This window comes from Aulonocara stuartgranti (assembly GCF_965226115.1).
Source record: "Aulonocara stuartgranti genome assembly, chromosome: 13".
Lineage (NCBI taxonomy): Eukaryota > Metazoa > Chordata > Actinopteri > Cichliformes > Cichlidae > Aulonocara > Aulonocara stuartgranti.
This window is the reverse complement of record NC_138949.1, coordinates 8,799,734-8,943,912: the sequence shown is the minus strand read 5'-3', so window position 1 is coordinate 8,943,912 and position 144,179 is coordinate 8,799,734. Positions and strand designations below refer to the sequence as shown.

Here is a 144,179-nt window from a genome sequence, read left to right as displayed (position 1 = left end):
ACTTTTTAGATAGATATCTGTGTGTGTGTGTGTATTACACACACACACACACACACACACACACACACACACACACACACACAAACGACTAGATTGGAATTTAATTGTAGAGTTAATTGTTTTTTCTTTTACCTTTTTATTAAATGTTTAGGACATTGAAGGAGATGATATCCAGAGAGACCTGAAGAAGCACACCATGGGCATTTATGTCATCAACAGGGAGGATGGACAAAATGGACATTATGATGACATTGGAATATTTGTTGAAGGGGAGATAGTCATGGACAACATTGGATCTCTGGCGCAAGCTTGTGCATTGATGCTTGGAGTAATCTATGCACTAAACCTAGCCTTCCCCAAGGAATTGAAGGACTATTATGAATTCATTTAGAAAGTGTTGATGGGATTCGATGGTGAAAAGCTCTCCTCCAAAGTCTTTGGGCTGAAGAACAAAATTGCTACTGGATAGGAAGATTTCTAAAATAACACATCAAGAGAATGCTGTTATGTAAATTACCAATGACTGGTGCTCTTGTGAATAGGAGTGAAACTCTTGTACAACCATCATTTGTTCTGTGTTATGTTTCGATTGAACATTTTAACTTTCAATAATGAATGTTTCACGTGTGGTACATTTGAGTAGCTTGAAGAGCAACTTTGTAATTATTCAGTTATAGCTGCTGCCCTGCGTATAATCAGTGTTAACTCAACCGGATAAAAAAAACAAAAAAAAAACATTCATGATTACCACACTGCAGCACACTGGTAACACTTTAAAGACTATTAATTGTTTTGAAGCGAGTATGTTAGGTCAGAAAATATGTAAAACATTCAGAATCTTCAAGGAAGGACTAGAATGGAAAGACAGTGGTCAATAAGCAGTAAGGAAAACACAAGTTTAATTTTAAGTCTAATTACCTTATTAAAATGCAATTTCTAAATATGGATCGCAGAACAGCAAGTCTGAAACTGGTTAGTTTGTGGATGCATCAGTTTCTAATTGTGATACATTATACTGCTGGTAGTGTTTTATTCTTTTATGTAAGGAGTTTGGTTTTTTTTTTCTTTTTTAGAGGAAGAGAAACATTGGTTAACATTTCTCTTGTCTGTTGTTTCTGTTTTGTTTGAATACAGCTTTTTAAAGCTACTAGTTCATAGGCAAAAGTTTTGTAATTTGTATTATACAAATTGCAGCAATTTCCCTTAGAGATGTGGATTCTTATTCTGTTTGCAACAAATTTTGCATTAATAAATGATGTGAAAGAATGTTGTAGTTTTCATTGACGTTTTTAAAAACTACAAATCAGGGTAAGCAATATTTTTTAAGTAAACTTAACTTAATTGAAATAGAAATTAACAATTTGATTGATTTGAATATAAGTTTGGGACATAAGTGTAAAGGAAACAAATTATTCTGGTACATTTAACACGACCTTAGTTGGACTTACTAATAATATTTGACTAAGACGTATCCACAACAGTTAAGTTAAAGTAGCTTAAAAATATATGTTGGTTTTACTCGCTTAAATTCAGTGTACTTAAAAAATATTTCTGGATTCAAACAAATTTATTTCGTGCAACCACTTGTCATAAAAAAATTGAGTAAATTGAACAAAACATTTTTTTCAGTGTGCATAAAAAAGTTGCGAAAAGAAACAAAACAAAAACTAAATCTTACAACGAATAAAAAGCTATCACACTTGGTACTTTTGCTTTGCCTGAGGACACAAATAACTTCAAAGATCTGTCAGAGAAAAGGCAAAGATGTGATTTTCCCCCCTCTTAAATGTACTACCCTACCTCTTTTTGTGCTTCTTTTATTTCCAGGGATGAGGGCAGAGCTGAATGCAGGACAAACCTATCATGTTTGGTGATTTGGTGATTATAGAAGTGATCAAAGTGAGCGTGGACAGCTCGAAGCTCCAGCACGAGAACAATTTGACCACAAAAGACAAGGAGGAAAAAAGTTAACCCGAGGCAAAGCTTTACTATCGATATGACTTAGCTTTGCATTTCTCTGGCAATCCTGCCCTTCCAGCAGCCAGAATAATTAGGATATTGTATGCATATTATAAGACAAATCCATCAAAAGCCTTTGCATACGCGCATTTGCATTATGGTGTTGTGCATTGTGTTGTCAAATTACGGGCCACAGAGTGAGTTATAGACCCAGTGAAATGAGTGATAAATGTACAACTAGTGCATTTGCAGAGGCCAATACTTTCCCATAATCACAACTTTACTGAATCTGTGAGCCATCAACACAGTTGTTTGCTGAGCCTTAAAAGCAAATAAATATGCAAACACATCACATCCAGAAAGAAGCCTTTACATACCATTAAATATTTAGATCCTCTGCATAAAATAGTTATACACTATGTAAACAAAAGACAAATGTGAGCAAGTGCTTACACATGCAATCTGCTGTACTCTCAGTTCCAACTTCCTGCAGTAAATGTATTCACTGGGTCTTTTTTTATGTGTATTTAGGCCTTTTATCCACTCTCCCGCTTCCTTTCTCTTTATCTGTACCATTTGTCATTTGCGGCAGCTGACATCATGTTTACCGTTATTAATGCAGAAAACTTTTATGGGCGTCAAACTTCAAACGGGCTTCTAATCAAGCGGAAGCGACAGTACTGTCACCGTTAGCAAAATGTCACAATGTACAGCATTAGCTCTCTTTAATGATGCTCTTTCCTTTTAAATAGCACACCTGATCCCTTATTCTTTTCTTATACTGTAAACATATGACATCTTTCAGCTCCGACTCATTTATTATCAATTTGCTTTTCCTAATGTTGAATTTTCTCTGTAAATTTACACTTTTTCACCTGATTGCAAAAATAGCTGTTTAAATGTCATCATGTAATGAAATAACGAAACAAATCTAAGCAATAATGCCTGGTTGGCTTTAAGGCGGATGTACCATGCCCTACTGAGTGCTTGGCAACAACTGTGAAAAACCAAAAAAACCCAAAGTATAGACTCTGTAGGGAATGAGTCTTTTGGAAGGCTCCTACATGAATTAATTAGCAATTAGCATGTAAAAAACCTCAGTGAGTTAAAAGCAAAGAAGACGTTACACTAATGAGAAATTACTAATGTAAAGGTGAAAACGCCCCTGCAGCTCGTCTATCAAACTGTTCCACAAATACAACATTTCTGATCATTTAGAATTTTGTTATCATGATAAAAGTGCTTCTGAAATGCAAATGTTTTTTCTGTTTTTTTTCTTGTTTTGTTTCGCGATTTCATTATTATGTTGCCCGCAAGCATTCCCAGCACTATGTGCTTTTCTTAACATGCCTCTCCCCTCCTCCTTTGATTGACCTACTTTTCAGGATGCTAATAAGTCAGGAGGGAAATGTTTGGTGTAGCCCTGTCGAATTTGCTCTCAGTGGGCCTACATCACACTCCTGTCAGCCTGTTTATTGTTGATGAAGTGTCCTTTTTTTCCCCAAGGAGCCAAGGTGTGAAACGGAAATATGCTGAAGGATGTATGTTTTTAAGATGAGAAACAAAATACCTTTTGGCGCCGCTGCTTTTGTCAAGAAGCTGCGCAGGTGATAAGTTCAGGAACGTGCAGCTCTGTTTAATTCAAGTTGTAGGCCTAATCAGTTTCAATCAGGGAAGACATTTTATGTTTTTTTGTGTGTTTTTTTAAGGCTTGATTGACAGGGAAGCTGTTCACTTTAGTCACTTCCAAATAACATGTCTAAAAATAGCACACAAACTGGGGCTCATGGAGAAGCTGAATATGCTGCTGTAAATTAGTTAAACTTGTGTGGAGATGTGTGGTCATCTGATCTCACTGCCTGCCACTGTGTGGAAAGCTCATGCTCATCTGAAAGTGAGCTAAAACCTTCCCAGAGGTTGACTCTCTAAACGGCACCAAGCCAAGGATAACAAACTCCAGTAGCTAGGCCACATTTCATATTATAGTGAAATGATACACTTCTACACCGTGAAGGCTGTAATTTCAGATTTCAAATATCTTGATAGCTTGAATTTACAGTCTGATATTTAAATATGCTTAGTCCCAAGACATTTAATATGCCACTATTAGCAAAGATCGAGTTCCTAACGTCTAATGAGTCTATTTGGAAAGTATTTCTGAATTGTTATATTAGTAGTACCATATATGTAATGTGTAACTAATTCTAGGTGAAAACTACATGGCAAGTACAGGCAGTGTATTATCAGCGTGCGATTCACACAGTGGCAGGTGGTACATTGTCAGCTGTGAATGTGTGAACAAAAGCACAATTATAACTTTCCCACATCACCTGCTCCAAATTAGCTTGGCTGATCCTCGGATTTATCCTTGCTGCTGGACACAAAGAGAAAATGACAGCTTGGAAATTGTTTCTGTCACACAAAAAGTGAATCATTTAAAGCCAGACATCTCTTCTTTTTCCAAAACAAAGACTTGTTTATAATGTTGTTTATCCTTAAGTAGCAAAACAAATCTGCACAGTCTGAACACTGAGATGTTCCTCAGTAGTAATATATAAAAATGTTAACTTCGACCTTTCAGATACTTATTTACATAGATAGAACAAAAAAACAAGTATTTGCAATTGTTAGGAGTTATTAGACATTTTAGGAAATATGCTCATTTTAACTGCTAGCTTAGATGCACCACTGCTATATCTGTGGAGCAAATATCAAACTACAGTACGAACTGGTTAGCAACAAGAAAGCTAAGCTATCTCTATTCACAAAACAAAACAGCAGCCAAAAACTCCCTATTTAATAATTTTATACTGTTTAATTCAGACAGAAAACAGTTATAAAACAACAACAATCCTACAAAGTATTACTTATGATGGGGTTTGAGTAAGTTACAGTGTTTTGCTAGGCTAAGGCCTCAGTCACACAGATCTAAAGGTCAGTCAGTAGCCCCTGGTCACTTCTATTCCCTGACTGGAAGTTTCCATTTGTTTCTAGTTGTAAAGATGGGGCTGCTCCCAAAGCCTCCTTGTTATGCTTTGCTTGCTAGCAGATTAGTGTGGACACTAGCTAACTAGCCAAACTAAACTTGAAAAAGTGCTACACACACCAGAAACATGGTCTATTCACCTCCAGATTAAAAGTGCTTCATCGCTGAAACCAACATGTGAAAAGGTACTACAAACTACTTTGAAGGCAAAATGTGTCAGTTTGCTCACTTTTCAAAGTTTAAAAATTGCTTAGCCAGTAGTTAGCGAGTATTTGCTCACAAGTCTGCATCTTCAGTACAAACTACTACCACTTACCACGCCCATCTACTGGCAATCAAGGTAAATCACAAGCAGGTGTTCAGTACCGCACGGTATCCCTCAAGGTGATTGATTTAACCTTGCAACAACAAGAAACTTCCTTCAACCCCTTTCCGATCAGCTGGGAATACACATTATTTTCCATTTCAACAGGCTGTTGCCAATTGGTCTCTAGCCCTATGTGACTGGGCCCTAAAGTAACCACCCTCTGTATTTTTAGTCTGGACATATAAGTGGTATTTTTTATTATACAGATGAGTGTTAAAAACTATACTTTGTGCTACTGACATTTTTGAAAGTAGGTTGTACATGCATCCCTTTGCCTGCTTGCCGAGAGTAAAGCGAGATGACTAAATGCCATGTCTGGATGGTAAATATGAAGCTATAGCAAGCAACTTGTTAACTTGCATTGAAATAGGGAGATGGGATCATGCTGAATGTTGGCTTTACTCCATATAAAGCCAACAGAATCTACAGGTAACTCCAAATCTTCATAGTTAATACACAAAAAAGTAAAAACAACACTTCATTTGTTTTGCGTTTTTTGTTGTTTGCCAACTGTCTCCAGGATTTATGCTAAGGCTAAGCAAGGCTAAGCAATTTCTTTATCTTCACTGATGTGAAAGTGGCATCTTCTCTTCAAGCTAAGTGTTTATTTTTAAATAGCTTTTAAGAGCTTCTAACCAGTTCAAACCTATCGCCCAGTTATTTTGAAGTCATAGTCACAGCTCTGTAATCAATTTTGATGCATCTTCAGCTCCTCCGGTGAAACACGTGGCTTCAAATATACCTCGTGCATAGGTCAACACTTCAGTCTCCTACGTGATTTGGCTTTGTTCGCTGGATAATCAGGGCTCTGTGCATTTTGAATCATCAGTCGTGGGTGAATGAAAAGCCAGGTGGGAGGTCAAAGCTCTCCATCCCATTCTTTGCCAGGCAAATAAAACATTTCAGCACCAAGCAAGGGATTGATGGTTTGGCCTCCCCTGTCACCATGGTGATTGAGTCACCTCACGCTAGGAGGTGGCTCCAGCTCACAGAGTTGTTCCCTTCATACTCAGTGTGTAGCAGTGAGCAATCACAATGACTGACCTGGAGAGTTGACTTTTTTCTCTCGTAGAAATTCATAGTAAGACCCAAGACTGGAGTTGGACTCATAATGGAGGTGTGAGTTATTTCAAAATATCCAAGCTCTTTGGGTTCAAGATAAGCATTAACCAAGGTTTAGCGCGAGTTCATTTCCATAAAAAAGCAATAAATGCTGACAGATGCAAAGTAATCCCAGGAGTCATAGATTAAAGCTATACTAATCAAAGTTTGGTTTTCTTTCTTGCTACTTCACTTTTAGTATCAGAAAAATAGGAGACAGAATGAAATTCTTTATTTGTGTTGGAGTTCTGCCAAACAAGTTAGCGACATGACCTTAATGCATAATGTGATCCTATGACTGATGCCCCAAAGTTAAGATGCATTCTCACAAGTTATTTTCCCCTCATAAATGAACTATGGAAAATAAACTTACACAAATTTACCAAAATTGGACGGTAGAGGGCTGGAAAAATGTTGCCTGGTCTGATGAGTCTTGATTTCTGCTGTGACATCAGGCCAGAATTAGGTATAAAGAACATAAAACTATGGATGCATCCTTTGTTATAGAAATGGTTCAGGGTGGTGGTGTTATAGTGGTGTGGGGGAACCTTAGTATTGTTGCTGACCATGTCTGTGTATCTATCTTCTGACGGTTGCTTCCAGAAAGATAACGTGCCATGTCAAGAAGTAGCTGATTACATGCTTTTTTGTTGTTGTTGTTTTTTTTTAATGAACATAGATGACCTAGGTGTTTCAGTTTCTCACTGAGCCTTCACAGTCTTTTGTGCTTGTCAGCAGTGCCAGTGGACATACATGGTTAAAAGTCAACCGTATGACACTGCAGTACATTCTCCAAATGAGATAACACTAAATAAAATTTTCATAACCAGTGTAGTACCAAAAAAAAGAAGACATTTTCTGAAAACAGCTCTGTTTTTGCCCTTTTGTTGATATCTCAGCATACTGTCAATATGCTGAGACATCTTTGCCAGTGACAGCTATCTTGTGTGCAGTTGGGCCATGGGTTATTCGGAGCAAATAAATATAGTAAAGTGTAATTCCGTGATTTTGACTGTAGAATTAAACTGAGATACATCATTTTAATTACATTTTTATTAGTGTTGTTTTTATTTTTAAAGTTTTTATACATACTGTATAAAAAATGTAGAGGAATAAAAAGGAAAATCTGTGGACTACTGATCGGGTCCTTGTTGCCACTAAGGTAAAAAAAAATAATCTGAAGCCTTTTTGTCCAAATACTGAGGAAGAATGACGCTCCAGCTTTCATAAACATGAAATGCAGAGAAAAATAAGACTGGCTCAGTGTCGACCAAGCGTTTCCATTGACATCCAGAGTTTTAAATCAACATTGGTAACAGTTTGGAAAGGCACATGATGCCGAAAGCACTAAAAACACAGCATTGTTTTTACTCCACTGTTTAATTTACTGAACATGTTCAAAGTGTTGTAAAAAGATACTTTAATTTTCAAAATAGTTTAAAAAAAATAGGAAATAGGGCAAAACGAGTCATTGGTATCTCTATCGCGTCCGTAAACAAACTAACATCTTGATGTGTGCCCGAGCCAACTATAAATCTCAAGCATCTCTGCAGGTTTGAATCAGCATTAAATTTTAAACACACTGCTCGAGGATTTCACAAGTAAATACTATACATAAAGGAGCAGCGGGGGATTAAAAACCCTGAAGTAGCAGAAGATGGATCCCACCATTATGCTCTTTTTAAAGAAACAATTGCTATTAAAATATGCACCTGCTATTGACAGATACCAGCCTGTTGCGTCTTCAAAGTTGGTCATGAGTTAGTCACATCAACCAGAAAGCGTCGTTGTGTTGGTGGTTGAGGCACAATGAAATGATCTGAATGAGAAACTGTCACTTCTAACAAAAATAACATCTCAATCATGTGTCCAAATCCCCAGCAATGTGAAGGATCCCCCCCTCTCAAACAGAATAAGTTCCCCTAGCTATCAAGACATCAGATCTGGTTTTAGTGGGTCTTGATAGAACGATATCAGTACGAGCTGATGCAACTCACTGGGGAATTATGAAACTACGCTCACGCTTCATCTGCTCAATGAAAATTTCATCAGCGGGAGCCTTTTCCAGGCCATGATGGGACAAGTCTGAACAGCACCAATGCAGCTCTCTGGCTGTGAAATGGAGAAGAAAAAAAAGAGATTACACAACAGACAACAATGACAAACGCTGCGCATTCAAATGACATAAAAACACAGGAGCAGCAGAGGAGCTACATATACAGAGGTGTCACATATAATCCATCCAGCGTGGGAAAGTGGTTAAAATACCAGTGAAACTACTACAACCATTACAAAATCCCCTTTCAATAAATAATAGCTTGCTCTACAAATTTAATGTGCGAGTCTCCTCTAAAGATTTAAAGTTAAATATGACGTTGAAATATTGCCTTTATCTACCAAAATATTATTGAGTCAGCGTGAAAAGTTCATTTTGAACTTGAGACCTCGTGACTTAAGGTGTCTGGCTGGCTGTGGACTGTAGGTAATCACTGCAGCTCTGCTCAGGCACCTGATAAATTATCAAATACATCGGCACTCCAGAAAGTGCAGCCTGCAACTATTCCCATCTTTTACACTCCAGTACTCCTCAAAGTAGGGTCAGAACCCCTTGGGGGGTCCTAGATTTCCCATTTCCCAACATTTTTTTTTATCTAGCACAGCACTATATTTTATTAAGAAGGACAGAATTTTCGTTTCTACTCCTCCAAACTGTTACCCCATCACTTGAAAGTTCTCTCTCTTGTGCTCAATTAGAGCTAAAAGTGACTTTTTTTCCGAGTCAGACTCCCACGTCAGCTTCATTGGTGCTGACTAGGCTGCGACTTGTTCAGCGTCCCCATTTCTCTGTATTAAAATCTACATACAGTTGCCATCCTTTGTCCTACAAACACCATACATTTTTAAGCACTCAAATATGATCTCTGTCTTCCCCTCGCTCCCCCTCTCTCTAAAGGTTGACTGAGCTATTGAAATATAAATGCGCCCTTCACTTGCCAGGGCATTGGCTCTCATTTTAGGAATCCAGCTACAACAGCCAGGATTCTGAGACAGCCTCCTGTAGGAAGTGTAGTAAATGGGGATGTTAGACACACACATACACTTCAATTATGGATGGGGATTTTGGATTCTCATGATGCTCCCGGGCATATCTGACCCTTTCTTTGTAAAAAGAGCTTTGTCTTTTGCAGACATTATGTCCCAGCTGTGAAATGGCGAGCCTGTTTTTAGACTTGTTCGTGCAGATGTTAAAAAGAGGGTTTGATTTTGATTTGGCTATGTTCTCATGTAAATGAGGTTAGAAAAGGTTTTAGGTTAAAATCAGATGCTTTAAAACAAGGGATGGGGAGGGCGGGCTAAATGTTTCCTGTAAAGGGAAATATCAGTAATATGAGACATCCGTAACATGTGGAAATATTTCATGAAGAGCAAGAGAATAGCAGTAACCACAACAGCACAGACATTCTAATGCTGTTATGTATGACGTCTTATAGGGAAAAGCCTGAATGAATTACTGGTGGGAAAAAAAAGATGGTATATTTTGAGTCGCCTATGGTGTCTGATAATAACAATAATGTAGAAAAGCAAAGGATGAACACATTTGCTTCCTTTTCACATTTCTTCCGCACACTCAGGTGTCTATAATGAAGCATTCAACATTTACTGAAGTGAGTGGTTTCTGCATGTATGCCTATCCATAGGGATGGGCATACATGAGTCATTTTCGCACTCCATAGAGTGCGACAATGACTCGAGTCGCGACCCATTTGAGCACTCATGAGTTTTTGGAGTGACGTGTTAGGCGGGGCTTTCTCAAATCAGAAAAAAACAAGCAAACACTAAACTAACACTCTGGTGACCCGTTGTCTTATTATTAGGCACCGATTGTTTATTTTTTCCTCTTATTCATAGGCTGGGATTATACGTTTGCATGTTTTTACTGACGACATGAGGACTGCTGGTCATTGAAAAGAATATGTGCAGTAGCTTGAAAGCCAAGGTGCAGCAAAAGCTTAATCAACCAATCATTTTTCTTAATGTGCAGGTCTGCAGAATTTTCTATGTTCATCTCTGCAGAAGTATACAGCATTGTGCAAAAGTCTTGAGTCTTCATTACTGTAATTAGCTTCCAGTGAGCCAGACTTTCTTGTAATTTTTTATGTTGTCTTGAGCAATAGTTCTCCTCTGTTTCTTAAAGTCTTTAAAAGTTTTTCTTTCTTTTTTTGGACATTGTTTGTTGAACCGCTTAACACTGATCTATGAATCATTCATGCATGAAAGAGGCACCTAACTCACAAAAGAAATGGTAGTGGACAAAAGAAGAAGTGGCAAACTATCTGGAGCAGATGGATAGTATCTGGAAGTCATGTCTTTAAGAAGTAGGAACAATAGGAAGGAAGAAACAATAGAAAATAGAAACAAAGTCCACTAAAGACCTGACACAGGACCTGAGAGATGCACCCGAGCCTTCAGTTGATCCATCAACTGTTTGCAGAAAGCCTTGTTAGAAATGGATTCAGAGGAAGGGTGGTCATCAGGAAGACGTTCCTAAAGAAGGGAAACAGGAAGAAAAGGCTGAGCTATGCCAAATTACACAAGAACTGGACTGTCAAAGTGGTGATAGGTCTTATGGAGTGATGAAACCAAATGCGAAATTTGGGTTCAAATTGTTGTCAACATGCATTCAGGAGGTCAGAAGAAATGTACATATCTACAACCATCTGTAAAAACACAGTGGAAACTATGTCATGATTTGCCAGTGGATTTGGGGATCTTGTCAAAATTGATGGAATTATAAATGTAGAAATACACTGTCGGATTCTTATCCACCATTCAGAACCATCTGGAAAGAGTCTGATTGGCAAGAGCTTCATTTTTCAGCATGACAATGATCCCAAGCACAGTGCCAATGCAGTAAATCCATACTTGGATAGAAACACACAATGGAACATGTCCAGTCAGTCACCTCGACATAATTGAAGCAGTCAATGGTCATGTGGTTAGAGAACAGCCAACATCCAAAGCCACAATCCAAAGAAGAGATTTAAATGTACTTCAGGAAGCCTGGAGAGCTATTCCTGAAGACGTTTTTAAAGAAATTGCCTAAGAGAGTTCAGGCTGTGTTGAGGAATGATTGTAACCATGTCAAATATTGACTTTCAAACTTGTTAGAATCTCTTTTTGTAATTTATGTTTGTACATTTTTTACATTTTTCAGTAAATTGCTGCACCTATATTCTATTTTCCTAGCAAAAAAAAAAAAAAAATTAGTGGTGCTTTTTGCACAGTACTGTACATCCACCATGAGACATCTAAATGTTATACTTAATAATAAATATGAACACTTAGGTTCAAGTAAGGGGCAAGCTTATTTTCTCCTTCTTTTAAACTCTAGATAAGAAGATCTGTTTCTTTAAATTTCCAAAGGCAACAACATTACCCCTCCCCCCTTTTTACAATTTCACTCATATTTAGGGTAGTTTAAATTTGAACAATGAAATCCAGCACTTTGACTGTCTTCCAAGAGACACTGTCTGAAAATGTGCGCCTTCATCTCCATATTTAAATGATCACCCATGAAATCTGGCTTCTCCCTGTGCCAGGATGGCCATTTGGAGCGGCTATAAACACGTCTGATTTCCAGTGTGACTAGACAACTCATCACCCTTCTTTTCTAACAGAACCAAGACTTTAATCAAGAAAAGAAAGAAAAGGCCTCATGTATAGATTGTAAATCAGTCTACTGTTAAGTCTGGTGCCAAGGCTTTCACGAAACGCTCCTTTAGTGCTTTGTCTTGGGCACATTTCTCATAATAATGTGATAGGGCGAATAGTGTGATGGCATTGGTCGAATTTTTCTGTCGGAAGTATAATATGTCTGTTTGAAACTGAAGTTACGCATTTTCCAGCACATCTGCTGTTTTTTCAAGGTACTAATATAGAGTCATATAACTGTTTAATATCACTGCTCTGTCTTCTTTAGGCATGTATAATGGTAAAGCCTATTGTTTATTAGGCAAACCCAATCTTCTATAGTCACAGAAAGGCACAAGTCTGACAAAACAGAAAGAATAAAACGAATAATAGATAATAAATACGATTAGGGTGGGAGGCTATTGTGTTCGGGTCTGAGCTGGAGCTCTCCCTTAAAGCTCAGGATTGCAGAGCATCAGTGAGGAGAGCACCTTTCCCTGATCATCTGACGGCAGACGGCTCCTCCCCGCTCCCTCCTGTCTGCTACGCAAAGCAGTGGCTCGGGCACACCTCTGCCCGCGTTTCTATCCACGGGGTTCGTCTACGTGAGCAGGAGACCGGAGTCGAGTTCTCCACTTTGAATAAACAAGGACTGCGTTCCTGCACTGGTGTCGGCTTTCCAGTGAATCAGTGATGAGAGTGGCCGAGAGCACAGGCGGACGCTTTTCTCCCGTGCGGACCTGCAGAGCGCAAAAGTGCGCGCCCCGGTTCGGCTTCGTCTCCATCCTCCGCTCCTGAGATCAACCCAAATCCAAAGAGGCGCGCTGAGATCCCCCACGAACCCCCCTCGTGCGAGGTAACCGGATTTTCTCTCAAGCTTTCCCCTTACTTTGAGGACACACTGCTTCTCAGCAGCTCACACACATGCGTTACGCTTTCATGCAAAACTTGAATCTCCTAGCGTCTGAGAAAAGGATGCTGTTTTTTAAATTGAATTTTTATTCTTTTCAATTCACGGGTGATTCATTTCTCAGTTGTCAAGCTCGAACAAATCCAGTTATCGCCTCGCAGCGAGCCGATCCTCTGACATTTTGAAATATGATTAGTCACTCATGTGAAATAGGTGCCTCGTCGTTTTTCTGGACCTCACATTTAAATTCTTTTTAATAGAGTATTGATCAAACTAATTAAAAAATAAACGCTGCATCCAATAAATTAACTTTAGGCTCTCACGGGAGCACCGTCTTTTCTAAACCCTGTGGGCTTTGACATTTAAAGTAAGCTTTCCAATAACACCTCTAACACATTAAAAGTTTGGGGCAAAATTTGCGAAGTTAGTGTTTTTTTTTTCTTTTTAAGGGATTAAAATGCGAACTTAAACAGAGACGTTTGCAGAACTCCCCCCCCCCAGCTCCAGATTGAAACTGAAAGCTCTTATATTCCATTTTAAAGAGTCGCCGTGTAAACTCAATCAGACAAGAGCAGCTAATGATAATTACCCCTCTCCTGTACTAGGGGAAACGTAGCCTTGATGTGGCATTGTTTCTTTCCTCGGCATCATTTCATCTCCTGTATCTGCTGTCACAACCAAAGCAAGTGAAATTCCAGCAGCCACATACTATAACGTCACAGGATGCAAATTGCCATGGGCTGTGCAATTCACCTTTGATTATGAGCATGTGGGTGTTGGCTTATGTGAGCTGGTTCTTCCAGCAGCAGGATTTCCTCCAAGGCATAAACCGTTGTTTGAGTGGAATAAGTTCTGTGATGAAATTCAAATGAAACATAATGGCTTTTTTTCCCCAGCTGAAACCCTGTCCTATCTCTTTTGCTTCAAGTGGGCTTTAATTGCTCTGTATTTAAAATAGGTTCAATCTTTAGGCTGCATAACCATGCTCTGGAAAGTAATGTGGTGGTGTTAATGTTCTGACAATTACTTTTTGGGTGTAGACTGCTCATTATATTGAGATGTGCTGTAGTCTTTTTGTTATTTTTTTCCCACTGAAAATCCCCCTTTTAAAGATTTTATTTGAAATACATAGTGAGCGCGTGCAAAAAAACTTTCTAGATGGACACTTATTAATCAAGAGGCAAATGGTGAAAAGGCTACACAATGAGTTCTCTGCAAGCTGGTTAGAAAATTGGAATTAAAGGCCAAAAGGTCGACATGAAAAAGGGGTCACCCTCATTATTTTCATACCCGACTAATCAACATGAATGTGGTGACTGTGCATCTGTTGCTAAGCCAGAACGGATATTTTGTTTGCTTCATCCTATGCTCGAACCAAACGTGTAAGTATTGCAGAAAGCAGTGAAGCCGGGCGGTCTATGAGATCATCTTGACAGTAAGCGTGTACGAGTTAGGTTGTAAAGACAATGGTGAGATAGGGAGGCGGTTATGATTTCTAAATCCACAGAGAAAACAAAAGGTGTCTCTGTGGTGTAGGAGTGGACAAACATGCAGGGTCAGTTGTTTTTTACACCACACCATGAGGGGTTCGTGTGGTAAGCATAGAAGAAGGAGGAGGAGGTGGGAGAGAAACAGTTTCAATTGCCTGTTATTACATTTTTTTTCTTTTTTGTGTTTGATGGAGTTTATCCAGTTGGCTCCACTTGAGCAAAGCGGGGGACGAGGGGTGGGGTGGGGTGGAGGAAGAGAAGAACAATAAAACAGAAGTGAATTTTCTCCTCCTCAAGTTTTGCTAATCAAGAGCAATAAAAAATAACACGAGCGTAGAGTTAATATTTGATGAGGTTATGTTTGCTGAATTAAAGGATGAAAACTATTAGCTGAGGCATATGAGACTTTTGTTAAAAATGCAAATGAAATCGAGTGTTTGGCTTTTATGTGTGTGTGTGGTTGTGGGAGGATGTAGGTTTTCCCTCAAGAGATCCAACTTTTATGAAACACATTTTTTTAAAATGCTTTTAAATTGGCACAATTCAGCCTGAAGGCTCTAAACTCTGTATCAAAGTCAAATGTCAATGAAACCATTAAACTATTTATCCATATTGTTTATTTTTATTTGTGAACAATTGTGACCAAAACAATATTTTTAATCGACATTTCTTGTACTGTACAGCCTCTATTTTTAAGTCATGGAATTTATGCTTGTGTAATGGTCAGACTGGCCAGGACAATATCATGAAATGTATGAAATGCATGTTTGTTAAATGGCCTGTATTTGTATTGCGCTTTACTTAGTCTCTAAGGACCGCAAAGCGCTTTACACTACATTCAGTCATTCACACACACTGGCGACGGCAAGCTACATTGTAACCATAGCTCCCCTGGGGCGCACTGACAGAGGCGAGGCTGCCAGACACTGGCGCCACCGGGCCCTCTGGGCCTCTGATCACCACCAGTAGGCAACAGGTGGAGTGTCTTGCCCAAGGACACAACGACCGAGACTGTCGGAGCCGGGGCTCGAACTGGCAACCTTCCGATTACAAGACGAACTGCCAACTCTTGAGCCACGATCGCACCGTTAACCTTGACCGTGACCCAAAGTCTTAACTGTTTCAATTGTCATAAAATGGCTTGAAAAGGGCTTCAAAATGCCGCTCTGTCAGAAATATGCCTGAATTGGTGTGCTAATTATACAGCAATGACTGTTAGTGGAGAGTGTAATTCAGATTATTTTCTGTAACTATGTCGCTTCAACACTAAGTGTAACAGCAACCGTTTTTAGCCACAATAGATACTGCCCATCTAAATAACTTCAGATTTAAAGCTGCACTTCCTTCAGTCCCCAGCAGTGTACCCGTTCCGTGTGGAGCAGAACGGATACATAGCTGTCGAGACACACACTGACATATGTGGCTCTGTATCCACTATGAAAGGTGATAGCCCTATCATATTGCACAGGCAGGTAACCAGATTGGAGGTATTGTTGGCCATTGCTTTGTAGCACCTGTGATTTGAGCACTCTCAGCACTGCTGAATACATTTGCATATTAGCTACTTCCTGTGATTTGCATCCTGGAATTACAGGCTGAGTTAAGAGGTTGCAGAACTCCCCACTGCACAGTTATGACAGGTGCTAACTAACAATGTGAGAAAAACATCACAGAGTGATAAGGAGTCACCAGAAACTCTGAAGGTGTGAACATAACATGCATGAAAAGACATTTCTAGAGAGAATTGCTGCGATTGTTAGCATGCTGAGCTAGCTATAGCAAGCTAGCCAGCCGAGCTCGGTGGTTGCTACTTTCAAAGTGAAATACAGACTCCAAGGCACAATGAATCTTCTAAAGTTCCCAATGTGGAAAGAGTAAGAAACAATCTTTTATCTATGTAGTGCAGCTAAGAGTTCATAAGGCCATCTCCTGTCAGTGGTTGCTCTTAGTCATCAGTTAGCCTGCTTTCTTCCTACCCAGGGGCCTGAAGCTCTCTGTCTCCAATTAGGCCCAAAAAGTTGTGTTGTTGTGAAAAAGAATATAATATAAAATACATAAATTAAACTGAGGTATAACTTTATTTTTTAATAAATATTGAAGGCTGTTTTCCTGACTGATATGGGGCAGTGAAGGAGTGGTTTATTCTTGTTAGCATTGTGAATGGAGTGACTTGCTAGTGATAAGATTTACAAGACCCAGGCATCATTATTTCCCTGCACCCAGTTAAATAGAAGTTGTCAGCTGTCATGTGCTTTGTGATTGACTTTGATCCTGCCTAATGATCACTGTGTTCATCTTGGAGCCGTAGGACATCGCTCGTCATGCTCTCAGCCTGATATAATATGCACATGATTTCAAAACTGAGCCTCTTGACCTAGTGAATTCTCAGTTCTGCTGGCTTTTTGATTTTGGATATTTACACCCCTGTGATTAGGTCACCCAAGTACAATCACTCATCCAGCATTGTGATGGTAATGTCATACAGAGGCTGATTTATGTGTGTGTGTGTCTGTAGAATTGGCTGGATCCCCTGTCTGCCTCCCCCGTGGACTGATTACTGATCAGACTAGCATTTCATATCAGCCTTGTGGGGGGAAATTAGAGGATTAGCAACAACTTCATGCTTATTCCCTACATATCTTCCAGGCCTCCAAATCCTCTGGAAGCCATTGTTATTTTAAGTAGCTTGGCAATTGAGCATGGAAGCAAGTTCTAATTCTCCCAAGTCTTTGGAGATGCTGAGCTGCAGAAAGTTAACATTTTGGAGCTACTTCCCCTGCTATTCATGTTCTTTCATGATGTGAAAATGAGTAACTGAGAGAGGGCCATGAAGCTGGCTGCCAGGACCTCTTCACTCCAATCCTTGGTTCATACATAATAGATAAGTCACTGTAACTTACAGTACAGGGCCATAACTAGGCTAATGCTTAGATTTGCATATTTGTGCCGGATTCCATAATTCATGAGCGTGCAGCAGGCAGAGATCCATGCTGCAAACCTTGGTCCACATGATGAGCACCATATATATCTATCCAACATATCCAACATGCGTACCAACAACATTAAAAGGGTGTACAGAAGCTGTCTTTTCCAGGCACATGAGAGCTTTGTCTTCATCATCAAAAGCTTCAGAGTCTGAACTCTGCCTTTGGGGAAGCCTTATTAAAGGCATGCAGATGAGAGAATCAGACAACAGGCTTTCTCCCGCTTAATTTACTGCAATTCTGAAATAATAGGACAGGGTGAGAGCGGATGAAAGAAGAGACAGCAGAGGGCAGCGACACCTTGTAGTGAACAGATTTCACGAGCCACTTTTTCATCAAGGGGTTCAAGAAAGCCAGACACCCTCATCAATGGCGAGTGTTATGAAGCAGATTTATCATTCCACTTGATGATGGGACAAGTCATTTATTCATTAAGTTTTTGCTCTTTTTCTTGCATACACACACACACACACACACACACACACACACACACACACACACATATATATATATATATGTGTGTGTGTGTGTGTGTGTGTGTGTGTGTGCGCGCACTCATAGATTGAATATCTTGTCATATTTGTCAGTCTTGCGTTGCTTTGGAGGGAGCACAACCCTGTGATGTAGAGTGAGTCTTGCTTTGATTCAGATGCCTTTTCCATACGTATCAATTTATTTTGTGTGGACGCGTCGACGTGTGGGTGTGTGCACCTGTGGCTGTGTAGTAGGGAGATTTTCTGTTTGTGACACGGTTCCAGTGTGCGTCTGGTGACCTGAGTGCAGATTATTTCACATTTCAATGAAACGATTTCCTGCATCACAACGTTTTACCATTAATTTAGAGATTTTAAAGTAATCTGGGGAGCTAACGAAGGAATTCACACAAAGACGACCTTATGGTTCACATTTTCAAAGAAGTCTGCTGAGCTGTTAGTCATCTGTCAGTGTGGACAACATCATTACTTCTAAGGAATACATTTTCTGCATTTGTCCACGTTTCCTTTTCTTTTCACATCACTGGTTGTAATTTTAAAGGAACAAATGAATACTCATGAGAACAAAATGTCAAGCATTGGTCGGTCCTACTGACTTGCGCTCTTGTCACCACCAGAAGCAACACTTGACATTTGTTCCAAAGGCGAAGATCTGGGTTAGTCTAAATATGAAATTTGATCTTTAGAGACACCGATTTAGATTTATTGTTGGAAGGTCAAACACCTAACGAAGGCAGCTCAGAGGATGTTTTCAAAGTTAAGCGGAGAGGAGATGAAAATAATGACACACTGTTGAGTATTTAACAGTGGCTCGGCACAGCATGGCCCAGTAGAAAGCTATCTGACCAGTATTAATAATGTCTCACTTGTGCTTATTGGCGAAGAGTTTAGCAGCAATCTCTCGAGGTAATGTGGGGAGCTGTCCATGGTGCTGAATGAGACTGTTCATCTTGTGTTCTGGAAAAGAGAAAGCCCAGATGAGTACCTCTCGTTTTTTTCCACCTCCAGAGGGAACACTGCTCATCTCAAACTTGAAATTGAACCTTGAAAGATTCTGTTTCTCTTTTTCTGACTTAAAGGCAAAGGGGTGACACGAGGTGTAGTTACTGAGCTATATGAAGCTGAATCTCAAAATAGTCACAATTATGACACAATTCAAAAGCGAGGATTCAGTGCTTGTACATTTAAAAACAATTATTTATTGTGATTTGTAGTCTTATATCACCAGGGTGAAACACATTGCAGTGTAATGCAACTTGCATTTGTACTTGTACTGAAAGCCTGCTTTTTAATTTTCAATATCATTTATGTGTGGTTTTGGAGTACCTTTTTTAGCCAAATAAATATTGCTCCCATATCTGGTTCATTCTCTGTCCTTTATTGGATGGTTAATTGAATATAATGGGGCTGGGGACTGTGAACCTTTCAAAACGAGCAACTCACAGTCTATTGTGCAACACAAATCTGAAAGGCTAATAATAAAAGCCATGTCACAAAGGAAAGATAATAAAGTGTTTCGGGTTTTTATTATTATTATTATTTTACAGGCAAAAGGTAAAAGGTAACATGGTCTTTTTATTTTTCCACCCTAGAAAAAATATTTGTGCTTTTTCACTATTATGTTTAATTAACAATTAACAGATTTTTAATACTAATCAATAATGAATCAATTGCTCTAACATTGCTTAAAATATAAAAACTCTTGAGGTGAATATTTTTGTAAATGGAATGTATAAATACTGTAATTATAAATAAATAGGCAATACATTGACCTTTTAAAAGTGGTTATTAGTTGCAGCACAATTATTCTACTACAGTGCAACTTAATCATTGATAACTAGCTCCAGTTTTATAAGAAAACATAGTTAATCAAACACCCTAACACTTAACCAACAGAAAAACAAACAAAAACTTACCAGGCTTATTACGTATTTCAGAATGAAATATATTTAAAATGTGTTAATAAATTGGAAATTCCTAGTTAATTACACCTTAGTAAACACGTAACTTTAAGGTTTAGATTTATGTGTCTGTATGTGAATAATACGTCTACAAAAATATTAAAAAAAATATTTGTTGAACTCTGTATAGTACAATTTATAGTGCTGTAAGTAGCTGATAGCAGTTGACAAGGATTACACTTTGATGACACTGGCACAAAAGTACTGTAGCTGACTTGAAGCAGCTGAATTTTCAGATATATGCACAAAGTTTTTCAGTGTTGGTTCTGTGATGCACTATTTGTGGCTATGGTGAGAATAAGGATGTCACTACATATAAGCTATTTGCTACCAAAACTCGAAAAGCACAGCGTATTAGCGTATTAGCTGCTACAATAGTGTCGCTCCAAATAATTGATAAGAAAGGCAGTATGGAGGTACTTTGTACTGTTAATCTGAAATAAACATTACCATTTTGTTTGAAAAAGCTAGCAATGCTGCTGTGAAATGAATGTTCCACAGGCTGAAATGTTTGCAGTGGAAAATGCTACATAGATGCATAAGCTAATGTAACAGCTGTAGACAACTCAGCACCAAATCTAACATTTCAGTGACAACATAATGCTAACATTTTTAAATGACTTTTTTCAGAGAGATTTTAAGTACTGCAAGTCCAAATACATGCAGTTAGTGGAGATAGGCTCCGGCCCCCCCGTGACCCTGACAGAAGCCGAAGAGAATGGATAGATGAATTAATTAGAAACATATAATGAAGGTTTTTACATTGCTTACGCCAAATGTTCATTCCTGATCACAACTCTAAAATAGGAGAACAACCTGCCAGTACAAATTCCCAAATGTGACTCAACCAATATAAAACACAACAATGCTACATCCATCCAGCCTGGAGGTCACTGCAAACTCTCGGTACCTCAGCAGAGCTGGCAATATCATCAAGGACCACTCTCACCCCAGCAACCAACTGTTTGAACTATTACCGTCAGGCCGACGGTACAGGTCACATAAAACCAGGACAAACAGATTCAGGGATAGCTTCTTTCCCAGAGCTATCACCGTAGTAAATAAGCACAAAAACAATTGAACCTATTCCATACCGTCACTGTCATTATATTAATGCTGCTATCCTGTATATATTGTACATACTATTGTTTGAGTACTTACGATTGTTTTTTTTGTACCTTTTATATTTTACATTTATATTTATTATTGAAACTTGCACCAAGGGAGTGGCACTCCAGTTTCGTTGTACTCTGTACAATGACAATAAAGGCTATTCTATTCTATTCTATTTATTTTTTATCATAGCATTGCTATGCAGCCCTTTTATTGATGGTGCCATACAACCTTAAAAAATGGCAGCTAGTGCATTTTAAATAAAGATGTGACCTGGTTTCACTACAGGAAACTCAAGAGTGGAACAGGTTAAGTATCCAGAACAATGCATATAAAACAGGACTATTGAACAGACTTACATTTCTATCTTTGGGGTCAGTCACTGTAGAAGCTGAAAGAATTTCATTGTTTTCTAAGAGCAGAAATTCCATTAAAAACTGCTAATGTTTGACTATTGATTGTCCTAAATGTACTCATGTATTCTTACTTATGCACTGTGTATGTTGTGTGTTTGGTAATTGGCTCGGCATTAGTTTCTGAACCCTAAGGCCATAGCCCCTTTTCTGTAACACTGCCACGGTAACATTTCAGTGTCAGAGTGCTCTCCAACCCTGAAATGAAAATCCACAGTGACTAGTGAATGTGCCGTATCATTATCTGGGGATATAAAGATGTAATCTGTATGGATAATTCTAATTTCACTCAACTACTGGAGAGATTCACATGAGCTTCTTCTTAATTTATCCATATTCTTTTTCAGATTTTCCATTTCACTTCACAGCACATTTGTACACTCCTTCTAATCTTGTAATTACAGCATTTGCTTATTTCCCACAAATCTACAGTATGTGTGTAACAGATATTCATTATGTTTTGATTGTTTGATCAGTCAGCGATAACTTAGGGCGTAAGAGGATAATGGTGATTATTTTTACGTTTGCTTTCAGTTTTTTCCCATCTAGATAGACAAGCCAAAATATTATATAAAATGGGATTAAAAATAATTACATGCAGCCTGAAATGCTTGAAAAAGCTTTATTTTTGTTTTTGTTACCAGTGTGTTTATGTAAAGAGGACGATTTGCAATGCATGTCACTGAAATTGTATATTGTAATCAATATTCATGCATCACTGTAAATTAACCCACTAAAATAGGCTTCGCTTTAGTGTCAGGTAAATATTTAATGGCATGTATGCTAAACATATGTTCATTTTGTATGCATACTTTGGCTCCTGGCATTTTTCTACACAGTCACTCACATTTTAGTAGCTGCCAAACAGATTTGTACAAACATTATTGCTAAGGATTGTCTTATTGCATTGGAGTCACACTGGGTTAAATATGTACACTTGGGTTTTAAGGGGTATTTATTATTTTCTTCTTTTTTTTGGGTTGTATGGAAGCCCCAAACGCAATTTCATTGTTCTTGACAATGACAATAAATAAATAAATACTAAATACTAAAAAAAATACAAATTTGTAGAGTGGAGCATTTATTATACAGTGCACATGGAGGGTATTTTTAATTTTTTTTTTCATTTCAAAGCAGATCTATTCTTTGGTTTAAAGAGTGAGCGTGTGATAAAGACTGTGCCATTTAACAGGATTTAACTCGAGGCTATCTCGACTCGATAAAAACTGGACAGAGTTTGTCTCTCACCTTGAGAACGACTTTTCAGCGCATGGCTTCTTCTTTACATCATATCCTCTTCAGTTAACTGCAGCAGGGTCCACAGTTGTGGAATACTGCGAGGATTAGTGAGGGCATTTGATGTTGGCATTCAGGGTTTCAAAGAACTTACCAATTCTCATTCTGCATGTGTCAGAATGGTGGTTTCAGTCATTGTCTGAAATGGCACTCAATCTGAGGATGAATTCTTTTGGTTCAGCTTTGTGGGAGAGTTGAAAATCTGAAATTAAATTAATTAGCAATAGTCGAATAAATTGACAGACGTCACTGGGATCCATCTTTTGAGTTTTGAACAATCTGCTTGTTTTTTGGTGTTATACTAAATAGTGCAATATAAAACATTTTAGCCACAAAAAATGCATCATACTGTTAAATAAACACTCTTTATTAATGTTATAGTAAGGAAAGACTGAAAACCTTTGCTTAGATTAGCTCCAATGTTATCATTTGGCTGTTAGCCTTAATGTTAACAGTAGGCTGATGTGGTCATCAGGTAATTGTTAATAGTTAAATGGCTAATGTTAATGTGTGAGCTGGCCAGGCTAACATGTTAAATACTTAAGTGTATTTAAAGTGGGGGCTCTGCTGACCTCTTGAAATTCCTCACAGAGGTTTGCTCCATATTGTGAATATACTATGTTCAGCTCCTAGTGGTCGGTGGGGTTGAAATAATGTGTAAACTGGAGGAGGTGCAGATGATGCTGTAGCAAATGAGCTTCTAACATGATATTAATTTTTAGTCTGGATTAGTATCTGAGTATTTTTTTTACAACCCTAGTGCATATATGCTGTAAGGGAACATTTATACCAAGCTAAGAAAACTCCCTCTTGCGCAATATAGACTAATACGATTGTGACAAATCATGTCAGTGTGTCATGAAATTACCAACCTCTGTAAGGATGCTACAAAGCTGCATAGCTTGGCTTATTTGGAAGCTAGCTAGCAAGCGTAGAAAGATTATTTGAGTAAGTTCACATCAACAAGAGACGTTAAGCCCAATCTCATTAAATTGACATTAGGATTATGTAAGGTTTATGTGCCCTGTGAGGGCTCCTTGCCCCCAAGAAGGTTTGAGAGCTCCTGCAGAAAACCACTAGCTTGGGTTTGATTTTTATATCTTTGGATGGCTGGAGTCACTCGAGATTAAATTTGTTTTGTGGGTTAGAGAAGTCTGTAGGGGTGTATCTGTGCATTGATAATTTCCAGAGCAACAGATGCAGTTGTATTGCAGTGTAATTTAATGCAAGAAGTACTCCACATAGGAAAACTCATTGCCCAGCAAATTAAACCATTACCTCCCCGGTTGGAGTTAAATATGGAGAAATTACTCATTTAATGTCTGATTACTCCCTAATAGAGCCATCTAAACAATGGTATCCACACATTCCCACAAGTAAATCCTGCTTCTCTGCAGCATACGGGTGGCAATTGCTTGTCAGGGTCAGAGTGAAGTTTTATTAAAAGATGCATGCTAAGAAGTCAAAAGAATTCATCTGTTTGGATTCATTATAAGATGGCTCTCTAGTCTGAAGATTTGTCTTCATTATCCAGCCAAACACCAGGCAGATAACACTCTGCCTCATTTGCTTTCCCAGCCTCAATTTTCCCTGAATGATAATGCAGCATCTCTTTTGTGTGGCTGTGGTAAAGACAAGCAAGCCATTTCCAATATGCACACAGGATTACAAAGGTTAATCATCAATTTAAAGCTAATCTTTGTTAAATACCAATAGAAGCTTGGTCTGTGCTCGAGACAGATATAATCAGGCAAACCCCCAAACAATCCTCCATCTAAATGAAGTGAAAGATGGTTAATCTAGGCTGTACGGCACAAGTTGATGAGCGAATACGGCGGAGGATTGCACCACAACTCTGAACTAATGTTCCACTGTTTGCTAAATTTAGTTGTCAATTCTATGGGGCGAACCACAGAAATGCTCCCAATTCTCGTATTTACTTAGAATAGAGTCCAATAGAAAGAGACCCCCAATAAAACTAATGCCACTTTCCAACTGAGGCATTTCATTTCACCCCCATCCTGCTCAGAGATCGTAATTCTTGTGTATTTATCCTTGCTTCATTGTTGCTGTGGAGTTGAGATAATTATGGAGTTTTAAAATTATGCAATCCCTTTTCCCTATTCTGGGAAAATGATTAATTAAATTTTTCCTTTTTTCCTCAGTTAATACACAGACGACTGGGATCACAGGGTCCTAGTCATTATCTGGTCTGGTCTGCTCTGGTGAAACGTGTCTGCCAAGTTGGCTAATTAAAATTTGAGTTTCCTTCCATTGCAGGCTGTTCACATTAGTCAAAAGTGGCATTTCATGATATTAGAATAAAATGACTAAAGATTTTTAAAAGCTCATCCTCACATGCAGATGTGCGGAAGTTAAACAGAGGGAAAAGAAAAAGCGGCACATTCACACACAGATTAAAGGCAGCCTTGCAGCTAGCCGGTCCTCATTAAGTTAAAGGCCAAGGGATATGTGGAGACCTTATTGATTACATCATGCTGGTGGTATTACATGTACTATTCATAACGATGTAGTCGATGTATAATCACCGCGTGAAAGAATCACTAGGAACACCCAAAAAATATCTGTTTAATAAAACCTTGTATTTTTAAAATATCTATATGTCCCATATAACATCTAACTGAACCGATCGTTTTATGGGCCTAATCTACGGAATTCAAGGGGACAACATTTAACAGGAATTATGGTAAAGTAAAATAAAACTAAAATATTCATGATAACCCCGGGTGGCATCGACTTTTAAATGCACAGGAAGTAAAGTTCTATATGTTATTTCTTTCAAACTTCTTGACTAGCGAGATAAGCTTAGGACAAAACATTGTGTTTCCCATTAACCTAAGCCATTTCAAGTCTGGGCAGGAATTTACAATAATGGGAAATAGAATCAGCTCACCTTAATGGCAGAGGCATAATTCCATTGACAAGGCAGGCTCCTTTAATAAAGATAAGCCCTGAAGAAAATCAATAACCTGAACTAATTTCGAATGGACTCAGACGAACATAACATTCGCACCCAAGCAAACATTTTTAAAAGGCCTTTTTCATTGCTATTGCTTAGAGAACAAACCGAGGCTGTTTTCCAATCTTCGCTACATGACACAGTAACAAAGCAAGCCAACAAGTAATCTTGCAGATGCCCTTTCTCTGATTCTTTTTATTCCCCCATTAGGCCTCTGATGCTGGGTCCACAAACTTCTCTAATTAAGAATTCGTCTTCAGCACATTCGCCCATAAAACGGGCCTTGCTGCAGAACGTGGGGTGATAAAAGGAGTTATTGGGCCTGCGACCTCCTTTGCCTCTTATCTCCCATAAACACTTCAGTTGGTTTTTACAGGACTGTGGAGGCGGTGGTACGAGCAATAAGCCAAAGGGGAATGGCCAAAAGGCTGGGGTGGTGGGGGGTGGTGATGATGTCTTATTCATGAAGAACGGCTCAACAAGGGGGCGCAGATGAAATTGACAGCGAGAAGTCATCGTCATCATACTACAGGCGGTAATGTGGCTCTGATAAGACCCGTCTTGTAGTTGAAGTTGATTAATCTTTGCGCCGGGCTTCATTTCACCGTGTGCCGTGGTGATTTTTAAAGCGGTAAAATACAGAGTGCTTAAGCTCTTTTGGGAGGGAAATAAAAAATAATATTGCACACTCATTAGCTTTACCGGGGGTTCTTACAGTAGCTTGTGGGTTTAGCGACACACCAGCAGAAGACAAAGCTCTGCTCTCCTATGAAAGTCACCCTGCTGAAGTGACACGTTTTATTCCCTCTATCTTCTTAACCTGATTCTGTCACCCACCCAGGACTACACATGCACAGATATTTTCATTAAGTTGCAGACAGGTTTCTTACAGCCATTAAAATGAGCCTGAAGTCTTGTACGTCACCTACTCTGGTTTTCTTTCCACACACATTAAATTCAGTTAAAGCAAAGAGTGTTTTTTTTTCAATAGCATATTTTTTTTTGTTTTCTTTTCTTTTTAACCCACACCTCATTTCAGTGTGCGCATGCTCTGGTGATTTGAACCGATGGTGGATCCCTTCCTGCTATGCAGGCTGAACACAAGAAAGTGTACGGTGAGATTGCATTCAAACCGCTGCCAGTGTTGTGTTCTCAAAAAAGAACAAGAGCAGAAAGAGTATAAAGTAACAGAGGCTGCCAATACTTGTGGTTAGCCTTCCTTGAAAATGTCTGTAAACGGTGCCTCACTGGTGGAGGAATCTCAGCTTAAAAGCGCGTGTGGAGCCCAACTGGCGCTGGAGTTTTCGTCTGCTCTCATGCACGGGGAAGATTTTGCAGAGGTTACGCTAAAAAAGCAGCTCGGTGCTTCACGGGCAACGGTGTGGAGCGGTGCGAAGGCAAACGCAGTAAACAATGTAATGATAGAACGAACGACAGCCGCGCGGAGCTATGGTGGTTTATGTCCTCCCTCACCTCTGCCCAGTCGGGCCTCTGAAGCACACCCCTGCCAGAGAAGCAGGCGGCAGTGCACGGGGAAATGGAGCTGGAGATTGTTATTATAGATAAACACTTCTCTTACGATCTAGTTTGCCCTGCAACCAGGAAATTACAAGGATGTTGCTCAAAGTTGAGCGCAGAGGCAACTGGTTTTATTTGCCTCTGAGGTGCCAGTATGCACAGTCACAAACTGCGCTCAATAAATGATGCTGAGTCACATGTGGGAAATTGATGGTCTTTTTATAGTACTTTTATAAATTTGTATATATGGATGATGTTTATTGATAGAAAAGTAACTGGGGGTTGTTTGTTTAACTGATGCCTTTCAGTTGCTTAATTAATGAACAACTGCAGTATAATTTGCTATATACCATGTGTTTAAATATGAAGATTTGCATTCTGTTCTATTAAATAAAGCATTCAGGGGTTCGCATAAACATAAGGTATTGACATGATGATGTCTACTGAGATAACACATTTAACCAAATGACTCATTATAAAACCAACGGTTAGTCGAAACCTTGTGCCTTAATCCAAGAGCATACGTTATTTTGCAGTTAATAAACAAAATCTTGCCTGAATCTTAATATAAATATTTAAATGCAATATGAACTAGGCATGCCACATTTTAAATGATACTGAAGATTACAACAGAGTTGCTCTAACCAGTCGTCCTGTTTATTCTGGAAGTTAAGAGATGCCTCTCCACTGCACTTCAAATGAACTCAAAGTGATGAACGATGCACCTTTGAAAAATATTTGTTTTGTATTCTTGGGGGAGGAGGGGAGAGTATTTTTTTATGCCTATCATTAATTAAAAAAGCAAAAACTAGAATATGCCTGTACACAGAAAATAGACTGAAGAAACACTTAGTGTGCAGTATGAACAGAAGGAATGACTACATCAAGTCAACATTAAAATGAGTTGATTTTGCCTCTCTTAAAGGTTTTGTGTCTGATAGAGTCGGTAAAAAGGATGACTTAGCAGGTTTTAAACTTAGCACTGTCTCAGCCCACACCGTCTGATCCATCCGATTGTGTTATGATCCGTGAGCCGCATTTGAGGCGACAACTTGAATTACTTATGCAGATGAGGTAGCTCGATACCGTGAAAGTTCAAGTTCAAGGTCCTTCGCTGCGGCTAAAGCGACATCCCAGAAATGGGCGTCTGTCACCGCCAATCTGATGCTCCTTGTATTTCCCACCTCCGTATCTCTCAGTCACGCTTGACTGATTCGTCATTCACACGTACTGCACAAACAAATCAAGACAATCCTGGCTTTGCGCTAATATGATAGCCGAGCCAGTCGAGCTGACCGCTGCTCCCTGACTTTGCTGAACACCATCACAGTTTGCTAATTGTCAGGTGTCTATTTTTATTGCCTCTTATGGGATACATTGAATTCCTACCTGAGCATGCTTTATTTGTGCTCACTGTGTTTCCAGAGTGCGCTTCTGCTTGTTTATTTACTGCACATACGCCAGTGATATCCCAGTGTAACCACTACTGACACATCTAACTGCATAATGCTTGGATGCAAGTGAATGCAGGACACCTCTGTGCTAAATGGTTTTAAGATGAATGTGTTATTATTAGCTTGCTAACTGCCGCCTGGTGTTGAATCACTCCAGCGCTTGGCAGCCAACAGCAAATCACAGAAGGTCCAAATACTAAACCTCGAGTTCTGCAGTACTGAATACATATTTGTGATGGCGGGAAAACACTGGCAGATCCGTGGCGTGTGCCTTCCAATAGAACGCTGCTGTGCCAGATCGTGAAAGGTTTTCCAACTGCACACACCAGCTGTAGTGTGGGAAAATAAACACAAGATATAAGTTGACCTCTTGGAGGAAAACAGCATGCCCCTAGTGTGTGTGTGTGTGTGCGTGTACAGCTTAGTTAATATGTATTACGCGCTTTGCCCTCGAGTACAGTTTACTCTCTGCATAACTCAACACTTGGCAAGGTAGGATTACGTTCAGTGTATTCTGTAATGCTGTGTATGAGCTGTAAGATTGATGCCATTTAATAAACAACGGTACGGAAAAATAATCATAAAATTCTCTAAACGTTGCACATTTTTCTCACTTTACTCATCAGAGCTTTGATATCATCGTCAGTACCCGGCAGGCCTTCCATAGTTTTCTTTCATTAAACTATTCATCACATCGGCCTCATCAAAGATTAAGAGTATCCTCGCTGTTCATTACAAGATGGCCTGCTTTTTATTTGATGAAGTAATTCATCCATAATGTATGTGTATATTGGTGTTTGCAGGATGCCTGCGTGACTGGGGGCGAAAGTGCTGGCGTTCCGCAGACTTAGACCCACGAAGGGAGCACGAAGCCGGTGCGGAACACGGCATTTCGCAGTGTTCCCTCCGCGATGAACCGCAGATCAATTACTTTACACAGAGAAGATCAGACTCATTGTGAGAAGCAGGAAAAGGTGTGATGGGAAAAGAATTACAGCAGCATTAAATTGGGGCACAGCAAAATTAGCTTTATCTTCGTGAGATGAGGAGGCTATTGCGGAGCGGGGAGCTTGATTTTGTGGAAAGCATAGGTGCTTTATCAGAAGTGGCAGGCTGAATGAGGATCATCAGGCCACACTCTGATTGAATTCCTTCTCATAGTCTGTTGTTGTTTCTGACGGGCCGCGGAACACTTTCCTGAGTGAGTCAGTGTCCCTGGGATTGGTTGCCTCCACTCATCCAAGGGTGATGAACAAGTCAGCCTATTTTATCTGTGAAAATGCCTTCTGGGAATCCAGACAATGTCAGTTGGTGCTTGAAATAAATCTCAGCGCATTGACAAATGTCAGGGCTAAACTGGAGGAGGCCTGGGCCGAAGACTGCGGGACTGCGAGAGCAATCCCGTGGCAGTTGAACAATGGCGCATTTAGGCTGGGTAACTGGAGGGGTGTTGCCATGGCGAAATGACAGTGCTCCACGGCATTGTTTGACCCGGGCAATCGGGGAAAAGCAACAGCATTTTATATAAAATGCTACGATGCGTTGTTTGTCGATAAAGATCCTTATTCAAACGTTGCCAATCTAGCAGAAACATACATTTGTTTATGTGGCGCAGGCCTTCGTCGAGTTGGGTGGCTCATGTTCGTGTGCACAGATGGCAGTGGGCAGAAGGATTGGTAATTGGAAGAGCTTACGTTGCACACTGAACAACTCAATGGGTGGGAAAAAAAAGCTGAAACGACTGCTATACAGAGAAAGTTTAACTCAACTTATAGAAAATCACAGATAAAAGACTGTAATTAGGGCCCGAGGCCACATGCGTTTGAGTGTAAAAGCAAATGACAGATTACATCCTCTGTTAATGAATGCCTTTGCTGACATGTGGGTGTGGATTAGGTCATTGTCTTACTCATGCGCTCCAAAAATAGCTCGATACTGCTTCCCATCAGAGCTGCAGTCCTCTCAAAACAGGGAAATATTGTTTCTCCAGCATCAGTGTTTGTAAAATGCTGCTGAGTTGTCTGCATCAATAGTTTGTCATAGTTATGGCATTTTATCACACTTCCAGGGCCTGATTTAAAGATTGAAAGTTAAGCAAGGATTAAATTAACATGGCATTCCAAGGCTGCCATTAATATCCGGTTGTTCAGTCTGACGTCACTAGCCGTGTCTGGGTCTAAACTCCGCTGCAGGTCCATATATCAAACGATCACTATGGCATTACTGAGAGTTGAAAAACTGTCTAAAGTCTTTCATCTTTAATAAAATGATCAGTGTTCTGCTCTACCAGGTGTAACAATTGAGTTTAACATCCAGGCATCCATGAAAACGGAATTTATGACATTTAACGGAGTTAGAAGTTAGCAGGGAGTTAGCTCGCTAGCTTCTATCTAAATACAATATAGCATGTCCTGACTGCGGGGTTTTGGAAACAAATTAAAACGTACAGCTCTGTTATCACTTCCAACATAAATGAAGACAGAAAACTAAACAGCAGTGACGTTTGTAGGGTTACTGAAGTTTGGCTAGCTGGTATATAATGATGTGCTACGTGACCGCTAGCGACACAGCTATGTTAGCATAATATAAACAAGCTAACTTTTTTTCCCACTTGATAAAAGTTACCGTGAGTGTTCTCGGTGGTCAGGAACAAATGTAATCGCATGGCAGGATGCTGTAAACGGACCAAACTTCAGCCAGGAGAACAACTGAGATAATCCATCCACAATACGAGGTTAGTCATTCATATACTGCTGCATGGGCTGGGCTGTAGTTACATCCTAAGGTTTTAAAAACTGAGCTTAAATAAATGATTAGCGGTAATAAAAGCCGAGGGAGGGCAACAGTGATCGCTGACTGTTTTAGGAGCTTTTTGAGATCAAATAGAAGAAAATACATAACATTAAACATGTTAACAACACAAATGCCATATTAAACGCAGACTACTTTAGACCCGGAAGTAGGATTCGTCGCGTCATCACTGAACAACCGGATAGCTTTAAAACGTGCATTTTTTATGAACTGAATACATTACACTTAAGTTTGAAACACTGTTGAATCAGGCAGTTGCCCTGCATCAACACTAAACCAGGCAGAAACCCTGTGAGTTCACTCAGAAAACAAGTCAAGGCTGGCACAGAAATCAGAGAGAAAAAGGGTTTAAAACACACCTACATAGGCTGGCATGGGAAAAATAATGAGAGCACCGTGTGCTCTTTGTTCCTGAATGTGAAGAGAGACTGAAGAAAAGGTAAAAAAAAAAAAGAACCAAAGAGTACTTTTGTAATCTGATTTACAGAGCTTAATTTTCCCTCTGAGAATACAGAGCTGATATGTTTTACCAGAAGGAAAAAGAAACAAAAAAGCTTTAATTTGGTTTCATGTGTCCAAAGTACATCCTTTCACAAGCATTGGGGCTTGTAAACATGCATTTCTACCAAACACCAGTCAGGCTTTTTTATGTTTGTCTTTCAAAAAGTGTACTCTTCCAGGGTCTTATTTCATCGAAACCACTTTCATTATGAAAGGGATGCATGCAACGAGCAGACACAATCACGAAGGTTAGCTTAGTGTTTCAAACTCTCCTACTGTTCAGTGTAGGGTTAGTTTTCGAGGGAAGGTTGGTCACAGCCCAAATGGACATTAGATTTTCTCATTATATCAGCAGCTGTGGCTACAGGAGTAAAGGCTTGGAGAGGGTGTTGAAGTCTTTCCTTGACCATGATCAGTGAAAGTTTCTTTCTTCTTTTTTCTTGTGTTGATCCTTTGGAACACAGGAAGTGCTCAGTTCTTATGATATAACTTAGAGATACTTTACCAGCAGGTGGCCCCAAAGGAGAGGATTACTCCGATGCTTTTGCCACTGCCAAATGTCACTTTGATAGGTACATCTAGCCCAAATTAATGCATATATGTTATATGTAAAGCAGTGCTGCAACAAATCCTCCTTTTTGAAAGCTTCTGTTGAAACTGTCATAATCACCACAAACTGTCTTCTCAGAAAGACCTGATGAAAACAGATTCATCATCCTCTTCTTCTTCTATTCGAGTTATTGAATGAGCTGTGGAAAAGAGCACATATGACAACAATCGCCCAATACTAACAGCTCCGTGTGAACACGCCTCCACATTAACCTTGGATAATGCCAACATCACAATAGGCTCAAACTCTCTCTCCTAGTCAGGGGTTAAATGCCTTGCGTAGGGCACATCTGTTGGCTTTCTAATGAGAAGAAAGCATTGCTCTTCCCCGATTATATTTTCTTTACCAGCCTGGAGATTAAAAGTGGCAACACTGTGTTCTCAAGCTACCCCACAGCCTTCTTCTCTTATACTCACCAGTTAACAGCTGTAATATACTGTAAACAGAGGGGGAATACTCACTCATTATTTGTTCACATCATGATGAAGCTAGCTTTGAACAGGGATTGGAATGCTTCACAGGACTCAAGGTGTCCCTTCAAAACCCTTTTGCATGCTGATGCAGCACAGGGTTGGAAGTTAAGGATTTTACATCTGAGAAACTAAACGTGTGAGTTTCTTAAAGCTCTGCTGGCTTTCATGCCATCTGTTTATACTGCATCTATGTAGTTTAGGTTAAGAAAGAAAGAAAAGCTCTGTCTTTGTCCTCGGTACGTAGCTGAAGCCTGAAGTTGTTGCAATAGAAATTAATCAAGTGAGCCAGGAATCCCACTGCGAACCAAAATGCATCCATAATTTAAAATCAGTCCTGCATGTGGGAGTGAAGTTTCAGAGTTCCAGTTTTGATGTGGGTGGGTGGGAAAAAATATATTGTAGTGGTTTCTGAAGGCCTACTGGAGAGGATGGGCGAGGAAAGGAAGTGGGAAAGTGCAAAACAAAAACAGAGTGAAAGTGCATGTGTTTCTGTGTCCAAAGTGACTGGACGGACGGGTCAGAGCCTCTCACACGGGATCGTCTAACAACGCTGGACGACAGCGAAGTGGAGATGCAAGAGTGTGGGATGGAATGAAGTCAAATAAACAAGCGGTAGATAAGAGCAACGGCAGATTCTTATGCTTAGATCAAACAAGTAAAACAATCTGTGTGTGTTTATGTTTACTTGTGGTGCTAAATGATTTAAAATGTGTGACCACACAAGAAAAATGGATAGTAATATTGATTAATTTTGACTTCCTCACTTGAATCCGTTTAATAGCAAAAGCCACCCTTTGTAATCAAGCTTTATTGCAGTAATAATTATTTTGTACTAACGTCTCTAATGAGCAGCCGTTAAAAAAACAAAGCACCCTGTGCAATACCTGCTGCCTGCCACAGTTAATGGCAGGGGGGCCTGTTGAATATGAATGAGGCTTTTTTTTTTCGCTGTAGATGTATAGAGGCGGCTGTTTGGGATAATTAGTGGGAACCTGGCTTCCCGTGGTGCCTGGAACCTGTGGAGCCCTCCTCTTAGCCTGGTGGGATATAATGAATAGTGCAGAACTGTTGGCGAAGCTGTCTGCTCAGGTGGTACGCTGCACTTTTGCTCCGGTGCCAGAATAGTTTTAAAGTCTGGATAATGGTCAGCGAAGGGCAGCTCTCGTACGTGTGTGTGTGTACGCGTGTGTGCGGAGGCTCAGAATTATGGGTTCGAGTGGCGAGTGTGGTGCAGAGTTTTAGATTTTTGTTATCTCAGCAACTGTGCCTCCGACTTTACCGAGTTCAATTTCCATACCCACTTATACATAATCAGGGTCAAAAAGAGGATGGAGAATATCCCAGTGTGCGGGGCAGGGAGACATCTTCAGCACGAGTGGACACTCACAGAGCTAATGCATGTAAAACTAATTCAGTAAAAGTGTGGTCGTTGCTTCCCGTCCAAAGCTGCCCCCCACCCCCACCCCAATCTAATTAAAAAAGTCTCACCATTTTGAAAGAGAGGGAGGGATTGACTCTAATTCATGAGGTATTAATGGTTCATATTAGTAATGCACTGATACTGCGATACCTTAATTCTGGCTATCTGGGAATATTAAGTATTAAATGTTACTTTTTTCTTTTCTGGAAATTTATTATGCCTCATTGCCACTGGGATCGTTCTTATGTATGGTATCATCAGGTTAAGGAGTAGCGCTGCAGTGCTAAAGGATTAAAGATGGTCACGTCATGGCTTAGGTCAGAATGGTGCCAGTGTCTATTTAGCACAGCAAATCAGGATATGTCTGGTTCAAGATGAAAAATGCAAACAACAGAACAGGTTTAAAAGCATTTCCACCGCCTTGGCATTCATGGCCTTGCGGCACTGTTATGCCTTTAGAGTGCCTGAAGAAAGGTAGCCAGAGGAAAACATTAAAACCCTACACTGAAAAAAATTGGATTTTTCACCCTCAATAAAAATGAAGCAGTGAGTTTGAGTAAAATGTAACTAAAATGTAAAAGATGAAACATTTATTTTTGTTGTGGCAGATGGTTGCCCATCCCTGATCCTCTCATGGAGGTTTTTTCCTGTTGAAAGGGAGTTTTTCCTTCCCACTGTCATCAAGTACTTGCTCATAGGGGGTCATGTGGTTGCTGGGGTGTATTTTTATTCCAGTTATTGTAGGGTCTTTACCTTACAAAATAAAGCACCTTGGGGTGACTGTGCATTTGAGCATATTCTGTTCAGTTTAACATTTTACATTATAGAACAAAGTTACAAAAAATCTATATGCAATTAAATTATTTAAAGTCAGCAATTTAGGCAGAATTTGTTTTTTGAGTGTTCAAGCAAAAATGTGTCCAGTTCTACAATCTGAATCTCGGTTCTGATGCTGTGAAGCAGCAATGAGACACCAAACAGATGCTATATCCTGCACACAAAACTCAGTGTGGCCATAGTTATCCCCTGCCAGCCTGTGCGGTATAACCTTCCACTGGTTCCTGCAGTCTTCAGCGGATATATTCTTGGTTAAGTGGTCTGCCAGATATTGTGGTTGCCATGTGCCGATTGAAAAGCTGGAAAGATACACATCAAGTGCAGAATAAAGCAATAAGGCCCGGTGGAATGCGAAACAATGGCTCCTTCCAGGTGGTGCTGTACTGTGAGAGGTGTGGGGGGAATTGGATGAGACAGAAAGCTCGTCTGGCTGCCTGGCTGTTAGCATTGGACTTGGCAGCTCTCTGCCAGGGAAACGCTGACAGGCAGGCGAGGCTGTCACAGCACATAAGTGCCTCCTCGCACCATCCCCGCTCCTGTAGGGCAGGTCAGCTCTCCCGCGTTCAGAACACAGGCCCAGTCCCACACTCAGACCACAGATCATAATGTGTAACTGGGGAGGGGGAGGCATGTGTCACAGGCTTTATATGGTTGAAAGACTCTGTAAGGTGAGAGAAAGCCACTGGTGACACCGCAGAAATGTGCTCTGCGCGTTGGTAGTTACACTCTTCACTTAATTAAGAGACGGCTTCTGTGATTAAATTGTGCTGAAGGCTGAGCATTTCTGCAAGCAGAGGATTAATGATAACAGTTGGCCCGCTAAAAACAACTCAAGTGCGCAGATTTAGATCGTCTATGCGCGCCTCACAAATCTATGATCCCCTCACAATGTGTTGACAGTTTCTATGCAAAGATTACACTTTCATACTTTCATCAGTCCGGAATGAGCGTGTCCCACAAACTTATCTTAAATAATTGTAATGGCTGATCATTCTGGAGTCAAGCTGATTGTTGTTTCACACTGCTGGCTTGGTGCATAAATTAGGTAGGGAAGGGACTTTTTTCAGCCTTTCGTTAAACATAAAATAAATTACTGAGTGTGTGATTTTCTCTAAAAAAAATAAATAAATATATATATATATATATATGTATATGTATATACATATATATATATACATACATATACATATACATACATATATATATATATATATATATATATATATATATATACATACATATACATATACATACATATATATATATATATATATATATATATACATTGGTGGTGGGGGTGGGGGGCTTGGAAGGAAAAGATTGCTGAGAAAAATAACTGCCGAAACAGGCAGCCTCCCTGCTGTTATCAAAGAAATGAAAGATCAAATTTATTTTAAAAAATATCCTTTCCTCCTTGAAAACCCCAATAGATGTAATTACAGTAAATGGCATCTACAGACTGTGAGCCAGGAATTCAGCGTCTTAGTTGGGAGGGAAATTATCCCCAGTGTGCTGAAACGTGCAAAAGGTGACGAAGTTACTTCCACAGAAACACCCAGTTTTTAAATTGCATTTGAAAGAAACCCATTTGTGGTCTACATTATGAGGGATGAGGTAGGGAAAAAATTGTCTACAGTAGGCATTTGAAATAATGTGTGTGTGTGTGTGCGCACACGTGTGTGTGTGCAGCCATGTGTTCCCAGGATGGGAATATGTGTGCTTGTTTGGATTGCCTTACCGTGACCTTTGCTGTTGAATCTGGATGTTTGCATAGCCCATCCCTGTTGTTTTGACTAGCACAGAGTAAGCAGCAGCTCTCTCGGCTGCCTTTCCTCGTGAAAAATATCTGAAGACTTTTGCCATTTCAATTAATTCCATGGCGTTAAATATATACATATATGTATACATTTATTGCTACAGAGATATTTTTTTCCCTTTTTTCGTGCTGAAGTTGAGGCGCACCATTTGACTAGTGCTTGTTGAAGGCAAGAAAAACAAAGCGAATATTAAAATATTTAAAAGGCCTTATAGAAAGGATCAAAAGTTAAAAAAGACGAGGCAGCGACATTCAATTTTCCCATGCTTTTGAAGGGCTCCTCGGCAAGATTATAAGTCAAACCTAACACCCTAAATCCTTCTCCTTGTTGTTTGCTGGATTTCACTGCTCTGGTATCGATCTTTCTCGGCTCGTATAGAAAATCAAAGCCACCTAGAGTGGGAACTCATCTGATTTCCGGCAATAAATTTGTCTTTACAGTCTCTTGGTTTCAGCGCTGTGGGTAGGTGCGTATTGATACAGGTGTGGATTTTGACCTGCTGAAGGAAGACAAAGAACTCTGGTCTCATCTTTTGGCCTTCAGACTCAATTGCATATTTCAGACACATTTTCTGATGAGCTGTCTGGCTAAATGTTTTTCGCACCGAGAAATTACAGTATCAATTGAAAGTGACTTTATAGAGTGAGAAGAGAAAGCAGATGGGAAGAGGGAGAATTAAAAGAGACTCAAAGAAAGATGAATTGAGATTATCCTTTTGAGATCATACACTTATAACAGACGCGGATTGTATTTATGGCTGGATTGCTTTTTCATGGGAATGAGAAAGGTGCCATTTCAGTATAATACAGACATTCATTCTTCATTATATGCCTGAAACCTAAAAGCCCTTTCTCCTCTCTCTTTTTTTTCTTTGTTCTTCCCTGCAGATGTGCCGCAGACTGATTCGTCCTCCGTCTCCAGTTCATATTCAATGGCAGACAAAGACTGCATTTCTTAGCACCACTGAGTTCGGAAAGTCAGCTTTGGTCCACAGCTAAGCCACAGCCTTCTTTCTTACTGACTCTTTGCAAGTCTCCACTTCAGTCCATCACCATGGCCTGTTTTCTGACATCGGCCTTTCTCCTGGTTCTTCAGACATACGCTGCCCCACCTGAGGCAGGATTTGGGATTACACTGGACACCGTGGACCTTGACACCGGCCTACTAGCGAATGTCTCTGGAGATGTAACCACATCTCCACCCCCGGGAACAAGCAAACGAGCCCCACATAGTATTATTATTGGGGTACGCAAAGGTGGCACAAGAGCGCTGTTGGAGATGCTGGACATACACCCTGAAGTGGCTGCCGCCGCCACCGAGGTGCACTTCTTTGACTGGGATGAGAACTACGCCAAGGGCTTTGAGTGGTACCGTGAGTTAATGCCCTACTCTTACCCACACCAGATCACAATAGAGAAAACTCCAGGCTATTTCACTTCAGCCCTTGCACCCGAACGTATCTGTGCCATGAACTCTTCCATTAAGCTGCTGCTGATCTTGCGAGACCCAGCTGAGCGGGTCATCTCCGACTACACCCAGGTGTACTTTAACCGGCTGGAGAACCACAAGCCGGTTCAGGCCATTGAAAACCTGCTAGTGCGCAACGGAGCGCTGAATATGAGGTACAAGGCCATTCAGAGGAGCCTGTACGACGTCCACATGCGCAACTGGCTGCGCCACTTTCCCTTAGAACAGATACACATAGTAGACGGTGACGCTCTGATCCGTGATCCCCTCCCAGAGCTTCAGAGGGTGGAGCGCTTCCTTAACTTGCCACCCAGGATAGTATCCACCAACTTCTACTTCAATCAGACCAAAGGGTTTTACTGCATCCGCAGTGATGGCCGAGAGCGCTGTCTGCACGAGTCTAAGGGACGACCTCATCCTGCTGTTAACAGCACTGTGCTCCAGCAGCTCCGCTCCTACCTTCAAGAACACAACCGCACCTTCTTCAGGCTGGTGAAGCGCACCTTCGACTGGCAATAAAAACCCCAGTTTGCATTCTTAACAGAGCCACTATCTTGTCTGTGACGAGGATAAAACATTTTAAAAAATGCGGGAGGCTATGAAGCACTTTAAGGACGTTTAAAAACTTTTGAATAGCCTCTTAATAACTACTGTTGTAATCTCTGGTTTCAGCAGAGGAGTTCTATATTTACACGATAACGGCAAAAAATGTGAAAAACTGTAACTACAGGCGTAAGATTAAAAAGAAGAACCTTCAAGCTTAATAAGTCATTCTCTCTGTGCTGGAAGTGTTAAGTGGTGAAATTTCAGTGAAAACAAGTTTATGAAACTGATGAAGTTTTTTTCCCCCTCTCCTTTGATATTCTTGTTCTTGATAATAAATTGTTCTGCTTTGAAATGTACAAAAAATGGCATGTTCTCCGTTTCATTCTGACCATCGTATAGTATAGCCCCTCAGCCTTCTAACCTGTGATATTTAGAGAGTATGCTAAGATAGGCAAAGGCATTAGATAAGCCTTTGATTTGCTGTGGTGGAAGGTAGACATTAATGGAAGGAAATGGGTACCCCGGAGCAGCGCTTTAGTAGTACAAGAATCACTAATAGCTCTGGACATTGAATGCAGCCTGTGCCTGCAGCTAAATAAGTCGGATCTTCATAGTCAGCAAGCTAAAATCCACAGAGCTTCTGTTGCGTTTTGCCGCTGTTCAACAATTTGCTCAGGTGTAAAGTGTAGTCATTAAATTATATGCCTAACAGTGCTGTAAATCTTTTACGAAGGATACTGTATCCATTGCGGATCCTTTTCCTATTTTCTCCCTTTCCTGAATCATGCACATCATGCGGTCTTCCAAGAAACAGCTTGTCGTCCTATGCACAACAGACAGACACGGGTCATGTTTCTTTCATTGATTGGGCTTTAAACAGCAGCCAAAGCTACAGCTCCGCCGGGATCTGATATTCATGTGATCTCCTTGCTCTGTCTGCTGGAATAAGCACTACAACTCTCCCGAGGCAAACAAGTCATTGATGCTATGCTGGATCTATATCCAGAACGGAGCAGGGGTGGGGGTGTGAAGCTGTGGGCTATATAGAAATATGCTGAATATTTATATTAGTAGTGTAGTTCGTGGGCCATCTGGGGTTTTAAATTATAATTAGGCAGGAAAATTCTGTGTATAGCCAAGTTTGGTTTGATGACAAAGTGCTAAATAAAAATCAGCCCTAGCTCATCTTGCTCAGGGACTTTTCTCGCTTCTGCTCGCCAGGGGGCACTTGGACCCCAGAGTAACTGACGGAGGACCCGGTGGAAGGAAATGTGTCTGGACATGATCTCTTTAGGATCTAGTCTCTCGGCACACACGCAGGTGACAGTCACCCCGTGACCCTGGCCGACGCCTGTCTGCTTGGGTATGTATCACCCAGCCGCTCATCTGAGAGATAACGAACTGTCCTACAGCACAAGCAGCCTGGCACACACAAACACAAGCGCGCGCATAAGCAATCATTCCCAAGGTGTTACACTGGCGCAGCGCAGTGTTTCCATTAGACAGGTGGGCAAGAAGGACAAAAGGGCATGCTTTGCTCGCAATGTGAGTGCATACTGAACAAAGTCCTTTTATACCCTTTATTTGTTTGAGGCAAAGTTTACTTAGTGTGCTTGCTGGGAGCTGCATAGTGCATCTGTAGCTGTCAAATTCTCAGACCCCGAAGCAGAGGAGGTTGTTTAAGGAAAAGATTTTCTTTTTTTTCATGTTTTTTCAACAAATGTAAAAATGTGACTCTTACATCGAGTCCTGTAAGAATGAGCTTACAATATTTTTAAGCTGTGAGTGCACATTTTTTGTGTAGGAGAATCCAGTTTTCATCTTGTCTTGGTTATATCATGGGGCGTGTAGATGTTAGGAAAATTAGAAAATAGTACTGACGTGTCAAATTTATCATTTTTGATCATTCTTACTGTAGAAATGGTAGAAACCACCACTGACCTGCTAGCATTCATTATGTTAACCTTGAACAGAATATATTATCCTTGAGCCCTTTACCACTGGCTTGAGTATGATGATTACCTGGTACTCATCTTTGTGCAGCATATTAACCACATAAAATATGATCACAGGCAAAATTATACCCCAAAAAGGTGTATGGAGCACTCGGCTTCAGCCATGTTGGTTTTTTGAAAGCAAATATGGTAAGTGAGATGAAAATTTTAGATAAGTAAATATACATATGTATATAAATGAACAACATAAACACGAATAAGCTCTACTATATGTGTTATAAGAAACCGGCAACTCATTAAATGCTTACATGCTGAAAGTTAAACTAAAGCTAAGCTAAAAACTCAAACAAGCTGTGGAAACACATTTTACTTAACTAAAATAAAAATAAAAATTTGACTAACGGTTAAAAGAACATATACTCTCAAAGACAAATACTCTCTATATAATAATAACATGAACATAGAAAACTATAATAACTGTTACTGAGGTATTAAATCATGTTAAGAGCATGATACTTGTGTCACAGCCAATCGGATGCTAGTATTTTAGCATGAAAATATTTCCTAATTAGCACTAAACACAAACTACAGCTGAGAATTTGAAAAGCTCAAAGTTTGAAACGAGCGTTGCAGTAGATAAAAGGTTAGCCAATCATGAAAGCTGCAGCAGCTCACTCTGAGGGAAATTAAACATCTGTGCCAAATGTCAGGGTGAGCTATGCTAAGAAATTTACCTTTAACAAGCTGCGATGCAACTCTTGGTTTTTATCAGCTAAACCGAAGTCGGCATTATCTTTGTGGCTCTAACCCACGCTGACAGGGGCGTCAGCGCGGCAACCATCTGGATGCAAAGTCCACCACTTAAATCTGAAGCCCGAAACAATTGAGCTGGAGCTCTGTTATTAAAAACGGCACTGTGCTGTGGAGCAAGTAATCGCCTCGATGAGCCACTTCGAGCATTACCTTTTCTGTTATACAGAAACACACAGGTTTTTTGGCGGACACCGACATAGTGCAAGTCATTTAAAACTCTGACACTAACAAGTTTCTTTAAGTAATGGCTACTATTGAGTGAGTCACTTATCACTGCATGTCTTTGATATCTGCCAACCTCGGGCGTAATTAAAGGTTTGAGGGTTGGTCTGGGGCAATCTGCTGTAGATGTTTTGGCTGGTCTTGTCATCCTAGAAGCCTCTAATGATCTGTCTGGGATTGTGATTGATGAAGCACTTAGCATCAAATCAAAGCACAAGGAACGCTTGTAGCTTGCTAAGCTGTTTGCAAACTAGCAGCCGCTGTATTTGCTTGATAAAAGTCTATTACAGAGGTGTCCTTGATGTGAATTAATGACCTCCATGTTTACATTAGAAGCAGAACCTAATGCACATTAGGAGTTGATTGACATGGCTCAGCAGATATGCACAAGCTACAAACAGCATGGGTCAGTAAATCTGGCTGCAGCTCAGTAACAAGCAGAGTTGGTTTCTTCTTTTTTTTAACTTTTGAACACTGTGCCATTTGAAGTATCTCTAGAAATAATTAAATGCACACTGAATGGTTTACAGTCTTAATGATATTACAGCGTTCTTATAGGACTTCAAAAATAACCCCGCTGCCAGTTGAATGAGCTCCATTGCTCTTATTTCCCTATTAAATTTACAGCTCTTTCCCACAGCTGTGCGCATAGGTGTGACCATCTGGATGATCCCTCTGAAATCTTATCACAGCGAAGCTATTTCGAAAACATCAAGGTACGGAGCTCTTTCGCAGGATGAAAGAAACCCTCTACTATATTCAACTGTTCATGCAAAGACATAACCCAACATCAAAAAAAGGTGTTTTCACTCCTATATTGCTGGCTCAAATGCAAAAAGCCTGTGGGGAATGACGAACACTGTGCATCCAACATTGCCGTACATAAAATCAACCCACTAAAGCCTTTTTACATCTTCTTAGATCAGGAAAAGAACAATGAACATAAATCTAATGAGATCAGGGACCCAGCATGTTTCCCAAAATACCGCAAACACAAAAGGCTCAGAAACAGAAGAACTGTGCAGAAAAATGCATTTTTTCACACATATTTTAAAGGTTTCTTGTGTTTTTTATCCCCATAAATCCCCCCCACACACACACACACACACCTTGTGATTACTTATTCATTTGTTTGTTGATTTGTTTTTCATTGCCTCGGGTGCAGAGGGCATGTGTTTGATGTGCTCCCATGGCAGTCTTTACTAAAGGGGAAGGAAGGTTTCTGCTGCATACAGGTCAAAGGGAGGAGAAGGAGACATGTCTGCTTATTTGCAGCTGGATTTTAAAAGCCTCTGATTAATCCTTTGAGGCGATAGAATGAAAAGGATACTAAAAAAAAAAACAACTTAAGTGTGTTCAGGTCTAAGAGTGCACATCGCATTGTAAATACTGCCAGTGCAAGCGCGTGAGGTGGCGAGAGAAGCACACATGCCAAGTCCGCACACACCGATGTTCCTTCCAGTGTTGTGAAAGTTGACCTCTTCCTGGTTTGGAGGAGACAGATGAGTCACTGGTGCAATGTTTCACTGTTACTCTTGACTGGCATCCTTTTGCACCAGATTTTTTCCAGCTTTGCCATTAAAACAGTCTCTGTTCATGTGAATCAGGTCCCATACACCCTCAACATAGTTAAACATACTCAGGTAGCTTACTAGTTAGTTACACCAATAGCTTTAGGTTATGGAGTCAGATATAAACAGATATTTCTGTCGCATTGATGTACGACAGAAAGTGATCGGTACAACTAACCCACTGTGGCATCAAATTAAAATTCTGTTCAATGTGTAGGCTGACATATAACGACAACAGATCTGCATCATTATATTCCTGCGAGAAAAGAAGACTTCTGCCAGCACTGCTAACCTGCCAGAACAGTGTCTCCTTACTCTTTGAGCCCTGGTAGCGTTCCTGCTACATTTATGTAACATTACATTTCTAAGAGTATCCCTACCTTCTTCCATATATTATTGCTGGAGGTACCGTTCGTACTTGTTGCTGCAGCTAATAGCAACACATCTGCAAGCATAAAGAAGAAGCAGTGTGAAGTGTTATGAGTTTGTGTCCTTTTTGCATAGGCATTTGTCTACACAAAGAGGTATGCAACAATGCAAACACGCTGGGTACTTGGAGGACTACAGCTTGATGGCTATGCGTAGGTTGAATGTTGATTGTTCGAAAAGTGAGCTGGTGTCGTGACACAAAGTAACACTCATAAAAAGTGATTTCCAATGTTTATGTGTTTTCTTTGGCAATATCTTTGCTAATATCGATAAATAAGCAGTACTCAACAGGATTTTAGATAAAGGGGTTTTATCTCAAATCAAGAGATGCCCTGTTTCTCAAGTATTTTGGTCTTTTTGGCCACTTATCTTGATAAAACTGTAGTTAACACGTTTTACCTGGATAAACAAAGGAGATATAAGTCATGACTTGATATCACTCATTAGAGATATGTTCAAATTCAGGCAATCTTGTAACTACTACTAGAAATCTCTTTTTGGCACAACACCGTAACATAGAAGAGAGCAACAGCAAAGCTTACCATTAACGGGAGAAGCACAAAGAAATATCAGTGATTTAAAAGAAGAAAGTAACAAAAATACTGCATGGCAACAACAGTCTTTTCCGATGGCTGGAGCACAAGCGAGAGTTGCCCATAAACCAGCTATTTGTGAGACTGCCCCCTGGTGACCGCTAACAGCTACAACATCTAGACGATGGTCTGCAAAGCCGTCCGTGGGACCTTCACAGAGCCATGAGTTAGAATTTATTATTAGAATATTGTATGAGCTATATTAGTTTTGTCTCTGTATACATAATAAACCAGTTTAATCTAGAAAAAGCCCAAGTATGTTTCACTAATGTTTTATTTTCTCAGTATTTAAATTTGCTAATGCCAGTAATGACAAATGAGATTAAAAAAACAAAAACAGGAAATGGAGCAACAGAGTGATAAACAGGTAGGAATCTTTCCCAACTGCATGTAACATATCAACTGTGACCGAGTCGTGTCACATGTCTAGTTTTTAGCATTTTTAGCATCCAAAGTATTTTATGCTAAATTCATTCAATTTGATACCTAACTGGCCTCTTTAGTCTAGCGATGGGTGTTGCAGTATGCATTATAGCCTATAGCCATGCAGGATGGACACAAAAATAAAGCTGTAATATAAACATAAAGTTATTTTATCATTCAGGAGAAGTAAGTATTATATAGAGAGATAGAGTAGAAAAAACTCCATAAAGCTGTAAACAAACTCCCTTAACATTGTATTTTCAGTTTTCTAGCTAACTTAATAAGACAGAGTCTCTTTTAGTGTCACTTCACACTCAGCGCTCCGTTTCTCCATACGTCTGACTGCTGATGCAGCGTATAGACTGTGCGTCTGTTCTTGAGGCTCCAGTCACTTTCCTCCCTCAGCCTCTTTTATCCCTCAATCCTCCCCAGAAGCTCTTGTCTATTCAAATCAAGGGCTGGCGGAACAGTGCCAGAAGGCATTTCACTCTGGAATATGACATCTATTCTCCTTTGGGTGTGCAGTAGAACCCCGAGTCCCCGCTCTGATTCCGCCGCAGCCAAACAACAACAACAGTTGGAGTGCAAAGGCACGGCAGCGAGCATCACATTTCACTGCTGGCTCACAGCACCCGGGGCCCGCAGGAGCCAAGTGTCACACAATTGCTATTTCTAGCCATCCTGCTTTAGTGGGCAAGAGGGACCCACTAAAACAGCAAGGTCTCCCGAGTTCCCTTGAAGTCTGTCAGTCTTTTTTTTTTTGACTCCCTTTTTTTGGTCAGCTGGGATTCCAGCTAACGTTAGATGCTCAGCGGCTCTCTCGTTCATTCATCTTCTTCCTCTGTTCTTTTGGTTGCCTGGCTGTGGCACTTCAGGGGGGAAGGTGACATTTTGACATTTTTCAATGTCGCACCTCATCACTGTCTGAGTCTTATTGTTTCAAGCTCTCCTTGAGCCCCCTTAAAGGGTGTGCGAGAGTATTATTTTTAGAACATTAATTTGTGTTGTACAAATTAAGTATGCTTCGCAAGTGACTCGGGCACCTTCCTATTGCTAATTCATATCAAAGAAGCCCCTGTGTGGTGCTCCATTTGCAGGCGAGTGCAGAGATGTGAAGATAAAGAGTGTTCAAAGGCATAGCACAGACTTGAGAGGAAACCATATAAAGTGAACAGCCTACCCCTTGGGGCGGTTGCTAATCCAGCAGCCTTGTGGCAGCTCAAACAGGTAAATAAGCCAAATGGAAGGAGAGGGAAGCTAAAAGGATATAATCAACCTTATTTTCACTACTTGAGAATGATTCCCAAAATTATTTTTATTTATAAAGCTGGCATCAAACCTAGCAGCACTTGCTAAACATCTGAGGGACACAGAGGTGCAACGCTTTCAGCTAATTTATCATTAGTGTGTTTCCATTATGATACTTTTGTTCTACCGGTTAATCTGGCTGCATTTAAAAAAGAAAAAAAACATATAAACAATTCAAAATGACATGTAACTCCAGCATAATTAAAGCAATAAACGGTCATTCAAATGTAGTTTGAAGTTTCTACTTAATGGAACCTCCAGCAGGCACAATACTTAGCCTTCTCTTATCAGACAACACCACAAAGTGGAGCTACAGCAGGGACGAAACTTCCGTCGCTCCTCTGCGGCTGGGGCACATTTATGATATTCAAAATTGCTGTTCATTTTGGCGACTGGTGTGAAATCTTCTCTTCCTGCTGTGCAATATAAAACTGTCTCCTCGAAAGCAGCGAGCGAGTGATCTACAGACGGTTGGATTGGCAAACGTTTGAGCTTTCGCCTCTCGGGTGCCTTTGGCGTCACTCGGTATCAGAGCAGCCACATACTGCGTCCAGTTAGCTGGTGCTGGTCGGATTTCTGGCTTGTTAGAATTTTGAACATTTGTTTTTCTTTGTTTGTTTTTTTATCTGCTGATTCTTTTTGGTGACACCAAACTAACAGAAAAGCTGCTATTGTTTTGTTTCTTATGCATCTTTTAAAAACTGGCTGAAATCAAATTAAATACATCAGAAAATACGCTTTAGTGTAGCATTGTTTGGTATGAGCAAGAAGTTACACTGGCAAATGGTTCATTTTAGATTAAGAGAAAAACTTCAAGTTAAGAAGCTAAACTTTTTAGCCTTGTTTCTAATATGTAGCCGCTTTATTAGAAAAAAAAAATACATTTGTGGTCAGTCAAAGATACTTTTTGAGGAAAAATAAATCTTTTATGTAGTCACAACATTACTTGATAACAGATGTTTGTAGCATTGTTTTTTTTTTTATGTATCTTTCATATTAATTTAGAAGATAAACATATAGTGGATACATATTAAGATATATTTAAAACCGTATTTCAAACCAGTAGTCTCTGCCATACACAGTCATGTGAAAACAAAAGTTTTCATAAGATTTATACAGATCACGTGAAAAACTAAATACACCCTTACAATTTCCATACATATTAAGAGGGTAAGTAGCAGCCAATCACTGCTAATCAAATGCACTTGGTTGATTAATCATCAACAAGTGTAAACACTTTTAAAAAAGCGTTTGCAGTTTGCTGGTCTGGAGCATTCCTGTGTTACATAATCTCCTGGTTTTCCCAGGAGTCATCCCGGCAAATTCACCCCTGAAATCAGACTGCAATGCTCAGAGAACCTGCAGAAAACCTGGATCTCACTCTGCAGGCCTCAGCTAGCACGTTAAAGTTTATGACAGCATGATTAGAAAACAAGTATGGCTTTTTTTTGGACAACAGAAAGCCTCTTAAAAGAAAATGTCAGCAAAGCTCAGGTTTCCACAGTTGAATATGAACACGCTACAAGACTTCTGGAGGAATGTCATGTGGACAGACGACACCAAAGCAAAGATGTCTGGCCCTGGTGCACAGTGCCATTTTCGGTGAAAACCAAACACAGCATATCAGCATAAACACCTCATACTATTTGTCAAGCGCAGACATGGAGGGGAGATGATTTAGGCTGGGTGCAGCCACAGGACCCCGGCACCCTGCATGTGCATATATTTGTATACCAAAATATTCTAGAGATAAATGTTGGGTCATTCGGTCATGGTAACAGCAAAACAATCCAAAGCACGGCAGTAAATCTGCAAAGGAATGGCTGAAAAAGAGAAGAATCAAGAATGCTTAAGAGAGCTGTACAAAAATGAATGCCCACAAACACCAATCCACTGAGGTCACACTGTAAAGCAATGGGCCAAATTCCTCCACAACCACGTGAGACACTGATAAAGTCATTTAGAAAACGATTACATGAAGTTATTGCAAGGATGGCATAGAGTCCCATGGAAACACGTGACTTTATGTTGTTGTTGTCCTTGTGGTATAATAAAGTAGTGATCCGGCCTGGACCCGGTAAGTGAAAACCTTAGTGTGGACGTTCAAACAAATCAGTGATTGGTTGATTACCGTTCCAAATGATGGTCCTCGTACAGGTTCTCACTAGGACTTAATAACAATAGCTTGAAATAATTTACTCCACATACACCCTAGAGGGTGTTTTCATTTCAGTCAGATGCATTATTCAGTTTGACCTCCCCTGACAGAAAGCGAGGGGTTGCCATTATCATGCATATAACCATGTTGTTCATTTATGCTCCTCTGCACATAGCTCATTGATTCAGAAATTGGGAGCATTTTGCACACGCATACACAAAGGGTTTTAATGAGTTTCCAACCACAGCCAATAAGAGAAGTGTATATATGTGTGTGTGAGTGGTAGTTTGGAACGGAGGCGTGTAGCTGGTCAACTTGAACACAGCCTTGTTAAAAAGTCAATTAAAGAGAAACAAAAAGGAAACGAGGAGAAAGAATTGTTTCTCCTCGCAGCTGTTTTTCGATCACAAGGCGTCGAGCAGTCTTAGCGAATGGGAAGCGAGGATTATTTATAGGCAAAGCCCGGCTCTCTGTGAAGGGAAAGAAGTCTGAGTCCAAGATTATGACCTTCTTTTCTGTGGAATTCGACATAAAACCCAATTGTTGCAACGTGCAATTTCACACTTACTCTCCAGTCTTCTCCAGTCATCATAAGAAGGAAAAAAAGTTTGTCTTGAGATTCCTAAACTGTGACAGGTTTTTACAATGAATGGCTGTGGAGATAATCGAAAACAAACACACACTTTAGATGATAAAGCTGTGTATACTACACTTTAAATTCAATCGACCAGAAGCATCCACAGACAGCTTGAACAGAGCGCTCATAAATCTGTCAAGTGTTCACCTCAGTTGGTAGATGCAAGTGATCTGTGAGGGGAAAAGGACTTTTTATTTTTTATTTTTTTGTCCATTGTGTATTCTTCTAAATTATAATTCTAACTGTAAAGCTATCATTTATAAAGTATTTGGCAATATATTGGATGGGCTGGCCATATTTGTCTCTGTGAACATCCTGTGCAGTAAGTGGTAAATAGTGCAAAATATCCACGTCCCTTGTGACTGCACAAAAGTGAATTCATCCCAACTCTGCTACTATTTCCTGCTGCTGTCTCCACTGCCTCTTCTTTCATCCTCAGTCCTCCCAGAGTTGGGCGCTGACATGTCGATAGAGCAGAAAAAGAGAAGCAGCTAACAGTCAGCTGTAATTGCTGGTCTGTGGATGTCCACAGGGAGACAGCTTCTCGTTAAGGGCACAGAGGGCACCGGCGAGCCCCTTTTATTTATCACACCACTGCTCAGCGCCCAGTCCTCAGTGACCACTGCTAAATTATTCTGCTTTGAAGTTGTGATTAGATGAGTCAGTCTCTGGCTTCAAATCCACTGTTAACCCGATTGTAATTAAATAGGCCATAAACAACTGTCATTAAAAAGCACGCTCTAACCTTAAAAGCCACATATATGTCTGGATTTGAACTTTTATGAAGACAACCAAGGTCATCTCAGGACGCGTTTTACAAGAATGCATCACTTACAATCCGTTCAACAGAAAGTAGCCAAAGGTTACTCAAAATTCACAAAATCTTGCGAGATGATATCGTACTCAGCACATTCATACAGTTTATTTGTTATTGTAGTAGGAGCAGAAGTAATGAAAGAAATGTTGCCCGTAACAATAAATGTTTGACAGCACTCACTTATGAGCCATTTTAAAGCTATTACTCTGGATTCACGATGCTTCATTTGTCTCATGCACATGTTTTATTAAACATGCAGGTGAATTAATGAGATTCTTATTTTTTGAATTCAGATAAAAATAAGATGGAATAGAATACTAATGCTAATAAAGAATTATAAACTGTGATTTCTTTTTTCTTTTTTGGAAGCTCTTTTATTGCTATGTCAGCTGCCAAACGTTCAACTAAATATGCGGCTCACATCCTGGGAATTAGACGGAGAAAGATGTTTGCAGTGGCAAAGCACAACCAAAAATAAAGGTGATTTTCATTGATCGAAATTATGAATGACTATCCTCTGGAAAACAAGCTGTAAAAACTGTTATGCCTTTTTCCTATCAAAGTTAATCAGGTGACTCGGCTTGTCTGATTGTAGAAACAGAGCACAGCCTGTGCGGACATCTGTCCACATTTAGGTGTTTGCAAGCACTTCACATTAAAAAGGTTTGTTACTTGGTGGTTTATTTTGCCTGTTTGTTCCTACCGTGCATTATGCCCAAACTGCTTTTCACATGTGTGTGTTTTTAATAAATCGATCACGTAAAAGCACTCTAATGGAGAAAACAAAAATTAGTTATTTGCCTATCTGGATGCTCTCTCCAAAGATCACCTTGGCTCACAGTAATTCAGATATGTTGCCTTTTCTAAATAGAGGAGAGGATTTTCACCAGAATTTTTATAATTAGAAAGGCTTTTTGGCATTGGGGAGCTGTGCAATTAATAAATATGAGATAATCGATGAACTATAATTACAATCTCAGATTTTGGCCCACAATTTGAAATAATTAAACAGGATAAGCATTAACCTGAACCTTGGTGGAAAATAACTTGAAAAAGGTTAATGGGAAAAGGTTGAGAATGAGTCTTGAAGAAGAGATATGCAAATTTGAGGTGAAATACTGAAAAAAGATAATAGAGAGCGACTTTAATGAAATTAGTGGATTGTAGAGCTTCTAAATCTAAGCTGCCAACTTTTCCTCTGGAGTTTTTTACTCATTCCATGGACAGGTTTGATTAAATACTTGGACAGCACAGAAACCTATATTTTCAAGTATTATACCATGAATTAACTGAATTATGTTCTAACAGCACTTTTCCTGATTGGTTTTGCTTCAGTTAAAAGTCCTCTAATTATTTTATGTAATCAAAACATGATTTTAGTTATTATATTTAAGGATTTCAGTCAAGCCGATAGGACAACACCTGTGAGTTTCATGGTTAGCATGGTTGAGTAAAAACTAGCCGACAAACTATACACAAAGATCTGATTGGTCCATGTCAAAGAGGTAGAACAGCAAAAACCTACAACAGCTCAGTGCAGTCACTTCTCTTTTAAGATCAACCTCAAAAAATATATAAAAATTGTGAAAAAACACATACACTACTACTTATGACACCAGCAGTAGTAATGATAGTACTAGTATTTAATCTAAATAATAACAGCCAGAGAAAAGAGTGAACAGGAATTAAAGGCAACAACTGTTCTTAGACTGCAAAACTTCCTCAGTTTGTGTTAGTGCAGTGCGATGCTTTTGGTATCGATCTTATACCAAGTAAATACAGGCCCGATATCAATGCTGATAGCAGTGTGTCATGACATGTGACATGAGTCATGATCAATTTGCAAATTCTGAACACGTTTTAAAGACCACTAAATCAACAATAATCAGTTAGCACAATGAAAAACACATCTTTTAGTTGGGTTTTTTTTGGGGGGGGGTGGGGGTTGTGGGCTGGAATCTAAATGTGCCTGTCTTTAAAGGACTTTACATCAACTTCTGTTTAAATGTTCTAAAGGTGATCACTAAAATAGATGCGACAGTCAACACAAAAAGGTTCATGTTTGAGGTAGATTTTTTTTCATTTCCAGTAAATAAGTAAATAACAATTCAGTAGGCTATGTACTGAACATAGAGGACAGAAACAAACTATTGATCCTTTCACACTAGTATCGATCCACCACCAATACCAGTGTTGGTATCGATACTGTCGACATTTGGATCAATCTGCCCACCTCTAGGCAACGTCCACACTAGCCCGGATAGATTTGAAAACGGCGTTTTCGTCTGAAAACGCTCTGCGTCCACACTAGCGCTTTCAGTTGTTTTCACAGAGTTGTGCGTCCGCATTGAAACGGCCCAAAACGCTTACTTCCAGTCCTGCACATGCGCAAAAGTGAGTGAGAATTAAAGAATTTGAAGAAAAGCTATCTGGAGCATGTACAAACTGATATTAATCTTTTTTAGGTCTGCCAAAATTGAGAGCAATCAAAACAACTGCTGTATAATGCCCTCTGCTATCTTATTTAATTCGTCACATGACTGCATCACATGACTAAAATGCTCATCGTTTTAGAAAGTCTGCGTTTTCGAGTGTCCACACTGAGACGGGACAGCTCCGTTTTGAAATGTATTCGTTTTCAAGAGCGTTTTCAAAGCGCTGCATTTTTCCTTGAGGAAAACGCCGTCTCAGTGTGGACGGGAGGCCAACACGGAGAGAAAACGATGTGTTTTCAAACGAAAACGCATTAGTGTGGTCGTAGCCTAAGTGAAAAAGTATTGGGGCTTGACTATAACATAAGGGTAGAGCACTTACACCTACAATATTATCAGCAGTAAATTTGTGCTTTTTTGTGGACCGATACCAGAACTACTGAAAACTATAAATGCTCAGAAAAGGAGCTTAAAGTATAGTATACAGCCAGTGTAAGCTCCAGTTTTTTCTGAGCAACATACTTTGAATATTCTAATAAAATGTCTTTGTCATTTTTATTATTTTCTGCTTCGCAAGTTGGTAATGATGAATTCAGAAGAGTCAGACTCATGCTTCCACAGGGTAGAATAACAGAATATCAAATATTTGTGATCACAGATATGGTATCCACTTAACAGCAGCAACAGGGCCCTGAATATGTTATGCAGCTAGAAGATCTCATTTATAATGATGTTGCAGGCAGGTGACAGGTCATTACTTCTGCTATTAATCATTTTTGTTTCTGTTTATCTGCATAATTGTTTTGACATTACTTGCTGTAATTGGTTATCTTTATTAACTACACAAGTTGAATTAAAATGCAAGATGAAAGCTAAGATTGTTTTAATGTAATTGAATTTGTGCCTTTACTTCAATTTTTTTTTTACTCAAGTGGAAAGGAGCACTTTTTTTTCTGGTGAAAGGCAGGAGCATTAGATGACACTGCAGAGGGACTTTCTCTATGTGCAGCACTCTTTATTGTGCTGGTCTAGGAAAAGCGAACAGCCACTTTACACCTGTCGTCAACATCTTGATATTTCACACAGACCGGACAGCTATTAGCTGAAAAGTGGATCCTGAAGTTTTGAGTTCCTGTTCTCCAATCTAACACCTCCTCCGTGTAGCAGTGAGGAGCTGATAAATATATTACATCTGTCCGCCTCTAAAACTACCTGCGTGTGTGTGTGGCTGTGCGCTGTGAGAACATGAGCACGAGGCACCTTGACAGGAGGTTTGTGCGTGACAGCATCACCAACACCTGGCCTCCCCCAGCAGGAAGCGGTGTATCTAATAATGAGAGAAAGTGTCAGGGACACATAAGGCACATCCAGCTGAGAGCAGGGTATGAAGATGACCACAGACTTTGCGTGAGCCGCCGCCCAACCGTGCACGCACATCTCGTCTCTCTTTCCCTACGGTAAACCACAGGAGAGGAAGCGATAATCACATTTTCTGCCAAACTGAATAGGTGATGGCAGCTCACGCACACACACACACACACACACACACACACACACACACACACACACACACACTCAAAACAATACAGTGATGCAAATGTGGCTGTTTGTTTCTTTCATCAGCTGTCAGTGCATTTCAGGTTTCACTGGAGAAATAACTCTGTCCTCCATGGAAGGAACCCATGAATCAAACCCTGGTCATTTGATTGACAGCTCATTACCCTCCCTTTAATACAGACAACAACCTTGGAAAATAGAGGTAAAGCCGGCAGAATCACGTTAAATTTGGTATTCCAGCTGGGCTGAGACGCACTCGGGGACGCGAGCACAGAGGTTGACGATATGTGTTCTCTCACTTCTCTGTTCTTCTCAGCTTTTGTATTCTGCGACTTTAATTTTCTCAAGATAAGAGATCAGATTAATGAGTAGCCTCCCATGACACGGTCTATATTTTTGTTAATAAGACTATAAAAAGAATCACTGACAACTTAAAAAAAATTAATTCTTAGCCCCCAAAGCCACACAGTTATTCAAGGGCAAATCTTTGAGGCAGAATATGTCTGAAAGTGATTTATCACTCACTCTGACTTGAGTAATTACTCTGACTGTTTGTATGACTTGAGAAAAATATACGTGAGCTAAGCACTCGTTTTCCTTCACAGTGCATTTCAGCGCTCTTCCCGGAACCACTGAGGGCTACAGCAAGTCAAGGTCGAGGCATGAAGGGCCATCGTGAACTCTGTTTTGGTTAACCTTCATCAGATACACAGTGTTGTGCTGCCACTGTAAGATACTCAAGGATGCAGCAGGCAGTCTGAGGTTAAAGTATTTTGGGAGCTAACATTTGTTTGAATGAAACTTGAGGGAAGTTTTTTTTTTGTCTGACAAGCTGTGACATTGCTGCATGAGAAAAATGCCACATTTATTCAGGGTTTCAAACTAACGCACGCACACAAATGCTCAGTGAACACACGCAAACGCATGCCCTGCAACCTTCATTCCCTCTGCACAACAGTATCAGAGGAGTCTGAGAACTCCCTGTTCCCTGGAGAAGGCCCAGCAGCTGCCACATCGCCCACCTTATCATCAGAGTTCCCACCACCCGAGGAAAGGAAGGTCTTTCATGTGACTCTTATCAGTCAACCAGAGGGTAGAGAAGGAGGTGGGAGGAAAAGGAAGGGAGAGCTAGGAGGTGAGAGCCCCCACGGCGCAAGGCCACAAACCTGCTTTCCCATGCCCGCGTCTGATCGTCAGTCCTGCCAGGGAGCACCGTACAAAAACCGAGCGAGAAAGAGAGGGAGAGAGATCACACCTCACTTGGAGTGAGACATTCACATATAGAGGAGGTGAGGGAGGGAGGGAGGGAGGGAGAGAGAGGAAGCAGGAGACATGTCTAAAACTAGAAACAACCCGACGACCCTCACATCTCCCCTTTGCAACCCCTGCACAGCACGGGCACTGCATAAAGCTGGATATAGAAAGGCAAAGCCCTGCAGAGCTTCACATTTCCATTTCTATCACAGCTCTAGGTTGGTTCCTAGTTTTATTCCTAGTTTACCTAAAGTCAGCACATTTAGTTGTCGTTGATTTTACAGCACTAGCTGGAATACTGTGGGGACACAAGTTGAGGTCCTTGTGAGTCTAGACCGCTTTTTGGGAATTAGGTCAGGGGCTAAGGTTCGGTTAATGATTAAGCTGTGAGGGCACTGGCACTGAATGCATTAGGTCAATAAGTGGGGACTCAGTGGGGATATATAAACAAGTTTGTGTGAACATACAGTTTTCTTGCAACAGGAGTTACACACACGGTGGACCAGAGGAACGTTCGACAAAAGAAGCAATGTTGATATTTTTAGCATTCAGTGATGCAAAGGTGGAAAAAATTAGAATGCTATGAATCAAAATTATCAGTAATGTGGTACAACTTTGCCTTTCTGTCCCATGATCATCAGTGAAAAGAGAACAAAATGTTTGTCCTTCCTGATTTACACTCATGTGATTTATACCAAACACATGCTGATCAGCACCGACGCAGGGACTGTGTGTGCTTTGTTTGAGGCATTTTAATCGTTTAAATTATCATCTTTGTGATGTTGAAATGACAACTAGCATATGAGAAGATAATTCATCAGCTGTACAGCTACACAATTCATTAGTCATGTTTTGATCTTAGAGTGCATCAACAGAAAATGCCCCATATGGGACGAAAGCTGTCAACATGTAAAATATATGACAAATAAGAGAGTTACTGCTATTTTGGGGGGATAAAGCAAATTTCCTGGAAGCATGGCTGGGCTACACAACTGCCCACGGTGGGCCACGCACTCATGAAAACAGCAAATGCCCCACCTTCCAGAAATGACTTGTCAGACTTGTATTATTGTTGCAAAGGCAACATTGTTCCTGAATATGGTCACACAGCATAGTTTTACCTGCAGGCCTTCTGTAGCAGGATGTAAATGAGCTTTCACCATTTTGGCTGAAATCCCATTTTAATCCAATTTATGTTGAAGCATGTTTTTCTTTTTTATACACACAAGTCAAATAACAACTAATCTCCGTTTTCAGGCTTTCTTAACAGTGTTATGCTGCATTTCATTTCACACGCCTACACCTGGAGGAAAAGAACCTCGGGACTCAGTTCACTCACTGATTTAGAAGACCTGCAGCGGCCAAGTCAAAAGCCCAGAGAGGGCACGGTTGAAGGACGTGTCAACACTAAATATTTCATTCAGCAGAGGTTGATCTTTCATTGCCATATTAACGTGCCATTAACCCCGTTCAACAGCAGTGCGCAACATTAAAGTGGTGGTGCTGCATGGCAGCGCCGAGTGCCAGTCAGCTCAGACAATAGTGCCGTTTCACTCACTGTCAGCTCCCTGCCAAGCTCTGTCTGATTTAGTCACTGCGAAGCTTTATTACCCTCTCTGCAACATTACAAGAGAAGCTGCACGTGCTCATCTAAAGAGCAAAACAAAAACGTACAGAGTGGAACAACAGAAGTATCACTCAAATCAGTCTTCTCACTGCGTTGAGGGAGCTACTTCTTCACTTCATGTCTTTGTGCTACAGGTAATACCTCCAGTCATTTATATCTTATATTACACTTTAGGGTCTTGGCTGATGTCTTCATTTTCAGTACGGGGACTGTTATGGCCTGCAGGCTCACCTTTGAGAAAAACAACTCAAGTGAGGACTCATGCACGCAAATGTGCCAGTGTGACTTTCGCTGATCCAGATTAACACCGACAGTATGTTGACAAAGGCAAAAAGGGGAATATGGCAAAATAGATTCTGATATCCTGTCTCCAAAACAACAAGACCATTACATAAGTGAGACCCTTAGCAGTGCTTAGTGTGTCCGTGCCACTAAATGGGCTTGACTAAATAAACAACTCATCAAAAAAGAATCTCACTTTGACGTGTAAATGGAGAGCTGCGTACGATAACTTAAAAAACATGAGCTTGATCCATTATGGATGCTATTAGACAGAATGCCAGTTAATGGCTGTTGTCAGCGGTTAAACAGATTCTGAATGTGCGTTCATTAAGAAACACGAGGCAAAGAGAAAAATCACTGTATGGTTTAAAGAAAATGCAAAATGATAACAACAGATGATACAACCTGCACTGACAAAGAGACAAAGATCTGTGTCTCAAATTTTAATTAAAAACAAGGTGACAGATGGTTAGAGAACATCAACGGTGCAAAAATAGCCCTGCAATTAATCTGCAAGACTATTCAGATGACTGTAGCTGCTTTTGTCAACAACCCCCAAAACCTCAGTCTTCCAGTATCCTGGTTATATTAAAGCATTCACATTTAAAAGCAATAGTAAGGTATTCATATAACTTACAGGGAATGTTTGCACACCTCTTGTAGCCTGCCTTATCCATCTAACCGGGCCTGTATTGGATCGGTGACCATCCCCTACCAGCCCTTGTGGAAATGAATTTAATTGCGAAATCAATTTAATTTAGTTCAGTTTATATAACACCAAATCACAACAACAGTCGCTTTAAGGCACTTTATATTGTAAGGTAAAAAGCCTACAAAAATGCAGACCACCCCCTATCAGCCAGCACTTGGCAACAGTGGGAAGGAAAAAACTCCCTTTTAACAGCAGAACTGATGGGCGGCTGTCTGCTGTGACCGGTTGAGGGTGATGGGAGGAAGACAGAAGAGAAGACACACTGTGAAACAGAGGAAGAGATGAATAATAACTAATGATTAAATCAAGAGAAGTGTGTAAACTCCTACAGAAATTTTCAATCTTTAAATATATATTTTTAAAAAAAGTAAAAATCTACTCCATTCCTTTTAAGGTACATGAACAGGATGTGGAAATGTATAACGTTTGTCATTTCTATATGACACTAATAGAAAAAACAGTAATATGTTAACTTTGCACTTCTTACCTCTGTGTTTAGAGAAACAAGCAGCCATACAATATGATGGGTACATATTTTATCAGGGTGTGGAGCCCAAAGCTTAATGTAGTTTTTAGGTGATTTTAATTTGAACTTTTGTTTTTGACTCTGAGAAAAGCTGTCAATTTTTGCCAGCTGTCTTAGGGATCTCCTTCCAGCACTGGTTGTCAGTGACTGTGGGTCTTTAATCATCTCTGAATATACAGACAAGGTGCCGCAGCTGAAGCAGAACAACAAAACCATCCTGAAGGGCAGGTGGAGTTCGTGTGATCACTGGTCTGTGGACCTGGGGAGCTGGTTTTGTGAAAGTCTCCTGAATGAGAGCCTGATTTTAGTTAGCAAAAATCATTTTGCTTCCACTGCTCACCAGATTCACCCTTTTTTATCTTTTGAGTTTTTCTTCGCCTCCCTCCTTTAAGGTTCAGTGAGTTTAAAAAAACATATATGAAAATGCTACATGAGTTACAACTCAAGTCAACATATAATAAATTTGTTTGTTAGCCTAAAAGTTAATGTGTCTTTGGCTGAACTGTTAAGCACCCGCCTAACCTGAATAAAGACATCGTTCTATTCTGAGGAATAACAAAGCATCCTCCCGCTCCTCCTTCACAGAATCTTGTTTAGATTGGAGAGACAAGCGTGCTCAGCGGGGCCTGGGCCCTCATCAGCATTGCTGAACAGCAGGTTGGAGTGGGGTGGGGGTGGTGGTGGTTGGGGCGTGTACTAGGCCAGCCTCACTGGGAGCGACCTGGGGACTCGCAGCCTTTTGAAGTGGTAATGTGCCCGGACTCGTGGGAGGGCCGCCAAATTGAAATGTCTTTTGACAATGGCAGACAGCCACTGTTGTCATCTGATTGAGCCACCTTCAGGGAGAGAGAAAGAGAGGAAGACAGGCAGGAAGAGACTGGGAGAGAAAAGTGCAAGTCACAAGGACGCAAAGAGGACGTCATTTCAAATTGATAGTTGAATTTAATTTCATAGGAATCACTGTTATTGGTGGCAGTGAGCCCAAAGGTATCACAGTGGTGACATGAAGCACTATCAGTGTCCCTTTTTACTGCTTGTCTAACTTTTTAATTGCATCATGTCCACTGATGTAAAATGTCTAGCTTTTTACACCAATATTTCCAGGAGAAATGGGGGAATGAACGGCTCATGAATGGAGAGAACAAAAGGAAGAAAAAGCCTCCACCAAACAGAGCTCATGTTTAGAGTTCTGCTCTCTCTGTCAGCAACCCTGTCAGAGCCAGTAAACAGCCAGAGAGAGAGAGAGGGGGGGGGGGGGGGGGGGGGGGGGGGTGATGGTGTGGTAGGCAGCGTTATCTCCAGCCAACGGCATTAACTTATGAATTAGGAATCGTAGAGGGGAAAAAAGGCTAGCGGTCAAACAACATCTGGTTTCCATTACCTACTACAAACAGACACCTGCAGAGGCAATTTACAAAACATAGAAGCAGTAAAATTAAGCAGGAGACACTTATTTAAATGTCAGATTAGGGTCTGCAGTGAAAATGTTCACAGCCAGGGCTCAGAAGTGCATTTTGCCTCCTGCTCATTCTTATCCTTGACCATTCCTTCCCTCCCCTCTTCATCCTTCATCAATTTCCTCCTCCTCCGCAGGCACAAACACACCTATGCAGAACAGAAGAGAAGAGCTGGCGTGGAGAACTTTTGGCCATGGATGCTTGAACTCACAAGCCCCCTATTGGGAACCAGGTGGCTTCGTGGTGGCCTAACTCCCGGGAGGATCTGGTTGCAGTGCTTGTCTCTCCACCCTGTGGCCTTATTCTGTCAGTCCCTGCTCCTGATGCAGATTGGGCCCCATTTGGGGGGGGGCACTAAGTCCCCCCCACCCTCCCTGTCCCCATCTGTTTCACTGTGTCTCCAGCATCATGCACCAAAGCACAGCACGGGGAAATGATGGGAGGAGAAGTTAAAATTTGCTAACTGTTGAGAGATGCAAAGGGAAGAGGGAGTATCAGTCTCACGAAAATCACGCATTTTCAGACCGAAGCAGATTTTTAGGCTTCACTACTGAAAGCACTCCGACCTTGAACAAGTGCGCTTCAACACAGACATCACTGTGAATTAATTCAGCATGGTGCTACTTAATTACAACAAAGCTTCTGGGCTTTAACCAAAAACAAGGCAAGCAAGTGTTTGTCCAGGAGAGTGTATGAGGTTATTACACTTGTTTTGAAGTTGACAGGCAACAGGAGAGGTCCAGCAAGTATCTGTGTCCTGGCTGAAAAAAAGTCTCAGATATTTAATTTTTAAATCATTTTTTTTAATGTTTTGCTGCTAGTAAAGCAAATCCTGTTGTGTAAAAGTTAGATAATCACCTTTTGTAATAGGGTTGAATTTTTGCATAAAATAGGGTTGAATTGACTTCAGTTTAACAGTTGCCATGGTGATTTTATTTGTTTCACTTCATTTTTTCTTCAAAAGAATTCCTCTTAGTTAGTTAGTTAGTTTTAGTTTTTTGTTTTGCCGTTATTAATCGAAAAAAATTTTGCCCACTTCCTCATCCATGTACTAGGGGGAAAGGTGACCAAATTGTCGGTAACTGGGACTACAGACATTTCCTTTGCTTTTGATTTAATTAAATTTTGTTTTGTTCGAACAAAATATCCTTTTCCCCTAAAGATTGGATTTTCTTTTAATCAGCATTTGCAGTAAAACTCACACACTCGCAGTTAGAGAGGAAAATGTTTTCTTAATGGTTGTTTTTATGATTATATTTAGCAGAAATGTGTATGTTTAGTAAAAAGGGGATTTTAAGTGGGGTTTGTTATTTGTAGATATTCATTCAGTAACCATAAATGTTTGGTGGTTTGCTGGTGACTCTGTGGTGTAGGCCTGCGAGGAGACACATACCCAGTCAAAGGGCATTGCAAGCCCAAGTGATTGTGAAGGTTGCCTCGTGAAGAGAATCTGGTGTCAAAATCTGCACCCAATCAAAAAGATGCAGATCCACAGTTGGTGTGGTGACCTCTGAACTAAGGGAGCAGCTGAAAGATGGCCTTCATTCTGTTTAAAAACAACTTTTTTTGTTTTAAATTTCATCAGAATCAGAATTAGAATACCGGAGAAGAAAAAAACAAGAGCAATGCTTTCCAATGTAAAAATATCTAAACACCTTTAAATACTTCACAGCCTTTTTAGTTTTATTCCTTTCAATTTTTATATATCTTTTTCTCCTTCCATTGGCATGTTTTTGTCACATTATACAGTATTTTTCATCTGTTTTGTGTTAATATCCTTGACTACAGGGCCAAATTACAGAGAACATTTTCCCCAAGTTAAAAATGATGTATTAAAAATAAAAGAAAGAGAGAGAAAAGAAAAAAGTAGCATAGCCCAAGGCTAACTCTGAACTAATTCTGACAAATGACATAACAACGCACACACACAAAAGAGTAACGAACCTCTCTAAAATTGCAGTTTTAGAACAATATTGTCAAGTGAGTCATGAGATGGTAATGAGTTTTCAGAGAGTGCAGTAACCTGAAAATAAACTGAAATGAGCACTCTGTCAATTTTATTTGTCCAAAGAAAATCCTGAGTCGGACTGACAAGCTATCAGAATTACTGGGCGGCTCAGAGAAGCGTCTCAACTCCGATGCTGATGTGTACCGCACTGATTTTTACACTAATGGACCTTTTCTTATATATATTGCTACACTCTGTTGCATTCTCCCAGTAAAATGTTCCTGTAACTTTTGAATTCTTCCAGCAGGCAAACATCTGCTGGAGTTTCCAGTCAACCATGCTTTTTTTGATTGAAAAAGGAGCCTTAATGTGCCCAGAGTTGATGTGATATCATATCTACTTAAGATAGTTGAAATGTACACTTTTTGTTTTGTTTCAGTGAAGCTATTGTCTCACTTTATTAGATGAATCTCTTACCATGCTGACTTAGTGGTTGTGCAAATTTAAAAGTCAGGGGTTCTCCAAAATCAGCTGGACTCTGGATTCTTCGTCTGACCTGAACTGTGCATCTTTGCTGATTTGATGAAAGCCCAAAAGAGCTTTCTTTACGTGTGTGTGTGTGTATTTCATTTCTTTCCCGCTCTGGCTTAGAAGGAGTGTTTTCTGCCCAGTGTTGCAGGGTCCTGATACCCCAAGTTTGTGTTCCACAGGGTGGTGGGAATCAAAGAGTGGGTACTGGTCCATGTGTGTGGGCTTCCGGTAAACTTCAGTGTTAAGGTTTCCATTTCCCTCAGTGTGCACAGCTCAGTCCGGAAACAGCAAACTATTATCCTTTGTGTCTTCCCTGGTGAATTTATGTTTCTATCCACTGAGTTGATGTGAGCAGTGAAGGCTTCTCCTTCTTGGGTTTGGATTTTGATGTGAAATCCTTGTAGCCACGTATCTGTACCAGTGGCTAGGTGCTGCCCCTTTAAAAGAGCCAAGTCCTTAACTTTCCACTTCTTCCATCTAAAGGTTGGCCACAATAGGTGACACCTGGGAGCCAATGGCTCATCCATGGTTTTTGTCTGTAGAAATCCTCTTTGCATTTAAAATATGTGGTGGTAAGGCAGCCTCAGCTGTAGGTATGCACTCTGGACACTATGGATCCAGTGTAAGTCTCTGGACCATGTTGGTGAAGTCGGTGGGGTTTTTGATATGATGTGGTGCATTCCCCACAAGGGGCAGTAGCATTGTAGGTGGCTGACTTTATACTGCTTACAATGGGTATGAATGGGGGTCCTTCTTTGCAGTTCTTTGGAACACCATACATACAGGGTATAGCATCCCCTGGGCAGATGGTGGTATACAGAGCGGTCAGTGATTTTATCCTTTACAAGCTGTTGTAGGTAACTGATGACTTTGTTTTTGTAGATGCTTGTGGGGTCTCGTTTTAAGGCTTCATAGGTATAGTTGTCCCTGAGGAGTGTAGTCATTTTTGTGTGATAATCTGTTGTGTTTAGAACAACAGTGCACCTCTCCTTGACAGCTAGTAATATGGTGATGTTTTGGTCTTTGCTCAGGGAAGCGACGGCCTTCTTTTCTTGTATTGTGAGGTTAGACGGAGGAATGTTTGCACTGGAGAGGGTAGCTAAAACATTTTTATACTCATTATGTTCATTATGATGGCTGTTCTACTCATCCCTTTATTTTAGCAACGTAAAAGCAGGCTGTTGTCCCTCACCAAATAAAAGAAAAAAACAAAATACAGTCAAAGGCTGCAGGCTTATGTGAGCTTATAATGACGGAGTGAAATCTAACGTATTTTCTTTCTTTCACAATCACTGTTCAAACATAACTTTGAAAACGAAATAGAAGAAAGGAGTTTCTCCTTCCCTATTAAAAAGCTGGAAGTTAGACAAGGCTAAGTCACTCCATAATACTGCCCTTGCCTCAGAAAGTACAGTCTACCTAGGATGTAACAAGGGGAAGTACAGTGGGGCAAAAAAGTATTTAGTCAGCCACCGATTGTGCAAGTTCCCCCACTTAAAATGATGACAGAGGTCAGTAATTTGCACCAGAGGTACACTTCAACTGTGAGAGACAGAATGTGAAAAAAAATCCATGAATCCACATGGTAGGATTTGTAAAGAATTTATTCGTAAATCAGGGTGGAAAATAAGTATTTGGTCACCTCAAACAAGGAAAATCTCTGGCTCTCACAGACCTGTAACGTCCTCTGTAAGAAGCTTTTCTGTCCCCCACTCGTTCCCTGTATGAATGGCACCTGTTTGAACTCATCATCTGTATAAAAGACACCTGTCCACAGCCTCAAACAGTCAGACTCCAAACTCCGCCATGGCCAAGACCAAAGAGCTTTCGAAGGACACCAGGAAAAGTATTGTAGACCTGCACCAGACTGGGAAGAGTGAATCTACAATAGGCAAGCAGCTTGGTGTGAAAAAATCAACTGTGGGAGCAATCATCAGAAAATGGAAGACATACAAGACCACTGATAATCTCCCTCGATCTGGGGCTCCACGCAAGATCTCATCCCGTGGGGTCAAAATGATCATGAGAACGGTGAGCAAAGATCCCAGAACCACACGGGGGGACCTGGTGAATGACCTGCAGAGAGCTGGGACCAAAGTAACAAAGGTCACCATCAGTAACACACTACAACGGCAGGGAATCAAATCCCGCAGTGCCAGACGTGTTCCGCTGCTGAAGCCAGTGCATGTCCAGGCCCGTCTGAAGTTTGCCAGAGAGCACATGGATGATACAGCAGAGGATTGGGAGAATGTCATGTGGTCAGATGAAACCAAAGTAGAACTTTTTGGTATAAACTCAACTCGTCGTGTTTGGAGGAAGAAGAATACTGAGTTGCATCCCAAGAACACCATACCTACTGTGAAGCATGGGGGTGGAAACATCATGCTATGGGGCTGTTTTTCTGCCAAGGGGACAGGACGACTGATCCGTGTTAAGGACAGAATGAATGGGGCCATGTATCGTGAGATTTTGAGCCAAAACCTCCTTCCATCAGTGAGAACTTTGAAGATGAAACGAGGCTGGGTCTTCCAACATGACAATGATCCAAAACACACCGCCCGGGCAACAAAGGAGTGGCTCCGTAAGAAGCATTTGAAAGTCCTGGAGTGGCCTAGCCAGTCTCCAGACCTCAACCCCATAGAAAATCTGTGGCGGGAGTTGAAAGTCCGTGTTGCTCGGCGACAGCCCCAAAACATCACTGCTCTCGAGAAGATCTGCATGGAGGAATGGGCCAAAATACCAGCTACTGTGTGTGCAAACCTGGTAAAGACCTATAGTAAACGTTTGACCTCTGTTATTGCCAACAAAGGTTATGTTACAAAGTATTGAGTTGTATTTTTGTTATTGACCAAATACTTATTTTCCACCCTGATTTACGAATAAATTCTTTACAAATTCTACCATGTGGATTCATGGATTTTTTTTCACATTCTGTCTCTCACAGTTGAAGTGTACCTCTGGTGCAAATTACTGACCTCTGTCATCATTTTAGGTGGGGGAACTTGCACAATCGGTGGCTGACTAAATACTTTTTTTGCCCCACAAAATTAGCATGAAATTAAGTGGGAATTACAATTACATATGCAGTACTGAAAATTACTTACAGAATGTAAAATTACATTGTAATTTCACATAAAATACAATGAAATTCAATATAATGGCAGGGGAATTGGGCCCTTAGTCACAGATCCTGTTATAAAGTAATCACTTGAATCTTGCTTAAAGACAACTTTCCCATCTGACTAGAGACACCTGACTAAAGCATGATGATAGTTTATTTTATGATGCACATGCTTACAGTAGTGTACATCTAGAGGTAATTTGCATTTTTTCCTACAAAGACATAAAAACTGCACAGTAGGTAGTATTTTTGAGACAAGCACTGTGTTTACAGAGTGCACCTAACCTCTGTTTTCTCCTAATGAACATGATGGATTTCCCAAATTGCCAATTTAAGCTTAAAGACAACTACAGGTGTTTGTTGTGTTGTGATTCTGGAAACATCATACTCTCACCCTGTCGAAGTGTCAAAATGTAAAACCTCGTTTCGCCTTCTGAGAGAACCCGCTCCTGCTCCGCAGCAGATGTGTTTAGATGAACAAGCAGCTTTTGTTGCCTTTTTTCTGCAGAGTGAGACATTTCTGCTTAACTCTGCAAATTCGCTCTTCTCAAACAGAACACTCTGCAAGAAAGGGGAAAAAAGAAGACGAAGAAAACAAGAGTGGATTTTTAAAGCCGCATGTTAAAGTACACCCAATTAAAAGCATGCAGGCCCTCGTGAGACATGGTGGGAATGAGTTTGACATGTTGATGTAGAGGGAACTGCTGGAGTATAGAGTACACTTGTTTGCCTTGTTTGAAAAGCCTTTTAAGTAGAGGATCCTGTACCTTAAATCACTGCAAGTAAGGCACATATTGATAAGAGAAACTGATAACTGCATATTTGACAATCAGAGCACTAATACTCCACAGCCTGTCCGACCTTGACTGAATGCTGGTGTGGTTATCTCACCCCCCCAAAAAAAACAGACAAAAATGCTGAGCTACCAGAACCTCTCAGTTCACCTCAGTGCAGTATGACTCCTTGCACTGTATATACTGTAACCCTTACCTATAAGTTATTTGCTTTAAAACAAATAGACACTATTACATTATATACTTACAGTGACCTCAGGCTGCTGCCAGTCAACGTTTGAGACTGCTGCCACCAAGTGGTGGTGTGGAGGATTAATGTGTCTGACCAGTTAGAAACAGTTTCAGAACTTGGATGTGGCTAAAACATCCATCCATCCTTTCATTCTCTTCCACTTATCCTGAAAAATAATGAGAAGCAACTTTATTAAGTGACAAAAAAAGTGAAAAAGGTCACTTAACAAAGTTTTTTCTCATTACTTTTAAGTGTTGCTGGAGTCTTTGTGTAGTTAGATCCTTATCTTCTCCATGCACCTTGGAAGTCGGTGAAGTTGTGCCAGAAATGTGTGTTACTTCCACTTATCCTTATCAGGGTCATGGGTGGGGTTCAGCCTGTCCCATCCACTATAGGGTTAGCGGTGGGGTACACCCTGGACGGGTCATCAGTCTGTTTTCTTGTGGCAAAAACACATTAGAACATAATAGCTGCACAGTTCAAGTAAAGATGATCAAAATGTATTTGTTGTTTTTGTTTTTTGTGAACACTAGTTGATAAAACACCAAATATCATTAATCTGTTTTTCTTAACTGCTTATCCTACTAGGGCCTATCTGTGCTGGGGCAGGGTACAGCCTGAAAAGGGTCATCAGCCAATCACAGAGTCAACACAGAGATACAGATAATCATTCAAACTCACACCCAAACTTATGGTGAGTTTAGAATCTAACTGCTATATCTCTAGACTGAAGAGCCAACCCATTGAAAGCTTCGCTTCACTCCAGGAGCTGTGACGCAACGGTGCTAACCAAATGCCCCGCCATGCAAACCCTTTCATCAGAAAAAGCCACTGATTTATTGTTGTACTAATGTATTTCTTAATGATTTATCTATATCCATTTTGATGAATATAGATTCCTCAGCTGCTACCAAGAAAACAAGAAGCAAAGTAATTGGTTAGTCTCAATCAAATGTCCAGACCTTTGATGTGCATGGCACTGTGGACTCATTAACTTCTCATGACATCAAATTTATACAACTTAAATACATAAAATATAAAGAGAGAGAGAGAGAAAGAGAAAAAAGAATCCTCTCCACATCAGAACATAGCTGATGATTTGAAGACGTGATTCAGAGCCATGAAAGAAAAAGAGTGGATTTAATGCTGCAAGATAAATGACTCCTGTCGCTATGCGGCATATCAGCTTCCTCAAACACTGAGTTGGGTCAACACAAATTTATGCTCTATTAAAAACGTCATACACACACAACAAGGCTGAGACTCAACACTGAGATGCTTCTAAGTAACTTTCAGTGCTCATTAGCGGCATTTTTGCCAGACTTTTTTTTTTCAGCTACGTTGGGATGTGAGGTGACCTCAGCTGGTCCAGGGTGCTCATTTAAAGATAGATCTTTCTTTACCAAAACGTGTGATATACGACTGCTGCCCACAAGCGCTGCAAACACAGTGGTTCAGAGAAAAGAGAGCAGTTTCATCTTCAGCCCGGTGCACCGGCCTTGACATGCCATAACACTCCCTCAGCTACACACCACACAACCTGTGCACGTGTGTGTGTGTGCGTCAGTGTCTCACTTCAGCACACCCTGAGAGTCCTTGTCTAGAGACCTTGAGTTCTAAAAAGCACGGGGGCCTCTCTTCTGGGAGAGGGAAAGAGAACGAAAAAAAACCCCCTGAACAGATAAGAAACTTTTCCACCATCAGGAACAGGGCGTCCTGAATATTTCCCTTCTTCCAGCTTGTGTCAGATAGGAGATAATAACTGTAACAAGTTCACTCGTAGCTGAAAGATTTGGAGCAAAACAAGACAAAGTATTTTTGCAGAAGAAACCAACCTTTGTATGCCACTGTACTGTAGAATTTGTTTGTTTGTTTTTCAGTGTCTACAGGCATCTTCCCAGATGTGTCGCCATGGCTTGAAACCAAAGAGGGAGGAGAAGTGCTGAGTGAGCATGCACAACAGCTACTCTGTCTTTGTTAAACATCTTCAAGGTCCCTGTGGAGGGATAAATGGCCAACAGGAGGTGCTTTCCTGGGAGACATGCATGGAGATCTATACGGGGTAAGTCCTCTTCACGCCTTCCACGCATTTTATAAACTTAATCCTTTAATTAAAACTACATCTTGGCAACTATAAAGCGTATGACTGCTGTATGTGCATTTTATTTTGATATTACAGTATTTTTAATACCTGGACGTAATGCAATTTTAGCCAGTCAGACAGGAGAAGAATATAAGAGTCATTTCTTGTGTTGTGCATCCAGTCATGCATCTTTATGCCTTTTGTCATCCCTGCCCTCCAGGTTCCAGTGTCCAGAATCGGGGCAGTGGGGCTAGTTGCACTCGCTGTTCCTTTTTCCTATGCACATACTTCTTTGAGATTTAACTTTAAAGAGGCATAAGGCATGGGAAAATGGGGCTGCAGAGGTATTCCACCAGGCAGACAGCCATTTCATCATCTTCTCCGCATGACAGCTGACCTCAAAGTGTGCATTCGCACACTCACTCTCACACACACACATACATTGGAATTCCAGCCTGTCTTGGGCTTACAAAGAAAATCTGCAAAGCACAGACTGTGATACACTGGATTCAGGTATTTTTATGCCCCTCTGATTATTATTGATTTATTTATTAAAGCGCAAATTTGATCTTAATCATATGTGTTTTATTGCATTTCTGTGACATTATTGTTCATGTGTGTTTGCCCTGAATATTTGCTGAATAAAGAAAGTTGGGCCATTAATCATTGGATTTGAAGTATTTGCATGCACTGTACGTTTTTGTGGTATTGGACACTTAAATCATACAGTACAGAATTTTACATAATAATAACTAGTCATGTTTTTTGTGGCACAAATGACATGAGCTCATAAAATCTCAGTATTGCTGATTTCATGCGATAAAAGAGGACCTTTTTGTGCTTTTTATAAATCTTTCCATCATTTTTGCTTTTTTAAAGTTACATTTTCACTCTTCAAAACATTAAAAGGTAGCAAAAAAAAGCAAAATAGCATTTCTCTGGTTGAGGTGGAACTTGTTTTGACTATAAATACAATTAGGTGGTGTTGTGCAGTGGTTCACAGGCCCACTAAAAGGGTCATAAAAATCAAAGGGGCCGTAAAATAATTAACAGTCCGGTCTTTAACAATATACCTGCCAAGTCTGAGATAGATCAAATGAGCAGGGAGAAAAAGAAGACACTCATACGGGGATTTCCTCAGAGACACGAGAAAGTGGATATTTTAATAAAATAACCTGAAAGATTTTGATGGAGGAGGGTTGCTCTTTACTATATCTATAACTATAGTGCTTTTTATTACTTTTTTGTAAGAGGTCACAAGCCAAAAAGGGCTGAAAGTGTCATTTGACCAAGTGGTAACAGCATAGTTTTAGTGCTCCAAGGCATTGATTATTCCAAAATATTTTCTGTCATTGCATGTATTGATGCTGGCAGTGGAGAGAACTGTCTAATGTGTCAATCAAAAATCTCCTATAGGCGCTCGCCGCAGTGGAGATTTGTAGAATGTGAAGGCCACAACCAATTCATGCTAATCAAACTGCTGAACGGCCCTTCTTACTCAGTGGATGGAAGCAAGCTCGTCCATCAGAGAGGAATGTTTGCTCATAGCATAGTGGCACTGAATCGATTCGCTGTAGTGCTGCCCTGTAAAGTGCTGGGGCTGATAGAGCCAGACCATGCCGTCTAAATGCCACCCACAGCATCACATGGACACTTCACTGTAAATGTAGTGAACTTTAAAAGGCAAAAAATATGATTTCTAGGGGCTGGTGCCATTCATGAGAGTCAAAATCTGGGTCATGACATAATTAAGCATATAAGAGGGGTTTTTTTTAAGTATGTGCATCAAACGTTTTTGCTTTTATTTTGGAATGTGTTAAGCTGTGAAGCACTGTAATAATGATAGGCTTCACCTCCTTGGCCTCAAACTTAAAGAAAATTAAATGAAACATTTTGACCTTTTTTTAAAGCTTTACTTAAAAACTAATAATTATGAACCCTTGGTATTTTTCAAAGGGGTTACAAACCAGAAAGGTTGATAACTACTGATCTCCCATTTTTAAATCGTGTGTCAAGCACATTTCATTAGTAAAAAGTTGTTCTTTTAGTGTAAAAGTAGCTGTTTCTTGTGTAGGTTTAGGGAAGCGGGTAAAATTAGCTGGAGTTCTTGGATAAATGCATTAATAGGACTCCTATCAGTCTATCTGCAGCCACTGTTGACACCTCTTCACCTATTTACTCACCTTTTTCAAAAGGTATCAGGGAAACACTCATTGTCATTTAATTCACCACATCTTTGCCCTCTCACAAAGATTGATGTCGATGTCTCAACTAGGAACTATCCCTGCTAATGCTGCAGACCGAGGCGTTCCTCTGTCTGGAGGACTGAACAGAGGCACAGCATAAATAGCGGTCCAGTAAGCCTTTAAATGAATGTGTCCTTCTCATTATTCTAGTTACTGATGCTTGCAGGTCTAATCATCTCTTTTTTCATAATTGTGCCTCCTGGTGCGGAATGACAGCATTTATTTTCTTTGGTAATAATACATTTTTTATTTAAATAGCGCCTTTCAAAGCACCCAAGGACACTGTACAACAGATAAAAACTGGAAATATACACAATGGTAAAAATAGAAGATAAAAGTTAAAACATACAGAAATTTAAGAATAGGCAATTTTAAACAGATGAGTTTTGAGGGTGGACTTAAAAAGAGAGAATGAACTAATATTTCTGAGGTCCGGGGGTAGGGAATTCCAAAGTCGAGGGGCAGAGCAGCTAAAGGTGATTGGTGATTGTTTGTGTGCGCTGGCTTTAGGCCCTGCCAAATAACTAAGAAAATCCTGTGTGCTGCTGAATGTAGAGCCAACCAATAATCCACATACATCACGAGTCTGATCACCAGGAGTTTCTTTTAAATATGAGGAGTAGACTCTAGAGTTCAGATGATAGATTATAGATTAGTTTACCAGAAAACATCTCAAAGAGTTCAGATCAGGAGAGATTAACTTCCCATTATTAGCAAAGTATAGAGAAGAAAACGTGGCTCATGATTGGAAGCACACCATCTGTTCAACATGGTGGACACATTGTTATGACATAGGGCTGCCACTGGTGTTTATTCTGAATGGCTATAGTCTCTGCTCAGATACAAGCAAATACTGCTAAACGAATCAGACAGCAGTAAATGGATAAAAACCCAAAGATTACTGCAAAAGCAACTCACGAGTTTCTTAATGCAAATAAATATTTGATATTCTCCAACAATTAAGTCAGCCACCTGATCTCAGTCTAACAGATCATGCTTTTTAGTTACTGAAGACAAAACTGAAGCCACAGAAACAACTGCAGCAAAGGCCTATTGCCGAGCATATGAAGGAAGAAAAAACAGCATTCAGTGAGTTCCATGGACAGACTTCAGGCAGTTACAGACTCCAAAGCATCTTCATCCATGTATGAAACACATTGTCACATATTTAAAATAATGCTAGTTGGTCCCATGAGTTCTGAACCTCTAGAAATGGGGTCCTGTGGACAAAAAAACTACGTCTTTCTTGAACAGTTCTGCCTTAAAGCTCAAAGTCTGCCCTTCAATCACATTTTGGTTGCCTGATTTCAAATCCGCTGTGGTGACGTACAGAGGCCAAACTGCAAAAAACTGCCCCTGTCCAAATACTTATGGACCTAACTGTATTTAGCTGGAGCCAACTAATGACTTTAAGGTGAGCCAATATACACCTTTGGCAGACTCAGTGGCGCCTTCCCTCTGTCTTTCAAGTAAGTGCGAACAGCTGAATGGTCATACAATAGATCTCAATGAAGCTCAATGATCTCGCGGTTAGATCCGCTCTGATATCCCTTTGAACAAGTAAAATCTACAACCAGCGGAGGACAGGCTCAGCGTGGAGCAATGCCAGCGGCAAAAGCAGGGGACAACAACTTCACGTCGTTGCATTTACAAGACGGAGAAGACAGACGGGCCTGTCATTGTCGCTACATGTTCTGTATCAACAGGATGTTAGAAAACTGCCCAGCTGCTTGTCAAGGCTGGGAAACCAGGAGAGAAGGGGAGTGAGAGAGGGGCACTGATAGAAACACTGCAGTATGATGAGGAGAAGCGCACTGAACTGCACACTTTGTTCCTGTTGAAATAAATGGCAACACACAGGATGGTTGAATTGTGTGACATTCAACCATTTTGTTATTGTGTGCTTTTCATCCAAACTGAAAACAACAGCTTCTACACGACACACTGTCTCACCCCTCCCCCGGATATCTATCAGGGTTTAGCCAAACCTTTAACCTCTCTTCTCATTTACAAACTTTTATTCATGATTTTACATTCTTCTAAAATGTTACATAAATGTGCCCAAAATCTATGTGAATTTTTAAGGTCGTGGTTTGTGTTTTACTTGTTTAAGTGTGCGCATGTAAAATGACGATCTATGAACCTGAAGTCGAAAACAGAAAAAAACCCATCACAAGCAGTTTAAAGACTTTAATTCTGTTTTATTTTTGCCATAAACCATAAAAACTTGCAGCAAGTTTATTTCCATTATTTGAATGATACTTACAACATCAAAACATTCCCAGTGCAGTGCTTCAGACATAATAAAAGCAATTATATTCACAACTTTTAAAATCTCTCTTTTAGAGAGAGCAATGAGGGGAGGAATATCTAGATTCTAGACAGGAATTTGGGGGATAAAAGTTCTGGGAGCTCAGAAGTAGTTTGGCGGCGGCAGAAGAACTGGGTGGGAGGGGTGATGGTGCAGAGGTGCGGGGAGCGGGTGCAGTTGCGGGTAGAAGCCGCAGCTGGCGGGGAGCTGTCCGGTGAGGAATGGGTGCTGAAACAGCATCGGAGGCAGAAGAGAGGTCTGCACTGTCAGGAACTCCGTCCTTCTGTCCTGGACCTCCCTTTTTAGTTTCATCCTCCTGTTCTGGAACCACGTTTTCACCTGTGAGATGCAAAAAAGGCCATAAGGTACTATCCTTTACGCACAAACACAAAGCAAAGGGACTTTTTATGATGTTTATATAGTCTTTGAAACAGATTTACATTTACTGAATTACATCGGGTAACTAGATGGCAACATAGTAATAAAAGTCTTTGTCAGCTTGTGCTTGTGGAAAGCTTTGCAGTGCCACCGAGGAGGCCTTGAGGAAAGCATGCATGTAACATACTTGGGTTTCAGAAAGATTCAGCTCCTCGGCGATTTTCCTCCGCTGCGTAGCACCCAGGTATTTCTGCTTGCTGAAAGTATGCTCCAGTTTGCTAACTTGTTCGGATGTGAACTTGGTCCTGAGTCTCCTCTGCTGGGTGGCCTCCCCCTCGCTGTCATCTCCCACTTCACTCTCGGACCCAGAAGAGTTGTCGCATCTGTCTGGGGGGAGAAAGATGAGAAGTTGAATTCATTTAGTCAAAAATCAATACGCACACAAAGGCCCTATCAACAGCAGCTCTTAAAACAAAAGGTTTATCTGTGAACTTACTGTTTGGCGATGTTGCAGAGTATCGACTTCTTGATTCCTTTGTAAATTCCACGATTTCACTGAGATCTCGCGAATGAAGCGCGGCATCCTTTGTCCGTGGAGTCATCTCCTCATAATAACTCCTGGCAAGGCACTCAACAGAAAAGTTAGCCATAGTGGATAGAAGCAGCGGTTGAAGCAGTATGTGTTTGTATGGATGACTCTTGGCCGCTATATAGGAGGGGCACACTTCTTTGTTTGCATATGCAAAGCGATCTCACAGGAACAATGGGGACTTGATGGCGGTTGTAATTGAGGTTAATAGAGGCAGGATTCTACTTTTTCTCAGGTCGTGCTGGGATGCCCTGGCGCCACTGAGTCTGACTCTCATTTACCTGGCATTTCAAACTGAATGATGTCTGCATAAAGAGTATCATGTCTGTATCCGCCACTAAATGCGATGAGAATAACTATAAATGTGGGAGGTGTGACTTGTTTAACCGCCTTCGGTCAAGAAGAAAAATACATACAGTTACGCAATGTTTCCATCAACTACCCACCACCACCACCATCAACTTATCAACCATCAAAACACACACACACACACACACACACACACACACACACACACATATATATATTGTTATATTTTTTCAGGTGATCAAGGGTGTAGGTAGCTCTTTAGCGCATGTTGTATGCGCATTGAGCAACCTGGTGATGATGCCTTTGTCAGGGTGGGACCGGGTGAGTGTGTGTGTGACTGTAGTCAGAGAACATCGACAGAAAGTGAGAAAGTTTCTTTGATCTTTGCTGACTGAGATGTTTGCCTCGGGCCAGCTTGAAACCTCACACAGCAGGGAACCTGCAGGTTGTTGTTTTGCATTTTTGCCGAGCTTAATTCAAAACATTTGAGCATTTATAGCACGTTTATATCAACCAGTGAATTCCTTCGTTCTTACACAACATGGGTTATGAATTGAAATGTCAAAAAGAGAAAAAAAAACTGTCGTAAATTTACGAGTTTAAAGAGGAGCCCTCGACCCCCTCATTGAATTATCTCAGACTAGTTTCGAATCGAGCTCACTATCTCCAGATGTCATCACACAATCAGGTTTTAACCTCTAGATTCCTTGGCCACACAAAGCTCCAGACTCTCTGGAGCCAGGTCGGAGCCCCAGTGGTAAGTGTAAACTCTTCAATGAGAGGCCTAATTAGGACTAATTGTTAACCATGATCTCCCCGTTACCTTGCATTTGAAGTGCAGTAGTGGGGACAAACATGTTCAGTCTTTAATTGAAGAAAGTGACGTCATTTAGGGTTTCCAGGACACGTTGTGGAATCCTGATTTAATCTATTGTTATTTGTGTATATGGTCAAATCAGAGGAGATACAGTGATGCGATGTGACCTTTAGCCCCCTTTTGTCATTGAGTCCTTCCAGACCCGCCCTCCTTTATGATGAAAGACAGGATGAGCTATTTATGTGGAACTAATACTGCAATAAAGATGTATCATCAGCTTAATCCTTATAATCTGGACAGAGATAGAAAAAACAAAGAAGTCAACTGCTGAAGCTTAAAGGATAAATTTATTAAAAATAAATAGATGTTTCTTTAATTACATACAAAAACTTTTCATTGTACACAGATATTTAAAATCACACAAATAAAAAAAAACAACTTTGATTGCGCATCTTCGGCTCATTTGTGTAAAGAGAAGTCTCTAAAGTGACAGTTCCTCAGTAGAAATGTGGGTGGTGTATCATTGTTCGATGAGGGTAGTGAGGAGGCATGTGCTGATGGTGGAGCAACTGCGGGACAGGTAATGAGTAAAAGGGATGGCCCGTAGGAGAGTAATGGGGTAGATGTCCAGCCATGCTGTGGTACTGAACCGGAGACAGAGGCTGAAAAATGACCGGCGGGACTGGGGGAGTGAAATAGTCTTGGAATTCCCGTTTCAGCTTCATCCTTCGGTTCTGAAACCAGGTCCTCACCTGACACAACAAAAAACAAAAACAGTTCAGTCAGCATCCGCAGCACTGAGCAAATTGGAGATGTCTGCGTCTTCATAAATCCAAAATGTCAAAGAGTTTACTGGCGCGTCTCACCTGAGTTTCTGTGAGGTTCAGCTTTTGTGCCGTCTTCTCTCTCTCCCCGGAATCCAAATATTTCTGTTTGATGAATATCCGTTCCAGTTTTTTGATCTGCTCGGACGAAAACTTTGTGCGAACTCGGCGTTGGGGTCCCGCGTCTTTTCTCCCCTCGTTCCCCTCGTCCACGGAGAGTCTATCCGGGGAAACCCGGTCGCAGAGGTACTCGCTGACGTCACAAACTAAAAGAAGGAAAACCGTTACAAACTCATCTTCTGCGTAAAGCTCGACTATGCTGTTTAAAGCCTGGAGATGTTGGGTACTTACTCGGTGGGGTGCAGCTTGATGAATCCAGTGGCGAGCACAGTGTTGAGTCCTCGGCCCCGCAGCTCTCCGCTGGCCCCGAGTGTTCGAAGCGTTTAACTGCTTTGGACTTTATCTGCAGGTAACCTTTGCCAGTGGGCGGTGGGCTTGGCTGCACCATGCAGGGAATGTGAGGTTTGCAGGTAAGGGTCGTGTCCATGTCAGCACAGTGCCCCTGAATGTTATTGTGATGGTTCTGGGCCAGCCAGTCCACAGAAAAGTATTTCACCATGTTCACAGTGGAGCTGTGACATGTAAATCCGCCAAGTTTGAGAGGCCCTGTGCTGGCCACGGTCGGCTTTTATTGGGGGTCAGCCCCTAATCGTATTTGCATATGTAGGGACCCTTGTTAATGCCTGATCGATTCCGATGATTGTGGGATAATGACTTTACATATCCTGTGAGTGTGTCAAGACCTGGCGCCGTCTAGTCTGTTTTGAGTCCTTGCATTTCTCTGAACTCAAAGTGAAATTAGGAGCCTCACTCAAAATGATATTTCAGCATTTGCTACTTGTATAAATATAGTTGCTTACATGGATGATATTTTGTTAATATTTCAGCTGAAAAAAACAAACATTAAAGGACCCATGTTGTTTCTAACAGGCATTTTGGCGCTAAATCAGGTTGCTGCGCGTGAAGACAGTAGACTAAGCTACAGCTCAGTTTTCCTTTTAGATAATACCATTAGATTCATTAAGTCAGGATTCACAGTGTATGAGCTTTAGCAACTTTCACTTTAGGTGATTAAACATTGTTACATTTTGGAACCCTTTTTATTACTTTTACAGCACATGGAATCTGAAGTTGCCCAATTCTCTTTAAATTATGACAGTTAACCCAAACCGCTTCCCACACTTTAGTGATAATTATATTACGCACATTATAATTATTCTGCACTAAAGTATATTTCGATACTGATATTTGTGTAAGTGGGTCTTTATTACTTTCAGTTAAGTAGTTTCTGAAGAAAATGAAAACATGAATTTAAACGATATAAAGTAATAAAAATGGAAAGACTGTTAAAACAAATTGTGTACATTTTCAGTTATACTTAGTAGCTGTTTCTGACAATTTTATGCGCAAAACATAAACAGTTATGGTGCTTTGTTAAGGAGGAAAGGTGTATTTGCTCAATTTCTCATGACAGTTCCATTTGAAATCACAGGCTGGGCCTCTGAGCTCCCTGCTTATCCAGTTTGCTAACACGATGGAAGCGTAAACAATAATTCCCTAAGAGACGTCTGATAGTAACCAGGCAGAAAGCAACATTTAACAAACAAGATGGTGTGGGCAGCACCTAAATTTGGGGAGCCATTTCTAACGCTCTCGTCACATTTGTGCCTGTAACCCTCAAGCTCCCACTGCAATCAGATGGAGAACACAATGGTCTCCAGTGGTTTCATATTGACATGTGTTTGATACCCCGGCCAGCGCTGGCGCCAGTTACCCAAGAACCAGCGCTTGGCACAGGCACTTCAAACATTACAGATCAAAGGCATTACAGTAGCAACACAATTAAGGCCGATTGTCGCCTCGTTCACATGCAAATATGCCAAAACAAGCTGCGAGGAAGCTGTGGAGAGGGCGAACAGGCCCAGAGAAAAGAATTCAACTGATCCCCACACATAGATATTAAATATAAAAATAAGTACTTCTAAAGGGTGTTTACTATCCAAACGCTTTCCAGTAGGATACGCTTTTACTCGCTGGTGTAGTCTACTATCTAGTAGTTGAAGAATGACAGTCCTGCGTCATGTCAGCTAGGTGCCAAATAACCAGACAGACAGCTTTCCGAGAGAAAGCGCCAAACCTGTGGGACTGGCTCTCTGCTGAGATATCTCCACAGGCAGCAGCTCGGTGACAATGCCGCTAAACTGATCGTTTAGTTATATAACAAAGCAGATAAGAGGCTGGTCCTAGTTGTCTCCTTTATCGGCAATCTGTCGTTGTGAAGGCAGGAGTCCATTCAGTCTTTGCGGTCTCTTTATCTCCTCAGCTTTGAAGATGCGCCCCGATCGCGTCAGATAACAATGAAAAAGGCCCGGGACCTCGCCTGCACGCTGAGCCTGTTTCCTCAGCTCTGCCTCTGTGTGTCCCAGAGCAACAGCCGCACTGACTGTATTCATTTTTTTTTCTTAGTGGGTCACTAGCTTGGATAAAGTCACTCAGCTGGTTTAGTTTATTCTTGAGCAGCTGGAGCATCAATCTTTGTTTAAAAAAACTCACACAGGAAATAAAGGCATTTAGGACCTTCTGGTTTAAATGAAGCCTTTAGTCATCAGACCCTGGATCACTGGTGGGATAACTGTTTAACTACCCATGACACACTCTATTGCCCAATTACCCAGTGGGTAATAGGTGGGCTGCAGTGTGTTACTGAACCATATATCCTATTACTGGGATTTTTTTTTTACTGGAAAATCCTAAATAGAGTAAAAAGTGAGAATTTTTTTTCAGTTAAATGTAAAGCAGATGTATGAAGTCTGAGCACCCCTAAATTATGCCTCAGTCTTACACTCCACCACAGTCTCTTGCATGCTTAAAATCCCACTGAGCTTATTTTAGATTTGCTTTGAATGGATGACATGTTTCCGATATCCCCAGACGTCCATACGAGATGTCAGAGACAACAGCTGTAGGACACAGTTCATCACAAAGGATGCTCATAAATATCTGAATATTTGTGCCTAAAAAAAGGATTAAAATGGAATTTCAGTGCCCTCCGGTTTGCAGGATAGCATACTAAAAACTGATTTGCCAGTGAATGACTTTCTGCCAAAATTAATGGAGCACAAAACATGAAACATTTCGTTTTTTAGGAGTTATTTCAGTGCTGTGTACAGTCATTTCATATTTATATGAAACACCTAGTTGGAGGGAAAACTGAGCTTTACTTCTACAGTCGTCTGATTTCTGCACATTCATCTCACATATTAGCTTTTACTAAGATCAAAAAATGGCTGAAATGACGGCTGTTATCAGTATGATTTACAGTATGTGCAGTGCAGATAGGCACGCTTGCTTGGTGAGTAATATAAAAATGTAAAAGCAGATTGTGGTCAGAAGGTTTACTCCAGCTTAAAACTTAGTGTAGCCATCATAATATAACTCCCCACACTATAAATGACATTTTAATCCTGTAAACTGCAGGAAGAGGGAAACCCAAGCAACAGCTCTCTGCCTGATACAACAGCACTCTAACCTGCCATACGGCCAATCTATCACGGATGTTGTCTGACAATAATGAGCTCTGGCAAGAGAAGGTTTATAAAATCTCATTTATTTGGCCATATTAAGCAAATCGTCATAGCACGTCACATTCCATCTCCACGCTGGGTTTCACCGCGTGCGAGAACAGACAGCAGACACAGGCTGAACATCATTCCTCGAGTAACATTTTGCATGCCGACATCTCATTATGTTCCATCATTTGCTCGGTAATGGCAAGTTTTTGTCACGACTGTGAGCGTGTCTTTCTGCATTTCACCACACGCTATTCTTAATGAATGCAATTACTACACATGGCGCTGTTTAAATGGGATTATTATATTTTAATTTATCAATCTAGTCATGTAATTCTTATTTCAAATCCTAATTGGTAAACAAATAGAAGCTATAGGCTTGTGACCAGCGAGAGGAAAAACAACATCAAGTGTTTTAGAAAGGTGTTCACCCACCATGTGTCACAGGAATATCTTCAGTGCTCCTTGGCATTGATTTTTCAGGTGTCTGGAAAGCTACTGGAGGGATGGAAAACCATTCCCCCAAAGACCATCCCCTCTTTTGGTGTTTTGGAGAATGCATCAGACTGCAATGTCCCCTCAATTAGGTTGAGATCTGCTGACTGTGAAGGAGCAGTGGATGGGCCCGCTGCAATACTGGATAAGAGAAATCTCATAATAGCTAGAAAGGATTTTTCATACAAAAAAATAAGGTGATCAATCAGAAACACATTTTTGGATCTGAAGCGAGCCTTCCCTCTGCGGGGACAACTGGAGCCAAACTGTGCCACTTAATCTCGTACCACCTCTGTGTTGAACTTTAAAAAGAAAAGAAATAATCGTGCTTTATTTCACTTGAATGACTGACATGGCTGGATTCAAAGTTTGCAACCTATTTACCTCCACTACTTTCCTCTGATGCAATTACTCATGCTCTGCAGGTTTTGCTGTGTGGTGATATAATGAAACGCGGGCCTTTAATCATTTTGGAATATGCACCGTGTACGCACAATATCAGCTGAAATAATGGAGTCCTCAATAATCTCGCATTCACTTTACATTGTGACTGCTATTTGTGCAGAATCACAGTTCTCTCTTTCATTATGTTTTCACAGTCATTTCAGTCACGTTTGTGTAGAAAACCATATGAATTCCCTTCAGAACAGAACTTGGATCTCCCACAAGTTCCAAGGAACCGAGAACATTTTGAGGAACTGCATTTCCAATGATATTAACAGCGTCTAAATTAAATGCCGTGTCAATCGAAACAGGAAAAAGTTCCCGCTCAGTGCTCACTGCTTTCCAGAGATTCTGAAACTTTTTGATGTCGTTGGCATCACTGAGTGCTCAACTACAGCAGCATTTTCTTACTGTACCTATTAAAAGATTGAAACTGCGGAGACCGTCTTTGTGGTTTAATCATCGAGCTGAGATCAATAAAAATCATAATGAAGAGAATTTATGACCAAGTCCAAGCAGTTTGATTAACACTGTAGCCAGAGCAGTTCTGGTTAAAATAAAAATCCCAAAGAAGTGACACGACGACATCATTTACCTGAAAATAGTGTCTTTTTGTCTTATGGGCTGACAGGCATGTTAATTGCTGCTGAGGAGGAACTGTCTTTGAATCCAGCGTCCAGTTCTTATAACAATCACAACACATCGATGCTTTGTGGTAAATGCTAACGTCAGCAGTCCAACATGCTCACAATGACACTGCTGCTAGTGTTAAAGTTTGCAAGCCACATTTTACGCTCAAAGTTTAATGTGTTGTTAAATTTGAGTTAGATGTAAACACAAAGTTTTCTTAGTCTGCTCTAAACTCAAAGCAGAAATGTCAAGCATGCAACCAGAACTTGCTGTCAGAGGCTCCACTGCAGTCCAAAGTATAGAAATAGCTGTGAATTCATTAATGACTTCTTCTTTCTGCTTTTATTAAAATGCACTAGTATCCCTGGTGTGTTCATGCAGTGCTAGCATAACTCCACTGTAGTAAAAATGTATCAGAAAATGAAAAAGCAGTTTTATATCTAGAAAAATTATTTGAATCATAAAAGAACCACAAGTTACAAAAGTTTTTTTCGACTTCATAGATCTGCTCTTATCTGTAAATTGTAATTAAAGGATGATGACAGCTTTACTTAGTGTGGAAAAGCTTTTTTTTTTAATAAAGGTTATGACGTGAAAATTGTACTCATTGAAGATCAAATTATACCGTATGTGCCCCGGGACTTAATAAGTGTGACATCCAGAGCTGAAGTATTAATGAAACAAACCTGACCTCACGACGGCGCTAAATTAAGAGTTAAGAATCGGTGAAGCTGTAACAGTCAGTTAGTTAGTTGTCGGGAGATTTAAGTGAAAACCAAACTACTGGTATGAGGAAACTAGTGAGAGGATTTCTAATGTTTCTGTATAAAACAAAAATATTTGCAGAAATAAAATCTTTACAAATGCTTCCAAAAGGTGCCAAAAAAGGTCATTTTGGAAGTTCCCCTTAAGGCTCCTCACATATCAGCTGATATTTTGCTTAATGGTGCATATTCTAAATATCTTATAATTGATCATATTACTACACTGCTATATAAAGAACCTTTGGCTTTTTGTGTTTTAGGCCCTCGCACAGTAACTCACTTTTTTAATCCGATCTTGGTGTTGGACAAGCATTGTACAGCTGCCATGTTTAGTCCAGATATGCTTACATACAGGTTTTAACAGCTAAATTACAGAAGAAGAATGTCAGTATTAGCTGAGGAAGAAAAAATTACCCACTACTCCTGTTGGTTTATAGGAAAAAAATGCTAACATGAAAATCAAGCATGTGGGAACAACAGCAGAACCTGTTCATACACAGAGCTTTTAGCTAAGTTCACCTCAGATTCTATATTACTGACTAAAGTTAAGGTGTTTTTGACAAACAGTCAATTGATATCAGAAAATATTTTCCAGTCTGGGACCAGGGAGTGTCTGCGCACTGTGGTCTGGACATGGCGCCTCACTTTTTGGCTCGTACATATCCAGGTGTTGACCTCTAACGCCGGGCTGTGAAAGCATGTCTCACTGGAAGGTGGCCTTAACCCTCCTCAGTGTGTCCTGGATCCTCCGTGTCTGGCGCTCGCTCGACTGCTGGAAGTTGGCATCGCTGTTGGCGGCCAAGAGGTGGATGTCCGAGGTGGTGAACCGGGCGATGCGGCGGCGAAGGTAGCCCTGCAGGTCCCGGTCTGGGCTGTAAGGGTACACGGCCTCTTGGAAGGCATGGACCTGACTCACAACCTTTGCTATGCTCCTACAACCAGTGACGGAACGATGAGGATGAGCACAACATGAAATGGGGAGACACAACAAAGTAACAGTGACACCATTATAAGAATACCTAGGTGGTGTTTTTTTTCTTGTAAGCAGCATTCTTAGCTTTGCCTGCGACCTGGTTTAGAGAGCAGGGATAGCCCAGGGTCCACAGTAACCAGCTGTCTCTGCTAGACATGCTCGTGACCCCAGCATCTGGCTACACTGCGTCACCTCTCAGCATCTGGCCCGAAACCTTTTCTTCCAATCAAACGCCATCCCACAGGCGCCATCTGGTGCTAGCGCTACCCTAACCGACACCTCGAATTCAACAGCTGTGCCATTACCATCCAGCCGCCACGTGTTGTGACCTCAGCATCTGGTCAGCCATATTGGAACGAAGGAGAAGGACACAGGAAAATGCTTCCTGCTGGCTGACTTTGTTGTAGATGGATTCACAGAATATGAGGCCTGAGCTCATTTTAAGTTAATGGCACTAACTATTCATACTTTAGGTTACTCCAGGGACAGGTAGCAAGCTAACTTTACTGGCTGTATGCATGTTTGAACAGCATCACTCCTTTAACTCTGACATTAGTGCAAATTCCAGCATGCAGTATAATAACACTTTATGATTCCTAGTGATATTTTTGTGGGGATCTTGATAAGGAGAATTATGCACATGTAGGACTTTGGCTGCTTGTCATCACTTTGATTCCACGTTTCAACAAATATTCGACCGGCACAACTTGCCGTTCGTTACTGGCAGTCATTAGTTAGCAGTCCTCATGATGACTGCTCAGAATGTGTTGGCATGTGTGTTTTTCTAATGTGTGTACACATAATTAGCCATGCTTGCTGTTATATTACTCCATATTAGCATCTATGAAATGAGACGGAAGGAACGTTTTATCATCAGTAGTAACAAAAGCATACTTTCACTTAATGTGTTTGCCAAGTGTTACCTCACCACTATTTTAATTTTTACCTTCGCCAAGGTGCTCATGTTATTTGGCAGCTTCTGTGAGCGCGTGTTTCATTCTGTCTCTAAACACAACAGCTCAACAAGTTTTGAATGACTTCTGATAAAACCTTGTAGTGGTGTAAAGTGAGGCCACCAAGATCTTCAAGGTCAGCTTAGTGATTTACCCTAACCCTATTGGTCGAAGATGGACAGAAAGTCATATAACTTAGAACTACTATGACATTTACCACTGTGGTGTGTATTGTCATCATATAGAAAGTATTGCATGAAGACTTAAGATATTGTGTTTGACCTCTGACCTCTCCTTCAAGGTCAGTAGGCTGAGAAAGTCAAAGTGATAGAAATGCTATGCAGAGCTTTTTAAAACTATCTGTTTTACTGCCATTGTTTGTAACACAACATGTAGACAAGTAGGGAATTATGTATGTTGGGATTCTACATATCACATGACTTCAGACCTCAGAGGTTTTCTTCAAGGTTAAATAAGGTCAAACTTTAATAACGTGTCTTTTATCTTTAAATTGCACTTAAAAATTTTCTGCCTTCGTTTGCATTGCAAAATTTAGGAGATTACACTGACATATGGGGATATTAATATCGCAAATATGTCACATCTGACACTTTACATTTGACTTCTTTCTTGACCCCAAAACATGTTCTATCTTTAAAGAAAGTACCTGTCAAGAGAGCCTGAATATGCTGCCTTGTTAGTTAGAAATATACTGTTGCGTAATATTATATAAGAAGCTCAGGCTACCTACAGAAGTAGAGTGCGTGTGGGGGGGAGGGGGGCATTCAGTGGTCATGCCTCACATCCGACACTGTTTTTATTATTTACGATAAAAATCCAAAGGTGAGCAGGCTAGCAAGATAGTACCATAAATACTATACCATACATCAGACACAGCGTACCTCAGTTTGGTCCATTTGTAAGCCCCGGTGGTGAGAGTGAAAGCTCCGATCTCTAGCTGCTGCACGTGCATAGCCAGGATGTGGGCTGAGGGCAGCGTGGGCTTCTTTGTTGTATGTTCACCTCCCATAAGACACAGATCATCACTCTTCAGAAAAACCTGATTAGGAAGCAATACATCCACACAGTGAATAAATACGCTCTTACTGGCAGAGAAAATCAGGTCAAAGATACTTGATGGAGTCCAGTGCAGAGGTGATAGCGAGAGCCTCGGAAGATTAAAAAGAAAAAAAAAGTCAACCCTTTGGACATTTCATAGTCAATAGGCCACGCAATTTATCCTACAAACTATTACAGCTAAAATAGAGAAGTCGGCAAGTGTTTCATTTTGTGTAATGTGTCAGGTTTTTTGGTTTTTTTTGAGCAACTTGGAGCAGGAGAACCAGCTGTAAACACACGACACCCGGGAAAGTAGCTCGAAGCTGTTTTTCTATTGATTTGTTTGCCCTGCAGCCCAGTTTCACAATATGTGGCCATCCTAGCCTTCAGTTACAAACACCATCCGTGTGTGCTCATGCTCAAACACACACACACGCACACACCTGCACAGCTCGTAGCTCCTCCAGAATCTCACACACCTTGGACGACAGATGTTTCCACGCCTGTTGGCAAAGGCAACAGTAGTTTTATTAATCATTACCAAAACAGCAGCTTCCATATAGCAACACTCAGTGAACGGCACCTCCCTGCAGATGGATATATGGAAATTTCTCCTATTTTCCCCAACTCTGTTTTTTTTGTTGTTTTTTTTAATCACTGCTTTTCAGAGTGGGGGGGTGGGGGGCACATTCTTCCTCGCTGTGTTTGTTCTTCCTACATCTTATTTGAATAGATTAATTTGAATTTTTTTATTTGTGAAACGAATTAAACACCATCCAAACCTTCTCGCAGTAGAGGGAAACATTTAGCTTGAGGGGCAGCAAGTTATTGCACAAATTTGTGTGAGGAGGAAAGCATTGCCACGGAGCCTTACCGGTAATTGCCTGACAATCACGTTCTCCAGACCTCCGAGGACCTGCATGGCCGTGGAAAAGTTCCTCGATTCGTAGCAGTGCTTTCCTATCCACAGATACTTGGTCAGCAGAGCAACTTGTTTCTGCAGGGGAGGAGAGATTGCAAGAGAAACAAAAATAAACAAAACAAAAAAAGGCAGACAAAGCAAAATGCTAAAATCACGCAGCTCTCTCAGGCTGCATTAATACACACGTACACTGGCAATATATGAAAAATGTTACATGTCAAAGTGCTTTGTGGACACTATGTTTTATCTATTACTCATCTGCTTTCTTGAAAAAGATATCAATGTGAAAATTATTTAACGTGTGTGGAAAGTGTTCATCTGAGAGCTGCACTTGAAGCTCCTTTATGAGGACAGCTTAAATCAGTAGGAGTGAATCCACATTTGTCCAGGAGCTGCTTTTTTGGGAAGCAATGAAAGCTGTTGTCCTTGTCATAGAAATCATAAGCAACACAAATAACTGAAAGAATGAGGTAAAGCTGAGGTGAGGAAGTGCAAAGATAGTTTAAGTGCTCTTTAAATAGTCAGAGTATTTGTCATAACGGTGTGAAAAATGCTCCAAAGTGCACGGATAAGTCCTAAAACAGCTGAACATCTAGTGTGTTCTCAAGATGTATTCTCATTGGTTTGCTCGGCTTTTTGTGAGACTTATTAAACAGTTAAATAAAGAAGCTACTTTCAGCCTGTGACTGACACCAGAGTTCACGTGACAGCGATGACTCCCTTTTATTCTCACCGGGGAATAAACTCCCACCGAGTTATGAGTCCTCTCACCTTGACAGAGTCGCAGATGACTATTTCAGCAGAGATCCAGTTAGTGACACTATCAGCGTACGTGAGCAGCCGCTGAAGGTAGCTCTCTGAAGCTGGCCCCTCACGTGCAAGCCCACTGCTCCCCTCTGCTGGTGGAATATGCTGCGACACATTTCTGTTAGGAGAGCGTGAGATGTCGGAAAATCTTCACTGGATTTTATGGCTCTAAGTAAGCGCCCACCAAAAATCCCATGTATTAAAGAACATCTTTAGATTTTCAAATTTTGTATTTTTCCAGGGAAGCTGTGATGGGTACTTCCACTTGTGGAAAATATTATACTTTGTTTATCTGGCATTCACCTGGACCTTTCATGTTTTTCTAGAGGTCACCTGAAGAGTCGTCCCACCCACACACTACAAGACATAACTGCACAATTTACATTTGATACACAGTGAAGCCCACAGTTATTCATAGCTCCTCTTTGTTTGTGTCTTTTGTAAAGCAGTAACAGCGTTTTTCTGCCAAATTTAAACTCACTAAAATCTAAAATCTTGACTTTCTTTAAATTCTGTTCGACTATAAAAGCAGAACTAGCCACATGCATACCATTCAGTCAAAGTTTAACTGTGATGAACGCTCAGGTCAAGCGTTGTGAGAGCCCACAGAAATGATTGCTACAGGTGGGTTTAGAGTTGTGATTTAAACTGTTTCACAGAGTCTAGTTCAGGGATGTCAAACTCATTTTTCATGGTGGGCCACATACTGCCCACTGTGATATTAAGTGGGCCACACCAGTGAAACTCCTCTTTCTGTCAGTGTAAAAACATTTAACTAAACAGGTTTTTTCCATCGTAAATGTGTAATTGCAGAAAATGTCCCGGGAGCTCATTGCTCAAAGTGTGTTGTATTTATAAAAATGAAGAATTTGTTAATTCGCAGAAAATAATTCTTGCCATGGATGGACTGTAAAAAAAATTCCATAGCAGATATGAAAAACAGGAAATTTTCTGTCATTTAATCTTTTATTTACCCTTCTTCCTAAAGCAAAAGGAAAAGCTGTAGAAGTGTGGGTGGAAGCAGATTGAAAGTGAAACACTACTGTGTGCAGTAAAGTATTGTCCAAGGTGGATCCAAAGACCTTTGACACTGGAGGATATGTTGACCTAAAGGTAGGGCTGCTCAATGAATCGAATTTTAATCACGATTACGATCTGGACTTTCAACGATCATTAAAAATGACTGAGCCGATTAAGATAAGATAAGATAGAACTTTATTTTTGTGTCTTTATGTCATCCATAAGGGATGCATTTGACATATGTTTAACATATTATAGCCCAACAAGTTACTTATAGCACTTTAAATATGAGCAATCGCTTTTTGGCAAATACCGGAAATCAGTTTTTGGCAGACAATCACTTTTTGGCACAACACCGGTCCGTGAAAATATTGTGGGACATAAACGGTCCGTGGCGCAAAAAAGGTTGGAGACCGCTGATTAAGAGGACCCGAGGGAAGCTCGGAAAGCTAAGCAGAAGTTATTTGGAGAGGAGAGTGACTGCCGTTGGTTGAAAAGAGAGGTAAAAAAAAACTTCAGTGGTGTTGCACACTATTTTATATTATTTTTTAAAGTCATTGTTAACCCTTTAAAGCCGGTCAGAGCAGCACGCTCCGTTTTGCGTAACTATTTTTAAATCCCTGTACCTGAACCACGTAAGCTAGCGCAATAATTTGTTTTGCATATGAAACCGGAGGAGTTCTACTTACATCTGATGCCATCAGCTTGTCCTCGGTCATGGTTTCCTTCCACATAAAGCTTTGCAAAAACTGCATAAAAAGCGCTTGCAGGAACAAAAACATAATATTCCAGAAACACGCTTTGCCGATCCGACCAGCTGTTCTTAACACTTCCCACAGTGAAACAGATGTCAGCACGAACTATCGCATGTCCGCAATTTCCTGGCCGAAACAGGAAGTGACGTCATTTTCGCGGAAGTTGTAGTTTTTTACTTGTAGGCCTTAAAAGCCTATACTGGTCATGTTTGACTTTTCTGAATAGTTGCTGGGATGCTTAGAACTCGAATTGCACTGCTGGAAATAGTTTGTTTTGATGCACCTGCTGTTTTCTTTGCAAATTTGCATCATAGGATTGTTTTTTCGTTTTTCCTGCAGTATATAAAAATTGGTGTATCTCCAAAATAAAACTATGAAGACACTCAAAATAAATTTCCTGTTGGTGTAAACTATTTTTGCAACTTTTTTGTATTTAAAGTTTTGAGGGATAAACCTCTTAAATTTCTCCAAGTAGAAATATATGTAAAAAAACAAAACAAAAATGATTTTCAATTTTTTTGTAGTTTATTGCACTTTTTTGCAATTAATGTAGTTACTATGGACTTAATGCATACATATTATTAAAATATGGGCTATAACAGTTGTATAGCAACTTGAGATGCTCCCACAAATGGCACTACAACATGTAAAAAATAATATAAGCTCTAGCGGACTTGGTTCTATAGTAGGTCGTAAGGGTTAAATAAATATCGTCAAATATTCGAGATCTCAATTTCAGTGAAAATAATCGTGATTATCATTTTTGCCATAATTGAGCAGCCCTACCTAAAGGTGTATTCTGGAAAATGAGCCAGTGAAGATTAGGCAGTTTAGTTTGAGCTCAGTATCACAACTAAATTGTCTTTAACCTGCCAACTCCCTCGTCCAACGTCTGTGTGCTTCCCACACATTCACACTCTGATGAACTCATCAGGAGCAAGCTGCGGTTCAGTTTCTTGCCAAAGATTGTAGTAGCCAGTTAGCGAACTACCAACCTTCCAATAAGTAGAATGTAGAGCAGACCTAGGTGTTGATGGAAACTTTATAAGTAAAATCTTCAGTATGCATATGGTTAAATAGATATATGATAATTTTAGTATTTCATGTACTGTGCAGAGAAGAAGTACAAACAGGTGTTTGTATATGGAACACACACTCTGCATAAAGACTGGAAGAAACAGCAGAGAAAGAAATGAAGTGAATCTGTGAGTGGGGACGCTGAACAGTTTTTCTATACAGGTCACTGAATGTTTGATGGGGTATGAAAATGATGTTAATCATACACTGCGACCTTCACAGGCAACACTTCTCAGCACAATTGAGCAGCTGTGGGTGATTGTGCATAAACATTCAAATGCTCTGCACCTAAAAATCCTTTCATAATAGAGGGCCAGAGACCTCTGATCGTTTGCCAAGGTGCTGTGAAAGCTATTTCAGAGGCTTTCAGAGGCTCTCTAATGCAGGCTTTATAGCTTTTGTACTCACTTGTTCGGGGTTGAGACTTTGTCCCTGACTCCTTGTATTCTGGAGTTGAGTAAATGAACTGGATGGCATCCTTGGAACATTTCCTGCATTACAAGAGTTACAAATACAAGATGCAACATGACAAGCTGGTGAATTCTTAGAGACACGGCTCCCTCTAGTGGCTTGAAATGATAACAACATTAGGTGGTGTACCAGTCACATAAATGGTGTGCTACCTGCTGCAGGAGCGTGAGCTGTTGGGCTATGTGCTGTGCACTGTACTCATTTTGGCTGAAGGGCAGTCGTTCTTCATTGTGCAAGCAAGTGCTGGAGAGCTCATCCATCAGGGAGCGGTGACAAGGCATGGGCAGAGCCACAGCAATGGAGAAGGCCTTCTCTTTAGACATGGATGCAGAGGGCTCCACCACTCGCGAGATCCTCCACTGCAAAGTTCACACAGAGGCTTAGAAATCTGGGAAGCCATGTTTAGGGCAATAAAGACTTCTTGTTAAGGGATCTGATCTTATTGGAAAATAGATCAAGATGAAATTTGGCTCAACAACAAGAATGTAAATATTGACCTTTTTCCCAAGATCCTCAGTAGATGAATGCAAACACCCAGAGTCATCGACTTCGTCAAAGCTGATTAGGCTCCCTGTCAGATGGCTTGCTGCACTCATACTCAGCGGGCTGTGAAGACCAATAAGCAAGGCTTCCCCTTGGCTGTCTACAGGAATCACCTGTGGAAGCATTAAATGGAGAATATTTGAGAATATTTTTCATTCAAAGGAATGGCGCTGTACACAGTGTGTACATATCTGGCTACCTCAGTATTAAGGAACTTTTCTAACACGTCCACGAGGCTGGAGTTAGGCACAAAGTCCACTGTTCTGCAGTCTGTTATCCAGAAGTGAAGCAAGTGCAAACTCCGATGGAAAACCTTTTCACTGTCTCCTGACAAATCAGGTCCCTCCCTGAAATGGGAAAAGAAATAAAACCCACATGTAACGTGTTTCATACCGTGTGCCACATTTTGATTAGTCATTTATTGGAAGAATTGGAACTGCACACTGCTCAGAGCTGTTCCTCTGTCGTCCTGAGCTGCTGGTTGTACTTTACCTTACAGCACAGATGAATTTATTCATTATGAACTGCAGTAACTGCTCAGGAGTGCAGAAGAAACGATACGTATACAGGAACTGCTGGATGTAGCCCTCCACAGCTGCATTTCTGTGATGAAAACAATCACAGAGACACTAATTAGAAATCAACACAAGGCATTATTAGAAACATGATATATAGAAAAAAAAGAAACACGATATGTAGAACAGATACATAATATACAGAAAGGAATATAAAAACATTCGCAAACCGTCCAGACCCGGCAAATATAACATACAAGAGGTGAAGTTGAAGGAACTCTGAAGCAACTTCCTGCTATATGTGAGTTACCCTACATGTCCTACATCTGGATCTTTTCCCACACAGATGTGTAAATTTCACAAAGCATTTTAGGGAGAGATCCTTCCAAGGTGCCCTAAGCTACTTTAACGACTCCTTTCAACGTGAGGGAGCAGTGACGTCACTAAAATCACAACATTGTCAGTGGTGGTGGGTCTCATGTGAGCGGCCAGATAAATGGGAATTTATAAAGACCCTCTGTGTTTAGCTGAACCTGCACTTTGACTTTAAGGCAAATTAAAAGCTAAAATCTGTGAGCCAATTGTTGAGGACAAAAAAATGCCAAAATTGTCTGTAAGTTGTACTACTGGCAATAAAGCCCCCAAAATCTTGGAGGGATCTAAGGGGAAACAGTTTGATGTGTGGAGGATGATGTTTGAGAGCCTTAAAAGTTTCTTAAGCACAGGAGAAGACAGCAGAAAGACAAAAAGGTGGAAGAAACACTGCAAATGCTATCTGACCGAGCTAAGAAGCTATTGTAGATCTTACAGCTGATGCTGTTTGAGGTTAATTCCACTGACGATACGGTTACATGTCCCACCCAGTGCAATAACGCCGCTCATTTAAATGATCGTCACAACAATCAGACAACTGGTAACTCGAAAAATGCAGGAAGGAGGGAAACCGCTTCAAAGCGCGCATGCCCTGACAGAAGAAGCCCCATCGCTCTCGGACCTCAGCTGAGACTGCAGGACGACCAGAAGAGCTTCGGCTGAGGACCTCAGGTTACGCGCAAACGGTGTCAGGAGAGCTGAAACACAGCTTGGTGTGAGCCCAGAAAGGGCCTTAAATTTCACAGAAAAAAATCCCCAAATCAATTAACCAATAACCAATGAAGCGAAGCTAAAATAGAGGAAAGTCTGGCTTCTGAGTTTTTGGACAAGCTGTAGTTTGTGTAGTCTTTATTGGCTCAAACAAAAATATAATAAATTACAATAATATCACCTAGAGGTAATAAAAGGGGATCACCTGAGCCGTCAGCTGAGGGCTGGACGTGAGCTCAGCTGATTACTGTGGAGCGTGACTTCACAGCCAACCAGAATGCAAATCAGAGAAAAACTGCACTTCCAGTTTCAACTAATTGCACCTTTTGATCAAATGTTTCGTACCTAGTTCAAATTTTTAAGCCCTCAAGTTTAGCAGGTATGCTGCCTATCAGCCAATATAGTATATAAGTGTAGTATGCTGACATCCTTACAATTAGTCAGCATTACTGAGAAAAAATACCCTGCAAATAAAAAATTCCAGCTGTAATAAAGGCCTTATTTTAGAAAAAACACATCAATAAAACATCAAATATATTCTTAAGTTTCCCGTTGTAAGTGAATACACTCTTTTGACTCTGTAAAATCCCTTTGTTGGACACATAAAAAGCAGACGGAAGGTTAAATAACTCAGCCTATGACCTGGATCACAGCACTGTAAAACTTGACTAGAAAAAAAGAAAAGAAAAGAAAATCGACCCTCAATCAAATGTACCTGGCGTAGAGGTATGCCATGAGGCCCAGAGAAGATCCAGCCTGCAGAGTGCTCTTCCCTTTGCTGGTACCAAAACTCAAGACTGAAATGTCCTCTGAGGACTCGAGGTCCAACGACTCGAGTTCACAGACAGCCAAAGCGGGGAGCAACGAAAGCTCCAAACCCCACTGATCCACACTGAGAATCTGTGGAAATGAAAGAAATTCTATCAAGCTTACAAGAACTGGGTTGTTAAGTATGATGCATAAGATTTTTGGGTAAGCTTCTGTACCTCGAGGTATTTCTTCACACTATCCAAGAAGGCTACTTTGGACCTGAGTTCCTCGAGCTGTGACTTGAGTTTAAAGAGCATTGGCTTGCTCTCAGGACCTTTGGAATACAATAAAGGTACAATACACACACACAGTCTTTACATGCTGTATCAGAAACACAGCATTTTGCCATTTTCATACTCCTGCGGCGTGTTAAAACGAGCACCCAACCTTTGTTTTTCCTCTCTTGTTGAATCAACTTCTGGTAGAAATTTCTTGTTTTCTTTAGATTCCTTGTTTCAATTACAAGCTGCTGCTGCAGTTCCTGTTCAAAGGAAATCACACAGAATCATACAAAGGCCCTAAAACTGCACCACATGCCTTCTGCTGAAAGAAGCCGTCGGGCGTTTTAAGTGTGTATGGGCCAGTGTTTTGTTTTTTTTTTTGTCCTCTCTTCACCGTGGCAACAGAAAGCAACAGCTCTTTTGAAGTGAACTGAGTAAGAAGTCGCAGCATCGCAGCTCTTAAGGTACGTTTATTAGCTTTCACGCAAACCTTCAGAAGGAGCAGTGGTGCCATCAAAGCGCTCAAACACAAGGATGATTCATTAATATTCTTTTGCAAATGATAATAACTTTCTCTGCTGAGGGGCTAAGTTCAACATATTAATATTCAGATCCAGTTTGGAGAGAATAATATGCCAATTACCCTAAAGTCCCCCACATGTTCTCGTCCTATTTACCCCAAAGCCTGACCGTGCCCCACTTCATTACAGATAGGAAAATAAGTCCCACGCTTAATCAAAAAACTCGACCAGGTGAGGAGCTGAATGAAACAGAGAAGCACTCGATTTCAACCTCAAGCAGCACAACCAAAACGATTTAAACTTTAACTTCGAGGATATTTTGATGGAAATAACTTATCTCGGCTCAGGGCACAGAAGACTGTATTTATTAGTTTTTTTCAAATGCCTTAAAAAAGCGATAAAACATTTGCATTTACATGAATTTATAGAATAATCCATTGAAATTGCATAACATTTAATACATACACATTTAATGTAAGCGGCATGAAAAGGTGATAAATAAATCATGGCATCTCCCGTTCGTTCAAACGCTCAGGGTTAAGGTCAGGGATGATTCAGAGGCGGTGGCCATCGTAGCTTTACCCACCTGTGCTTTTACGTCCAGACATGGCGATCCTGTGTGCTGTCCCAGATTCCCTGCATACTGGATCACATCGGGACTAAAGCACTCTTCGCCGAAGAAGGCCAAGGCCCAGTCCGGGCTCGAAATGAGGCCAAGACCCTCTGCTCTGAAACCGGAGGAGAGAAGCCGCTCAGACGCCACGGAGTCGCTGTCCTCCATGTCCTCGGAGCAGTCTGGGCTCATCTGCTCATCGTGGGCTCCTGTAAGCCTTTCCTCTCTCTCTGATAGAACCTCAGCTTCAGAGGGGCTTTCATCGCTGCCCCCCACTGAATGACCTCTTCCTTCCATGACCCCCAAGTCTGAACTGTCAGCGTTCACGCCTGGAACTGTAAATAAAGACAGAAGAGAGAGAGAGAGAGAGAGAGAGGGATTGGATCACATGGAGAGTATAAAAAAGGCAAACTGGATTTGTGAAGTAAACAGAGAGACAGAGAGAGAGAGGGAGAGATCCAAGGGTGGCGCTGAGGGTGTTTGTTGCTAACCCTCTCGTGGCTGCACAATGCACTTACTGTTTAACAGATGCCCTTAAACCAATTCACAGTTCAGTCACTATCCTTTTTTTTTAATTTCAAGTATCTGTTCAGAGCCTGTCTGTAATCAAGACAGCCCATGTCTAACATACTTCAGTAATGACAAAAACAGACCCAAGTGTGTGTTTGTGTGAAAGTCACTGACCGGGAATGAGTTTCAGAGAAAAGGGAGAAGAAGAAAAAAGCCTTTGCAAGTTTGCTAGCACGCCTTGGACCCTTCTGAATGAGGCGCAAACTTAAGAACAGCATCCAACAGCCGGCAATGGCCCTCATGACTGCAGTCAGCAGCCAAGGCGATAGAAATATACCAAAACATCACAGAGAGGGTGGAGTTTGATATCTAAAAACAGGACAGAATCTGCACGAATATCAAATCCCTTCATCTACTTAGTTAAGAAGAAAAAAAAAGTACTGCGCTTGTTGTACTGTGTTACAATGCAGCACTTGCACATAGTACTTAGTTACAAGTTTATTTTACTTGTACTTGAGCAAGTGAAAAAGCAACATTTCCTGTAAGCAGCAGTAATGTCTCCTAATCCCTAATCTATTTATGGGAGCAGGTTTGTAACTTAAACAATCCCATCTTCCTCACATGCCATTTTTAAAATCAGATTATATGCTGAATTTAAATGTATCTCAAAGGAAATCATGGCTGGCTCAATCACTCACAGCTGAAGATGAAAACCTCAGTCTGCGGGCTCAAACAGGTGATGCTCAGAGCCTGAGAGGGAGCACTTTTATTTGACTTGTTCATCCAGTTCAGCCTATGCATTTCAGAAACGGATCCAAAATATAACCGACTGTGAGAACTCTCCAATAAAAAAGAGATAGAGGTCAACAACCAAATCTTTCTCCTACCTTCACTGATGCAGTGCTGATTTTGCTCTGAACTCAATCTGACATCCTCGAGTACAGTCCTATTTTCTGCATGACAGGACTGGGCCTTGGTTTCTTCCCAAAAATCCCCAGCAACAGGACTGGACGGGCGGAAGTTTCCATTCAGATCGAGACAGCTGTTCAGGCAAACTTCTCTCTTCCCTCTCCTGACAGCGGCTATCGAGGATGGGGTAACGGTTGCCCTTTTCACAGCCTTTGATGGAGGCTGATCATTAGAGCTGCTGCACGGGGCACAGAAAACACACAGCATGTTCAAAGCAAATAATAATTAGCACTAACTGGGGGAATATTGCCAATGACATGCATTCAAGTAAGCAGGTAATAGGCAATTCAGAGAAAACACACATGGTGATGATAATAACTGAAACAGTCAACAATGCAAAGCACATACAGCACTCAACTTCACAACGGATTTGCTACTTTAATCAATAATGTACTAGAATACTGGCTCCAATGGAAAACTCGCAAAGAATGAAACAAGGCAGCCACTGAACATCCTGGAGCTTATCAGTAACATTATGCACTTGCAAATTACACCAACTGAGCCGCACAATTAATACTGTGCCAAAACAGACCACTGCAGTCCTTGTCAGGGTTAGAATGAAGCGTGTCTTCATCAAGTCCCTCAATCCCTTCAGAGAAACTGAAGCAGTGGAGGAACAGTGGAGAAACCCTTCACAGCTGAGCCCTGTGAACGAGCCCACAGCCAGAGGAAAAACATGTCTATCTCTCTACAAAGCTGTGTCGTCTCTACCAGAGCAGATTAAAGGGTCTGTCATATTGCCCTGAGCACAAGAGCATGAGCAACGCCTGGATGAAAAGACGTCTGAAAGAAGTGACAGGCTCGCCTCCGTGCTCGTCTCTTTCTTATGTTTAAATACATGCATGCATTCATCCATACACTTAAGTCTACCCAATGCCCAAGGCTAATTGTCAGTATATCAGTAACAATGCAGAAAGAGCTTTAAATGTGTTGACATAGCACTTGTACCGAAAAACTTACCGCATAGCTATTACCATAGGAGCTGCTAATGTGGTTGGCGAGGTTTGCAAAAGAAGGTTTGTTTCTTTTTAATGTTGGCTTTGAATGTGAAAGCGTGCAGAGGAGAAGATGTCATCGTTAATCAGCACTCCATCCCATAACTTATTCCAACATCTTTGTACTCTGCACCGTTGCACATGTAAATAAGCTACCTCCATTCTCCTGCCACATGGCTTTATCTTAAATTAGAAATCTAACTGTCTATTATAAATCAATTAATAGGGTCTGTATTTTGCCAGTTATTTCCATAATGGTCCTAATTTAAAACTTCGGAAAACATGCCTATAAGAGTTTACCAGAGGCCAAGGTGATGTCTTCAAATTAAACTACATCAAAATAAAATCATGATATGCAATATTATCTGTATTATCTGTATCTGTATGAATAATCTGCAAGATAACATTCAGAAACCATGTTTATTCATATTACACTAGTCAAATGATCTCAAGGTGACTGTTTTATTTCTAAGCAACATCAATTAATAATACTGTGTTGTTATTAGAGCATTTAAAAGCCTTTATATAAGGAGTTAATATTAGTTTATTTATGCCTCACTTCATTAGCTTAAACAACAGGCACTGTCTTTACAAGAAAAAACAAGCAAACAAAAAAAAAAACCCCGAACCAAAACCACTGTTTAAAAAGATAAACGATATGAGGAAAAAAATGCTTACAGTGTGGAAGTGCTGCAGTTTACCAAGCAATGCAATACACCCAGTAAGTCATCTTCCCAGTAGAGATCAGTGAATCTCTCCTTCACGATGCTGGCAAACGCCTGGTATTGGAGGTCCCTCAAAGAGAAGATGAACTCCCCTCGGAAAATGAAAAGCAGATTTTCAAATGAATATGTCTGAAAAAGAAAATCAGTGCAATAAAAATGCAAACTGGCATTAATAGAACATTACAATCTTAGACTTCGGGGCATCTATTCCTTATAACACTGAAGTCTACCCTATATGGGCAAAAGTAGTGGGCCACCTCCACATTACAACTACAGGAACTGCAGCCATAGAAATCTATGTCATGAAGTTCCTGGCACACAGCTTTTGTGTTGATGGTAATGCCAGAGGAGGTCTAGAACTCTACAGTTATTGAGTTAGCGTAGCGTTTTTATGCACTATTCCCCTCAGCAATTGGCGACCCCCCCACTCTGTAACTTTATGTGGTGCTTTCTGGTTGACTTGCCATTCCACTTTGCAATAATAATTGTAATAGTGGCATCCTATAACAGCAGAATTCAGTGTACTCCTCAGAATGACTAATTCTTTCATAGATGTACGTATAGGCCGACTGCATGGCTACATGCTTGATTTTTACATAACTGTGGCAAAAAGCCCCTGAATTCAAAGATGTGGCCCAATACTTCTGTCCAAATAGTGTATCTAGTATTCCCAGAATATAGGCAAGTAAAGGAAGCAACAGTGTTACATGTTTGCCAAGTAAATGTAGGAACATTGTACACTGTGTGATCACAAAATGCAAAAGCAAAACAGAACATGCATGCTTCCGGTCGCATTCCTGACTCGATGAAGCACCCTTTGGGACTGGAGTGCTGTGTTGGCATGGAACAAACTTGCATTTGGTCTCTGGGTTATAGTTTGACTTACTCAAAGTGATCAGAAGGGGACTTCCATAGAGTGAAGAAGTAATAGCAATGCTGGGAAAAGTCCCAGTGTGCACAAAGAGAAAACTCTGAAGAAGAGATCTACCAAATTTAAATCAGTTGAGGTTTTTATGTTATTATGAGTGGACTACCAAAGAATGGATTTTACCCTGTCAAATTAAGCTGGGTGTTGTTTGACTGTTAATTAGCTGTTAATAAAGCACTGTATATATTCTTCTATTATTTATTGATATAATTCAACTGCTAATGTTATGATTATGATTGCATTAATCTTACAAAGTTTGCACATACGGTGGAGAAGCCAGACCGTGTACTATTATATTTTTCCATTTATTAGTCTAAAAAGATTGATAAAAGGAAATTAGCTACTTCAATGTTTCTCCCTGCTGTATAATCCTTACTTTTGCAATCTGTTTTGGATTGACTATACTATCCACGGATAAGGATGAGTCTCCAGACCTGGGTTCTGTAGAGAAATTGATCACAGTAGTCCAATTCATTGGAATTGTTTGTCTGCTTGCGTATCAATCCCGCTTATCATTTCCACTTGCACTTGAGCTACAAACAGTCTGCAGCGTGGATCTAGACATTACTTTTATTTTTATTGCTTAGCATTAGCATGCTGTCTATACAGGGGCTTGCAAAGAGCTGAACTGAAGTTGCATTAGCAGCATAATGCACGTATAAATAAAGAGGATGTATGTTATATCACAAGACGGCTGATAGATTTGTTTCACTAACTCATCTACACAAGGCATTTTCTAAAGGGTATAGCAAAGGTGGCAGTTTGTCGTGAAACAACAATGGCAATCTCCACATTTTGACTTTTTTTTTTCTCTTTTTCTCTTTTTGACTTTAATTGCGAAATTTCGACATGGTGTTCTTATATTGTCTGTTCTTCTTCTTTCTTGTATATTGTTTTCTTTACTTTCACACCTTTGTGGTATTGCTTCCAAATTTCAGTGTGCAAGAAAATGTACATTGACAATAAAAAAGTTCTAAGTTCTAAGTTCTATTCTCAAAACGATTAACAATATTTTTTTTCTTAATGTGGCCCTAATACTCAGTCATAACCAGACCCTGAACTTCAACAGGCAACAAACCGAAGAAAGAAACGTAAAAGTAATGTAACGAGTAGTATAACGACTTTCCCTTGGGAGTAATTAAGTAACGTAGTGTGTTACTTTTAAGAAAAGTGTTCTGTGTAATATGTTCAAAACGTTAGGCTACTTTTTTGGAATAATGACCCCAACACTGATCGCAGCAAATAGGAGAAATACCTCTAAGATGCAAAAATACTAATACTACTTAGATATGGTCGTGACTCTCAAAGCGGAGCCAATGAGAACTCAACATGAATCGATAAGGAATCAAACCAAAAAGTAATATCAATTATGGAATCGGAATCCTTTAAATTCTTATGAAATCCAATGCCTACCCACAGATATAAATATAACTATCTGTAGATACATACCCATGGCAATGTCCTCATGCCCATTGTCCAAATATCCATCAAGGGAAAACTCCCCCTTCAACAGATCGATCACCTCCTTTAAGGCAGGGTGGACATCTGGGGAGCTGGATGTTCGAGCAGACTGGTTCTCACCTTGTGTTCTTGGATTTGTTTGGACCTTGTATGCTCCAAGCACACTGTGCTCCATGCAGGAGTCGGAAATGACTGAGCTTCCACTAAAATGTGATGATGGTGGTTCATACTCCTGTGGTCCAGGCCTAACAGGCACATTAAGACAGTCAATAAACGAACCATCAGTGCTCTCTGTGATTAGCCCCTGCAAAGGCTGAGGGACCAAGGAGAGATTTATATCCAACCCGAGGACAGACTCGGGAGCCTTGACCTGCACAGGCACTAGAGAAAGATGCCCTGTTGTGGGGTTCTGCCGAAAGAGGTAATTATTGAAAATACCACAACCATTGAGGTTAGTGGATAATGGCAGAGAAACAGAGACTTCGAGATAAGATATATCAGGGAGAGCAGAAGGGGAGTCGACCAGCATCTTGCTGCTAGAAGTTGTAAAAGATGTAGTTTTCTCCTGAGTACGGAGATTGGGTTCAGTTTGTGGAGGAAGTTGGTACTCAGAGGGTGGAGTGAAATCGAGGCTGCTTTTCACAATTTGATCCCTGCCTTTGGTGAATCCATCCATAGTCCTGTAAAATAGACAGTCAATCAAATCATTTCTCATAGGTATTAGGTGCATAACATTTATTGTAAATGTTTTTTTTGTTTACTTTTTGATGGATCATAGCTATATACTTTACCAAACTGTCTCAGCATTCATGGAAAATATTTTCATTCACTGGCTTACCAAGATTTAGAGAAGTGAAATGTTACCATTTGTTGATATATTTTTATATATGTGCCTGTAAGACACTAATACCAACAGAAAATGTATATGTTTGTTTAATACATAGAGCAATGTGTTGACTGACTGCATGCTATTGCTGTCTTGTCACCATCTTATATTGCAACAATATTGCTTTACAGATGGCAACGGCCTGCAAGTGGTCACAGACCAGGTCCCCATCTAAAAAAAACCCCAAAAAAACAAAACAATTGAAAGACGACAAAACTGTAAATTCAACCATTTACATAGCTGCAATATTTTTATATTTCTAATCAACAGAGTGCCTCAGAAATTTTTCTGCTTTTATGTGATCCAAGCTCCCAAAACCAGAGCTGGTGTGTCAAGTGATCAACAAGTGACTTTTATTTTCATTGCCAGATCATTTACAAACATTCTTATGACCATGACAATGACAACAAGTAACTATACGTAATAAGAAGGTCAACGTGAAATTACAGCTTGTGGTTTTGACATTTTGGTTTATACTATCAAAATGATTTGATTGCTTTAAAAAGTGTTTGCTAGTACGGCCCAATTTTAGGCCTTTATCTTTAAAGAGAACCACCCTAGCTGTTTTTCTTCTGATTTTAGCCTTTGTGCTAAGCTAGGCTAACCAGCCTCCCATCTAACGCTCAGAAAAAAAAGCACATTAGTGTATTTACAAAAATGGTTCTGAAACCTTTGTTTTACAAATAGATTGATCATTGTTGTTTAATATAATGTAAACCCGTAATATCACTTTTGTATTCCTACCCTTCAGTGTCATTTGAAAAATGCTGGTCCCCCCCCTCTAAACCTCCTTCACTGGTCAGGATGATGGGGGTGAAGTGTGTGGCGGTGGAAGTGAAGGCCTCTGGGAGCTGGAGTTCCTGATTGACTGGATAGCTGTGGGGAACAGGGCCAGGCACAGGAGCCAGTCGGCTCTCAGTGGCCATGGGGACAAAGCCTACACACAGTTACCACAGTGCCATTTACAATATCAGTGATATTGTCTCGTGCAATGTACAAAATACCATCAGCTTTAATTCTGATTCAAATTAATGAGACCAAATACATTTTTATTAGTTTGTTTCAGAGGGGGCTTCCTAATATTTCATACATTTAGGATATGTAAAATATTGTACATGTTAAAGTAAAATGTATTGCACGAGGGTCATCCCTACTTAAGTAAAGCTGCCCTACCACTGTTGTTTTCAGCAGACTCTTCACATGAATTTTGGCATGTTTCAGTGGTCGTCAAATCTTCTGCATCTGAGAATTTTAAGGTTGGCTGAAAAGAAAATACAATATGTTCATGACAACTAGAACTGACTATTCAGTGACACAAAACACAACCGACACTGAGCACAAGAAGCTGACACTGACACTTTACTAATACACAGGTACAACAGCATTAATATATCTGTGGTGAAAAAAGCTCCTCCTTGAATCGCTACCTTATCGTGGTGGAGGGGTTTGTGTGTCCCAGGGATCCCAGGGGCTATGTTGTCTGGGGGCTTTTGCCCCCTGGTAGGGTCTCCCATGGCAAATTGGCCCTGGGTGAGGGACCAGACAAAGAGCGATTCAGAAGACCCTTATGAAAAGGACACCGAGGGAACAGTTTACCCTGCCCGGGATAGGGTTACCGGGGCCCTGGAGCCAGGCCCGGGGAGGGTGCCCGAGGGCGAGCGTCTGGTGGCCGGGCCTTAGTCCATGGGGGGGGGGGGGGGGGGGGGGTGCTGGAGGGTGCTCTGTTGTCCTGCTGGGAGACTTCAATGCTCACGTGGGTAACGACAGCGAGACCTGGAGGGGTGTGATTGGGAGGAACGGCCTCCCTGATCTGAACCCGAGCGGTGCTTTGTTATTGGACTTCTGTGCTAATCACAGTTTGGCCATAACGAACACCCTGTTCGAACATAAGAGTGTCCATAAGTGCACGTGGCACCAGGACGCTCTAGGCCGTAGGTCGATGATCGATTTTGTAATCGTATCAGCAGACCTGCGACCTTATGTTCTGGACACTCGGGTAAAGAGAGGGGCTGAGCTGTCAACTGATCACCACCTGGTGGTGAGTTGGATCAGGTGGCGGGGGAGGACGCTGGACAAACCTGGTGCACCTAAACGCGTAGTGAGGGTGTGCTGGGAACGTCTAGCAGAGGCCCCAGTCCGCGAGATCTTCAACGCACACCTCCGGCAGAGCTTCAACAGCATTCCGAGGGAGACTGGGGACATTGAGTCCGAATGGACCATGTTCAGCGTCTCCATTGCCGAAGCTGCTGCATTGAGCTGCGGCCGCAAGGTGGTTGGTGCCTGCCGCGGTGGTAATCCCCGAACCAAATGGTGGACACCAGAGGTGAAGGGAGCCACCAGGCTGAAGAAGGAGTCCTATCGGGCTTGGTTAGCCTGTGGGACTCCGGAGGCAGCCGACAGGTATCGACAGGCCAAGCGGAATGCGGCTCGGGCAGTGGCTGAAGCAAAAACTCGGGTGTGGGAGGAGTTCGGAGAGGCCATGGAAAAAGACTTTCGGACTGCCTCGAAGAGATTCTGGCAAACCGTCAGGCGTCTCAGGAGGGGAAAGCGGTGCTCTACCTGCACTGTGTATAGTGCTGGCGGAGCGCTGCTGACGTCGACTGAGAAAATTGTCAGGCGGTGGAAGGAATACTTCGAGGACCTCCTTAATCCCACTGACACGTCTTCCGAGGAGGAAGCAGAGTCTGGGGATGAGGGGAATGACCCGCCAATTTCCGGGGGCGAGGTCACTGAGGCAGTTAAACAACTCCTTGGTGGCAGAGCCCCTGGTGTTGATGAGGTCCGCCCCGAGTTCCTGAAGGCTCTGGACGTTGTAGGGCTGTCCTGGTTGACACGCCTCAGCAATGTTGCGTGGAGATCAGGGGCAGTACCTGTGGACTGGCAGACCGGGGTGGTGGTCCCCATCTTTAAGAAGGGGAACCGGAGGGTGTGTTCCAACTACAGGGGGATCACACTCCTCAGCCTCCCTGGGAAAGTCTATGCCAGGGTTCTGGAAAGGAGAGTTCGTCCGCTAGTCGAACCTCGGATACAGGAGGAACAATGCGGTTTTCGTCCTGGTCGCGGAACACTGGACCAGCTCTTTATCCTCTCCAGGATACTTGAGGGTGCATGGGAGTTTGCCCAACCAGTCTACATGTGTTTTGTGGACTTGGAGAAGGCATTCGACCGTGTCCCTCGGGGTGTCCTGTGGGAGGTGTTGCGGGAATATGGGGTGTCTGGCCCATTGCTACGGGCCATTCGATCCCTATACAACCGTTGCAAGAGCTTGGTTCGCATTGCCGGCAATAAGTTGGACTCGTTCCCAGTGGGTGATGGGCTCCGCCAGGGCTGCCCTTTGTCTCCGGTTCTGTTCATAATTTTTATGGACAGGATTTCTAGGCGCAGCCAAGTGGCGGAGGGCTTTCGCTTTGGTGGCCTCAGAATCTCATCTCTGATTTTTGCGGATGATGTGGTTCTGTTGGCTTCATCGGGTGAGGGCCTCCAGCTCGCACTGGAACGGTTCGCAGCCGAGTGTGAAGCAGCGGGAATGAGGATCAGCACCTCCAAATCTGAGGCCATGGTTCTCAGCCGGAAAAGGGTGGTGTGCCCACTCCGGGTCGGGGATGAGTTCCTGCCCCAAGTGGAGGAGTTCAAGTATCTCGGGGTCTTGTTCGCGAGTGATGGGAGAAGGGAGCCGGAGATCGACAGACGGATTGGGGCTGCAGCTGCAGTAATGCAGACGCTGCACCGGTCCGTCGTGGTGAAGAGGGAGCTGAGTGTAAAAGCGAAGCTCTCAATTTACCGGTCGATCTACGTCCCTACCCTCACCTATGGCCACGAGCTGTGGGTAGTGACCGAAAGAACCAGATCGCGGATACAAGCGGCAGAAATGAGCTTCCTCCGAAGGGTGGCTGGCCTCTCCCTTAGAGATAGGGTGAGCCCCTCCCGGCCATCCGGGCCAGCCGAGAGATTATATCTCTCGGCTGGGAACGCCTTGGTATTCCCCCGGATAAGCTGGAGGAGGTGGCTGGGGAGAGGGAGGTCTGGGCCTCTTTGCTTAGGCTGCTGCCCCCGCGACCCGGCCCCGGATAAAGCGGATGAGGATGGATGGATGGATGAAAAAAGGTTTACCGGGTGAACTCTGCTGATGAGGTTGTTCCAGACAGTCTCAGCATTTGTCCCCTGGCGTGATAAGTAGTCACAACAGCTCTGGAACAGATCCACATGAGAGTAAGTGTGATAGCAATACAAGGCACTTCATACACAGATATGGATAATGTCAGAACTAATTCTCTCCTGAAATAGCTCAAGGGTTAAAAACAAAACAAAAAAAAAACACGCAGCAACCCTTTAAAAAGGATTGACAGGGTAACAGTAACAGTAAATTATGGCATTTGTCACAGAGTTCTTTGTTGACATAATGACAAGGGAAAAAAGAGATTACTCTAAGCAATGATGCTTCTCTTTGAAGTTGTGATATCTGCACAGTGATAAACAAAATCAAAATGGGCTTTATTTATAGAAAACTTCATAGTTTAGTATTCTAACATAAGTTAGAAATAAATGTATGATAAATTGTAAATACATTTTTGCTTGTATTTGCTTTGTATTTGGTGCTTGACTAATTCTTTTAGCATTTTACATTAACATGTCATTAGTACTAAAAAGAGAGCTGAGTGTAAAAGCAAAGCTCTCAATTTACTGGTCGATCCACATCCCTACCCTCACCTATGATCATGAGCTGTGGGTAGTGACCGAAAGAACGAGATCGCGGATACAAGCAGTGGAAATGAGCTTCCTCTGAAGGGTGGCTGACTTCTCCCATCTGGGAGAGGCTCAGAGTAGAGCTGCCGCTCCTCCACATCGAAAGGAGCCAGTTGAGGTGGCTTGGGCATCTGACAAGGATGCTTCCTGGGCGGCTCCTGGGTGAGGTCTTCACGGGATGTCCCACCGGGTGGAGGACCCGGGGCAAACCCAGGACACGTTGGACAGATTATATCTCCCTGGGAACGCCTTGGTGTTTCCCCGGACAAGCTGTAGGAGGTGGCTGAGGCGAGGGAGGTCTGGGCTTCTCTGCTTAGGCTGCTGCCCTTGCTACCCGGCCACGGATAAGCAGAAGAAGATGAAAGGATGGATGGATAGTACTGAATGCATGGGGGCATACAGTATCAAATGGGTGTTGCAAATCAACTGCATTTATTAAACTGATTATAAATAAGTATGACCACTTCTGTAAAAGCAGAGGTTCTGTCAGTTTGCTGGTCTGAATCATTGTAATGTGTGATAGCAAAATGCCCTGGAGGAAAGCAGGGCTGAACTGCTTGACCCTTTTTTGTTTTTTTATTTTCATTACTGACACTTGATTGTCCAATCAAATATCAGATCTCTTAATGCAACCAGCCTTTCACTATAGATAGAACATGGCAGCACGGCTGAAAGTTTTTGCTGAAATTAGGTCAAGCAACAGGACAATGATGCCAGGAAAATCTAGAACAGAATAGCCGTAAAGGAAAATAACAAGGTGTTGCAATGGTGCAGTCAAAGTTGAGACCTCAACCTGATTGAAATGCTGTGGTGAATGAATGGCTTCAAACCTCAATAAAATCAACCCCTCTATAAAATAAAGCAGAAAGACAAGTGGGCCAAAATTCCTCCACAATGACATGAGAGTGTCATGGAGAATTGGATTAAAGGACTCAGGTGCGAGACTCCTTGCAGAATGACAGTGGATTTATTTACAGTGAAAAGGTGAGTTAACAGTTCGAGTCTATAATCCAAAAAGGGCAGTGCAGTGATACGGCGACCTCTCCTCACGGTGACAGTGCAGTAATAATCCACAACAACTCCTGGTGCCGGCTCCTCCTCCAATCCCTGAACCCCGGTTTAGTTCAACGTTCCAGCGTTGGTTGTGACTCAACCGCCCCGTTAAATAGGTCTGCGCTGGCAAGGTAATTCTGCACAGGTGCGATGATTCTAGCTCAGGACACTCCCCTCCGGTCAACTGCCGTTCCGTGCCACGGCTTCCGGAAGTACATGTTCCAGCAGAAAAACACATGCACAGGATGGAGAGGAGAACACGACACAGTACACACAAACACCACAACAAATTGGCAAGACGATCAGTGAGGACCGTCTAGCCATGACACATAAAGTCTTTTATGAAACAAAGACTCCAGGTTCTGATAAAGTTAGTTCTACAAGCTATTAAATCATTTGGTTTGGTAGTTTTTTACATACTGCTTCTGCAATTTATCTGTTGTATTTTACTAACTTTAAGTCCTGGTAAGGATCAGATCTTTTTTTTTATTATGTCCTGATAAATAAAACATTAGAATTTAAAGATGGGATACATTGGTTTTTTTTTTTTACCATGACTTTATATCTGACCATAAAACTCAAAACCCGACAAACCTGTTTAGCATGTTAACATATGCTAATTAGTACTGAAGCCACAGTTGCATAGTCTGACATTTTTTATTTGCTCATAAGTGGAAATATTCGATGTCCTAAGCTTTACAAAAACCTCCAAGTCTTCTAGAGACCACAGAGGCCAGAAATACGGAAAAAAATAATTTGTGCAACAGCAAAGGTCACGAGGAAACCATGATATCAATGGAATCAAGCTGCTGCTGTGGCTCTTTGCTATCAAAAATCAAAAAGTCTGTAGTATTGTTCTGAAATCTTCAGTAGTGCTCTTAAACTAACAACAGTAAAGACTCCCCGTGGCCTCTAAAATGGCACTGGGAATTCTGTACTGCATTTTAAATGCTTAAAAAAAGTCATTAATTCTATTCTATAAATATAAGCACCTACCTTTGTAAGATAACTCCGGGCTTCTGTTTAACATGCCAGCGTGTTTGTTCTAAATGTAAGTTTTACAACCCAATTTTCATTTGTAACAAAAACAAAAAAAAGCACAAATACTGAAATCAAATTGTCATGTTGTATTTTTACAATAACTTTCTGATGACAAAAATATCACTAGCTGGAGACATTCTTGTCAGAAATTTCAGGAATTCAAAAAGCACTGTGATAGTTCATTTGAAGCTAATGTGGTAAAAGACTTTGTATGTGTTCAAAGAAGAAAACAGAGTAACAGCCAGCTAGTGATAAAGGGTTTTCTTGTCTGGCAGTGTCAGGCATAGAGCCCCACAGATAATTTGCTTTGACAACCACATAAAGACTTTCATTAGAGAAAAACTAGCAACTCATAGTGTTAGATTAAGGTGACAATTCATGTTTTTTAAATAATAATAATAATAATAATAATAATAATAATAATAATGGGTTATGATACTTTTTTAGCCATGTCGATGGTAGGTCGCTCGATAGGCGTCCTCTTAGCCATCTCCAGGAGCAGTCTCTTTAATTTCCGAGGCATCGCCAGTTTTTGATTAGGTGATAAACTGAACTTGGCTGTGGCCCAGAGAATGGCAGCAACCCCATACACGCAAACCTGAGCAAAGACAGACGAGAACAAAAAGAAGCGGGTGGGGGTTAATTTGAAATAAATTATTTAAAATTTCGCTTTAAAAATTAATGAAAGCAGTTCTGACAGACCGACCTTCTCTGTTACAATTCCATGCTCTTGATATTCAGGAGCAAGATAAAATTCATCTCTAGATCCTGCAAAGGACACTTACAGTTAGTTCCTAAAGTCAACATATACTCATACACGTTGGATAAGAGTGCATTTTCAGTGAGTATTTTGAGAGTATACAACTAGAGATTGCAAATCCCTCCCCAAAAAACATGAAAAACACAACAGCAGATGACTAAGAAGTACCTACCTATGTTTTTAGGTTTCAAAAAAAGCACTTCTCCCTTGCAGCCCACATGCGCCGTGTCCAGGCATAAATAGGCTAACAGAAAAGAGAGAAATCAGCTGCACAGAAGAATTGTGAGCTAGAACCATGCAACGTAATTTGCATAATATTTCTAGTCAGTTTTTTTCTCTCCGCTTTGGAACTTTCTACCAGTCTATTGTAAGCGCTAGCTCTAAAATGAAGAGAAAACTGCTGTTGCAGGGATAGTTTCTTCCTGGTTTTGTGAACACAGTGGGTAAAATCACCTGGAAAGTCAATGTAGCTCTGCAGTGAGGTTAGGCAGGTGTAACACAGAGCCCACAGCTCATTAACTGTCAGCCTCCGTCCACAACGAGCAAGCAACTCTCTTAGAGAGATCCACTGGAAAGAAAACAAGAACAAACCAATCTTAAAAAGGGAATGTGTTACAGATTAAAGAGTTTCAGATGCTCCCTCAGAAGGCCTAATTAACTCTAACTGGAGCAATTCCAATCTATTTTTTAATGCTTCTATTGCTGCTGAGTACCTATGTGATTACTCTGTCACTTGACTCTAATTTTATGGTTTTGCGGGTGTGAAAAATGTGTGGGTGAGCTTTTCATCTGACTAAGCTGTTTCAAAGAGGATTAATTATTTGCAAAAATCTGAAATCAGGTAACAGTTTTACAATACTGTATCTCTCTCCACCTTTTTTTTTTTTTAGAAGGTGCGAAGTACTCTGGACTTTTTTTATTCCCTAATAATCTTAGCAATCTCCTCCTTGGCTAGCTGCATGGTGAAAGCTCAACAATCTTAAATTATCATCATCGTCCACTCAAGCATTTTTCACCAAAGCTTTTCAGCCATCTTAACATGAGCAAAGATCCTGTACTGACATAGGTCATACAATGCAGTTAAAGACTATGAAATGAACCCAGCTCTTCCCTTCTTATTCCTCTAAAACTGCCAACTCAAAGCTTTTTTGAGAGGATACAAAAAAGTTGAGCCCACTTCAGCCTTCACCTGAGACCTCTGTTGTTTTTCTGCAAGCAAATATGTGATGTGAGCATAGAGCCATAAATTTAAAGGCTGTCTGGCAATGGCTAACCTCATCCTGAGATTCTTCATTCAGGAACAGCATGCTTTTGGTCATGTAGTTATTAGGAATGTATAGACTGTGGTTTAGTGAAGTCTGGTCTTCAGAAGAGTCCTGTTCCATGTTCAGGGAAGTACAGGACGAGGAATCCTGTACTTCCTGCACAAAGTCCTGTATGAAGTCCTGGGCGCACTCCTCACACTGACTTTCGTGGCACTCTTGAATATTGGTGTGTTCAGTCTCGGCAGCATCCTCAGTTTCTCTGGACATTTCCCAGCAGTCCTCACTGTTACAGTGTGGGTACGTCTCACAGGACTTTCCCCGGCTGAATCTCTGAAGTCTGTTACTCCACACAGACTTGCAGCTCAAGTGCTCGTCTGCTCCTATCTCAGTGAGGTCTGAAACCGGTATACTGATGTCTCCGTGACTTGGAGGGGAGAAGCAGGGGGGGTTGTTGGAGTCCGGGACAGAACAGGAGCGGTTAAGGGCCCCCCTCACTCTGTTCAGCCTCTGCTGCGCTCTCCTCCTCACTGGGGAGCTGTTGTGAGAACGGCAATCCATCTCATCTGTCAAGATCAAGCTGTCTCTTTCACTGCCCTCCATGTCCTCAGCCCAGAGAGTGGAATCCCAGCCCCCACACAGCTGCAGATCGAGAACATTATGATTGGTTTCAGCTGTTTTGAAGGCAAAAAATAAACTTAATTATCTAGATGGTAAAACAGAAACCATAGTTTAGATAGCTGAGCAAACTGAAATGGAAAGAACATAAATCTCAATTCTGCCCTTTTTCAACTCCATAGTTTTTTTTCTTGATATTGTTATGCTTTACAATTTTATATTGTATTCTGGAGTTTTGTGCCTAAGGTGACCATATGAAGATATTCTCTCTGACATCACACAGATCTATGGATACAAATATGGCCAAAGAGTTTGGAGCATCTGAAGCCCGAGCTTTTAGGGATTACTGATAGAAATTAGGTCCCTATGATTTGAAACTTTTGCAAAGCTTAATATGAGCATCAGTGCAAATATACAGCACTGCCCAAAGATCTTAAGCCACTCTACATTTCTTTATGTTTTTCTTTCAAGCAGTCAGACTTTCTTGTATTTTTAAGTTTTCTTGAGCAATAGTTATTCAGGCTTTCTGAAGGTCTGTCCTGCAGTCTGTCCTTAAAGAAATTTCAGGTAATTGGACAAGAGGAGGAAAAAAAAGAAAAGACAGAGCTAAAAAATGATCTATGGCAGCAGATGAACACTATCTAAAAGTCATGTCCTTCAGAAACTGGAGCAAATCCAGCTAAGATCTGAGAGATACCCTTCAGATGATCAAGAAACTGTCAAGAAATCATTCTAAGCAAGGGAAACGAGGAGAAAATGCTGAGGTGTGCCAAATAATACAAGAACTGCACTGAGAATCTGTGGAAACAGGTTTTATGGAGAGATGAATTATTTTGGTTCAAATCATTGTCAATATGCACAGAGGAGGTCTGGAGAGAGGTACAACAGTGAATGTCATTTGTAAAACACGGTGGCGGCTTTGTCATGGACCACACCACCCTTTTCGAAGTGGTGTGGGATCATCGTGACAGAGAACAGAATAAAAGTCAGCCAACATCCAAAGAAGAGCTCTGACTGTCCTTCATGAAGCCTGGAGAAATATTCCTGAAGATTACTTAAAGAAATTCCAAGAAAGCTGCCTAAGAGAGTTCAAGCTGTGTTGAAGAATAAAGGTGATCATACCAAATATTGACTTTCAAGCTCTTTATGATTGTACAAACTCTGGTAATCTAATAGGGGTATATATAGTAGAAGTTGCTTTTGAAATTCTAACAACAATGTAAATAAAATCTTGTAAAGCAAGTTGTATAGTAATATTCTACTCTTTGCAAACACAGTTAAATACTGTATATGATTCCTTTAAGGAATGTGTTAACATGTTGCTTAAATCTGCCAATAACTTTTCTGACATGATGTTGCATCACTAGCTCATTTAGCACACAGTCAGAAAATGAAATAAAACATATATTTCAATTATGAAACGGCTCTGAATAGGTACCAATAACATTCTGGAAAAGCTGTTTGCTGGCAGTACAGGTTTTTAAAATATTTCTTCCTCCAGCTGCTTGCTACATTTTTAAAAACTTGCTCCATACCTGCTGCCTGGACAGACCATTTGTTTTAACAGAACTGTCATGCTGATCTTTGGTGTTGTCATCTGAGCTCAGTCTTTTAAGAAGACATTTAGGTTTGGAATGCTGCCATCTCGCCTCCCAGGAGCTCTCCTGCCCATCTGTGGATGCCAAAAGAAAGAAAATAACAGCAGGAGAAATCACGGAAGAGACTAAGCGGCGATCTGTTTGAATACACGTGATGAACATGATAACCTTGAAAGTTTGAAACCGATTCAATGGAGAGCACGCGTCGTCCAACTGAGGAGAGTTTGCGGCATACAGCTGCAGAGGAGGTGCGGGACAGCCGTCCTTCAGCCAGAGACAGGATGTCCTGTGGGAGTGTTACACTTGCAGGTTTGCAACACATGAACAGACAACACATACATAGTACCGTGTGTATGTGCTACTTTTTCAAGTAGTTGTGAATAAATGTATTTCTCCTACATATTTTTTTCATACATCACATACATACACAGTGTTTCACTGCGTGGATATTCACTGGATTATTGGCATCTATGTTAGAGCTGTAGAGCATTTTTGGACTTTTTATCTGTTTATGCAGTTTTGTCTATATTTTCAGTGTTTAATCTCCCTTTTTTCTTTTTGAAATCTGTTGTTTATCTCTAGATTTGGACTTTTGCCTGGGTGTTTTGGCAACCCCTTCCAATTAGCTGTTTCTGGAGGGATGACTGCTCATAATCATTGACTAGTTGCTGGGTTTTTTTGCGATTTTGTTACCATGAGCTCTTCATGAGCCTTATTCTGTATGCTTATACGCAGACTTCTGAGAGGGTTCTCATAAAGTTGTAGTACATATTACAATCATATAACACCTTTTTCCACTTAGAATGAGCAATTTTACTTCTGTTTTTCTTTTTCATTGAGGTTTATCTTGTAAGAGGCTGACAGTGAAATGCAAAACTTGCAGTGACACATTATTTCCACTTGATGCTGCTCAAGAGCACGGACTGACTGGAGTAATATGGACTGTCAGTTTGTCTAATAGTTGAAAAGCAGACATGATTTAATACTACAATAATCACACAAAGTATCCATATATTTGTTCTGACTGTAAAGCAATAGTGATTCCGTGTTCTGCTGGGATGTACTGTTTGGCTTGATATATGTGAGGAAAGCATCGGTACAGGCTACACATTGCTATTGGCCAATCATTATCCATCGTATTAGATCATGACGAGATACTGCTTTTCAGTTCTTTTCCTATTTGTTCAACACGACACATTTCATATTTAACCATATTTTCCTGTCTCACTATATGTCAAAAAGGCAAATCACCCAATTTTCCCATTTGTGTGAAAGTTATAATGATTTTAGTGTGATCCCAGGACAAAACGCCTTCTGAAGCGAGACCTCTAATTATTTCACAGCTGTCTCATGCAGTTTAAACCACGCAGCTTTCTATAAATCATTCTAACAGTAATAAAGAGTCAGCAGGTTTTTTTGTACCTGCAGGAGCGGCCGGTCCTCAGGCTTCTCCTCCTGCATCTGCTCCAGCAGCCTCTGGATTTCTTCTCCCAGATCTGCCTCCAGCTCTGGCTCGATGACAAAGTTCAGTGCGGCAGAAAGCGTAGAGCCCAGAGAATAAACATGGCCCTGTAGCCGGGGGCAGACAGGGAGACAACGCTGTCATTATCACGAAGCAGCTGCAGCTGTGAATTTACAGTACACACAGAGATCTGAATCCATGAATGAGTTTAGAAAAGCTCAAAATAACACTCTATCCCGTAACGACTTTATAGGCCATAATTGCTATGCATCGCTGCCATGTAGGCATATTTATGACGGAGCCTTTGTGTTGCTTTGCTTCGCTGACAGTGGATATTATGGTCAGCCCTGAGACAGCAGTGGATATGTACCAGGTGCTCCGGAGTTCATGACCCACACATAACTATCGCTCCCAACAGTTGAAGTGGGCTCGATCCATACTTATGTGGTAAACAAATGTGCAAGAAGAAGAAGTTCTTTAGAAAAACTGCAAAAAATTAGAACGCACAGTTTACTTTGAAATCCAGTTACATAAGTCTGCTGCAAATGTATTCATGCGGTGGTGAGAAAAGTCGCACCGCTCAGTGGCACAGTGCGACTTTCACATTTGAATTCTGCATTTCTACGGAGGAAGCAGAAAGCTTTAGAATTCAGTCGCATGAAAGGCATTTGTCTGTTTCCTAACAATAAAGTTTTTTCAGTGCTGTATCCATAATACAGCAGACATAGATGTACAGAGAAGTCTAAAAAGATGAATAGAGTGGTTACACAGCTGCACTCAGCCACAGCGAAAAAGGATACATAATGGAGATGAACATTTATTAAGCCCAGTGAGAGAAATGCAGACTTACTTTTAAAAGAATTGCAGCAGGAACAAAGATAAATGTGCAGAGGAGAGTACTCAGACATGTTTACACCTGGAGCTGCAAGCACCTTACAATGAAAAGTAGATAAAGAGGCTCGTGCTTAAACGCATTAGTCAGAAGAACAACTCGATCCAGTCTGTTTTAAGATTTAGACTGCTGAATGTTAAAGGGAAATTTGGGTTGAATTAAACTGTAAGCTTATTTTCATAGCTGTGGACACAGTTTGTGTTTGTCATGATGATACTGTGTACCAGCCAAGTGAATCACTGAGGTCTGGGATTATAGTCAGTTAAAAGAGGTCAGACCGTGTATCAGGCATGAGCTGTGAGGCTGATTCCTGCACTTCAGACTGACTCAAAGCAAAGAAGCATTTGCTAATCCACCCATCCAAAATGAATATAATGTAATCCGATACAACTCTTCTGTTATGGTGTACATAATATACTGCCATGTTCTTGCTGACACAGATGTAGGTGTTAATGTTTTAGCAGTGAGGTCACACTTAGTGGTGGTGTAGACTGAACTGCTTTATATTCAGGTGTCTCTGACATTTCGCACCGCCCGTGAATGTAAATGGGGAGGAAAACAAATTAGAAACACCTCTCAGAATAATGTAGTCAAGTGTAATTCAGGGCAGGATTCGCAGCAGATCTCTTCAACTGCAGTGAAATTGACCGTGCGTATATGAGTAATCAAAAGTGGCAAAATGGTGTGTAACCTGCTATTTGGTTAAAAATCGCAGATAGCACACACGCATTTAAAATATTTAAAAAGGCTTTTCTCAAAGTGTGCCTGCCTGAAACGTAACTGTGATGAAATATCAACATACACAGTGATTAATAATAAATGATATTCATCTGGACAGTTTGCTCAATGGCACATTGTTAATCTGCACAGCGGCTACAAGGTGCAAAAACAAAAAAACCTCGACTATGGCTGGGAAGTCGGACTTTTTTCATAAAAGTGGTTTTGTTTACACCTGCCTAGATCACTGATAATTTACTCTGAACAATAACAATAATGTGCCAGTGTAGATTCTCAGCTGAAAGTATGTCAGGTATGCAAACCTGTGCATTGCATAATGAATCCACACTTTATATTCTGGTGTTAAATTTACAGCTGCACAAACTGTATGCATGACATTGCCATAGACGTGAACATGTAATCAGTTGTTTTGTTTTAGTTCCTGCCAAACCATTTTTACACTCTTGAAATTTGTGCAAATAATCATTATTTAGGAACATCGCACACGTATTCAAGTTATTATGTATGTACTGTAACACAGTCATAATAAAATAACGCGCTATTTAGGATCACCATACATCATTCCCTATGTGCCTTTATGTTCTTAATGGAAATAATTACATTAAGAAACATAGTTATCACTTTGACATTCAGTTCAATCTACTGACCTAGAAAGAGCAGTCAAAGGTCAAATATAACATGACATCTAAAATTTTTATACAGTGCTTTTTACAGTGTTTCTTAACAGATTTGGTATGGTCTTTCCTCATGTTGTGCATTTTCCATTGTTATACCTCTCTGACCTGTCTTCCCCATGTGATGTTTGTGTAATTCATGTATGGTCGGAAGGGTAAGATGGCGCTGGTACGGCTGGCAGCCTTAACCCAATTTCCCTCGGGATGAATAAAGTATTATCAATCAATCAATTTTGGTCCATTTCACTTCAGTCTGTAAGAATCCTAGTTTAGTTGATTCCTAGTTTCCCCACAAAGTTTTATCAGAATTCATTCACAACCGTTCGAGCGATCGTGTGTACACACAGAATGCCATGCACGTAAATGCTACCAAAAACACAACCTTCTTGCCGTAAGTAACTACACATTAGTCTGTATGACTATTTGCAGAATATTTCTAAATAGCATATAATCAATAAAATGAATGTCACTGACTTGGCCAGAATCTATAGTGATTTCCACATCTCAGTCTCTATGTGATGTATCAAACCATGGATATAAATGGATTCAGTTTAAAGCTTCAGAGATGTAACGCACAGCTTTCACTTTGGAAATAAATGGTTTCATTTATTGAATTGTGTGCTCAAATGAATAACAGCTGTTTTAGAGCCGCCATAAACTGTGCATACTTGGAGGGGGGAATAAAGAGAAAAAAAGGGCTAATTATTACAGACATACAGATAGAATTTATTGTGAAAATTATAAAAATATAAACTATTTTGGAATTAGGAAGTTCACAAATATAACTGTTTCACAGCTCGAGGTCACAGAGGTGGGCATATAACTGAATGGCTGCTGTCTTGCATGGAGTTTAAGGTGAGAGCAGAGAACAAACAACACTCTCCTCTCTTTCAGCAACATCACCACTGTGTGCTGTATTGAGAAACTCCCAGGGGTGAATGACTGCACTGTCCCTTTGACCACATCGAGTAAGAAGATTCAGCATTTCTCACCTCAAACGTGCTGCCCGTGTTGTCAAACTCAGGCGGCACGAAGGAGCCTTCTGGATCGTCTGCAGGTTGAAAGCATACCAATTAACTGCACCATTAAGCATGCAAACATCATCATTTCATCAAAGTGGGGAACAAACGGGCCATTTGATGTAAACACTCAGACGTACAGTCATGTCAGTTCTGTACTGTAACCTACTTGCTAAGCATATCCCATAATGAGATGCAAATCAGAGAAATATGCACCCAGCACGCTAAACCACAACGGTCCAGTGGGCTAGTGCAGACGCTTCCCTTCATTTGCCTAATGCGTGTGTCAGAGATAATCCCAGGCAAACAAGACATGAGCAATCTGCTGATCAGAGCAGGGAAGCAGGCACAGAGGAGCAGCTCTGCATTCTTCACTTTGTCCTCCTGAAATAGGTTGACGCTTAGACTGGACATCCAGATGCACGAAAACATCACTACGAATGTAACATCCACTCCCTCGAGTGAGCTCAGGAAAAGACGGAAAAGGCAGAAGGGGAATAAAGTGGGTCAGGACAATTTGGGGGCTTGTCTGCTAGAGCTAGGCTATCTCTTCCTGGTGTTCAGAGGTCAGTGTGAATTTCTGTGCTTTTCTCCCCTTTCACCTCCTTTTCTATCACCTCTTTCAACTCATCCTTTTTTTTAAAGTTATGTTTAACTTCACCTGATTTTTTGTTCTCAAGCCTTGACTCACCTGTATGCTTTCTTCTTCTCCCCTCATCTTGCCTTTCCTTCTCTCTCCTCTCCCGTGTCTTCCTTACTCTATTTCCAATCTCCTCTCCAGACCTCTTAAACTTTTTGACTCCTCTCCTCTTTTGTTCTTTCACTCACTCATCTTTTCCCGCCATCTTCCTTCCTTTTGCTTTCATCATTCCCCTCCTTGTCTTTCCTTCTCTCTACTCTCTGCTTGTTTTTCTTTCCCCATCTTTTTTCATTTTACTCCTTCCGTTTCTTTTAAATTGCTCTTTCCTCACCTCTCTTTTTGTCACTCCTTTTCTCATACTTTGCTTTTTCATCTCCCCTTGTCTTTCATCTCCTGCACCTACCCATTTTCATCTCCTCTTTCTCTCTTCCTTTGTTCCATATCATCCTCCCTCTTCTCTCCCCTCCTCATGTCTTTTCTTTAATTTATTCATCCTTTATCCCCTTTTCTAATAATTATTTTGGAATTTCAACAATATCACCAACATCAGTCCCTCCCTTACCTTGTTAGCATTCTCTCTTCCTTTGACATTTTGATCCAATCTCTCACGACCGTTCATTTCCACAAACCCTGCCTACCCCACTCTCCTTTTAGTTCCTTCTACTCTTCCTTCTAGTTTTCTTTCTTTCTCTCTCACTGTATTTTGTTTATATATATATATATATATATATATAAAAACACCCAGCACGCCCCTGCGGGCGGTTTATCCTTCAAGCTTGGGTCCTCTACCAGAGGCCTGGGAGCTTGAGGGTCCTGCGCAGTATCTTAGCTGTTCCCAGGACTGCGCTCTTCTGGACAGAGATCTCCGATGTTGTTCCCGGGATCTGCTGGAGCCACTCGCCTAGCTTGGGAGTCACCGCACCTAGTGCTCCGATTACCACGGGGACCACTGTTACCTTCACCCTCCACATCCTCTCGAGCTCTTCTCTGAGCCCTTGGTATTTCTCCAGCTTCTCGTGTTCCTTCTTCCTGATATTGCTGTCATTCGGAACCGCTACATCGATCACTACGGCCATCTTCTTCTGTTTGTCTACCACCACTATGTCCGGTTGGTTAGCCACCACCATTTTGTCCGTCTGTATCTGGAAGTCCCACAGGATCTTAGCTCGGTCATTCTCCACCACCCTTGGGGGCATCTCCCATTTTGACCTCGGGACTTCTAGGTTATACTCGGCACAGATGTTCCTGTACACTATGCCGGCCACTTGGTTATGGCGTTCCATGTATGCCTTGCCTGCTAGCATCTTGCACCCTGCTGTTATGTGCTGGATTGTCTCTGGGGCATCTTTACACAGCCTGCACCTGGGGTCTTGCCTGGTGTGATAGACCCCAGCCTCTATGGATCTTGTACTCAGAGCTTGTTCTTGTGCTGCCATGATTAGTGCCTCTGTGCTGTCTTTCAGTCCAGCTTTGTCCAGCCACTGGTAGGATTTCTGGATATCAGCCACCTCCTCTATCTGCCGGTGGTACATACCGTGCAGGGGCCTGTCCTTCCATGATGGTTCCTCGTCTCCCTCCTCTTTCTTGGGTTTCTGCTGCCTGAGGTATTCACTGAGCACTCGGTCAGTTGGGGCCATCTTCCCAATGTATTCTTGGATGTTCCTTGTCTCATCCTGGACTGTGGTGCTGACACTCACCAGTCCCCGGCCCCCTTCCTTCCGCTTAGCGTACAGCCTCAGGGTGCTGGACTTGGGGTGAAACCCTCCATGCATGGTAAGGAGCTTTCTTGTCTTTATGTCAGTGGCTTCTATCTCCTCCTTTGGCCAGCCTATTACCCCAGCAGGGTACCTGATCACGGGCAGGGCGTACGTGTTGATGGCCCGGATCTTGTTCTTACCATTCAGCTGACTCCTCAGGACTTGCCTGACCCTCTGCAGGTACTTGGTGGTTGCAGCCTTTCTAGCGGCCTCTTCATGGTTCCCATTTGCCTGCGGGATCCCCAGGTATTTGTAACTGTCCTCTATGTCTGCAATGTTGCCTTCTGGTAGTTCAATCCCCTCAGTTCTGACTACCTTCCCTCTCTTTGTTACCATCCGACTACACTTCTCCAGTCCGAACGACATTCCAATGTCATTGCTGTATAGCCTGGTAGTGTGGATCAGTGAATCGATGTCTCGTTCACTCTTGGCATACAGCTTGATGTCATCCATGTACAGGAGGTGGCTGACAACTGCTCCGTTCCGTAGTCGGTATCCGTAGCCAGTCTTGTTAATGATCTCACTGAGGGGGTTCAGGCCTATGCAGAACAGCAGTGGGGACAGAGCATCTCCTTGGTAGATCCCGCACTTGATGGTGACTTGTGCTATGGGCTTGGAGTTGGCCTCTAGTGTTGTACGCCACATCCCCATTGAGTTCCTGATGAAGGCTCTTAGGGTCCCATTGATCTTGTACAATTCTAGGCATTCCAGTATCCAGCTGTGGGGCATTGAGTCATAGGCCTTCTTGTAATCAATCCAGGCAGTGCACAGGTTGGTCAGTCTGGTCTTGCAGTCTCGGCTGATTGTTCTGTCTACCAGTAGCTGGTGTTTTGCGCCTCTGGTATTCTTGCCAATTCCTTTCTGTGTCCCGCTCATGTATTGACCCATGTGCCTGTTCATCTTAGCCGATATGATGCCTGACAGGAGCTTCCATGTAGTACTGAGGCAGGTTATTGGTCGGTAGTTGGGGTCCTTGGGGATCAGGACCGTCCGACCTTCGGTTAGCCATTCCGGGTGTCTCTCGTTAACTAGCAGCTGGTTCATTTGTGCTGCCAGACGCTCGTGGAGTGCAGTCAGCTTCTTCAGCCAGTAGGCGTGAACCATGTCGGGCCCTGGTGCTGTCCAACTCTTCATACTGGAGACCCTTTCTTGGATATCTGCCACTGTGATGGTTACTGGACCCTGTTCAGGGAGGTCGCTGTGGTCTGCCCTCAGATCCTCTAGCCACTGAGCATTGCCGTTATGGGTTGCATCCTTCTCCCATATGCTCTTCCAGTATTGCTCCGTCTCTATCCTTGGTGGTGCTGTTCTCTTATTGTTCCCTTGCCACTGAGAGGACACCTTTGCTGGTTCTGTGGAGAACAGCTGGTTTATTCTCCTGCCTTCTATCTCTCTGGTGTACCTCCTCAAGCGGCTGGCCAAGGCTGTGAGTCTTTGCTTGGCAGTTTCCAAGGCCTCAGGTATGGACAGCTTGCTGTATTTCTTATGCACCTTCTTTGTCGCACCTTGCTGCAACTCCGTTAGTTGGCTAACCTCCCTCCGTGCTACTTTGATCTTGCCCTCTAGCTTCCTTCTCCATGGAGGGTACTGCCCCTTGTCGCTGTTCAACTTGTAGCCAAGCATCTCACTGATCACTGCTGCCGTATTGTAGATCAGCTTGTTAGTGTCGGTAATCGTGGTTGTAGGTATTGCCCACCGATGCCTTCTTGTTCCAGTAGCCCACTTTTCGTCAGGGTGCCCTGGTTCCTCAACACCTGACACGGACCTTGTTGATCCGGGCGACGTCCGAGCCGGCATTCATATTTATCTGTCTCGCTCATGTCTGCGGTAGGCTTGCTTAGCATAGGGGGTCTAGCCTTAGGACCCTTACTGGATACAGACGCCCCAGGCAGGAATCGAACTAGCGATCCTCTGTTCCAAAGGCGTGTAGTCTAACCACTACGCTATCCAGCTCCATATATATATATATACATGTATATATATGTATATATATATATATATATATATCAAAAAAGCTCAATCTTCAATCAAACATTAAAGATAAAAGGGCAGACAAGAACAAAAAAAAAGAAAAAAAGAAAAAAGGACAAGAAGTCAGGACATATTGTAACACAGTGAAATGGGCAATGAAGGCGAGTAACAAAAAAAAAAAAAAAAAGACAGCCGTTGTCAGTGACGCAGTTGCCTCCAGGGTGATGGTGGGAGCTTGGTGAGTCATGTATGCCTACAGCATTTTAACACAACAGGTAGCATGAGCCAAGCAATACCAGAGATTCATCACGCTTTCCAAATGTGCTGATCGTATTTCCCACAGCGCACAGCCGGCACCGTTTCATCACAAACTGAACAGCTTGCGATGTGAAACCTTGTGGGAAAAATCGCGGCTTTTCTTGGTCATCGCTGTATAAAAAAACCATTAGAGCACATTTTGTTAGCGTGTCTCTGCTCTGGCGATGCAAACGCTGCCAAAACACCCACCATGACATCCAATTACCTTCCTGATATTACCGCAATAGTAAATCATCTGAAATAAACAGCATTAAAGTGTCGCTGCAACTGTTGTTCCCACTGAGACCCGTCATCAAAGCCCCTCAAGGTCACTCTGTGATACAGCGTTAGAGCCCGTTTGTTTGTGTGTGTGGGCATGGGATTGACCAATACACCATGTGTCTGCTTGAAATTGCACTGCGATCTGACAAACAGTTCAATTAAAAGGAATCAATAGGGAGCCGTGCAGCAAGGACAGCTGGGAATGCGGTGCACTGATGAACGATATAGATGAACTCTATTCAGTAGAACTAACGCAAGAAGGGTAATGTGAGCACTGCAGTTTCTTTCTCTTCTCGCAGTGTGAATCATAGCCAACGGACTGAACACAATCCAATAAAGCATGGCAACAAACGAGACTGCGAAGAATTTCAGCTGACAGAGTAATCAAGACATCACTTCAAAGCGTCTCTATTACTGACTGAAGAGATGCGTGGAAATTAAAAATGGATGCAACCACTTTAACGGATGCCACGGCGGCTGTGAAGTGTTTGCGAGTGTGAGCGGGCCGAGTGCTGCTAGGCTATCCACGCTGTTACCACAACAACAATCCCCCTGGCAACCCTGTTGATCTAATCAATGCTTATCAATTTCTGACGGAGTATGTGCACGCTGCAGTGCAAGCGCTCATATATGTGATGAGATGCAAAGGAGACAAGAAGAATAGAAGAGGTGAGGCTTAATAGTTGCTCACAGAGTATTTTCATTTAATGTCACTGGGCCTTGCAGCCCTGTGATGGGTAAAAGATGTTGTCTGTGCAAATCAGGGCAGACCTGCCGACCTCGGCAAAGCGCGACGCATCCAGTGAGACACTAACAGAGTATTTTCAGGCAGAAATTTGCAAATTGAAAGTGATACAGATCAGGGCAACAAATCACTAAAGGGGGGAAAAAGGCGCCTGTTCTCTGTATGTCAGAAAAAAAAGCTCGAGCTGCAATTTAGGCACAATCTGTAGCTCTGATCTGATCTGCTATATTCAAAGTATAAAACTGATTTCTCCCTTTAGCATGTGTGAGCTTCAGCACTCAGCTTTACTAACAAGTGACAAGTAAAATTCTATATATATGAAAAATGCCCTGAAAATAGTCAGAAACAATAACAACTGCCTGTAATTAGCATATACAAAGGTGGTTAATGTCTAAAAAAGGAACACAGGACACAAGCCTGAGCTATAGACTCACCACTGAGCTGCTCCATGAAGCAAACATTCCCATGGGCGTTGAAGGCCAAAGTGTCTGGTGTTATGCACAGTGTGTGGAAGAGGTGGGAGGGTCTGATGCTCTGCAGGGCCAGAACACACTCTGCACACACTGCCCACACCTCCTCCTCAGACAGACAACTGTCCTGCAAAGAAAGGATGTCTGCCAGAGAAACATTTTCCTGTGGACAAAGCACAAATACACACAACTGTGGGTATGTACACTAAATAAGATCCACAGTTGAAGCCTGATTTGTTTATATGTAGTTAAGGTTAGGGATAAGGGCTTGCCTTTAGAATTTCTTCAACAATGAACACTTTGAAGGAACACTATTTGCTCCAATGCTCCCATTTAATACAGTGTGTGTGAAGGCAAATATTAATAAAGAGCTCTTTGCCCTTTTTTTATTTAACATTTGGTCGCATTTCCTATTAGCTTGTAGCTTGGGACACAAGAGGGCAAAACGCAACAGCTATCTTCAATAACGGGCACCGAACCCGCATAGACAGAAAAAAACTGAGCTTCCAAGTAGGTCCTGGCGATCCACATTAATGCACATCCATGCAGTTATAATTTAATGATTCAACTAGTTTAAGAAGGGTTTTCACATCTTCCTTTTCCCCTCATGAGCACCTAAATGCACCATCAAACAGCCTCTTGCTCTCAACTGCATTTCAGTCAGCCAACTCATGTGAAACGGCTTTATTAAAATGTAAATAGAGAGCGTGCAAAGTAGACGTTAAAAGCTCTGACCTCATTACTTCCTGCTGAACAGAGGGGACGGCAGAGACTGAAGTTCTACCTAATCCCTTGAGGACCTTGATCCAACAGGTTGATGCTGGAGTGAAAGTGACTCATGTGCATCATAGCACAGCGGCCATGTGGAGGCAACAGCAGCAGAGGAAGCATTACAGTTCAAATGAAAAGTGTTATTGCAAAAGGTAAAAGGTGTTGGACAGCATGGATACAACTTACAGTACAGCAGAGACAGATTTGGTTTTGTTTTATGGTCTCTGCAAAATGCAAATCAACACACTGCTGCAAAAATTTGAACTTTTTGCTCTGAGTGATTCTGGCTTCATAGAGAAGGGTACATTTGTAGATGAAGCTACAAATGATGGATGTTGCAGTCTCTTTTGAAGCTTTCTGTCATCTTAATATCAAATAACTAAAATTATTGGGGGGAAAAAAACGCCAACATGCACACAATCTCTTGCAAACAATTTGGAGACAGTGGGACGGAAAACCTCTCTTTTAACAGGAAGAACCAGGCACGGGGAGGGGAAGCCATCTGCTGCAACTGGTTGGGGGTGAATGGTGGAAGAAGCATGCAAAAGGAGACAGCATAAAAGATGCAATATACCAGATATTTCGATAATGCATGGCATTTATAGGACCAATGTGTATGGTAATTTTTAAACTGGTGTATAAAAAATATGGTTCTGTATTAGTATTTAGTTTCTCAGTGGTTGTGCACAACACTTCCTAAGGATATTATGATATATTAACTGATCCATCGATCGATTAATGTAAGTAACACATAAAGATTATGTTTGCTTTTGCATCTAAATCTTATTTAATTCATGACAGATGATTTTTGGAACATGAAATATGGTGCAAATGATAGTTATTTAAAAAAAAAACATTTTGTTTAAAGGTTTGGAAAGAAAGTCTAAGGAGCTTGGAAAGCAAAGCGTCTGGACTTCTTTAAGTTGCTTGAAGACATTTCACCTCTCATCTGAGAAGCTTCTTTTATTTATTTAAATTTTTACTTTTTAATTATTTTACCTGCATTTTTTAATCACTCTTATATTTAAATGTTCATTTGCTATTTTATCTAGGGATTGAGAGTAACGTAGTTTCTATTCTCTGTATGTCCTGTACATGTGGCAGAATTGACAATAAAGGTGACTTTGACTTTGACTTTGACTTCTTCAGTTCTAGGGTCAAATGGTGGAGAGTCCCAGATTTAAGCCCATGTAGCCAGTGTATCAGAAAAACTCAGGAGAGTCTTCTCCAAGCACGACATCCCAGTATATTTCAGACCCAGCAACACACTCAGACAGAAACGGGTTCATCCCAAAGACAAAACTTCTAAACAGAAACTTAACGATGTGGTGTATGCTGTACAGTGCAGCGAGGAATGCCCAGACCTCCACATTGGAGAGACCAAACAGCCACTTCAAAAAAGTATGGCATAACATAGAAGAGCCACCTCCATGGGACAAGACTCGGTGGTCCATCTGCATCTAAAAGACAAATGACCTGGATGACTAATAAGCTTCACAGACGTTTGGAAAGAAAGGAGACTCATAAAGCAGCCATTTATTATTTTATTTTCTTTCACAATGTTTGGCTTTGTATAGCAGAGACATGGCAGGTTTTGAAATTCAACCCCTTGTCATTCTTTTATGGTCTCTATTGTACTTTCTGTACACATTAGTCTTTAATTTATTATACAGTGGGGCAAAAAAGTATTTAGTCAGCCACCGATTGTGCAAGTTCCCCCACTTAAAATGATGACAGAGGTCAGTAATTTGCACCAGAGGTACACTTCAACTGTGAGAGACAGAATGTGAAAAAAAAATCCATGAATTCACATGGTAGGATTTGTAAAGAATTTATTCGTAAATCAGGGTGGAAAATAAGTATTTGGTCACCTCAAACAAGGAAAATCTCTGGCTCTCACAGACCTGTAACGTCTTCTGTAAGAAGCTTTTCTGTCCCCCACTCGTTACCTGTATGAATGGCACCTGTTTGAACTCATCATCTGTATAAAAGACACCTGTCCACAGCCTCAAACAGTCAGACTCCAAACTCCGCCATGGCCAAGACCAAAGAGCTTTCGAAGGACACCAGGAAAAGTATTGTAGACCTGCACCAGACTGGGAAGAGTGAATCTACAATAGGCAAGCAGCTTGGTGTGAAAAAATCAACTGTGGGAGCAATCATCAGAAAATGGAAGACATACAAGACCACTGATAATCTCCCTCGATCTGGGGCTCCACGCAAGATCTCATCCCGTGGGGTCAAAATGATCATGAGAACGGTGAGCAAAGATCCCAGAACCACACGGGGGGACCTGGTGAATGACCTGCAGAGAGCTGGGACCAAAGTAACAAAGGTCACCATCAGTAACACACTACAACGGCAGGGAATCAAATCCCGCAGTTTTATTTATTTATTTATTAACCTTTATTTAACCAGGAAGATCCCATTGAGATTAAAAACCTCTTTTTCAAGGGAGACCTGGCCAAGATAGGCAGCAGCAGATGTCTCGCAGTGCCAGACGTGTTGCGCTGCTGAAGCCAGTGCATGTCCAGGCCCGTCTGAAGTTTGCCAGAGAGCACATGGATGATACAGCAGAGGATTGGGAGAATGTCATGTGGTCAGATGAAACCAAAGTAGAACTTTTTGGTATAAACTCAACTCGTCGTGTTTGGAGGAAGAAGAATACTGAGTTGCATCCCAAGAACACCATACCTACTGTGAAGCATGGGGGTGGAAACATCATGCTATGGGGCTGTTTTTCTGCCAAGGGGACAGGACGACTGATCCGTGTTAAGGACAGAATGAATGGGGCCATGTATCGTGAGATTTTGAGCCAAAACCTCCTTCCATCAGTGAGAACTTTGAAGATGAAACGAGGCTGGGTCTTCCAACATGACAATAATCCAAAACACACCGCCCGGGCAACAAAGGAGTGGCTCCGTAAGAAGCATTTGAAAGTCCTGGAGTGGCCTAGCCAGTCTCCAGACCTCAACCCCATAGAAAATCTGTGGCGGGAGTTGAAAGTCCGTGTTGCTCGGCGACAGCCCCAAAACATCACTGCTCTCGAGAAGATCTGCATGGAGGAATGGGCCAAAATACCAGCTACTGTGTGTGCAAACCTGGTAAAGACCTATAGTAAACGTTTGACCTCTGTTATTGCCAACAAAGGTTATGTTACAAAGTATTGAGTTGTATTTTTGTTATTGACCAAATACTTATTTTCCACCCTGATTTACGAATAAATTCTTTACAAATCCTACCATGTGGATTCATGGATTTTTTTTTCACATTCTGTCTCTCACAGTTGAAGTGTACCTCTGGTGCAAATTACTGACCTCTGTCATCATTTTAGGTGGGGGAACTTGCACAATCGGTGGCTGACTAAATACTTTTTTGCCCCACTGTATACCTTGACGAGTGTGTTTTATAGAAATGGAACCCTAGACTTAAAACCAATCAAAATTTAAATAAAATTGGACTATATTAGGAGCCACATTAATTTGATTCACAGGTCCAGCTTGTCGGCTGGTGATTCGTGCTCTTATTTTAAAGATTACTTTGACATCATTAGGACATACAGAGCATATGCAACTCTTCATAATGGATCATGGCTGGCTTCCAAACTTTGATGTTACCTTATACATCTTAAACTCAGATTCAATGTGAACTTTCCCACCTCAACAGGTCCTTCATGTAGGTAAGAGTGATGCATTAACATTAAGGAGCAATAACCAAAACATGATGTTGAATTGAAAAGTAGCTTTTAAGCCAGAATGACACATTTCCTGTTGGTACTGTAGGTACCAGTCTTCTTACCATTCAGCTGACATCTTGTGAGGCATTGTTTTCTGTTAGTTTAAGCATTTAAAGGATTACTTTTAAAAAGTTTGCTGACTTTACCCCAGTAATAAAGATTTTTAAAAAGGGTTTCCTGTTGCAGATGTCTCTGAGAAATTCAGTTTGATTCTTTGAGTGTCCGGTCTCTGTCTCAGGATGTATCTGCAGGAGCCTGGCACAGCTTGTTAGCCACAAAAATGCTTCCAGGCTTGACTTCACCGTCACAAACGTTGACTACATTTGACTTTGACTGTAATAAAAACGGACACTCTGACACTCATTGTAATAATTACAATATAAGTCTCATTTTTATGAGGAACTAAATCTTTGCCACGTAAACATGTTCAGTGTTTATATGCCCCTACGGGTCTTTACTTGGAAACTGACTCATGCCTTGATTAACACTGAAAAAGATAACTCAAACTTACAAATGACTGTAACTAAGACGCTACATAATCTAAAGTTGAAGGCTTTACAAGATATGTTTGCCTTCATTCATTCATTCATTAGCGCTAACAGCTGAAAATATCTGGTATGGTAAATGGCCTGTATTTATATAGCGCTTTTCTAGTCCCTAAGGACCCCAAAGCGCTTTACACAACCTGTCATCCACCCATTCACACACTGGTGATGGCAAGCTACAATGTAGCCACAGCCACCCTGGGGCGCACTGACAGAGGCGAGGCTGCCGGACACTGGCGCCACCGGGCCCTCTGACCACCACCAGTAGGCAACGGGTGAAGTGTCTTGCCCAAGGACACAACGACCGAGACTGTCCAAGCCGGGGCTCGAACCGGCAACCTTCCGATTACAAGGCGAACTCCCAACTCTTGAGCCACGATCGCCCCATATAATATAGCATCCTGCACGCTTAATTCCATGGAGTGAATCTACAGACCTGTAGCAACACACTGCATCGTCTGTGTTCCACTGGCCCCATTTACCCCAGCAGACGCAGTGATCTCACAGATTCCATGAAGCATTAAGCATAATGCTGCGGTCTGATTATTACAGGAACTTCTCTACAGTTTGCAAGTGGACACAAAAGCTGGCCTTAACTCAGGCAGAAGAGTGGAAGTGGAGAACGAGTGCGTGTGTGTGCGTGGAGGCGGTGTCATAAAGAAGTGATTGTCACACTATATCTAGCACTTTACCAACCATGGACGATTTTTTTTCTTCTTTCATGACAGTATTTATATCACAGCAGCTTCATTTTTCTCTAACTCCGAAGGTCTTAACGCTTCTGTTCTCTGATAATCTACAGCTCTGCTCTCACTGACAATCACTGCTTTATCTTTGATTGCACAAGAAGGGCCTATCTGTTTTGATTTACGACTGTCTTGTAGGTGCAGCAGAGTTGCAACAGATTGCGAACAAAGCATACTGATGTGATCGAGTGGGGTAGAGCCAAATTACAGGGCAGAAAAGTCCCACTTCAAGCAGCAGCAGCAGCAGCAGCCGCCCCATAAATAGACAGTTTCCCTTGAGAACAGTGCAGGGGAACGTTAGTTTCTCTCACCCCCCTCAAGTTAAATGTGCTGTCCTATATAAGTTTGCCTCTGAGTTTCAAGGTTCTGGTGAGGCTCTTGGTGTGGTGCATGTCTTTGCACTGCAGTAATGGGAGGAAAGGCAAAAGAGAGGGCTTGTTCTCCTGTATTATGGTGTAAAGATGCACACAGAGGGAGAGGAGGACAATTTTCAATTCTGGCACTTGAAGAAGTGCTCATAACAGCAACAAACAAAATCCTCGGAACATGGTATTCCTTCATCATGCATCATTTGAAACTCTGTTTAAAAAACAAATAAAATACAAAAAGATTATTCAATTTAGCAAAGAAACACTAAAGACTGCTGATGGTTTAAATTTGGAACCCTATTTTATTTTACACATAAGGTGGGCATCCCCTATCATTCCCAATGGGAGCTCTTTGGAAGCACTCTTTAGGAAGGCTGTCTTGTACCATTATATAAAGTATTGAGAATTTGGTTTAATGTGAATTTCCAAAAGTTGTTTTTTATCTTCCACACCATAGAGCAGAGAGATTACCTTAAACAGATATGTCAGATATGCAACATAACCCAGTGTGTCCGAAAAAGAAAAAAAAAGTCAACAAGTATATTAAATTCCGTCCACAACACCAAACCCTTCTCCACCCATTCTCTTCCAGATGTATTTTCTGCTACCCTGGCAGGAAATGGGTTACTCTAAATATACTAGACTGTTTTGCAGATAAAACCTGAAACCTTTTAAGTCTAGGTATTAAAATTATTTCTGGAGTACATTTTGACTTTTACTCGCATTTAAACAGTGAGCAAGTCGATTCCGATCCCTTGTTTGTCTTAAATCATCGTAAATGTTAAGGCCCTAAGAACGTTTCTCTGGCTGACTTTAACCACTAAGAGGATTAAGAATTTCAACCAGCAGCTTTCTAGGAAACACAAAAAGAGGCTGTTTCATATCATTTGGATGCTCCAAGCAATCGACACCGGTATCTTTTTAAAACAAACAAACGCCAATGTTTAGTTATAACTTCTTCCTTTTAAAAACCCCGCTCCCTCTCACCTCATCCTCCAGCAGTGGAGGCAGATGCTCAAGATCGTATTCTCTGTCTTCGGCTTTTCTTAAGTACGCGTCCGCCGCATCACTCCCGGAAGTCTCCATTGCACCAACTTTGATTCCCTCAAGTAGTAAAGCGAATTTCGGAGCACACCGCAACGTTTCCAGTCGACACAGATGGCATGTCTGAGCTCTCGGGGTACGCTGGGCACCACTGGTGGGGGTTCAAATGCTCGCTGCAGTCCAGCAGTCAGTGGGTGGTCACTGCAGGACAATCCTGACCAGAAACGACGCCGAATAATCGATGCTTCCTCAGCGACCGTCCACAGCAGAGTGATGCTGCTGGAGGTGTTTAAGGCTATCGGTAACGCCACAAAAATCAGGCTACACACACTGAAGGCGGTCATGAGCTGCGGATCTCTGAATCCTCCCTTTTCCCAGTGCTGGCAGAGCGGAGAGTACTGCTGCCTGCATGCTACAGTTGGCTTCACGCCTCCGTTCACAGTGCAGCTTGAGTGACTCATATTCATCACTTAGTCCTTATTATCTCTTCTAATTCCAATGATCTGGCTTTGTACGAACTAGTGTGTACTAGACTTATTTATTCCACCATACTGGCTACATACTCATTTCTTAATTGAATATGAACTATGCCCTCAATAAATTCTCTAAAGTCCTGTCAGTCTGCAAAGCTGATATTTATTATTATACCATCATAATGTGTTTAGGAACTTAGGAAGGTTTAGATTACTTTTTTTTCTTCCGTGAGAGTGATTGGATCAAAAATGTGTAATATTCTTCACATTCTTCTGGTTTTTGTACCTATAGGAATATCTGAAATGATCTCTTAGTTTCATTCAAAAGTAAGAAGGCGACATTCTCAGCAGCATTTCTTCTTTGTATTAATTGCTACTTTGATTGAGAAATGAACAGGGCTTCTCATCTGTCTTTGCCCAAAAGTCACTTTGAAATTTAATATTCTGAAATTGATCAAAGCTCAATCCACTGATGAGAACCTGTGTTATAGTTAAAATGTTCAAATGAAGCTTTTAGTTGGCTAACTCAATCTATTAGATAGTCAAGAATAAAATGTTCTATTCTTCATACAATACTTGCCAAAACATCCCTCGAAATCTCCTGTTCTCCAAGTGAACACTAAATCAAATAAATGCAGTATTTATTAAAATAACTGACAGAATAGTCCAAAGCAGACACCTTAAATTATAGACAAAAATACAAATTTTGCAATATTTGCATGACTTACATGACATTTATTTTATACCAAAGTAAATGTAATCCTAAGTTTATTATCAAGTAGCAACCACTGGGGCTGAAAAATAAAAAACAACATGGAAGTGCCAGAAACTGCAGTTCCTGGAGTGGCAACTGGAGGCTGGCTCCAAACAGGGCTCTCCATGGACTCTCTTGTTAAAATGCCCAAGTTTAGCAGCATTAAAAATATGTTTACAGGCTGGCACAGAGAAAAGCATGCTCTCTACGGATAGTGTCTAAAGGCAGTTCATGTAGGAGAGAGCAGTATGTAATGATTAATGAGATGAATTTAGAAATTCTGAACACTTTTTAATGAGCACTAAATCACTATGACTTTTTACTTTCCACAATAATTAGTTAACACAACAAAACACACCTTTCAGCTTTTTATGTATTTTAAAACCAGGTTTTGGGAAATGTGTCTGTCTCTAAAGCAGTTTGGGTCAACTTCTATTGTTTAAATGTTCTATAGGCTAAATATGAATATGTGATATGACAGTCAACACAAAAAGCTTCAGACATTTTTTAGTGCATGTTTAAAGAATATTGCTCTTTTCTAGGAAAAAATCCATTACCAGCATTGGTTTTGCTACTATCGATATTTGGATCCACTCACCCACCTCTGCTTGAGTCATATGAGTCTCTGAACTGGACCGTATCATTGGGTTTGTGGTGTTGGTGTCTTCTGGGGAATCGTTTGACAGTTTAACAAATAACACGATTTGCTGTGACATTAACACCATCAAGAAAGTTTTTTTCTTCAGTTTTGCCAAGTGGAAACCTTACATTATTTATTCTGTTATGCAGCACTGTAGCAAATATGTATGTCTGTGCCTTGCCTCCTAACATACTACAGATCCAGTCTGCTAACCAAGGTCTCATCCAGAGAGGGTCACTTCTGCCTCCTGAAAACCAACATGTCTGTGGTATAGTGGTAAATTCTCTGCAGAGTCATCTATTTTAAATTGAAAGTTTGCATTTTGGAAAAAAAATGAAAGAAAAAACGCAGCAATAGCATTTCATTTACAAGCCAATCAGAAATGTATTTTTCTGTTATTTATACAGAATTACTGTTGAAGCATTTTAAAGAACTACAGTATATAATATCTAAATGTAATGTTGCACATATTTTTTTTTGTTAGTCATTTCCCTGTCAAAACAAATTAGCAATGCAACCCTTCTCTCATTGTTATTACAAACGCACCCCCTTGCATATTTGTTTTAGCCCAATACTTTCTGAGACACCCTGATCCATCTTAATTGTCCACTCCATTTAAATATCTTCTTGTGCCGTGTCCTAGTCATGATGGAAAGCCTGTTTGGGTTGCCAGCTGAGCTCTGGGTGGTGGTGAATGAGATTGCTATTATGCCGGCGGTGCCCCGTGGCTGCTGAGCAGTGATAGAAGGGCCTCTTTGGCCAGGCAGAGGGAAACCACTATTAGAACTGTTGACTGCTCAGTACTGTGGCATGTTGAGATAATAGAGGGAAGTACTTTTACTTTAGCAGCCACGCAATTAATGTGATCATACATATTCTGGCATATCCCCTCAATGACTTATTACTTGAGAACAAAGCAGTCTATTTGATCCTTGTTGGCACTGTGCTGTAGCCAAGTGAGAGATACATTCAGAAGGTATTTCATCTTCAAAAGGATTAGCTCCTAATGTGGAAACACTGCAGAACTCCTTGCTGCTGGGAACAACTGAATCATTTACAGCGAGGCAGCGCTTGGCAGAGATGAGCCCGATGTTATAATCTGAAGTCATCTTAGAGTATTATGGCTGCTCAGTTTTGTCTATTTTCATATTTCAGGCTCAGATGTACTTCTTTTCCTCCTTCCTTATTTGGGTATAGCTGTCAGGATTGGCGAGAAAGAGGAAATACTTTTGGCCTGTTTGCACTTTTAAGTCGGAACCAAACTGATAAAAGATGGGATGGGATGTAATGTTACCTAACGTGTTGGGAATTCTGCAAATACTACAAACCTAGAAAACTAAATTACTTTATATATAAAGTGGGGAAGGTGAGCAGGAGATTCCAAGTAATAATAAATAAGGACAGTGACAGAATGTCAACTTATAGATAAGTGCTAAGAAATAATGACTGTTAGCTAAATGCTAAAGGTTCAAGCTAACCTTTTCACAAAAAGTAAGAAATTACACCAGGTAGGAAGTCATTCTCCACACTAATCATGACACACGGTTGCTTATATCCAAGCTACAAGCTAGAGCTACTTTTCAGCTCAAACCTGCCCAAATCCTCAAATTCATGCACTCATGGTTTGTGACACCAAAACGAATGATTTATTCTAATATTGTTTAAGTGTTTTAATAGATATGCAAAATTTAGCTAATTTACTGAAGTCAGTAAACATACGAGACATGTAAAATGATAGTTCCCATTTGAAATCCTTATGCGTGAAAACATTTGTTGTAGAAAAGAATAGAAAAAGAAAGCTGTGACCCATATTTGGGATCCTGTTTGTATCCAAGGCTGATAGTTGACCTATGAAGTCTGGGAAGCATTGTTTCAGAGGAAATTCATGATGGACATAGAATGTCAAGCATGTGGAAACTTGCCAGCCTCTTCTGGAAATAGTGAATATTTACAGATGTGTCACAGAGATGTCAAAAGTTGCTATAGTCTTCAGTTCTGGTATGAAGCTTTAAAGTGTGGCTGTGTCTCAGCAGGGAAGCTCCTCTGAGAATATCTGACTTGGGAAAATGGCAAGAAAGCTTTTGGAGGTGCTGAGGTATGCAGGAAGTGTAGTAAAGTGTTGTGTTTAAATGAGCAAGAGCAGTATGTTGAACTATATGTAATATTGACTTTCAGCCACATGCAAATGTTGAATCTTTATACTCTTTTATTTACATCATATCATATATCAATGACAGTAAAATTATAGAAGTCAAGAGCTCTGCTGGCTCACCTGAAATCCGAACAGTAGCTTTGACTTGGAATATGAATGGTTAGTTCAACCAGGTTGTGCTTTCGTTCTTGCTTATAAGATCTATCACTTAAATTGTGATGGCCTCTAACTGTAACTTAAAGATCAAAATAGGGTTATTTTCTGATGCAGTAATAATTTTGTTTCATTATTCTTCCTCAAGGGTCATCAGCTGAGGATTGTGACTGTTTTCTTGAGGCATGCAGCTTTAGTCTCAGCATTTTAGCATGGTATAATTATGTAGCCTACCATGCATATTAATGATCTCATTTACCAGAACCTTATCTTAAAATGAGTCAGATGGAAATGTTGAAAAGTAGGCCAAAGACAGTATTTTTTTGAAGTTAAAGTTACATTAATCACCTAATAAAATCTGTTAAATGACAAGCAGATAATCATTGAGAAAGTAAAAACTTTGGGTTTTGTTCTAGAAGGGAAAAAAGCACCAATTGTTAGCTAAGTGGTTGCGATAGCTGTCCCTAACATATATCATGCACAAATCATGGTATTCATGGCAGGACATGGTGATGGATGTGCATCTAAACACTATTAGTTTATAAAAGTGCTACAAAGGTTGAATTTTTCCAGGACACATAGCACTACATATTTAGTGCTGTGTGTCCTTGTACGCGTATGTGTAACTGGGTCTGCATACCAGCATAAAAACATCATCCAAGAACTGAATAACAGTAAAACCAACATAATAACTTTGAGCCTGTAAAGTTCACCTTCATCCATCCTCTTCTTCCAATATAATTCAGGGTCACAGTTAGATTTTGGTCTATTCAAACTAGCAAAGGGCAAAGGTGTGTGGTGCACGCTGAACAGGTTGCCAGTCTATCTGAAGGCTAACACAGACATATAGCCAACCATTCACACCAACGGCCAATTTAGAATCGCCTAACATGTCATTGGGCTGTGAGAGGAAGCAGGAGCAACTAAACAGACACGGGAGAATATTCGAATGGATTCAAACTCTTGCTACAAGGCGATACCACACACTGGTGTGGTGGAAAAGTCACTATCACCACGATCAAGTGAATAATCAATTCCCAAGGTTCTGTGGAGAAGCCAACACCACTTGGTTTATCACTTCTAGCTGACGTCCAGTGCTAACTTGAGAGTTTACAGTTATATAAACTCTGGGTTTCATAACCCGATGTACGTCAAAAAAAACCATGATACCAACACCATGACCCAAGGTATCATGGTAGATGGTGTGTCCAGATGCATAACCAAGATGTATTCTTGTACTTCCTGACCTTGATCTTGAAACGACTGTTGAATGACGAGTGTGCTTATTACACAATGACCCCATCCAGTCAGTTTGTGAGAACCTATGATTAATGGAGTTCTGTCTTTTGTTAAATGCTTATAAACTTTACAGTTGTCTTCATGTTGCTTTAGTAAGGTTGAATGAAATGAAAGATGGACACGCAAGGAGAAGTTGTTTATCCAAACCAACAAACAAAGCAGATGAGGAGAGTGGTAGAGACGAGTGTTGGGTGATTAGTGATAGAAGGATAGCAGCAAGAGTGAAAAGGAAGATGGTAGTGAGACCTGCTGTGATGTGCTGTTTGGAGATGATGGCACTGACAAAAAGACAACAGTTTGATTTGATGTGTGTGAGTGACCAGAATGGAAAAGATCAGAAACAAATTCACAAGAGAGACAACTTTATGTTGAGCAGTTTGGAGACAAAGTTAAAGAAGCAAGGCTGAGATGGTTTGTGTACTGGCAGTTTGTGTGGCAGGCACAAGTTGGAAACAAAATGCAAGACTTGGAAACAAGTTACAAACTAAAAGGTAGTTTTATTGTTGAGCTCTTACAAAATAAACGTAAAGCAGGTCAGGAAAAAAATCATTTACAGCTAGGAATCTTTCAGGAGAAAACATGAGCGGGGAGGTAGAATGTGACAAAGAGCCAAGAGCCAAGAGCCAAGCCTAAAATGACAATATATACAAACATAAGATAACAAGGAACAGGCAAAAGGTGGCAGAACTGCTGAGACTAATGACGAGACAGAGAACTAGAACTAACCAAAGCACTGGTGACAAGAGACTGTCAAAATCATATAGAAAAAATAACTAACACTGACAAAGACATACAAGCTTGACACAGAACATGGACAAACATGGAGACAAGATTGAAAGGACAGAATTGGAAATCCAAAAGGGGGGAAAAACCCAACCCATCATCTAAAGCCGTCAGGGACCCAAAGGCACAGACAACAGGAGCATAGCCATAACAGCATAAACAAAAGGAGTTTTACCAAATCCTGTATAAAAAAGACAGAAGGAACCTAAAGGTCACGAGAGCAAGAGCACAGAACTAAAGGCATGGAACTAAGTTAAAAGCAACTTGTATCAGTTAAGGGAATGAAGACCTATAAACATTAAGAAATAACAAATTCAAGGGGAAAATTTATTAGCAAAAGGTTAGACATTTTAGGTTGATTTGAATAAAATCCAAAGTTAGGAAAAAAAAGGTACAGAAAGAAACTTAAAACTAACCAGACTCTGAGACCTAATCCTGGAGCTGCGAGACATGAAGGAAAACTGAACTGACACCATGACAAAGGAAAAAGGGAGACTGAGACAATATATACACAGGACGTTGGTTATGGGAAGTGGAGACAGCTGGGCAGGATGAGACACCGGTGAATGAAATCACAGAAGATGAGACACAGGAAGCAAAACTAAAGGCAACACACACAGAACAACAAACACAGGAAGAGTGATAACTGAACGTAAACTGACCCAGGACCATGACGTGCTTATCAAAAAATAAAACTACAAAACCCCTAAGCAGAACAAAAAGTCAAAACCTGGTTCTAGGACAGGTTTGGACACTTGCAGTGGAAGGATACTGGATATACTGGACACAGAATGCTGAAGATGTTGCTCCCAGGCAGGAGGAAAACGAAGGAGGATGACCACAGAGAAGATTGATGGATGTAGTGAAGGAGGACAGGCAGAGCATTGGCGTGGCAGAGGAGGACAAGGAGACGAGGTCAAATGGAGGCAGATGGTCCACTGTGGTGACCCCTAAAGAGAGCAGCTGAAAGAAGAAGATTCAAGATTCTTCATTTGTCACATGCATAGTTATACAGATATAACACGCAGTGAAATGTGACCTGATTCCTCGACTGTGCAAAAAAGAGAGACAGAACTTTATATACAGTGAATGAGTATATACAAAGAGGACATTATGTGCAGCAAGTGGGTGAGTTATATACATTATATAAATAAAGATAAAATAAAATAAAGCAAGCTGGAAATTTACAGCTTGTGTACATTGCGTGGGTAGGGTGTTAAAGTGTCTTGTGCTGTTGTGAAGCCAGTAGGAGCAGGATGATATGAGAATGTGGAAAGTCCTGAGGATCCCTGGAGAGACCCTGAACTTCCTCAGTTGTCGTAGGTGGTATAGGCACTGCCCAGCCTTTTTGGACTGGACCTGAATGTGGGCAGACCAGGTCAGGTCTGAGGAGATGTGAACACCGAGATACTTGAAGGACTGCACCCTCTCCACTTGAGCTCCATTAGTGGAGATATCATCTGAATTTCAGGAGCGGAACCACTCCTCCTTCACGCCCCCTCCGGCCTCAGGCTATAAAAGCCCCCCTTCACCAATACTTGCTCTTCTCATTTTCATGCCCCACACTTCCCCCCCATTTTCCCTCTCTTTTCCTCTCTCCCTTTCCTTCATTCACTTCTCGTTAGTACATGGCGATCTGCGGGGAGCCGTCACCAGTCCCCTTCGAGGCCTTCCCCAAACCGCAGCACCAGTTAATACTCCCTCATCGCCCATCGTTACCAAGGATGTGGTCCCAGCTAGTGAAATAATAATGGGCTTGTAGTCTCTGTGCTGACTCCTTTTGAAGTCCACTACCAGCTCAGCTCCTTGGTCTTGCCGACGTTCAGCTGGAGGTGGTTATGCTGGCACCACGATGCCAGATTCTTCACTTCATCCATGTAGGCCGCCTTATTGTTGTTGGAGATGGCGCCCAACACCACTGTGTCATCAGCAAACTTCACAATGGTATTGGAGCCATGGGTGCCCACACAGTCTGAAGTGTAGAGGGAGTAGAGCAGTGGTGAGAGGACACACCCCTTTGGCGCTCCCGTACTGATAGTGATGCTGTCGGAGACGCACCTACCCATCCTCACCACCTGAGTTCTGCCGGTGAGGAAGTCCAACACCCATGCACACATGCACACAGACGGCTGTTGAGTCCTAGATCCCTCAGCATTGTGAACACTCTACCGGGCACTATTGTTCACAGAAATTCACAGAAGTGTGCAAAAACGTTTTTACTTTGATGGATAAAGGATAATAAAAAAATCTCATTAAAATCACAAAATCCATTTCCTCCCAGTATAGATCTAAAACAGAAGGAACAATAGTTGCAGCTTGTTGTAAATAACAGCTTCCTGGTAGTATTTGTTACTTGCAGTGTCTTTAAGTTGAAGCTTTACCACCAAGTCTCTTTAGCACTCCCAAAGGCCCGCCCTGCTTTCACCTTCACCCCCCCACCCCCACCCCGAACAAGCAAACACTGGCATCTGTTTTTCCACTACCTCATTATAAAAAATGAAAAAGGAACATGTTTGGTCCCTTTGGCCAGTATTTTGGGAACTACACAAACACTTTGAACACACACAAAGCCCACAGTAAAACATTTGCTACTAGGCAACTGTGTACTCCTTGTACCTCTTTCAATTTTATTTAGCATGACAAGTGCTGTGTGGGTAGACCTGGAGTAATATCAGGAGGATTCAGAATCACAAGAAAATAAATGGAAACTGTGTTTACTGCACGAGCACGAGAGTTACTCACCTGGACAGGATGCAGACGTGTGGAGGAGAGTCTTTTTGCCTCACCTGGGTAACAGATGGTGGAGCTGAGGGCAGTGCAATTAGCCAGATGGAATAAACATTTTATCTCAAATAAAATAAGATTGCAATTGCTCATTTCAAATTCTAACTGTTAGATATGCGTATGAGTGCTTTGCACAATTCTTAAAAACATGCAAAACTAATTTATTAGTATTTATTTTTCCACACACAATTTTAATGTCGGGGCGCTGACATCTTGAAAGATAAATTTCATTTTACCCATTGACTCGAAACACAAGTTAAGTCAGCAACAACAGCCATAAACCACACTCAGATTTGTCTGTTCAATTCTTCCTCTAAACCAGGAATGTCAAACTCACTTTACAACGACACACACAGCCCACTTTGATCGGATGTGGGCAGGACCAGTGAAACTCACCCACACATTTAATCCCTGAGATATTTTAATATAAGAATAAGAAGTGTAGTTTCAACAGTGAGTCTCAGTTTTTCTACATAATAAAGAAATGCTATTGTAGTAAATCCAATAAATCTGTCAGCATAACTCTTTAGGGATACATTATAAGCAGTAAAATTACAGAAATACATTACTTATTTAATATGATGTAGTCTGAATGGTCAATTGGAATTTCTGTATCAGCAAGATACAGAAATTCCTTCATATTTTATCAAAACTATCCATTAGGCTGTCTTTGATGGCCAATTCTGGCCCACAGGCCTCATGTTGGACACCACTGATCTAAACTATCTGTTCCACCATTTGGCTTGGATGTGTAGTCTTTTTGTCTTCTGGTCATAGCTAACTGATAGCTAACCCACCTACATTCAGTGTGAGATCACAATATATAGAGAAACAATCACTGACCAAAACCCACTGATCAAAGACCACTGATCAATGGCCATGAGTACCATTCACAGAGAGTTGGGGAATGGCTGCAATCACAGCATTGTAAGATGGTGAAAGATGTACACTTAGGCCCCCTCCTCGATTCAGAGATGGTCTTTCCCTTTTCACGTAAATGGCCTCCTTGACTCCATGCTCAAACCAGAGTTCCTCCCTGTCCAGGATGTGTACATCCTCATCCTTGAAAGAGTGTCCACTGGCCTGTAGGTGTAAATAGACTGCAGAGTCCTGGCCTGATGAGGTAGCTCTTCTGTGTTGTGCCTTCGCCAGAGGTTGTTTGGTTTCCCCGATGTATAAATCCTGGCAATCCTCCTGGCACTTAACAGCGTACACTATGTTACTCTGTTTGTGTCGGGGGACCCGATTCTTGGGGTGGACCAGTTTTTGGCGCAGCGTGTTTTGGGGTTTAAATGCCACAGAGACCCGGTGTTTAGAAAAAATGCGTCTCAACTGCTCCAATACTCCTGGCACATATGGGATCACTACAGGTTTTCGCTTGGGCGATCTCTCCTGGATCGGCTGGAGCTTTCTTTAGGTGCCTTTCCAGCTTTGACAAAAGTCCAGCTGGGATAACCACATTTACTCAGGGCCTTCTTGATGTGCCGTTCTTCTGCCTCCCTGGCCGCTGTGTCAGTGGGGATGGTGTTCGCTCTGTGTTGTAGCGTCCTAATGACGCTGTTTATAAGATTGGGGAAACCTGCAGTCAGCTGAGACTGAAGAAGTCACTTGGATGAGTGACGAAACATTTCTCCCACAAAACGCTACGTCCAGATGAACAGAATCAACCTTTTAGAGACACATATTTCACTGTTTCCTCCATTTCAACTTATCATTCCACTCAGTTAATTATGTAACACATCTATCATCTACTTTCCTTTTATTTTTCTGTTTAAAAACACAATTGTCCATTTGATGACGCATTTATGTGTTCTGTTCTCTTGGTGATCTTTTTGGCATATCTGGCTGTTTACTTACTATTACACTTTTAATTAGTATCATCATCATCAAGAAAAATCTTACATAATAAATTCAATTCAATTTTATTTATATAGCTCCAAATTCCAACAGCAGTTAAAAACCCTGCAATAAACAACATAGAGCTCAGATGACAACAATCAGAAGACCCCTTATGAGAAGCACTTGGTGACAGTGGAAAGGAAAAAAGCCCTTTTTATAAGGAAGAAACTTCTGGCAGAACCAGGCTCAGGGAGGGGCAGCCATCTGCCACGACCGGTTGGGGGTGAGCGGAGGGTGACAGGACAACAGACATGCTGTAGAAAAAAAGCCAGAGATCAATAATAACTAAAAATCAAATGCAGATTGCTGTAGAAGCACACAGTGAAAAAAGGTGGGTGAAGAAGAAACACTCAGCCGCCCACAGCAGCTTAGACCTTATTGCAGCATAATGAAGGAAGGGTTCGCGGTTATATACGCTTTTTCAAAAAGGAACGTTTTCATCCTAATCTTTAAAGTAGAGAGCTCTAATAGGTATTTTGCAAAGTTATCTGTATATCAATAGCACTATATGCATGACGATTTGTATTGTGCACAAATGTATCACTGTGTGTGTGTGGTTGAGGAAGCGCTTAGGCATTAAAGACAGGGAGAGGGAAGAAATGCATATTCATCAGGCCTCGCAGACAAAAACAGTGTTGGGGCACAATCTCTGCAACGAGTGCAGGTTAAATAACTGCAGCTAACTCAATATGTTACAGCGGGACAAACATTTATGAACTTCGCCCATAGACTTGCCTCATGGTTACGCATCACAGGAAGAGAGAAGGGAAGCAGTTATTCCTGCATACATTTGCATTTGGTTGGGGGCTGGTGCTCAAGCCCACCCTAGCGTTTCGTTTTAACTCCATCTTGAACACTTATTTACTTCAGCTGGCTAATCTTTTACTTAATAAAGATCTGTTAAATAGGCTGTCTTAGGAGGGCGAACTTGAGAGATTTTTTTGGTGCACTTTGCCAAGTTAATACCATGTGACTGGCAGGGAAGTGTTGCATTTGTGCTATGTTATGCTGCAGCTGTGTTGCAGCCATTAACACAAAGCTCATGCACTATCCTGTTTAATAACCTGTTGTACATAAGGGCTATTTTCCAATACGGTTCCACATGTAAACTTACTGATTTTAACCACTAGATGGCATTCCTGTATTGAGAGCAGGAAACAGCCTCAGTCTGAAACCGGAGGCAGGGCTGCATGAAATCAGACCTCTCAGTTCATGCTGTTGACACTTAAAGCCACTACCAACTATGTTATGTCATGCATTAACATAACTGTCTGTTTTCATATCGTAGGTGAACAGGAGTAGCCATTTCTGTCGCTATTCCCAACTCCCAATGTTTCTTTTATCCAGGATTTTGATTTCTGTCACACCGAAAGGGAACCCAGAGGAGCCCTCTGAATGCTTCTCCATTTTAGAAGTCACATTTGCACACTTGGACCATATGCTTAGAGCCTTTCCAAGTCAAGTGCACATTTGCAGGCTGAGATTCCCAGAGCTCATCTGGTGAAAACAAATGAAACTGGTGACAGATTGATTTTCTGGAGCATACAGTCAGTGCACTGAATTCCTACTGAGGGAATGTAGAGTTTAAAATGAGAAATTGTACTCAGGCACAGCCAGGATTTGAATCCCTTGCCACGCAAGGAAAATTAAGACCATAAACCATACCTCATAGATAAATATGCACATGTTGGAGACTGTAGAAAAGTGAAACAGCATGGGGTAGGGTTGTGAAACTGACAAAAGAAATTAACAGATTTTATGTTGGCTAAAATGCTTAAGATGTTGGTTAAGCTAGAGCAGTGTGCAGCACATGGCTGATGCGCAATCCCAGAGCAGCTTGGCTAATTGTGGTTGGCGAATGGTGGTTACGGAAAAGAGAAATTCTTGCTGAGGGAAAGCGGGGGAAACAAAGTCATTAAAGACGAGAAAGAAAAAGTGTTGTAAAAGATAAATACAAACTTTCACGTATGATGAAAAGCTACGATTTGGATAAGAAGTGAGCAAAAACATGAATCACCAACAGAACAATAGATAAGAGATGCAGTTAAAAAACAACGATACTGTCACAACTATTCCATGCTTCTTTTCCACATTGTCACAGCTACAATTGCATATATTTTATATATATATTACATATTTTTAGTCACCCTGAGTTGTGTTTGAAAAAGTTTTTTTTTAAGTCAGACAGGGTTTGCTAAAACCAACAATCAACCACCAACAAATTAATAGCATTGTTTTTAATTTATGAAATGAAAGAGAAAACAAAAACGCTATATTAATTTAAAAACAAATAAAGTAAAAATCAAATAATAAAAATAATTAAATGATAAAATAATAAATAATAACAAAATAATAATCAAATATAATAATAATCACATAAAACAGAAAAAGAACAAAAAATAAAATCCCTTTTTTATTTCTCATCTGATTATTGTAATTACTTATAAATTGTTTAAATTAATATAATTATTTAAGGACCAAAAGCCAATATGAAATCCACAGTACTAACAGTAATAACCTGCTGCCCACCACTATATTAAGATGCCACCAATTTATATTTATTTGTTACTTTGTGGCAAGAAAGTAGCCACATTTAAACATGTAACAACAGAAAATATAACCATATGTATTTTCTTTCATTTAAATCAACTTCTCTTTACATTTTAATTAAAAAAAAAAGAGAAGACGGGTGGGTACATGACATTGTACTGTGTATTTTCCATTGCAGTTTCCGTTCTCTTTGCAAAGTTTGTCAAGTTTACAGGATCAAAAATCCCTTTTGACCTATAGCGGCAGTGAACACTGGTTATTGGCAGCTGTGTGGGATTTAACAGACCCAGAACGAACACCTACTGTAGCATAGTCTACTTGTTGCAATCCTCTCTCTCCATCCTCACTGGTCCTTGGCCCACCATGCCGTCCCCAGCTGTCCTGTCCTCTCTCTCCACTAAAGAAGGGAGAAGGAATGGGCTGGAGGGGAGGGGAGGGCAGGGTGCTGGCTGGTTCTAGTCCTCCCTCCCTGTCTGCCTGGCTGTTGTACGAGCCTTGATGTTACATACTGCAACAGCAGCCTCTT

The 144,179-nt window shown here is 41.1% G+C and overlaps 5 protein-coding genes and 1 long non-coding RNA gene across 8 annotated transcripts in view; 3 read left to right on the top strand and 3 right to left on the bottom strand.

Annotated features, from left to right (window-relative positions):
- Nucleotides 1–1,266, top strand: part of LOC309720370 (uncharacterized protein) — a 5,051-nt gene extending 3,785 nt beyond the window's left edge. Inside the window, exon 5 of the mRNA XM_082557226.1 lies at nt 152–1,266. Coding sequence (XP_082413352.1) covers nt 152–391 — 240 coding nt within the window. The 3' untranslated portion in view covers nt 392–1,266. The remainder of the gene's footprint in view (nt 1–151) is intronic.
- Nucleotides 1,267–12,608: 11,342 nt separating this feature from the next.
- On the top strand, nt 12,609–39,537 carry hs3st1l1 (heparan sulfate (glucosamine) 3-O-sulfotransferase 1-like1). 3 transcript variants are annotated; one of them, XM_082558327.1, is made up of 3 exons: nt 30,880–31,451; nt 33,614–33,724; nt 38,074–39,537. In XM_082558327.1, the coding sequence occupies exon 3, from the start codon at nt 38,240–38,242 to the stop codon at nt 39,170–39,172; it is 933 nt and encodes a 310-aa protein (XP_082414453.1). In that variant the 5' UTR covers nt 30,880–31,451; nt 33,614–33,724; nt 38,074–38,239; the 3' UTR covers nt 39,173–39,537. The 3 variants fall into 3 exon arrangements, with proteins under 3 accessions (XP_082414452.1, XP_082414453.1, XP_082414454.1); XM_082558326.1 differs by lacking the exons at nt 30,880–31,451; nt 33,614–33,724 and adding an exon at nt 12,609–12,960; XM_082558328.1 differs by lacking the exon at nt 33,614–33,724.
- A 28,730-nt stretch (nt 39,538–68,267) lies between these two features.
- LOC309720447 lies at nt 68,268–69,344 on the top strand. Its single transcript, XR_014280488.1, has 2 exons — nt 68,268–68,660; nt 68,902–69,344. It is a non-coding gene; the product is annotated as an uncharacterized lncRNA (long non-coding RNA).
- Nucleotides 69,345–73,340: 3,996 nt separating this feature from the next.
- vent (ventral expressed homeobox) lies at nt 73,341–74,295 on the bottom strand (the record flags this gene model as incomplete). The annotated part of the gene is made up of 3 exons (XM_082557866.1): nt 74,113–74,295; nt 73,804–74,003; nt 73,341–73,577 (listed from the first exon to the last, which is right to left on the bottom strand). Exons 1-3 carry the CDS (start codon nt 74,264–74,266, stop codon nt 73,341–73,343), a joined length of 591 nt encoding a protein of 196 aa, XP_082413992.1. The 5' UTR covers nt 74,267–74,295.
- Nucleotides 74,296–75,695: 1,400 nt separating this feature from the next.
- vox (ventral homeobox) lies at nt 75,696–78,386 on the bottom strand. The gene is made up of 3 exons (XM_082556227.1): nt 76,507–78,386; nt 76,198–76,421; nt 75,696–76,083 (listed from the first exon to the last, which is right to left on the bottom strand). The coding sequence occupies exons 1-3, from the start codon at nt 76,772–76,774 to the stop codon at nt 75,829–75,831; spliced, it is 747 nt and encodes a 248-aa protein (XP_082412353.1). The 5' UTR covers nt 76,775–78,386; the 3' UTR covers nt 75,696–75,828.
- Nucleotides 78,387–79,802: 1,416 nt separating this feature from the next.
- Nucleotides 79,803–130,588, bottom strand: kndc1 (kinase non-catalytic C-lobe domain containing 1). The gene is made up of 31 exons (XM_082557161.1): nt 130,110–130,588; nt 122,921–123,119; nt 116,768–116,826; nt 113,432–113,578; nt 112,178–112,295; nt 111,947–112,083; nt 109,806–110,435; nt 108,985–109,099; nt 108,704–108,775; nt 108,478–108,539; nt 108,211–108,369; nt 105,045–105,122; nt 102,108–102,195; nt 101,679–101,871; nt 100,037–100,728; nt 97,613–97,751; nt 95,858–96,117; nt 94,434–94,795; nt 93,493–93,586; nt 93,282–93,379; nt 93,011–93,195; nt 91,190–91,300; nt 90,897–91,044; nt 90,652–90,810; nt 90,307–90,513; nt 90,092–90,174; nt 86,796–86,949; nt 85,977–86,099; nt 85,546–85,605; nt 84,946–85,103; nt 79,803–83,049 (listed from the first exon to the last, which is right to left on the bottom strand). The coding sequence occupies exons 1-31, from the start codon at nt 130,206–130,208 to the stop codon at nt 82,821–82,823; spliced, it is 5,418 nt and encodes a 1,805-aa protein (XP_082413287.1). The 5' UTR covers nt 130,209–130,588; the 3' UTR covers nt 79,803–82,820.
- Between the last annotated feature and the right edge of the window lie 13,591 nt (nt 130,589–144,179).

Excerpts from the sequence above, each read along its gene's own strand:
- hs3st1l1 (XM_082558326.1), top strand. The coding sequence starts at position 38,240 with ATGGCCTGTTTTCTGACATCGGCCTTTCTCCTGGTTCTTCAGACATAC.
- vox (XM_082556227.1), bottom strand. The coding sequence starts at position 76,774 with ATGGTGAAATACTTTTCTGTGGACTGGCTGGCCCAGAACCATCACAAT. Across the intron at positions 76,422-76,506 it reads ATCAAGCTGCACCCCACCGA|TTTGTGACGTCAGCGAGTAC; the intron begins GTAAGTACCCAA and ends TCCTTCTTTTAG. Across the intron at positions 76,084-76,197 it reads TGAACCTCACAGAAACTCAG|GTGAGGACCTGGTTTCAGAA; the intron begins GTGAGACGCGCC and ends TTGTTGTGTCAG.
- kndc1 (XM_082557161.1), bottom strand. The coding sequence starts at position 130,208 with ATGGAGACTTCCGGGAGTGATGCGGCGGACGCGTACTTAAGAAAAGCC. Across the intron at positions 93,196-93,281 it reads GTGTGAAGAAATACCTCGAG|ATTCTCAGTGTGGATCAGTG; the intron begins GTACAGAAGCTT and ends TCATTTCCACAG. Across the intron at positions 86,100-86,795 it reads TCATCTGCGACTCTGTCAAG|AAACAAGTTGCTCTGCTGAC; the intron begins GTGAGAGGACTC and ends CCTCCCCTGCAG.